The sequence below is a fragment of the Plutella xylostella genome, chromosome 21 (assembly GCF_932276165.1).
Source record: "Plutella xylostella chromosome 21, ilPluXylo3.1, whole genome shotgun sequence".
Taxonomy (NCBI): domain Eukaryota; kingdom Metazoa; phylum Arthropoda; class Insecta; order Lepidoptera; family Plutellidae; genus Plutella; species Plutella xylostella.
This window is the reverse complement of record NC_064001.1, coordinates 7343676-7487854: the sequence shown is the minus strand read 5'-3', so window position 1 is coordinate 7487854 and position 144179 is coordinate 7343676. Positions and strand designations below refer to the sequence as shown.

General features: G+C 37.3%; 5 protein-coding genes and 2 long non-coding RNA genes across 17 annotated transcripts; 2 read left to right on the top strand and 5 right to left on the bottom strand.

Annotated features, from left to right (window-relative positions):
- The first annotated feature begins 20559 nt into the window (after window positions 1–20559).
- On the top strand, window positions 20560–22916 carry LOC119694036. Its single transcript, XR_007267544.1, has 3 exons — window positions 20560–21439; window positions 21797–21936; window positions 22200–22916. It is a non-coding gene; the product is annotated as an uncharacterized LOC119694036 (long non-coding RNA).
- A 1081-nt stretch (window positions 22917–23997) lies between these two features.
- Window positions 23998–24674, top strand: LOC125490184. Its single transcript, XR_007267536.1, has 2 exons — window positions 23998–24158; window positions 24254–24674. It is a non-coding gene; the product is annotated as an uncharacterized LOC125490184 (long non-coding RNA).
- Window positions 24675–60617: 35943 nt separating this feature from the next.
- LOC105391957 lies at window positions 60618–71397 on the bottom strand. Of its 2 annotated transcripts, none has more exons than XM_038115982.2 (3): window positions 70357–71397; window positions 66466–66603; window positions 60618–65388 (listed from the first exon to the last, which is right to left on the bottom strand). In XM_038115982.2, exons 1-3 carry the CDS (start codon window positions 71222–71224, stop codon window positions 62069–62071), a joined length of 4326 nt encoding a protein of 1441 aa, XP_037971910.2. In that variant the 5' UTR covers window positions 71225–71397; the 3' UTR covers window positions 60618–62068. The 2 variants fall into 2 exon arrangements, with proteins under 2 accessions (XP_037971910.2, XP_037971911.2); XM_038115983.2 differs by lacking the exon at window positions 70357–71397 and adding an exon at window positions 68354–68602.
- A 5099-nt stretch (window positions 71398–76496) lies between these two features.
- Window positions 76497–95922, bottom strand: LOC105391956 (cytochrome P450 6B1). Its single transcript, XM_048628573.1, has 10 exons — window positions 95401–95922; window positions 94353–94551; window positions 93743–94078; window positions 93045–93163; window positions 92182–92286; window positions 89811–89923; window positions 89254–89356; window positions 85312–85451; window positions 82538–82646; window positions 76497–76899 (listed from the first exon to the last, which is right to left on the bottom strand). The coding sequence occupies exons 1-10, from the start codon at window positions 95702–95704 to the stop codon at window positions 76727–76729; spliced, it is 1701 nt and encodes a 566-aa protein (XP_048484530.1). The 5' UTR covers window positions 95705–95922; the 3' UTR covers window positions 76497–76726.
- A 1951-nt stretch (window positions 95923–97873) lies between these two features.
- Window positions 97874–111919, bottom strand: LOC105391955 (phenoloxidase-activating factor 3). Of its 3 annotated transcripts, none has more exons than XM_048628571.1 (8): window positions 111785–111919; window positions 110996–111020; window positions 110403–110553; window positions 109983–110137; window positions 107328–107414; window positions 100733–100818; window positions 100078–100150; window positions 97874–98064 (listed from the first exon to the last, which is right to left on the bottom strand). In XM_048628571.1, the coding sequence occupies exons 1-8, from the start codon at window positions 111830–111832 to the stop codon at window positions 97964–97966; spliced, it is 726 nt and encodes a 241-aa protein (XP_048484528.1). In that variant the 5' UTR covers window positions 111833–111919; the 3' UTR covers window positions 97874–97963. The 3 variants fall into 3 exon arrangements, with proteins under 3 accessions (XP_048484528.1, XP_048484527.1, XP_048484529.1); XM_048628570.1 differs by lacking the exon at window positions 109983–110137 and adding an exon at window positions 109279–109433; XM_048628572.1 differs by lacking the exon at window positions 109983–110137 and adding an exon at window positions 108600–108748 and having other exon boundaries at window positions 111785–111918.
- A 439-nt stretch (window positions 111920–112358) lies between these two features.
- Window positions 112359–119178, bottom strand: LOC105384623 (A-kinase anchor protein 17A). Of its 7 annotated transcripts, XM_048628432.1 has the most exons (11): window positions 119030–119178; window positions 117972–118783; window positions 117587–117836; window positions 117166–117304; window positions 116838–116999; window positions 116275–116367; window positions 115074–115200; window positions 114567–114749; window positions 114005–114046; window positions 113460–113534; window positions 112359–112552 (listed from the first exon to the last, which is right to left on the bottom strand). In XM_048628432.1, exons 2-11 carry the CDS (start codon window positions 118733–118735, stop codon window positions 112408–112410), a joined length of 1980 nt encoding a protein of 659 aa, XP_048484389.1. In that variant the 5' UTR covers window positions 118736–118783; window positions 119030–119178; the 3' UTR covers window positions 112359–112407. The 7 variants fall into 7 exon arrangements, with proteins under 7 accessions (XP_048484389.1, XP_048484387.1, XP_048484384.1 ...); XM_048628430.1 differs by having other exon boundaries at window positions 113446–113534; window positions 117972–119178; XM_048628427.1 differs by having other exon boundaries at window positions 117972–119178.
- A 9039-nt stretch (window positions 119179–128217) lies between these two features.
- On the bottom strand, window positions 128218–137290 carry LOC105398387. 2 transcript variants are annotated; one of them, XM_011570469.3, is made up of 7 exons: window positions 135526–137290; window positions 134941–135209; window positions 134252–134362; window positions 132588–132673; window positions 131759–131864; window positions 131098–131276; window positions 128218–130342 (listed from the first exon to the last, which is right to left on the bottom strand). In XM_011570469.3, exons 1-7 carry the CDS (start codon window positions 136487–136489, stop codon window positions 130108–130110), a joined length of 1950 nt encoding a protein of 649 aa, XP_011568771.1. In that variant the 5' UTR covers window positions 136490–137290; the 3' UTR covers window positions 128218–130107. The 2 variants fall into 2 exon arrangements, with proteins under 2 accessions (XP_011568771.1, XP_011568772.1); XM_011570470.3 differs by having other exon boundaries at window positions 134258–134362; window positions 135526–137278.
- Between the last annotated feature and the right edge of the window lie 6889 nt (window positions 137291–144179).

Genomic DNA, 144179 nt, shown 5'->3' with positions numbered 1-144179 from the left:
CTCGCGGGAACAGCTAGATCATAAATTAGATTATAAATTCGGCGCTGTGATTGATGGAACGCGCATAAAACGAGTTTATCCACAACGATTATCAGATCCTTGGGAGAGGCCTATGTATCTACAGCAGTGGACAATTACAGGATGATGTTGATGGTGATAAGGGTCTACTCCGACATAATTAACACAGTTGCGGCTAATGAAATGGCCTTGCTGAATGCTAAAGCTGGTGTTAGGCAGTACTGCAAGTTCCGTTTCAGTGTAGACTAATCAAGTTTAATCTCACCAGCTCATAATTAGTACATGAGGTTGACAGATTACGGCCGGGATGGCGTCAGGGAGCCCTGGACAGAGACATGTGAAATTTTGCATGTGAATGGCTACTGGGTGAAGGAATTAGCATTTCAGGGTGCACGAAAGCAGTGACGTACCACCTGTACCTTATAAGTTCGGTGTAACCCTGGGTTGGGTACTATAGTATGAGAGCAGTAGTCACCACTACCACGGTGTCAAACCCTAGTCTAGCTCTAGTCTAGTCATATACATATATATATACACGCACTCACGCCTTGTACTAATGTACTCCCTTGCGGGGTAGGCAGAGGTGCATTGCTGCACCCACTTTTCGCCAGAGTGTTATGTTAGTCCCAATGTAATAGGGGGCGGGCCTATTGCCATTTTACGGGCACATCCAAGACCCGAGAACAAATATCTGTGTTTAAACAAATATCTGCCCCAGCCGGGAATCGAACCCGGGACCATCGGCTCAGTAGTCAGGGTCACTAATCACTACGCCATTCGATAGTCTAGTCACTGACACGATAAGAAGATGAAGCCTAGCATTCAGATACAAGCTCGGATACTTTAGCTTTTATAATAAGTAAATTGATTTTTTACATAAATTTCGTCAAATGCAGCGATGTACATTTACCATTCTAGGAATGCGTACACATTTTGATTAAAACTTTTGAAAATGAAAAATGTGACATACACTAATGATCATTCATAGAACCATTTCTCAAAAATAATTTATTTCACGATGGGAACTTTTTATTTATGTGGATTTCAATGTTTATTTTCTGTGAATTTGATAAGTAATATTGTACATCGCGTCCGTTTGAACTTTTTTTTACAACATCTGTAGAGTAAAAATATTATTTATTATCTTGGAGTCTAGTTAAATCCTATCTAATATTATCCTCACTATATAATATTATAAATGCGAAAGTAAGTGTGTCTGTCTGTCTGTCTGTTACTCTTTCACGCCAAAACTAATGAACGGATTTGAATGAAATTTGGTATACATATGGTCTAGACCCTGAGAAAGAACATAGGCTACTTTTTATCCCGGAATTCCCACGGGAAAACTTTTTAAGGCGAAGCGAAGCTCACGGGAACAGCTAGTTGTATATAAATTGTATTTTTATAAGTATAGCTACTGAAACATGATGTTGTTAAATATTTCGAGTAAGTCGCGGCTCGTAAACGCTGAAACTTATATTAAACACCTTTACGGTTGTTTGCACTTAACTTTTACGAGCAAAAGTAATTTAGTGAAGTTTGCAGAAATAACACAACAATACAGCGTATCCTCTGACGAACACTTCTCGTTTTATGGCCACGTTTCTTCGTTTACGCCTGAAAGGATTCACATAAATCCGCATCTTCAAGCCACAAACACTTCCAACGCAGGTTTTTGTTGAAGCGAGGGCTCCCACAACCCAACTAATCTTCCCCTTACCGTAAAATTAAATATAATTTAAACTGGTATTATTAAAGAAGAAATATTTTTTGCTTGCGTAATTGCTTATTTCCTGTGGAAATTACATTGAAAAGACACATATTTATTTTGCTATGTGATTTTTTTTTCTAAATTGCCTCAATTCTTGCCGTCATGTACTAGTTATCAGTTTTAAATAAATCAATACATTTTCTACGGTAGGTAAATTAAGTACACTTACCTATTTAATCATTTCCATTAGACTTGGGCCATACAGCAAGCAGCCTTACAGGCTGCCACCTTAAGGGTCTGCAATAGGCAATCGAGGGTTGGCATTGTCATAGAATTATGTAGTAAATGATGCTCTACAGCCTTGAAAAAAATCACACAGGTAGTTGAAGAGTCTAGCTAGGTGCTGAATCATTCGAATTTAAGTAAATGATTATGGTTAACTGTAAATTAATTTCAGAATATCAAGAAAAACCAGTCAATCACACTCCCGTATTGTAACAACTGTGTCGTAATTATTAAGAATTTTCATATGATTTTTATCATATTATAAAGTTAAAGGCTTGGACTAGGCGCTAAATACCTTGTTTTTTAATAAACACACACTTATTTTGTGTAAATTAATCCCAAACTTGAGCAATTTTTTTCCCTCAAATCTTCATACAAATATCTATGGCGGCTTTCTGTGTTATAAAATCATAAACACAAGTGACGTTTGACTCAGTTGGCCGCTGGCCTCCAAAGAAGGGTCACGTCGGTTTAGGCAGCACTGACAGCTCGCGATCTTATCGTGTACAGATACAAAATCACTGCACATTGGTTGTCATTGTACTTTTTCAACTTTTATGACACCAACATAATTTGATTTGAAATTGAGGAAGCATAATTCTTCCAGTATATTCAATACATTAAATTAAATTACATAATGTGCAATATTCTCGTGATATTACAGTCTCGTAAAGGTCTGATGAGGAGCAGGAATATAGCGAATGGATCTAAGTGATGACAATACGCACGAACATTAGGTTAGGGATCAAAAATACAGTCTCTTGGTGCTGGTTGAGGTATGGTCTCGTGAGGATCTGATGAGGGCAGTAACACGGTGGTGGCTCAATTTTATTTCAAAGATGTTAATAGCTAAAAGCATCGAGTTTGGGCTATTAAGTATGTTTTTCAGAGAGAGAGAAAGAGATTTTGTTTTTCCTCTGGATGTGTTAGGTTTACTGGGTTTACTAAGTTCATTCTGTTAATGGCATCAAGTTGTTATGTGTTCATAAGTAATAATTATTTATTAACAAAATGCTGTTGATTCTCCACGAAAATGTAAAAATAAAAATAAAATAAATAAAAATAAATTCGTAACGTAAAATTGTTAATGACGGAATTTCTTCTATAGACAGTAGCCACAAAAAAAAACAAACGATAGATGGCGTGATTTGAAGATAAAGATACATTTTTTCGACACATAGACAGCAACAACAAAAAAAATACAGATTTAAAGAAAAGAAACACATACTTATACAAAACAACAAAGAAAAAAAAAGGATACACATCAAAATCAAAATATTTATTGCAATCAAGTGTACATTAGATCTTCAATATAGGGATGTGCTTAATACTTGATTACCCATATTGGGCACTGCAAAGTGACAGTGTTGTCTGTCCTTATATCTAAAGAAGATAGTTATACTTAGCATTTACAATCTAACTAAAAAAAAAGAACAATTCAATGTAAACACAATAATAAAACATATAATAAATTTAGATAATCAACTTATTAAGAGAGTACATCATATTTATCTGAACTTTTATATCTTATGTAATCTTGGATCGAGTAGAAGCAACGGTCTAAGAGAAAAGTTTTAAGTCTACTGTGGAATTTTGAGCTATTGGTTTCGGATGTGATTTCTATGGGAAGATTGTTATATATTTTGATAGCCATCAAAATAACTGGAAAAAATATAAGCCCCAATTTACTTGTGTGGGACAGGGAGTACCATAATATTTTTTTTGGGGTACTCCCCATCTATGCGAAATATAAGCATGATATCTTTACCCGTTTCTGAGAAAAAGGGCGGTGACAGACAGTCAGTCAGACAGACGGACAACAAAGAGATCCTATAACGGTTGCTTTTTTCTTTTGACGTTCGAAACCCTAAAATTAAGTAAAAATATTATGCTGCCAAAAAATGTACTTACAGGTATTGAAAAAGCGGTATATAAACAAATTATACCAGCAGAGGGTTCACCATTTAGCTGAATGTTACTTAGAAAACGGCCTTGAGTGGCGGTCAAGTTGGTCCCCGCCTGCGATACTTTCCATTAACATTGGGACTCGTTTTCATGTTTTTAGCGTACAGTCAGGTTTTTAGTTTTTTATAATTGTATTTTTTTATTTGTAACTTTTTAGGTGTTTTTATTTTATGAAATTTTACGTCGGTAGGTAGTTCATGATCATTTTTTATTTCAATAATTTTGGTGTTGTTATTTAAATACCTTCAATATGCATATTTTTGTAATGTGAAAATCAAGTCCTTTCATTTGATACCTTACACGGCAAAGTTGAATTATTATTTTTTCGATTATCACTTTATGTCCTCAAGAGGGCGCTATGTACATTTTAATGGAACGTCACATAGCCTATAGCCATCGCGCCATCAATACGCTTCTAACAATACCTCATACATCAAAATCTATCAAGCCGTTTAGGCTACAGGAGGGAACAAAGAAACAGACAAACATACATATATACATACATACAATCAAAAAACATTACCCTCCTCCTTCGGCAGTCGGGTAAAAAGGAGTAAGACAGGGGGTCATTCTGAACTTTTGCTCTACGAGTTTTGGAAATTAACAAAAAAAAAACCTTTTTCATAGAAACTTTGTTGGACATGTGACTTTTTACCATGGAAAACGAATATTTTTTTTCGCGAATTTGCAAATCTCGTAGAACAAAAGTTGTTCAGAATGACCCCTTGAGTCATCCCCTTTTGGCTTAGTATAGCCCTTTTGCGACACTATGTATTTACTTTGCTTTGTCGTCGGGGTTCAGTTGACTGGAGGATGCCCGAGACTTATTATCTACACTTTAATACTTTTAGTTACCTTTCTACAAGTAAATACCACATTTGTTTGAGAAAGCTAATCGGGTTCCGAGTATAGAGTAAAGTGGCACCCCTATTAATTTCTACTCTTTCCTGGTGCCTACCAGTGTAAGTAAGAATTATACTTACTTACCCTAAAATCACCCAAAATGTACTTGAACATAATTGTCAATAAAGTTGGCGAGTAAAAGTTTATCGACCCACTGTGCAAACTTACATGTGTGCGTGTCACTGCGTGTGCTGTGTGAAGAGCATTGAAAACCCAAAATTGGCGCGGCACGTCACCCTGTACGGGCCCTTAACGCTTAACCTAACCATGATTTTAAAATATAAATTTAATGTATTACAAAGAGCGAATGCATATTTATGTTGCATATTCAGTGCAAGACGTGTATGTTAAATACAAACGAAATTTTACAAAACAAAAATAGGTTGCTGATCAGATGTTGTGATTTAAACAATATTTTAAAAAGAACTTACTTAGTAAGTAAATAAATCGTACAAATATTCGAATTTTATGCTACAAGCAATACAACTATGTAATCATAGCTTATGTATGGACTAAACTGCCAGGCGATCATTTGGCACGAGACTCAAATTTACTTGAACAAACACAGACGTCGACTTTAATCGTGTGCTAGTCCCAACTGATCACCGTTGGCACAGAACACGGATCAGTTTAATTTTAAATAGAAATCAAATAATAATAATAATAATAATAATGCGGCAGGGCAGCTTGTGGCGAGCTGTTGGGCATTAGCGACCCCACCCACCCGATGCCGGGGAGAACCCCTGTTACTCATCTCTGGCTTGCCTTTATTGGTTGTCCAGAGTGAACACTGACGAGGAACAGGATCTCCTACCTCTTGCTTGCCTTCATTGGCTGGCTTGAGTGGTGTACCGCTAGAGCAGCAATGCTCGAGGAAGGATGTATTACCCAGTAAGGTGCTTGTAGGGATCTTGACCGATAACGCGATTGTCCTGAGAGCCGTGGAATACCTCTCCATCCTTAGCACCTCATGCCATGTTGCCTCTTGTTGCTACGTCACTGTAATGTGCTAGCGACTGCTATGGGGGGCCCATTTACTGTGTGTGCGAGTCACCCCCTGCCTTTTTATCCGTGTGTGAAACATATAGGTCAGGCAGGGGCCATAGTCCTTCCATAGTCCCAGTTACCCAGTCCATTTAGCACCCCATTCCATAACCCTGTATTAGTTTTCTCCATATCCTACAATAGTCCTGCACTAACCGGGGATTTTCCTTGGGTTTACTCCATAGTTTACACAGGGAAAATCGTCGGTTGGTGTCACATTTCATATAGATTAATGTTGTCAAATGGGCCTCTACGTGTTGGCTTCGGCCCCATGCACGCCTTCCAAATGCCCGGGACCCCATGGTCCCGTGATGGTAAAGACACAACATAGTAATAATAATAATAATATAATATGTGGGGACATCTCACACACGGCCATCCGACCCCAAGCTAGGTAGAACCTGTGTTATGGGTGTCGGACAGCTGATATATCTACACAAATACATAGATAGATAGATCCTAACTAATATTATAAATGCGAAAGTAACTGTGTCTGTCTGTCTGTCTGTCTGTTTGTCTGTCTGTCTGTTACTCTTTCACGCCAAAACTACTGAACGGATTTGAATGAAATTTGGTATACATATGGTCTAGACCCTGAGAAAGAACATAGGCTACTTTTTATCCCGTAATTCCCACGGGATAACTTTTTAAGGCGAAGCGAAGCTCGCGGGAACAGCTAGTACTAAATATAAATATCAACACCCAAGACCCGAGAACAAATATGACTTTATTGTTCATTATTCTTTACCAGACAAGATTTTTTTGATTTCAGTGATAGTTTTCATTGGAAAAGTGGTAAAGTATAGTAAACCGAAAGTTCTTGAATAAACTTTGTTCAGGATTCCTCCACGTTACTTCCTTTCGGCATACTATATCTAAAAAAAATTGCAACCTGCAAATGCATGTAAGCTAAATCCTATAAAATCAAGTAATTTTAACTAAGTTTGAGCGCTCATATGCCATACTATCATGAAGCACGGTCTTCGAAGTATAAAGTATTATTTTTTAACTATGTTCACGGTGATTAGTTAAGTCTCCCTAATCGCATTTCGATGCACGCCCACAGGGTCTGAAATGGTCGGACATACACGCTTTGTCTCCCGAAACAGTGTCCAAATATTGGATCATATACGTGTAATACGGACCACAGATCTATCACCACGAGAGCTTAGCCCACACGGGTGGGGCCGATTCTCGTAAACTTTAATTAAGGGAAATTATGAATAAATATATTAATTACAGTATGTAGATACTGCTGGTATCTTTACAGGCGTAGGTATACGAAAGATGGCTCTCCGAGTGATGTACTTATTAACGGTACCTACTTTATACCTCAGTCCGGCGCACCCTGCTAGGCAGTCAGCTATTGGCGCCGTTCTGCACGGTGACAAACCCTTGCTGTGCTCTAGTGAGTAGTGTATATGTATCGTACTTGTCACAAAAGAATAAGTCGAAGAAGAAGAATTAGGACCAATTAAATAGGCAGCCTTTCCATTAATCCATCCCCGACCGCACTCAGTTGCACATTATATTGTATCCAGTACAAATTATATCTAAAATGAGGAAATACTACTTTACTAGCATAGTATTTCTACACTACTAGGTAGTTCCCTGAAGGGCTAGCACGGGGCGCTATTAAGACGTGACAAAAGTTTTGAATCGCGCTCACTCACATCGCGCAGCCTCAAGAGTGACCGCGACGGAGAGCTTTTGTCACGTCTTAAATGCGCCCCGTGCTAGCCCTTCTGTAGGTACTAAAACGTAGTGATTATTTGCTCAGTTCCCTACACAATAGATGTGCGGTGCTACAGAATAGCCCCCTTAATAATAGCGTAGCGGCTAGATTTGGCATCTTGGTGTAGCCAAATTGAGTTAATGGTTGTGCTGAATCCCTAATACATCCGCTGAATTTGCCCCACGCTCGTGATAGTGTTTATCAGCAAATGACTGTACTGTTGATTGCTGAGACCACAGTTGATTCATTCACTCACCAGGAATCACGGCTGTTAGCTAAAAGCTGAAAATTGATGACACGTTGGATAGCAGTAAAATCAAAACTTGTATCGCTGAAGGCTTGTAGCACAGGTTACATAATATCTAAGTAAGTAGGCTCACCATATTGCACCGGTGTGGTATACGCTATAGTTCACGCTAGTATAGTGCACGCTATAGTTTGTAAGTATGAATGGATTGATGTTCGTTAATCATTCACGTAAAAACTAATTTTGATGAAGTTAGATAGGTGATGTATGAAGGAAAACCCTGGATTAACATTACGGTAGAACTTTTGAAAGCGACGTGAAGCTCGTGGCAACAGCTAGTACCTCATAAATCTCACAATCTGAACGTAGAAAATACAAATACACCGCAACATAACAACGGATGGATGACAGCAAAGCGATGGCTGCGGAATCAGACAACTAACAAGTTGCCACAGTACGATGCACACTAAATTTCGTCTTTAACTTAGTCCCAACACAGCACGTACTAAGCTCCGCATAACACAAATAACTTAACTAACAAGCTAACTTCAACTAACATGTCTAAGTTTATTCAAGTCAAATACACACGGGGACAAGTTACTGTGCAAATAAATATTAATTGAAAATGTTGCGGCCTGTTTTATGTGTCAGTAGATCAACACAAGTCAGTAAACATTATGTTTACTATTTGTATGTTATCAGTTAATTAAATTACTACCTCAGTCTGTAATCAATAATTACGATTCAAATACGAAATTCGTTACGAAAATAAATGGTAATATTACGCAACCTGAAAAAATATATTCTAGTAATATAGGTAGTATATGATGATGATGGATGCAAATTTAGAAAAATACTTAAGTTGTATAGAATTCAGCGCTGTGATTGACTGAAGAATTGGATAGATTTACACAATCGTGAAACTGGGCTAAATTTGACGAAAGCCGTCAACTTCACTGTAATTCACCAGTACTCGTACATTCAGTACTTACCTAGGTACTCGTAGTAAAATCTGCCGTAAATTTAATAAACCTGAAAACGATATGCAAAAGTAACACTTGGCTGGAGGTGTGCTCGGAATTTACAGCAATTTTAATACCAGAGAGGTGAATTTAATATAGAAGCAGTACGAATAGTGCACAAGCAGTGTTGTAAGCGGAGCTAGTACGCGGGCGAACGTTCTACCGTCGCATTTTTGCAAACAGTGATTTAATTAACACTGTCAGTATTTATGTCAGTTTTGCTTTGTTTTGTGAATGTCAGTTTTAAATTTTTTCGTGATTGCCTGCAACGGCTCACTCGAATGGACTCGTATCTGTGTTGTAAGAAGCGACCGATAGGTATATTAAGTGGTTATGGTTAGTTATTATACCTCTATGTATTGCATATTACATTATTATCCAATCTATTTAATAATATGACGACCGAATGGCGTAGTGGTTAGTGACCCTGACTACTGAGCCGATGGTCCCGGGTTCGATTCCCGGCTGGGGCAGATATTTGTTTAAACACAGATATTTGTTCTCGGGTCTTGGATGTGCCCGTAAAATGGCAATAGGCCCGCCCCTATTACATTGGGACTAACATAACACTCTGGCGAAAAGTGTTTTTACCTCTAGCCTCTACTTACAACACATTACACGCTTTAGTTAAAATAAATATATCTTCATTTGATTCAACTTCAGCTTTATAACTCTCATTTGATTTTAAAAACACGAGAAAAATACATTTTCCCCCTTAAGCTGCTGAATGCTTCTTCCACAATCCTTAGTTTAAACTTAGTCTTTATTTTTAAAGGGGCAAGATATGTAATTGAAGGGGCGTCAGTAATGGCTGGTTAGACCTCGAGAAGGTCTATTAAGTGGCGGCACTCATTACGGAGATAGAGGAAGCAGTCTGAGTGCTTCTGAGCGACTCGCAGCTGTAAGTATAGGATGGGGTTTTGTCAGTGAGCGACCAAAAGACTAGTGGTTAGCACGGTATTCTGCTAAGCACGGTTTAGGCATAGTTTAACTCGTAACAATGTCATTTAAAACTACATATTGTTTGAAAGTAAACGATTTACTAAATAAATATAATATTATACATATTTAAAGGACATGGGTTCAAGGCTCACAAGCGAGCCACCCACTTTTCGCAGCACATTTGACTCACGTGATATGTTGCGAACCATATCGCCGTTTAGGAATAAGTACAATGCACTTAGGATACACATCTAGTATCTAGACAAGTTCATTATCAGTAAAAGGCAACATATTATTAAGTAACGTTACTTATACAATTATAATTACGTTTCAAATTCTCTCTCCATACCGTAGCTAAACAAGCCACCCGTATAATTCTGGCGTTCATTCCAGAAACAAATGAAAATATGATATTACACGCCTGTTATTTCTGATATTAGGTTAATTGACTACACTCAAGTGCTCAATTAGGGAATACGCACTCATTTATTATGGTGTAATGTTTTTCTGCGGCCATTAAATACTTACTTACATACTAAGGTACGTATTTATGTACGTTATAAATCATGAGCTAAAGGTACTTCAACTGGTACTAACTATTAGGGAATGGTAGCCTTAAACTTCAAAACTGGACTGAAGATGCCCTGCGAATTTCGCACGGGTTGTTGTTTTTAAATAAGGAGATCACGGATTTCCACGATTGTACCTACATACAGGATGTCCAAGGTTAAAGAGCACATCCGAAAAAAAAAATACAACTCATCATTCCGAACAACTTTTGTTCTACGTATTGTGGAATTTAATGAAACAAGAAATTTACCTATTTTCGGTAAGAAATTATATGAATAATACTTACTCCTGAAAATGCAAACATCAAATTATAGATTACTTATAGATAAATTACGCCTTCAGTTACTTCTTACATTAATTACCAGCTTACAGAATATCTCATAAATATGATAAAAGATCTACGGAGTTTTTATTTCTTTGCCCTACCAAAAAAATCATAGAATAATAATAATAAGTTGTTTCGAGATATTGTGAGGAAACAATTCGTTTATGTTCAAGCCTCGTTTTATTTTCAACGTCCTCCCTGCTTAACAGGATAAAGCTGGTTAAGAAATGTTCAAATAAACCACTAATAAAAGTTTGTGCTGTACATTTAAGATGAACCATTTAGATCTGTCTGAAGGGAAGTCTTACCCCAGTTTCAATAACTCCATGTAATGGTAGTGGTAGACATGTTCAGAAATTCACGTACAAGACAAGATCTATGAGTGAAAATAAACATTGCGAATTTGCAATGACTTTTTATCATTTTCACATAATTACTTAAAGTTTAATACTTACATATTAAATTAAAATGCTGTTTGATAACAACTTTTGAATAGATATGTGTTTCAATAAAGGTAATAGGCAAATCGATTAAATACCGGCTTAAACAGCAATATACTATGGATCTATATGTATAGATTCAGTGGTACTCAACCTTTTTTATATAAGGGCCACAAACACGTTTAAGACATGGTGTCGCGGGCCGCAAGCAAATATTTAATTTTTTAACTACATATTATAAAGCGATGTAAACTATCGAATAATAATATAAAAAATACACATGCATATACTACTCTGTGTAAAAAGTATCGGGATTAGATCAATAAAACAAAAAAATATTATTATTCATCCAAATTTATTTTATCACCTTCAAAGTATGCTCCTTCGGAAACGATACACATACGCCAACGAATTATGCAATCATCACAACATTTTTTTAAACGCTGTTCCCATACTTTTTATACAGAATTTATATTGTCTATTATCTCTCATGGCACGCGGGCCACTGATAAAGGCCCGGCGGGCCGCAGTTTGAGTATAGCTGGTATAGATCCATTTCCGTTTTCATGATGTGATAAATGTATTTATACTTAACCAAATTTTCACAATCACTCTGAATCACCTTTAGGAATTGGGTCTTTCAAAGTTAATTTTAGGGGAAATCTTTTAACTTAATTGAATTGGTTACCATGCTCAAGCATACCCTTAGACAAGGCGCATACCCCATAATAATTACATTACGAAAATTTTTGTTAGGTAATTTGGTTGCTATGGGTGTCACAGACGTGATAGAAAGGTTTTAAACCATTACTGAATGCTACTTATGTAAAATACAGACGGAAGATTCTAGAATGCCACATCCAATTTAAATTTTACGTCGCACGAATTAAGAATGCTACAAAGTAACGCTAGTGGATAGTGAATACGGCATCGCCAAAGTTCAGCGAAAATATAAATCATGCAAAATTTTCCACCAGTTGTTCTAATTCCACTCTTAAAACCACGTATTAAGAGCTGTACAACGTCCAATACGCGTAGCGAGCCTGCACTGTACCTGTAGGGTTACTCTATACTGACGAAAAACGAACGAATGAGAGCTGCTGTGCAAACGGCACGTTTAATACAACGAGATAGAGTCGTGGCTCGCGTAGCAGTCGCGTAACCCCCAAATTCAAAGAGGTTTTTGACAGTTACAATAGGTTTAAAATTGACGTATTGATATACGAATTTCAACTTTTTGACTGACGTAAAGAGTTGAAACTCGTGTGGTTCAAAGTTAATTTTAACCTTGTTCTAAATTTACAATATAGTCTTTGAATTTGAGGGTAAGTTTTTCGTCATATAGAGAGCCCCCCTGGCTCCGGAAACTCGTACATTCATCACAAGTGACAATGTAAATTCAATTTACTCCCACAATGATACGACCGAATCTGGTAAATCGTACGAAAACATTGGTACGGTTGGCGAGAAAATCCGTTACACAAATGTACCTTTTCAAAACATCACTGCACATACATTTTTCTGTTTATAATCAACCAATCTCTATTAGATATACTTACCATTATCATTAGGGTCTAAAATGATTGTTAAACGTGATTGTTATTACGATGAAATTACGCATTATATGTTATGAGCTTTCCCACTAAAAGTACACAGGCACACATTTACTAGAATAAAGACAATTCTCGAAATTATAAATATCACAATCACTCTATGCATTGTGCATCTAACATAACTAATAATAATAATGCTCATTTAGTTTTCAATTGTGTTTCTTAGAATTAGATGAAACAATGTGTTACTGGGAACAATGTTCAAATTGATTAGTTCTGCTCGATTCCATTAGACTGCTACGAGCGTACTCGCGCCAGTGAAAACAATGTTTTCTTTTTTTATTAAGAAGAAATACTTTTCACATACTTCACATTTAATCGTTATATTAAGATAATTTTTTTCTAAATCTAGGCTCATACTGTATCGCAGGAGCGTCTTCTGCTTTAGACACGCATATTATTGTTATTAATTTCTACGTTGTTGTTATTAATTTATATTTATCTCATACGAAGCTTCGCTCTAAGCCTCTAAGCTCTTCATTTAAAATACTGCAATAAAGTTCATAATTTTATGTGCCTTCAGTTCAGATTGCATCCAGCCAGCGCAAAGAAAAAAGGTCGTCTACATCATGTCGAAGGAGCAACCATAGAGAACAGAGAGCATTCAAAGAAGAAAACGCCATTTCGAAGCAATAATTACCGCTGAAAGCAGTATTTGAGCGGACTCAGGAGGGTTTCTCTATAGTTACGAAAAACGAACAAACTAGAGCTGTCGTGCAATCGGCATGTTTGAAACTTCGTTTTTCGTCATATAGAATGACCCCCCAGTAATTGTGAGCAGCGGAACAAGCGATGGTCCTGATTGCTGACATGGGGCAAAGGAGGAGGCTCACTCAACTATTTAATGCTCAGAACTTAAATAGCGTGGAACAGATACACCATCAAATTTAAATACTTAAGCAGAATGGGATTTTAGGACTGAACGGGCCACGGGCCATAGTAGGTTATTTATGTTCCAAACTGGATCAGACCCCTTAGCATGAATTTTCATCGTGAACGTGACGTGAAATTACACGATGAATTTTGTAGGCAAATTTTAGTTGTGCTACTGACCGCCAGGGGCGCTGTTCATATTTTCATAGAAAATATACTCGATGAACTCTACTTCACGTTCACGATGAAAATTCATGCTAAGGGGTCAGATGGATAAATAAATAAATGTAATTAATTGTACTTATTTAATCGGATCAATGAGGCACTTTTGATATTCTTATAGCCTACACCTATGTATACCTACTTATTTATGAAGCCTGTACCTAAACAAATATGGCGTTTTTGTCTTATCATTATTGCCCATAGTGACTAAGTATAGCTACAAACAGATTAAAGAAACTCTTCAGAATACGGCGTTCTATTGATCAACAATTCAATATCGGTAATTTGTCACTACACTCAACCGGAAATACATATCCACTCATCAAACTCACCACGCTCACCACACTCACCACTAGATAATTTATAACATGTTCAATTACAGCATAATTAAGAGCAATACCACAATAAAACAACCCAAACCGTTACCATCACACCACCGGCACCGCCACTGTATGTTTTACCGCAACGGAAAAGTAAATTCGGGTCGAGAAATATTTTTTACAAAATCATAATTAGGTAATTTACTAATTTTATAAAATGCTTTCAACTATGAAAATTTTGAACATCGCATGACTTTTAGGGCAATATTATAACATTGTAAATTATTATAATTATTTAAATTATATCATTAAGTTTAGAAATATTGATCGCCACGATAGCAGGTTCCAATCCTCCTTCTGTCCATATTATGTATGTACATAGTATTGTACACACTGCAGTAACAATGGGTATTGTTATTCGTAGAGTACACACTACACAGTTACACTACAAATGGATGACAGGGTGACCATGGCATGAGGACAACAGAGCCTCTAGTAGGTACTGTACCTAAGGTACAGGTTTGATCACAACACAACTCATCACGTCCCCACTCCTGGGGCACGGGTCTCCTTTCACTGAAGGAAGAGTTTTAAGCCTAGTCCACCACGCTGGCCTAGTGCTGGTTGGTGGGCAATAATGTTTAATAGTTGGTCGAAAACTATGAAAGTTTACGTTTTCTCGCATACAAAGTGGCGGAAACTATCATTAAACTTTTGACTGATAATGCTGCATACATTATCAGATGACAGAAAAAAACAAAACCTTTCCGTTTTCGTAAATCGAAAAATCCGTACTAGAGGCTCTGAATGAAAATTCCCATTCTACTGGTGCTGGTGCTAACACAGTAATAATTGAAACAGTCACATAATCATTAGCGACAAATGATTAAAGGGACGACTGGGCTTAGCGGGTTCTAATTTATTTTGGGAAACTTGCTAACTTCAATTTAAACTCAACTGCTTGGTGTATAAGTGAGGGCCTTTAAATTTAAATTACATCAGTAACAAACTTTAAAATAAATTAACATTTAATTCGTATTGGTAGACTGTTGTGTAGTGTAAGTAAGTAGTGAGGGCGGAATTTTATTACAGATCTTCCCGTCTCATCATCATCATCATCATCATCATCATCATCATCATCATCATCATCATCATCATCATCATCAGCCAATAATCATCCACTGCTGGACATAGGACTCTCCCACTCGGCCTCGGCCTTGCTCATCCAACCACCCGCCTAAGGTCGTCATTCCAGCGGGCAGGAGTTTGCCTGTTCGTGGTCTCCTCTCGAGAACTCGTCAAACTTCCCGTCTGCAGTTACCGATTTTACCCGATCTACGGAGCACCGTTTAGTAAAATACTTTCAGGCATCATATACTTGAGCGATAGCGAATAGATCAAATTGTTCATTATAGTAACGCGTAGAATAGTTCCATGCGACAACAGACGGTCACACTTCACACGTAACTCCCCATTTTTCTCGTTTTTAATCCGCAAAATGCACACATCAATCCACTGTTAGCCTTTGCCTCCCTAAGTCTTACCCGTCGGGGATCCAGCGTGGAACTTATAAACTACACGTAGTATAAAGCAGCTGCAGCATAAAGTACTAAGCTAAACATCGCGGGCGGGGGGTGCGTCTGTGCACAGTGCATTGATATGCCGCTCAGCGCGCGACGGGTAACTTTATCTTAAGAGAAAATAACAAGAAGATTTCATGACGCAAGCGTGACACCCGCAAGTGTTATTTTCATAGAACTATTTATTGTAATGCGTGGAATACGCACGCGGGAAAATCGCGTGCAATCCTGCATGCCTGATGAAACTCGCACCGTATTAAAAACACCCTAAGTGTAAAATGGATAGCACTATTACCCTGCTTACACCTAGCAAGTAGAGTGGCAAGAAAGTATTCTCTACTCGGTATGTGTAACAAGCATTGAGTACTTTGAGTAGTACACCCGCGTCCGCGTTGTTCTATTCCTAATTATGGTATCAAGGGTATTACGAACAACGAATTTTCCGAGCGCTGCTCAACCAACCAGAAGGGCTGGTACGGGACGTTCTCCGTCACGCTCACTCTTGAGGCTGCGCGATGTGAATGAGCGCGATGCAAAACTTATCTCACGTCTTAAATGCGCGCCGTGCTACTAGCATCTGGACTCTATCGCGGTGTAAATATTATTATAACCGTACCGATTGGATGGCTGCATTCCTTCGTTTGTTTCGTGTCATGCGAGAGTAACCCCCCTAAGACTGCAACTTGCTACGTGGCTGCCTCGCGGAGATAACGACCAGACCGGCGAGCATCGGCCATTGTAACGTTTCGCCCTACCGCCTGCCTACCTATTTAATGGATTTACTAGAAGATATTTGAAAACACCCAACAAAACTAACCTGAGTGAAATAAGAGTGAAACAAATACTGCTTTAGATTGGCCATGAAACATCCAGTGGTTCCTACGTTGTGTTGTAACCCAATAAACGAAAGATAGCGAATTAAATAAAACTATGACCTAGAACTGATTACATACTTCCCACCAGCCTATAATTATTGACCTATATACTACAACTTTGATGTATAACTTTTATTTGTACGATAAATACATATTTACAGGTAAGTACATAAAGATAATAATATAGATAATAATGTTTTTTGGTGTTGGTTAATAAGGGAAGCCCCTCCATACGCTTTGTAGGCCTTGATCACTACACCCGATTGAATCAATATATAAGACTCTAAAATAGATAAATAATAGCAAATATTCAATCGGAGCCCTCGTGGAACACAACCATTGACTTGGACATTCCTCCGACCAACTTATTAATCACTTCCCTTGCTCCTAACCTTATATATTTACATGTTTTATATTTATTTCATGTAAATAAATCAACATGAATACATGTTGTCAAAGCTAAAGGGACAATCATATTTATAATCATAAATTAACTGAAACTAGAATAGTTCAATAATTTACAGTATAGTAACTTTATTAAATCATGAATTTCATAATAGATAAGTATTTGAAAATATAATAATATGACTCTAATTTTGTAGCCAAGTGGGAAGTGATTTAGGTATTATTTTAAAAGATTAAATATGAAATAGTGAATATTCTTTGATCTTATTGGAATATAGGATAATTGTTATGAAATAGTGAATATTATATAAACTTATTCAAATATATTATAAATAGTTGTAATAAATATATCCTAGCTAACTTTATTCCTACTATATCCGTGCTATCTTTATTTACATTAGAATTTATTGATTTAACAAGGAAACAAACACTTCTATGGGTAAGAATTTACATAACTTTCTGAAAATATGCAAATTGGACAGGAATCTGATCTACCTTCAAGCCATTTGTATTTATTGAGCAATATAGGACCAGAAATGATTTAGTTTAAGTATCTAGGACCCTTATTTGTGATATCTTGACACTTATTAGAGTAAATTTCTCCGTCAATCAATTCTTTCCCTGCGCTGTTACTTGTTTTTAAACTCAAAGTCAAATAATCTTCTCTGCCATATAGATATTACAATAAATCATCTTTGAAAAGTTTATTTAAGTATGTATCTACTTTATTCTTTGAATAATTATTATAGCATAGATTCTATAGAAGTATTTATTTATCTAATGAAAAATCAATAATTTGAACAAAGAACCATAGAACAAATTTGAAGGTAGGTGTATATTTTTATTTGATAAGAATTTATTATTTTTGAAGTGAGATCTATTGTCAGGTTTTAGTTATTTGATAATCATCATCATCATCATCACCAGCCCGCTTCTGCCTATTTGTATCTATCCAGAAGTCCCTATTCTAAACTAAAATAAGTTGAACCAAAGCTAAAATAAGGGAATGTGTAATGTGTAGGTTTTTCTCTAGCTAGCTAAATACTGAATGAGCGAGGTAGAAGACCTTTAGTGTACCTATCTAATCCCTATACCAGTGTGATGGAAATTGCAGCCGTGGGTTAGCGTCCTTCAAGAAATAAAGTGTAGGTATAACTTCTCAATCATATACGAGAGACAAAAAGTAAATACGAGTAGAAAGGTGACTTAGCTTCGCACACGGTGTTCCGCCTCGGCTCCACGCGCCTGGTCCTCAAGCTCCCACGGCACCGATCACTCCCTCCATCTGACCGTCTGCTCACCACGGCTGCTCACAAAAAAGTGAAAAGTGCCCACGCGCTGCTCGCTTACGTGGATATTATCCTCTACCCTCAACTCGCCGATATCAATATTAAGGCTCACCTACACTCAGAATAATTATCTTGATTATTCTGTGATCCGAAATCGGTACAACGAAGCTTGGCACGAAGTTAGCCGACACCCTGAATGATTTAATAGACAACTTTTCCAAAAATCCCACGGGAAAACCCTTCCAAAGCGCAACAAATCCCTCGGAATATCCAGTCGTAGTTTAAATTCATTATTTGCGAAATAGTTAATGTTTCGGCATCGATGGAACATTACATTCAACCCCTTATATTTTTGTAGTATCGCAAGTATATTATATAATTGAGATATGGAAAAAATATACACAATAATATACACCACCCTTTATTTTCGCAAATATCAAATTAATAGAATTTAAACGATGAAAAATTTGTAAAAGGAAATTCCGATCATCACCTCAATATGTCTGTGTGTGTGAGTGTAAAATGACTCAGATGATTAGCCAACAAGATCCCCAGAAATTATCAAAAATCAACGACCATCCCTATTATTATTTATTATTTACATAACTATTGATCGAATACTTAGTAGATTATTCATGCTCCAATAAACCGGGAACAAGGGGATACCCTGTCGATCAGAAGGATCCAATACTAAATGAGAAACCACAGAACCTTAAATTTATTTTTAAGAATTTTATGGCATCTTTAGCACGCCCTCTTAGAGCACGAACTCTCCCACGCCCTATGTTTTCGACGATGCATCATCAATAGAAATTAATAAAGTTCAAGTCTCATTCTAACAATCCCCAGGAACAATGTCCACCAATCTCCGAGCTTGATGTAGAGTGTAGAAATATCAAGTATCATTTTACCAAAACTAGAAAGAGAATTATTATTGTGAACCATTATTGCATTCATGTTTACAACTGATTCACAACATTTCAGTCCCTCTCCAATTCAGCAAAATGACATAATTGTGTTGAAAATATATATTTTTTTCTTTAAGTAAGTAAGTACATGTTGAGTATAGAATATTATGAAGATACTGTACATACAACAGTATAATTTGACTATGCTGTCCTAACCTAACACCAAAATCTTCATAAATATTCTCTTTTGTATAGTGTTGTGTGATTAAGGTGAAATCGGAATCTTTCCTTCAGCGCAGGAGAACAGCCATGATATTTTACTAAAGCCACTTTCACTTAACTATATGTTTGTAGGTATTTTTTTTTCAATACATAGGTTCTTAGACATTCGATTCACCACAACTCTCATCCTCTTTCTCTGATTCACGCCACTCTAATAAACATCAAGGCCTTCTTCCTCCCCACTGATTAAATCAATAAAATATAATGTATCTAATTATTAATTTTATTTTCCATCATTTACCTACCTAAATTGAAAAGAAAATACATCTAGTTTATTTACACTTCGATCAGAATGTGTTTTTGGTGTAAAGTGTATTTATTTTCCGTCATGATCAACTTTTATTATGTAGGTATATTTCTAAGCAAATTGTTTCAAAGTAATTGTGTGTTTTTTGTGTAAAGTGTAGTGTGTCGTGTGGAGTCTGTAAAAGGTACTTTGTAAAAACATCTATAGCCTGTATAGACGTCGATGTGTTAATGCGTGCATAGCTAACTTAAATAATAAATCGACTAAAGCAGTTGTACACGTTTGTGCCCGTGTAGACCTGCCTTTCTTCGCCAATTTACTACAAAAGCAAGACTAAGAGTGTATGGTGTGTAAATTACTTGAACCAATTTGCACACTACTAACTGACGGTCCGATACCCATATCGCAGGCTCTGCCTAATTTAGGGTCGGATGGTCGAGTGTGAGATGTCTCCACATATTATTAAGTTAGTAGTTTTTAAAAAAAAGTTAACTATTTATTTATAAAAATCTTTTTTCTCTTTTAAGATTTTACTCAGTATTATTATTTTTAAATTTTTATTAAAATACTTATTACATAAGTAGCAATAATTCTTGTATCTACATTAGTTGATCATTTGGAAAATATTTGTGAAATAAAGGTAACTTTTGGAATAAATTTCTTTTTTTTTTTTAGCTAAATAAGTACCTATATAATAGGTAACTACTCAATCAAGTTTTATGGAAACAATATACCAAAGTTTCCCTTATAAATGTGTGTGTGTGTGTCTGAACGAAGTATCAATAAACCCTTCATTTCCCAGTTGTATTTGTCATGATTATAAATCGCACTCAATATTAAATAATTAAAACTTCATTCTTCATCATCCTTTAATCAACTATGTAAGACCTGGCCAGGTACCTTTAACATTATTACCATTCAGACTTTAAAATGACCTTTAAAGTAAGTACTTTTCTTCCTTCCACATTCTTTGCTCTTTCAATTTTTCGAAACATTATAATCACGACATAATCCCCGGGAAATGGCTTTGTAAATACCCTACTTTTTGTTATCTCTATAAAAGAAAATTATATCAGATCAATTTTACCAAAATTGAAAGTTCCTACTCTCTTGTAACAGACAAATCCACCCCAATATTCCATCGATACCAAAACATCAAAATACCGCCATCTAGTTTTTTTTTACAACCTATTACACTAATACACTATTTATTTTATCAAATATGTCTAACTAAACTACTACTTCTACTTCAACCATTTTCTACCCTCAGTAACTACCTAAGTCGAAAATAATGTTACTAGGTAACTAAAAATATTTCTGAGATATTACAACTCTCCTTCACAACCCCTATTTGAAAAACACGGTCTCCATTATCCTTATTCTAGGCTGTTTGTGTAAATGTGCCTTACCTGTCTAACTGTCAAATTTATTAAAACTAAACTGTCAATGTCAACCTGACATAACCTTAACCTGTTTGGCTGTTTTTTTTTCCGCACTAATCAAAACAAAAGCATGCGTCGTTGTGTTCAACAACATCGATCCGATCGATCGCACGAAGAAATCTAAAGTTTACCCGATTAAACTTACGAAACTCTAAAATAATGAGTGAATCTTACAGGTAAGTGTCATTATTCTTTCAAATACCCTGTATGCATGCTACTAAACTAAGTCCTCATGCCCAAATTATCGTGATTCAAAATAAACAACCTCTGAATTGTTAGTTATTTATACATACAATAGCTCTGTTTTACGGATCTTGTGTTTATAATAGACCTATTGTTATAAAAATCTAACTCAATTAAATATCTCCCATACAGTTTTTAATTGATACTGACAAGACTAACCAACATATTTTAACTTATTGTCAACCCCTCACCTTTTAAATAAGTACCTATCCTAATCATTTGGTCTCCAACTCCTATATTTACATAATTTTATTTGAATTATACCTATATCATTATTTGTTTTATTTCAGGACCAAACATAACAATGCAAACCCAACTACACTCTTTGTTGAACTAAAACCCATGATAAACCACTGATCAAACCATCCACTGTGACAAAACATTCACAATCCCTCACTAATTATATACCAAAGTTACTATTCTACAATAAGTAAGTACCTATTTCTTTTCTACATATGTTGTAATCCAATTTTAATTATACTACCCTGTACTTAGATTTTGTTAGATTGCTATGAAAATCATACCCCTGTAGATCCAATATTGATTACCATTCATAAAGCCATTCCCTAAATGTATTATCCTATTAGTCTACTTAAGTTATATTGAACTAAATAGTCATTTCCTGAATTTTTATAATTATGTAAATCATCACAATACTTAGCTTTTCTAATTAAATTCTATTCTTCTTTTCAGGATATGACATACTTTGTGAATGCTGATGATGATGATGTTCTATATTTGACAACCAAACTCTGAGACTATATACTATGAAGTAAACATCCTGACTCAGGTGAAGAAGTGTATTGCAACCGCGCTCAAAATAGGAACAACTAAACTACCCGCATAATTCTTAACTTACAAAGAATATATTGACACTAAATGAGGTCCTAGCCTACTTTATATGGTCTAACACTTTATCAACAACAGTTTACTTGATCTACATTAATTGTTTTCTAAATTTATTGTTATGTCTGACCGCTACCCTTTCATCACAAAATATTTTTTTATTATTTTTTCTTTCAAATGAGATTAATGTTATATTTTCTTTTCTTTATTAACTGTAACTCATTGTATTTGTTTAGAGAAATGTCTGATAACATATTCTGCTACTAATTGGCTCTCTGGAATTTCATAATTAGACATTTGGGCTTTTCCGGTTACTCTAAGTTAGGATGATAGCATAGATAGTGTTACAGTTCTATCCCAACTCCTATGATCAATGTTGTATAATATATCTACTCTTTCAGACATTCAAGTATAATAATTTAAGAGCCTAGTTTTTAAGCACCTAGTCGATGACAAGCAAAGATCCGATCCAGAAGCACAATCAACCACATCAACAAACCAAAGAACCCGCACAACAAAACTCATACAACCAATACCAAACTGAACCAACCCAGCCAAAAGGATAATTAATAATTATAGACTAGTTGCTATAAGTACCGATTCCCCCGCAACCAGGCCAGTCCAGCCCGGAACCAACTATACAAGCTCCGCCACGCAAACTCCTCGATCCACCGATGCAGCCGACCGCACCTCCAGACCAAAATCCCCACCCCTCATCTACCTGGGCCAGAATTTCTTTATCTATTCTAATCATTTCAGGTTGTTCATAAGGACTAAAATGCGCCGCGTTTTCGTTACATTTGTTTTTTTTTTTTTTTTAATAAATCTACTGCTTTTACCTAAAATAAGACCATATCATTATTTTACCTACAACCCCTATTCACTAATAATTCCCTAATCAGCTACATAATCAGAGAGACCGTTCATAGTGATTCAGAGCAACACTAATATGACACCTACCTACAGATAAATCAGTCTATATACAACTGTGTTTTATGTTATTCTCTTTAAAGGTTAGTACCTACCTATTAAATTTTATAGATAATGTCCTGAATAAGAATCCATTTAAATATTATTCAACTCCTGATGATGATGATGATTATTTCTTCTCATTCTACAAGGAGCATAGCCTTATACATACGAGTATACAACCCCTGATCTTTTTTTAATTACTACAATCCCTACTTATTAAGTAAATTTTTATAAATGGATTATTTTCATTATTCAAATCCTCATTCTAACTTTGTCAACTACCTACCTATCTATCTTCACAAATGCTTTCCTATTACGTACCGTTCCAATACAAAACCTAGCCTCTTGCGCTTCCTATTTCATGATAAATAATTCTTTCGTTTATAAGTTCGATCACTCCACGGCAACAAATTGTGATCATATCAAAGATATAATCACTTTCCTACCCCTAGTATGTAACAAATCATTACGAACAAAACGCAAGAGACTTATTATAACGTAAACATATTGAAAGTATTAGTAAAGTGAAAAATTATAACTTTCAGTGATTTTGTGAATGTAAAATAATGCACACTGACAAATATTATACTAGAGTTTTAATTAGTCTGTGACGCAATAAAAGTTACTCTGTTAAAAAAAATAACCTCTTGTCTTTGTATTGCTTGTGGTGCAATACTGCATAAAGTTTTTCGAACTAAAAACAAACTTTTGAAACTTTCTTCTATCCATAACATTAAAAGAAATGCCTTTATGTGAAAACCGCCATATTGAGTAAATATTTACTTACTAATCGCAAAGGCAAACAAAAAACCTTAATGTTTTTTCGAGACAAACGTAAGTTACCTATATACTATGCAAAAGAGTGTTCAATATTGTGATTTATTTGTAAATAAGTACTATCTTAATCAAATTGGCTTGTAAAATTTCAGATAAAAGAACAGAAAACTAGCTGCCTGACACCTAACATGAAGAGATGAAGCAAAATCTAATATCCTGGTCTTTCGGTACCAAATTGTAACGTTTCGCCCTACCGCCTGCCTACCTATTTAATGGATTTACTAGAAGATATTTGAAAACACCCAACAAAACTAACCTGAGTGAAATAAGAGTGAAACAAATACTGCTTTAGATTGGCCATGAAACATCCAGTGGTTCCTACGTTGTGTTGTAACCCAATAAACGAAAGATAGCGAATTAAATAAAACTATGACCTAGAACTGATTACATACTTCCCACCAGCCTATAATTATTGACCTATATACTACAACTTTGATGTATAACTTTTATTTGTACGATAAATACATATTTACAGGTAAGTACATAAAGATAATAATATAGATAATAATGTTTTTTGGTGTTGGTTAATAAGGGAAGCCCCTCCATACGCTTTGTAGGCCTTGATCACTACACCCGATTGAATCAATATATAAGACTCTAAAATAGATAAATAATAGCAAATATTCAATCGGAGCCCTCGTGGAACACAACCATTGACTTGGACATTCCTCCGACCAACTTATTAATCACTTCCCTTGCTCCTAACCTTATATATTTACATGTTTTATATTTATTTCATGTAAATAAATCAACATGAATACATGTTGTCAAAGCTAAAGGGACAATCATATTTATAATCATAAATTAACTGAAACTAGAATAGTTCAATAATTTACAGTATAGTAACTTTATTAAATCATGAATTTCATAATAGATAAGTATTTGAAAATATAATAATATGACTCTAATTTTGTAGCCAAGTGGGAAGTGATTTAGGTATTATTTTAAAAGATTAAATATGAAATAGTGAATATTCTTTGATCTTATTGGAATATAGGATAATTGTTATGAAATAGTGAATATTATATAAACTTATTCAAATATATTATAAATAGTTGTAATAAATATATCCTAGCTAACTTTATTCCTACTATATCCGTGCTATCTTTATTTACATTAGAATTTATTGATTTAACAAGGAAACAAACACTTCTATGGGTAAGAATTTACATAACTTTCTGAAAATATGCAAATTGGACAGGAATCTGATCTACCTTCAAGCCATTTGTATTTATTGAGCAATATAGGACCAGAAATGATTTAGTTTAAGTATCTAGGACCCTTATTTGTGATATCTTGACACTTATTAGAGTAAATTTCTCCGTCAATCAATTCTTTCCCTGCGCTGTTACTTGTTTTTAAACTCAAAGTCAAATAATCTTCTCTGCCATATAGATATTACAATAAATCATCTTTGAAAAGTTTATTTAAGTATGTATCTACTTTATTCTTTGAATAATTATTATAGCATAGATTCTATAGAAGTATTTATTTACCTAATGAAAAATCAATAATTTGAACAAAGAACCATAGAACAAATTTGAAGGTAGGTGTATATTTTTATTTGATAAGAATTTATTATTTTTGAAGTGAGATCTATTGTCAGGTTTTAGTTATTTGATAATCATCATCATCATCATCACCAGCCCGCTTCTGCCTATTTGTATCTATCCAGAAGTCCCTATTCTAAACTAAAATAAGTTGAACCAAAGCTAAAATAAGGGAATGTGTAATGTGTAGGTTTTTCTCTAGCTAGCTAAATACTGAATGAGCGAGGTAGAAGACCTTTAGTGTACCTATCTAATCCCTATACCAGTGTGATGGAAATTGCAGCCGTGGGTTAGCGTCCTTCAAGAAATAAAGTGTAGGTATAACTTCTCAATCATATACGAGAGACAAAAAGTAAATACGAGTAGAAAGGTGACTTAGCTTCGCACACGGTGTTCCGCCTCGGCTCCACGCGCCTGGTCCTCAAGCTCCCACGGCACCGATCACTCCCTCCATCTGACCGTCTGCTCACCACGGCTGCTCACAAAAAAGTGAAAAGTGCCCACGCGCTGCTCGCTTACGTGGATATTATCCTCTACCCTCAACTCGCCGATATCAATATTAAGGCTCACCTACACTCAGAATAATTATCTTGATTATTCTGTGATCCGAAATCGGTACAACGAAGCTTGGCACGAAGTTAGCCGACACCCTGAATGATTTAATAGACAACTTTTCCAAAAATCCCACGGGAAAACCCTTCCAAAGCGCAACAAATCCCTCGGAATATCCAGTCGTAGTTTAAATTCATTATTTGCGAAATAGTTAATGTTTCGGCATCGATGGAACATTACATTCACTCCAGGAATACGTGTTTAAAGTATTAGGTTAAAGTAACTCTGTTTTTAATATTAGGTTAACTTCAAGATTGCAGTTATTCAGGCAATTATACTCTGCTCACGACTGTACGTTAAAGTTGTAATAAGAAGCGACTCACAACTGGCAAGGCATCCGTTTTTGCCTGTACGTTTCAAAGTCACAGGTTTTCATTCATCTTAGAAAAATATATTTTACACTCGAATACCATAAGTACCTAATTAGTTAAACGTATCTCCTTAGTAATGCGTTTATTAAATAAAACAGAGTAAAATGTGATCTACGACTAATAAACCTAAACTAAAATAGTACCTATAAATATTAAAATATTATAAAACTACCTTACTACCTACCTTAATAGATAAAAAATATTTTCTAGGTCACCTAGACTAGGATCATTTGTACTTTCAATCAAATAATTACAAAATGGGAAGAAAAGAGTAAGTATTATGCCGTGGAAAGAAAAACATGTCTGTTTATGTTATGTAGAGGTGCGTGTATGTTTATTTTTGTTTTGTATGTAATTTATGTATACAGAGTAATGGGTGGTTGTAAAGATAACACCTTGAGGCGGTTCATAAAACAACAAAGTTAACATTAACATAATAATATAGGTATGTAACTTATTTTCAGATAACATTAACATAAATACTACACTAAACTTACTCTTGGGTCCAAAAAGATTTTTGGATAAATGTTCATCCGACTGACAGGTGACATACACTACGCTTTAATGTACAGGGTGTGTCGATTTTATCATAGAACCATGACTCAGAGGTCGATTACAGCATTAATCATTAGTCATTAGTCGATACAGCCATTGGTCAAAGTCACGTCACAGCTACATAATAATATGATTTTTTATAGCTTTTAACTAGTGATTGCGATTTTTGACTAATGGTTGAGTTACGAAATTACGGATCAAAAAATTGGCCCCAAGTCATTCAGCGACCAACCGTTGAACATCATCATCTTCATCAACCAAATATTTCATCATTATCATCACTTACATACTCTCTTTCAGAAGTCTGGTTATTATATTTTACTTTACCCTTTACTTATCATGAAAATTCATTAATAATCAAGCATCAACTAAAAGTCACTGTCTCCTTTATTCATAGACACCATGTATATCGGACTGGCATATTTCTATGTGGTCAATAAATTACAGTCATGTTCCAGTTGAGTCCGTCAGTTTGATACCCATTATGGGGGCCAGAAAAAGCTTTTACCCTGATGAAATAGCCGTTTACTTAGATGACAGTTCTTTATGGGTGAAGTAGAGAATCAATTGCTTGGCTATCTAATAGAGGTGTGGGGGGAATCTTAATATTGAAAGTGGTTGGGCGCCATGTAATTAATTTAATATGTTGCATGTCATGTTCTTCTCAACTCTATGGAACAATTTCTGATGCGGTTAGTGCCCACTCGTACCTACTGGGCCAATCGATATGTTATAGTGAAAATTCGGTAATATATGGAATCTTTCCACGGTATAATATTAAATACTAGTGTATCTTAGTAGCAGGATTTTTGCAAACACTGAAATATACTTTAATTTCTGGCTTTGGATTTGGGTGAATGAAATTTTTGTAGGTCATCATATTCTTTTGTATTCTATTATTTTCTCTGTTAGGCGTGTAAGTACCTGCACCTGGCTCTCTCGAGTCGAACCTTTGTGCATCATAAAAGTAGCTAACTTTTCAAACATAACATAACATTTAGACGACCGAATGGCGCAGTGGTTAGTGACCCTGACTACTGAGCCGAAGGTCCCGGGTTCGATTCCCGGCTGGGGCAGATATTTGTTTAAAGACAAATATTTGTACTCGGGTCTTGGGTGTTGATATTTATATTTAATATGTATCTATCTATGTATTTGTGTAGATATATCAGCTGTCCGATACCCATAACACAGGCTCTGCCTAGCTTGGGGTCGGATGGCCGTGTGTGAAGATGTCCCCACATATTATTATTATTATATTATTATTATTATTATAATATGTTATACTGTCTAGCTAGGCGGAAAGCTAAAGATCGCATCCAGTGGCGTGCTTTGGGAGAGGCCTACGTCCAGCAGTGGACTGCTATAGGCTGATGATGATGATGAAGCATGATTCGCTGTAACGTCAATCTGTACTTGTACGACCGAATTAAATTATTTAACTATTAAACTCATAATAAATTGAAATTATCCATGAAAGCTGTATCCCGGGAAACCCGTATGTTACAAAAGCCATATCTTTGAGATCTGAGTTACACACAGTAACCCACGCTCCATCGCCAATCCCGTTAACATCCAATATACGTTGTATTATTACTGTTTACTAGTAACTAAGTGTACTAGTAAATTTACTAGTAAGTTTACTTGTGTAAACTAGCGGATACATCAAGCTGCAAGCAAACACAATGGTGTGAACACGAGGAGGTAATGGAGCATATTCGACAGACACGATTATTGAGGCAGTCTTCTGAAAACGCGATCGGTATCTGTGAACTCACGTGTGAAGGTGGCCTGTGATGACTGTAGACACGGAGATCGCTTTCCCGACGTTCACCTGTTTGATGTTCCAGTGTTTTATCTCGATGATATCTTCTACCTATTTGACAGCTTTATACAGGTGAGTCTTTCGTTAGTGCATATCCGGAAGTATTTTACAGACTACAGAGCTCTTCATTCTGAACAACTTTTGTTATGACCTTGGGATATTCTCGAAAAAAATATCTACTCCCCATACACAGTGTTACGTAAACAACCAATTTTTGTATGGGGAAGCTTTTTCGTTATATCCCAAGGTCATAAGAAAAGTTGTTCAGAATGAAGAGCTCTGTAACATACTTCCGGATATGCACCTACGAAAGAATCACTCTGTTTAAGTAACACTAACGAGCAATGAATAATTTTCAGTAACATATGGATAAGTATGGAACGTCAATGGCAGGTGTAACTTTTTCATCGCCCGTGAGTTTATAATTATTTACTCGAGATTTATCCCTAGTTTCACCATAGTCTGTTAGATCATTAAAAACACGACAGGTAACAGGTACAATATGATGCCAACAATTATACGGCATCTCCATATGAAATTATTGAGAGATGTTTCAAAAGTCAACAACTAATCCCTTGTTATGTTATCTAACAGAGTATGGTGAACCAGTTTCACTTACCTACTCTTAGTTCTAATTTCACCATTCTCGGTTAGAGCAAAACCAGGGAGTAGTGGTTAACTTTTGACACATCTGTCATGAATTTTATATGGAGATGACGTTTAATTTATAAATCAGTCCCTGTCGGTTAGATAACCGAGAATGGAGAAATTGGCACTTAGGCTTACTCTTTAGTATTCAAACAATACCATACCGATAAACATAATATTATTAATTCTTATTAAATTCTTTATTGCACATAAATCAGTTTGCGAACTTAATGCTAAAAACATTCTCTTCCAGTGTATAAGCCTTTAAAACCGAAACATGCAACATACTTATTTAGTACTTACTACATATTATTATTTGGAATATTAATTAGCGAGTCACCGGCCTGCAAAATTGTATTTAAACTTTTGTCAAGCTAATTTTCAGAGATTGTGTTTTAATATTGCACGAAGTTTTAACGAAAATGCAAAAATTCCTTACAGGCTTTTCGAGGCACGATTCAATTTGGACGCAAGTGTGGGGAACACTTAATTTAGCTTGGGTCAGAGACAATATTAAAAATCTTGGAAAAAACTCATAAACGCAATGATATTATGATGTCCTAATTAAATGATAACCATAACACAAGTATGAGTTATCCTTTTAATATTAAGATTAGAGTGCATAAGTGTTATTGCATTTTAAATTTGTAGAGAAAATTCTGAAATAAACTCACATAGCGGGTGTTCACCAGCCGGCCGCGGCCGCGCGCGACGCAAACACAATTTACTCGAGCATCCTCTATACTCTATCCCTGTTTTATTTAAAGCTGCTAGTTTTTTTCTTTATTTTTATAAATCCTGCTAGTATGCGTCGTGTATGAAGGGAGCCTTCCCGTGTGAGGTGTTAATTACTGTGGTTAATATTTAAAAGAGATAGGTGCGCCTGGCGCCCCTGGCCCTGTAGCACGGCACGCTATTAAGACGTGACAAAAGTTCTCCGTCGCGCTCACTCTTGATGCTGCGCGATGTGAGTGAGCGCGATGCTAAACTCTTATCACGTCTTAAATGCGCCCCGTGCTAGCCCTTCTGGGCCGTCAGCGACTGACAACTCACCAACATTACCAAACAGTAACAGTGGGGCCGTCGGCCGGCCCACTAGAGTGTTTGAGAAAAGGTGAATCATAGTTTTAGGTACAACATAGAAGGGCTATAGAAGGTTACGCAACAAAATACAGGTAGGTACTTTCTGCTGGCATTTAGCCTATGAACGGCAGAATGTGGGTCACTCGGACTCTGCGAATAGGTGAACATTTGGTGTAGTGGACTACACTACATTCGTGAGGCCAGAGTAAACCCCCTGAACGAAACCGCTCGACGAGCGAACTTCTAGGCAATTTTAACATCCCTTGAGGGTGATTCGTACGATGGCGTATTAATCTTTAGGGAGTATTAAGGCTGCTAGGAGAACTCAGTGTCTGTACAAGAGCTACAATAGCTTTCAAGATAAAGCTAAATGTTGATTTAGTTACCGAAGTATTAAAAGTTTGGCTCTTTCAGAAATAATTGTGAACATAATGAATCACCCAAGGAGCAATAATCTCCAAGGTTTTCGAATATTCTCTAGTAATTTATTAGATCCCAGCGCTATTACCTAAAATTATAAAACTTTTTAAAGTAAAAGTTATGATAGGTATTCCAGAAAAAAAAATCTTAGTGTAGGTATTTATATGTTGCAGGCATCTGGTAGAATCTTCTTTTCGATTTAATCGCTAGCTCGTTCATTGAATGGCGCTATTTAATTGTATGGACAACTCGTCAAATCGTTGAATGTAACGTTCGACGTCTTGACTGACTTCAACCAGATGCCTGCGACATATAAATACCTACACTAAGATTTTTTTTTCTGGAATACCTATCATAACTTTTACTTTAAAAAGTTTTATAATCTTCTCTGCCATATAGATATTACAATAAATCATCTTTGAAAAGTTTATTTAAGTATGTATCTACTTTATTCTTTGAATAATTATTATAGCATAGATTCTATAGAAGTATTTATTTACCTAATGAAAAATCAATAATTTGAACAAAGAACCATAGAACAAATTTGAAGGTAGGTGTATATTTTTATTTGATAAGAATTTATTATTTTTGAAGTGAGATCTATTGTCAGGTTTTAGTTATTTGATAATCATCATCATCATCATCACCAGCCCGCTTCTGCCTATTTGTATCTATCCAGAAGTCCCTATTCTAAACTAAAATAAGTTGAACCAAAGCTAAAATAAGGGAATGTGTAATGTGTAGGTTTTTCTCTAGCTAGCTAAATACTGAATGAGCGAGGTAGAAGACCTTTAGTGTACCTATCTAATCCCTATACCAGTGTGATGGAAATTGCAGCCGTGGGTTAGCGTCCTTCAAGAAATAAAGTGTAGGTATAACTTCTCAATCATATACGAGAGACAAAAAGTAAATACGAGTAGAAAGGTGACTTAGCTTCGCACACGGTGTTCCGCCTCGGCTCCACGCGCCTGGTCCTCAAGCTCCCACGGCACCGATCACTCCCTCCATCTGACCGTCTGCTCACCACGGCTGCTCACAAAAAAGTGAAAAGTGCCCACGCGCTGCTCGCTTACGTGGATATTATCCTCTACCCTCAACTCGCCGATATCAATATTAAGGCTCACCTACACTCAGAATAATTATCTTGATTATTCTGTGATCCGAAATCGGTACAACGAAGCTTGGCACGAAGTTAGCCGACACCCTGAATGATTTAATAGACAACTTTTCCAAAAATCCCACGGGAAAACCCTTCCAAAGCGCAACAAATCCCTCGGAATATCCAGTCGTAGTTTAAATTCATTATTTGCGAAATAGTTAATGTTTCGGCATCGATGGAACATTACATTCACTCCAGGAATACGTGTTTAAAGTATTAGGTTAAAGTAACTCTGTTTTTAATATTAGGTTAACTTCAAGATTGCAGTTATTCAGGCAATTATACTCTGCTCACGACTGTACGTTAAAGTTGTAATAAGAAGCGACTCACAACTGGCAAGGCATCCGTTTTTGCCTGTACGTTTCAAAGTCACAGGTTTTCATTCATCTTAGAAAAATATATTTTACACTCGAATACCATAAGTACCTAATTAGTTAAACGTATCTCCTTAGTAATGCGTTTATTAAATAAAACAGAGTAAAATGTGATCTACGACTAATAAACCTAAACTAAAATAGTACCTATAAATATTAAAATATTATAAAACTACCTTACTACCTACCTTAATAGATAAAAAATATTTTCTAGGTCACCTAGACTAGGATCATTTGTACTTTCAATCAAATAATTACAAAATGGGAAGAAAAGAGTAAGTATTATGCCGTGGAAAGAAAAACATGTCTGTTTATGTTATGTAGAGGTGCGTGTATGTTTATTTTTGTTTTGTATGTAATTTATGTATACAGAGTAATGGGTGGTTGTAAAGATAACACCTTGAGGCGGTTCATAAAACAACAAAGTTAACATTAACATAATAATATAGGTATGTAACTTATTTTCAGATAACATTAACATAAATACTACACTAAACTTACTCTTGGGTCCAAAAAGATTTTTGGATAAATGTTCATCCGACTGACAGGTGACATACACTACGCTTTAATGTACAGGGTGTGTCGATTTTATCATAGAACCATGACTCAGAGGTCGATTACAGCATTAATCATTAGTCATTAGTCGATACAGCCATTGGTCAAAGTCACGTCACAGCTACATAATAATATGATTTTTTATAGCTTTTAACTAGTGATTGCGATTTTTGACTAATGGTTGAGTTACGAAATTACGGATCAAAAAATTGGCCCCAAGTCATTCAGCGACCAACCGTTGAACATCATCATCTTCATCAACCAAATATTTCATCATTATCATCACTTACATACTCTCTTTCAGAAGTCTGGTTATTATATTTTACTTTACCCTTTACTTATCATGAAAATTCATTAATAATCAAGCATCAACTAAAAGTCACTGTCTCCTTTATTCATAGACACCATGTATATTCGACCGGCATATTTCTATGTGGTCAATAAATTACATGTTCCAGTTGAGTCCGTCAGTTTGATACCCATTATGGGGGCCAGAAAAAGCTTTTACCCTGATGAAATAGCCGTTTACTTAGATGACAGTTCTTTATGGGTGAAGTAGAGAATCAATTGCTTGGCTATCTAATAGAGGTGTGGGGGGAATCTTAATATTGAAAGTGGTTGGGCGCCATGTAATTAATTTAATATGTTGCATGTCATGTTCTTCTCAACTCTATGGAACAATTTCTGATGCGGTTGGTGCCCACTCGTACCTACTGGGCCAATCGATATGTTATAGTGAAAATTATATGGAATCTTTCCACGGTATAATATTAAGTACTAGTATATCTTAGTAGTAGGATTTTTGCAAACACTGAAATAAACTTTAATTTCTGGCTTTGGATTTGGGTGAATGAAATTTTTGTAGGTCATCATATTCTTTTCTATTCTATTATTTTCTCTGTGGGGGTGTTAGTACCTGCACCTGGCTCTCTCGAGTCGAACCTTTGTGCATCATAAAAGTAGCTAACTTTTCAAACATAACATAATATGTTATACTGTCTAACTAGGCGGACAGCTAAAGATCGCATCCAGTGGCGTGCTTTGGGAGAGGCCTACGTCCAGCAGTGGACTGCTATAGGCTGATGATGATGATGAAGCATGACTCGCTGTAACGTCAATCTGTACTTGTACGACCGAATTAAATTATTTCACTATTAAACTCATAATAAATTTAAATTATCCATGAAAGCTGTATCCCGGGAAACCCGTATGTTACAAAAGCCATATCTTTGAGATCTGAGTTACACACCGTAAGCCACGCTCCATCGCCTATCCCCTTAACATCCAATATACGTTGTATTATTACTGTTTACTAGTAACTAAGTGTACTAGTAAATTTACTAGTAAGTGTACTTGTGTAAACTAGCGGATACATCAAGCTGCAAGCAAGCACAATGGTGTGAACACGAGGAGGTAATGGAGCATATTCGACAGACACGATTATTGAGGCAGTCTTCTGAAAACGCGATCGGTATCTGTGAGCTCACGTGTGAAGGCATCCTGTGATGACTGGAGACACGGAGATCGCTTTCCCGACGTTCACCTGTTTGATGTTCCAGTGTTTTATCTCGATGATATCTTCTACCTATTTGACAGCTTTATATGAGGCGCGAGCATTAGATTCGATACTATTTTCGAATCTACACGAAGGGTCGCTTTTACCAAACGCTAAAAGTATTTAAATCAAATTTTAAATACATTTTGTACTAACTGACAGACGTATGACAGGCTACTAAATACGTTTAGGGTTTGGTGAAATTCCACCTAACATGGAAAAAACAAATGCCACTCTTGGAACTAACAAATTTATAGTGTGACAAACTTATCTGTTCCGGTGAGAGCGAACTAAATTGATCCATATCTCATTACTTACTAATGAATTGTATATTGTAAATGATTAGATGGGTTTATTATAGGGCATGCAATACCGCAATACCGGTATCCGTAATACCGGGATCCCGGACAAAATTCCCGCTTTTTTCAATACCGGTATTGAAAGTTAATACCGGTATTGAAGCAATACCGGAATCGGACTTTTTTAGGCTATAAATAAAGCGATTAAGATTTAATGAGCCTTGTGTTCCTATATACTGTGAAAGCGCACTTGTTCCCAACCGTTTAAGGCAGTTTTCGGCTGCTAGAAATCTACTGTTGACCATGCGTAAACCGACACCGGATGTAAAAATAAATAAATAAATATGTGGGGACATCTCACACACGGCCATCCGACCCCAAGCTAGGCAGAACCTGTGTTATGGGTGTCGGACAGCTGATATATCTACACAAATACATAGATAGATAGATACTAAATATAAATATCAACACCCAAGACCCGAGTACAAATATCTGTCTTTAAACAAATATCTGCCCCAGCCGGGAATCGAACCCGGGACCTTCGGCTCAGTAGTCAGTGTCACTAACCACTACGCCATTCGGTCGCCAAAAAAGAAATTTATTCTAAAATTTAAACTGTAAAACTTAATTCTCGTAAAAATCTAGAACAAAATACAGAATATGATTGCATTTTCTTGTTTTATTTTGACGTATACGACCTTTAAACACAGTATATGCCATTTATTACAAGGAAGTCTAATACCGGTATTAATACCGGGATCCCGGTATTGAGTTGTAATACCGGAACTCAATACCGGTATTGAAAATTGTTCCGGTATTGCATGCCCTAGTTTATTAACACCGCAAGAGCGAATTAACAATACGAGCAAAATTAAAATATTATAGAATTAAGAAATATTAGTCATTTATGTGAGCTGTCACCGGAACAGATAAGTTTGTGGCACTGTACCTTACATTTTGACAGTGACATTTGACGATACGCAACGTAAACGGAGGTTTCGAATCCTGTGCTCGGGCAACAGGTGAGTCTTTCGTTGGTGCATATCCGGAAGTATGTTACGGACTAAAGAGCTCTTCATTCTGAACAAGTTTTATAATGACCTTGGGATATTCTCGAAAAAACATACTCCCCATACACAGTGTTACGTAAACAACCAATTTTTGTATGGGGAAGCTTTTTCGTTATATATCCCAAGGTCATAACAAAAGTTGTTCAGAATGAAGAGCTCTGTAACATACTTCCGGATATGCACTTATGAAAGAATCACTCTGTTTAAGTAATACTTACGAGCAATGAAAAATTTTCAGTAACATATGGATAAGTATGGAACGTCAATGGCAGGTGTAACTTTTTCATCGCCCGTGAGTTTATAATTATTTACTCGAGATTTATCCCTAGTTTCACCATAGTCTGTTAGATCATTAAAAACACGACAGGTAACAGGTACAATATGATGCCAACAATTATACGGCATCTCCATATGAAATTATTGACAGATGTCTCAAAAGTCAACAACTAATCCCTTGTTATGATCTAACAGAGTATGGTGAACCAGTTTCACTTACCTACTCTTAGTGCTAATTTAACCATTCCTTGGCATAACCAGGGAGTAGTGGTTAACTTTTGACACATCTGTTATGAATTTTATATAGAGATGATGTTTAATTTATAAATCAGTCCCTGTCTGTTAGATAACCGAGAATGGAGAAATTGCCACTTAGGCTTACTCTTTTGTACTCAAACAATTTCATACCGATAAACATAAAATTATTAATTATTATTAAATTCTTTATTGCACATAAATCAGTTTGTACATAGGCGAACTTAATGCTAAAACATTCTCTTCCAGTGTATAAGCCTTTAAAACCGAAACATGCAACATAAGTACTACATATTATTATTTGGAATATTAATTAGTGAGTCACCGGCCTGCAAAATTGTAAATAAACTTTTGTCAAGCAAATTTTCAGAGATTGTGTTTTAATATTGCACGAAGTTTTAACGAAAATGCAAAAATTCCTTACAGGCTCTTCGAGGCACGACTCAATTTGGACGCAAGTGTGGGGAACACTTAATTTAGCTTGGGTCAGAGACAATATTAAAAATGTTGGAAAAAACTCATAAACGCAATGATATTATGATGTCCTAATTAAATGATAACCATAACACAAGTATGAGTTATCCTTTTAATATTAAGATTAGAGTGCATAAGTGTTATTGCATTTTAAATTTGTAGAGAAAATTCTGAAATAAACTCACATAGCGGGTGTTCACCAGCCGGCTCGGCCGCGCGCTACGCAAACACAATTTACTCGAGCATCCTCTATACTCTATCCCTGTTTTATTTAAAGCTGCTAGTTTTTTTCTTTTTTTTTTATTAATCCTGCTAGTATGCGTTGTGTATGAAGGGAGCCTTCCCGTGTGAGGTGTTCATTACTGTGGTTAATATTTAATAGAGATAGGTCCCCCTGGGCCGTCAGTAACTGACAACTCACCAACATTACCAAACTGTAACAGTGGGGCCGTCGGCCGGCCCACTGGAGTGTTTGAGAAAAGGTGAATCATAGTTTTAGGTACAACATAGAAGGACTATAGAACGGTTACGCAACAAAATACAGGTAGGTACTTTCTGCTGGCATTTAGCCTATGAACGGCAGAATGTGGGTCACTCGGACTCTGCGAATAGGTGAACATTTGGTGTAGTGGACTACACTACATTCGTGAGGCCAGAGTAAACCCCCTGAACTAAACCGCTCGACGAGCGAACTTCTAGGCAATTTTAACATCCCTTGAGGGTGATTCGTACGATGGCGTATTAATCTTTAGGGAGTATTAAGGCTGCTAGGAGAACTCAGTGTCTGTACAAGAGCTACAATAGTTTTCAAGATAAAGCTAAATGTTGATTTAGTTACCGAAGTATTAAAAGTTTGGCTCTTTCAGAAATAATTGTGAACATAATGAATCACCCAAGGAGCAATTATCTCCAAGGTATTCGACTATTCTCTAATAATTTATTAGATCCCAGCGCTATTACCTAATATTATAAAACTTTATAAAGTAAAAGTTATGATAGGTATTCCAGAAAAAAATAATCTTAGTGTAGGTATTTATATGTTGCAGGCATCTGGTAGAATCTTCTTTTCGATTGAATCGCTAGCTCGTTCATTGAATGGCGCTATTTAATTGTATGGACAACTCGTCAAGTCGTTGAATGTAACGTTCGACGTCTTGACAGACTTCAACCAATACAAGCGATCTCGCCTCCGTCTTACCACAAATACTAGAAACAAGTTAAACCTCAGAGTTAAACTGATGATTGACCTGTGAAAGTACCTATCGAAATAACAACGGTAAGTATGGGCAAAAACCTTAGGCAAAAACCGTGAAAACACCCATCAAACCTGATTAAAATTTTATCTGTAGGTGTTACAAAAGAAACTTATAAAAGCAGTAAAAACCCGGAAGCTGTAGCGACCCCAGAACTTCAGAGCTTGAATAAGAACAGACAAGTTAGAAACTTACAATACGGACAGGGAAGTAAAAACCACGTATACCTACTTACTATTGCACGAAACAATGTACAATTAATATAAAAACAACAAGCTAGTACAGACAGCAAAAGCGATATACCCATCCGCAGCACAAACACTTCGCTGGCGAGTGATAGGTAACGTTAAAATATATCCCATAAAAAAACAATACTTGTCAAAAAAAACCAAGTCTCGTAACTCATCAAGTTTTGAATTCACCGTAATTGTCTTTTATGAATTGTTCTACACCCTCTTATGAGATAATTTTTACTATAAACAACAGTTCTACAGTTTAATATCAATTTACTTTTTAACTTACGGTGTAAACAAAAAACACGTTACGAAATTAATGCCAAGTGCGGAATGATGATGCAATGTTTAGAAAGCAATAGACTTATTACTATTTCGCATGAAAGAAAGAGAGAGCAACAATTCAAAAGGGCTACCTGGTAACTAATCACGTATGTATAGTTTCAAGTGCTCGCATTGCCGCTTGGTGCTTGAAAATATACACGATTAGTACGCAGTGGTAACTGCTGCAGTATAGTTTCAAGCCATAATTTTGACCCAACTTACTTGAAAATATACGCGATTAGTGCGTAATGGCCTTGTATACTTTCAAGTAAATCATGGCACCATTTTAATTTGAACATATACGCGAGCAGTCCCACCCTCTGCGTTCTGGCCTTGTATAGTTTCAAAACACGCTGTTGTGCTTTGTCCGTAGGTAGGTAATCCATCCTTTGCGCATTTAATTTGCATGACGGGAATTTTGTTGCTCGATTTGGCAGGGGCACGACCGTGCGCCTATTGTTACTTGGTGGGGGCATTGCCGTGCCCCCAGATATGTGATTATTAAATTATTTAAGCAGTTATGTACCTATCTAGAAAACTGGAACAAAATTGAAAAATTTTATTCGAGTTGGTATCGTGCCCCCAAATATTTTAGTTTTCCCTTGATTCATACACCAAACACTACTTATATTCCAAATTTGAAGCTTCTAGGTCTGCTAGAAGTGCCTTAGAATTTTTATGATTGGTGAGTGAGTGAGTGAGTCAGTGACAAAATTAAGAAACTTTGACCAGTTATAATTCTTAAACTACTGGTTCAAATTGAATGAAATTTGAGATATACCGTGTCTTTACAATGCCTGCATGGTAAGTGAAAATTCAGTCTTCTAGTTTTATCCACAACGAAGTTACAGGGGGTCGAAAATGCCCTGAATTGCTTCGAGAAAAGGATGGTACGGCCGTGCCGCTTTTTTGCTCGACTTGGTAGGGGCACTGCCGTGCCCCAGATGTATACCGTATGTAGAACGTTGGCAGATCAGACTGAAAGCGCCCGCTTCTCATAACATCTGATGCGGGTTCGAATCCCGGCACTGACATACGTAAGTACCAATAAGTTCTTTGGAATTTAATTATAACGTATACCATCGTTGTTACGATGAAGGAAAACACCGTGAGGAAACCTACATGTCTAGATATGCTACATCTAAACCCACCAACCCTTAGTGGACCAGCAGCGTGGTGGGAAATGGTCCAAGCTTAGGGAGGCAGATCAGATCATGGTGATATGCACAAAGGTTCCATTGGAGCGAGCCAGGTGGTACTAGTTTAACTACTTTGATCTACTACTTTTATCCCCGCAGAGGAGAATAGAATTATTTTTTTTCAACCACAATAGAACTTGTGCATGTTTATGTAGCACGCTTTCAAGGAAATCCATACAAAACAAAATACAACAACTTGTAAATAAACTAGCTTACTAGCCCTGTGATCCGCACAGGTGTTGCAACTCGCAGACATCTATTGAATGTTACTTGCAATAAAATATGCGACTGCTCACACTACGCGCGAACTTTGCAAGTTTTCCCAAGTTTTCATTCTCCAATAGCATGAACGTAATAGTTAAGTAAGTAATATTCTTGAGGTATATTTTAAAAGATGGCTCTTAGCGATCATGTCACCTATTAGTGATGTTGTGAGTTTGGAATTATTATGAAAATGAAATTAAATGAAAAAAGTATTTATTTAACCAACTTAGCAATCTGACACCTTATATAAGTAATACGAGTAATAATGTATTATTGGTTACATCATGTAACTTACATGGGTTCCATAGTAGGTGTGAATCTGTGTTCTGGACGCCAGTTTCCTCTTAGCAGGTTTATATAAATCTAGGCGTCTTACACGTTTAACAAAATAAAGTTAAATGGTAAATATAATAAGAAATTATAATACAAAGATTATCGTCGGTTGGTACCTACTTAAATATGAAAAATAGCTCTTAAAGAATATTTATGACCAAATACCCAAAATAAGTAAATATACCAAGTACCTAAGGAAAGAATTAGGTAAGTATATAATATGATGACCTATATGAAAAAAAAAGTAAGGACTAAGGACAATTTTATTGCTAGTAGTCAAGTAGAAGCAGTAAATTACAACTAAACATAATCAGGCCTACCACAACTGCTATTGCGTAGACAAAGAATATCAGATCTTGTTACCAAGTCAAAAGGTTCTTATGTAAGATCATAATACATCTGCTACCACAGGCATTTGTCTTGATAAAATGCCCGACTGGTACCTAGATAATAGTGCTATGAATCTCTTTGTATTGAGAAAGAATTATTGCCCCTTGGTGTTTCATATGCTGTGGCGAGGTAAAGCTGAGGTAAGTTTAATAAACTATACTCTAATTTTAAATTCCGCGGAATTCTGACATTTCATTAGTGATAGCACCAAAAAAGCCTTTCACTGAAAAAAGGAAAAATTTGGATCCATTTCAGGGCAATTTTTTTATGTTTTCATACAAAAAGATAAATCTAAATATTTACTTGCTCAAGTCAAGTAGGTAATACAAAAATAATAAATATTTCAATACTAGCTGTTGCCACGAGCTTCGTTTCACCTTCATTAGTTTTCCCGTGGGAATTCCGCGATAAAAAGTAGCCTATGTGTTAATCCAGGGTGTCAGCTAACTCCATTCCAAATTTCATTAAAATCGGTACAGCCGTTTTGACGTGAAGAAGTAACAAAGATACACACATACATACATACACACATACTCACAAACTTTCGCATTTATAATATTAAGTAAAATTACGACTCACCATTGTATCGAATTAATTTTAATTACTTTATTTTATTCTTTAGCATGGCATCACTTGCTACTTAATTCAGGGATAACAAACCTTTTTAATCGATTTCAAATAAAAGATTCTCAATTCGGTAAGTACATAATAATATTCGGTATATAGGTATGTAAGATTATTGTAACTACACCATATTCACATATGACTATCCATTAAGCCTAATAAACAAAATGTGTTTTTTTTTATTGTATACGTATGTTTATATGTTTGTTGGTATGTGTGTTTGTCCACGAATATCTCGGAAACGATTGATCCGATTATTACTATTCTTTTTTAGGGTTCCGTACCTCAAAAGGAAAAAAAGGAACCCTTATTGTTGTCCGTCTCTCTGTCACCACCCTTTTTCTCAGAGAATACGGTTAAAGATATCAAGCTAATATTTCGTGATGTACATAATAATTAAATTAAAAGGAAAAATATCTCAGGTAAGTAGACTTGTACGGAACCCTCAGTGCGCGAGTCCAACTGGCACTTGGCCGGTTTCTTATTGTTGACCTTTCGCGTTGTGATCGTTTGTTGATTTTTATAAACGTTATGAAGCCACTAAATGGCCCTTCCCGGGAAGCAGCCCCATCTGACAGAGCACAAGAGTCAGACTTTCTCTCTCCCAGAAAGAAGCGTCCTCGTGGTTCTTTTGCGCCTAACGTAAAGACCATCATTCTAAATATTTAAAAATATAATATAGAAAATTGTTTGGATACAACTGATGTTCAGACTCGTATTGAAAAAAGTACCCAACCAAAAAAGGTTTGTGATCTCTGACATGTCAAAAATTTATAACTGTCAGAATTCCGTGGGATTAAAAATTAGAGTTTAGGTAGTAAATTTATGAATATTATCGTAATAATATGTTAAAATAAAGCTAAACACATTGACATTTTATTATACATAAATAAAGCCGCCCAGTGTACCTATCGCGAACTAGTTAACTAGTACTGATAACTATTTTGGGAGTCAAATGCATTCAATTTGACACTAGTTATTTCGTAAATGTGACTCAGAGGGTCTAGCACAGGTTTGTTACATTGTCGGAAACTATAAAAGTTTACGTTTTCTCGCATACAAAGTGGCGCCTCTAGCGGAAACTATCATGCACATTTTGACAGATAATCTATGGAAAACGTAAACTTTTATAGTTTTCAAAAATTGTAAAACCTGTAGCCATTGAGTATATGGAGGGTACACCCGAGTCCGCGTAGTTCTATGCGGATGATAGGTATTCTTGGTTATGTTTTTTCGCCCTTGGATTTATTAACGTCGCAATTTTTTGTCAGTACCTATGCAGAATGGGTGTTACCTTATGATTTATCATTACTTACTGTGATATATGAACCCATATTACCTTCAAACTAAATTTTGGGCCAGACCGCCAATAAACAAGTCATTGAATTGATACAAAATCCCCGTCATTCGGGACTATTGAGGGCGAAAATGTTATTTTATGAATAAAATATTTTCTTCATTGTACATTGTAGGTACATTCACCCGAGGACCCTTCGCTGGGCGAAATGGGCTTTTTCCCGCCATTTCTGCGCGTCGGCTACATCCGCCATTTGACTATTCTGTTAAAACTCTTTTGCTTGTAAAGCCATGAACGTTGCCTTTCGATCCCCTCGGTTTACGGAAAATACTTATACTGTCAGCCAAATAGGTAAATAGAGTAAATACTTATCCCATCAAAAACAATACTTGTCAAAAAAACCAAGTCTCGTAACTCAGTTGTTCTACGTTAAAAAGTTGTGAGATGCATGTAATACCAAGTCTTATCCACGCACGCATCTCAATCTTAAAAATATTTAATGTTTTATATAAATAATATTGACTTGGTCATCGCACTAAATAATTTAATTAACACGTGTTTCCATGCGATGGCCGAGTCAATATATTTATATAGAGACTTGGTTTTTTTTGTACAAGTATTGTTTTTGATGGGATCAACTTTACTCGACGTCAACAACAATAATACCTACGAAAATTTTATTTTACTTTCGACTTCCGTTTCAGTGAATGAGTGAAAATAAAGTTATAGTTGATCGTATCGTTCACAGTAATCCAGCATTCAATGATAATTCGCATCTATTTCTATACATATAAATACAATAACCCTGTGCATTACATCGCCTAAACGTTAATGGAGCATTCAATGATAATTCGCATCTATTAGGTACTATACGAGAACGAAACGAAATTAAGGCGGCTGTAGAAAGCTATTCTGAAGAGAAAGAGAAATCATTTTTTATGGTATAAAGGCACAGGGGTATAATCGTGACAGTTCTGACATTGCGAAAAAGAGACGCTTAGCTACATTAAGCGTAAGAAAGAAACGTTAAGCTGTAAATGTTTTTTGTCCTTTTTGCTGAGGCGCCTGTTTACGTCAGTTCTCTGTGCCAAACAATGAAACAAATGAAAAATCTGTGCCAAACAAAGGCTGACAGTTACAACAAAATTTTCTAAATGCTATTTATTTTTGATTTGCTTGTGATTTGTGGGTGTTTATTAGACTATTATCATCACTTAACGAGTGTGTGACATGGGTGGGTGGATTTTGTTCGGTTGTATAGAGCATATAGAACGAAAACACGATGGAATGATGGATGAGATATATTTTCACATGTAAGTAGATACTATCAAGTTTAACAAGCTTACATTCATCATAGTACTATCTATTGGCTCGATTTTAATATAAAACGATACTAATTTTAATACTGTAAGGTCTTTTAGTATCAGTTTTAAGTAAAAATTACGAGGTACCATATCATAACAAATCACATGGTGTTGCAAGTTATTGAAAATTTATTTTACCCACAAATATTATAGTATGCAAAGAAAATACTAGAAATTGTAACGGACTCGGGTTGGGTTTACAAATGGGGCGCACGAATTCGGTTTTTGTGAAGATTGTATTTTGTAGAAGTCATTCTCTTCTTTCAAATGAGGTGCCTCTCATTGTGAGGAAACGTTCGTTTCGTTTTTTTCTTCTATGTGTGATTTCTTCTGTATAATATAAAGTTTATTGTATTGATACGAAATGCGTGTTTCCTTTAAAAAAAACCCCCATCACATATTTGGCCCACGATTATAATGCTCATGCTCATCCATTTATCTCTGCTTCATAGGTTTCCGACAGAAAAAAATATATCAAGAAAATGGATAGACATTACCGGTCGCACAAATTGGGAACCAAAGAAACATACAAAAATAGGCGTGTCGACAGTATTACATTATCAAAGATTTAATGACTTTAGAGGAAAATACACATTCAAAGGATTTAAAAAACTGATTTAGTTTTATTTAAAAAATTGAGATTAATAAGATTTTCAATAAAATAAAAGAGTAAAATACTGCAATCGGCCATTTTGACTGAAACGCCAATCACAGCGCATGACGTCATACTTATGTACGCTTCACTGCAGCGTTGCTAGAATGTTACAAAAGTAACATTTTACGTTACTTTTGACCCTCTTATGTTACCTCCATGTTACACGACTCAATATGTTATATTTGTGTTACTTTTTAGATTTCCTAGGAAATAAAAAAAATATGAATGAAACGATTCCAAGAATGATAAAAAATTTTGTTTGTTACGTTGGCTTGTACTTGATTTTGTTTGACTGACGGTGTGAAAATCTTTCATCTTTGTCGTGCCGCATATTCACTGCGTGTATTTCGCAATCTTCCATCCCGGTTTCTTGGCCTCAAGTCTGCTAAGGAATGGCAGCGCAATGCTGTGTCGTCTGAATAGTTTTCCGACTTTAGGTATCCGTTTTCTCTTGGTTAGTGAGTCCCAGTAAAGCAATATTTACTATTGAGGTTCACTCTAAGTTCTGTCTGACTAGCAGGCTAGCAGCGAATCGATCAGTCGGTACTTTTTTCAAAGTAACTACCTAATACTATGTGTCGTTGTTTTTTTTTTGTAATTTGCGTTGTGATTTGTTAAGTAAATGTTGCATTCATTATTTTAATCCAATAAATGAGTAAGTTTTTATGGAATCAGTGATTTAATAACGAGTCGTGTTTGCAACTGAAATAACGTTATCTTTAACACTAGATATATGTAAATATGACTAAGTAGCAATCAAACTCGTTTTAAACTCGTAGAAGTTTATTTCGCCGAAGAAGTTTGTTTCGTAGAAGTTTGTTTCGCCGTGCAAGCTTTAACCATTTATCTCTTATTATTTTCTTGTATGGGACATGTACAAACACCTTGTTGGGTGTCGTTATTGATGTATTTTTGCACTGAGGCACTGCACACCACTTATAAACTTTAGAATTCATTTTTAACACAAAAAATACGCAGTGTTTGTTTACTTTGCTGTCTAGCTGCGCGTAAACAAATTTGACGTACGTAAGTGTGACGTCACACACGACGCCATGACACGGCGAGCTGTTTTCGCGCAGTATTTAAAAATGATTATGAAAATGGCTTTAAAATTCCAAAATCTTAAGTTTATTACCGAAATAAAGGTTTTGTTGTAAACAATAGATGGTTATCTGCATTACGGAAGAGGAATTCAAAATCTTTCGCCTTGCCTATTGTGTTCGGCACATTTTGAAGAGGATTGTTTCGATTGGACGAAGACAATGAATCATACAATCCACTCAGTTTGTGTATATTAAATAATTATATTGAAATCAAATAAGTATGAGTAAAGTTTTTTTTCTTATATCGTCGGTTGACAGGAAAAACTCACTAAGGCTGATTTTTCAATATTCAGATAAATGTTATCTGGGTAATACAAACATTGAGAAACATTGAGACCCAACAGCATCAAAATTATTTCCCAGCAAAACTTTTATCTGGCTATTGAAAAATTAGCCTTTAGTGTCTTTTTCCTATCAACCGACGATATACTCAAGTTTTGTTTTTGTTATTATGATAAGTTAAATTTCCCCATATTTAGGTTTAATTTTTTTGTCGGCAACATCTATGGTTTGAGTGAGAAAGAGAATAGTGCACACGGCGATTGCCAGTCTAGAGGTAGTAGGTCTATGTATAAAGGCGTTATATGCATGTGAAAAATGTATTTCACTTGATTACGTAGAGAAATAAAAATATTATTTTCTTTTGTTTTATGCCTTGGGCCGAGGACTTTTCAGCCGCCACTCGTGTCGTACATATAAATTTAATATATGTATAATAACCCTGTGCATTACATCGCTTAAACGTTAATGAATGACAGTGACATCCAATTTCGCCGCCTCGCACCCTGGCGATGGGGAATACAATCCCGGCCTTTATTTGGGATACCGGGATTTCCGGACTGGATGAAGACAATCCCGGGATCCCGGGATAGTCCCGGGATCAAAGTCACAAACAAAAACACGTCTAACGAATCAAAGTTTTTAGGTTTATTGGAGACACAGTTTTTATAATTTAACTTTGTCAGAACATATGTACTTAGTTGAACAAAAAATATACTTCTTAAAAAAAGATAAACAATTACTTAAAATTATACATTTTGTTAATAATCTTACACAAAATGTATCATAATTATCTTAAAATAAAGATAGGAACTTCTATGTTTGGTAAAATTTGTAATTGCAACCTCTTTATACCTATAGATCTAATTATAATTATAGTTTATTACACTGCCGGGCAATGAAATAGTTCCACTGATATAACACCAAATTATCCTAAACGGAAAATGCTAGCTTAATGACGCCTTCTGCAATATTGGAGAATATATAATTGCGCATCAGAATATTCCCATGTAAAAACTTAAATATTGTAATAAAAATTTAAATTAAATGATTTAAAAAAATGGGGCATTTGGCAAATAAAACAAAATCTCTAATTATGCGTTTATTAGGTGTAAACTTGGTATTTTGATAACCCAGTACTTGGTGTTTCCTCCATGTGCTCTCAATACAGCTACTACGCGATTGAGCATGCTGAATACCAAATTCTTCAGCCCATGCTGAGGGATGTTCTCCCATTCTTTGATGAGCGCGTCTTTCAAGCCACGAAGTGTAATTGGAAGTGGAACTCGGTCTCTCACACGTCAGCTAAGCTCGTCCCCAGCATGCTCAATGGGATTCAAATCGGGGCTCCTTGCTGGCCACAAAATTTTGTAGATTCCTACGTCATGAAGATACTCATTTACAACTTGAGTAGTGTGCGCCCGTGCATTATCGTGCATGAACATGGCATTCTCGCCCATATTGGCCAAAAACGGACCACCATGTTCATTGAGGACCTCATTGATGTATCTCACAGTAGTTAGGTTCCCGTTTTCGATTGGAACTAACGCTGTTCGACCCTCTGCAGAGATACCCGCCCACACGTGAAAGCTGCCTCCGCCGTGTGCCACTTTTTCTTCAAAATATACTTGTGAAAAATATTCTCCTAGTTGTCGGTATACTTTTTTCCTCCCATCATGATGGTACAGCATAAATTGTGGCTCATCTGAGAACATCACGCTGCCCCATTCGTCCTCACCCCATTCTGTATGATCACGGACGTATCGCAATCGGGCAACTTTATGATACCGTTCCAGTTTTGGGCCAATTGCTGGCCTGTAAAGCTTTAATTTCCTTTGGCAAGACGTCTCCTGACTGTCCACTCGTTTATTGGCTCCCTTCGAACTTGTAGAAGTTGTTGCTGAACGGCTACTCCCATCTGATGTCGATTTCTTAACATGATTTCCGCAATTAATCGATCTTTTCGGACTGTTGTGTACCTTGGCTTGCCTGTACCTGGTCTTCTCAGGTTTAATCCAGTCTCCCTAAACCTTTAGATCTCTCGTCGTACAGTAGTATGAGTCACACCCATTATTCTGGGTGCATTTCTTTGGCTTGTTCCCATTTCCACCATGGTGATGATTCTTGCACAATCCTCGCGTGATACAGGCATGGTTTATGGGTACGAGAGCCGTAAAACTTTACAATTTTATAATTCTTTCACAACGACAAAAAAAAAATAATGAATAAAAAGAAAAACTCAAAACGAAACAAATGTTTTCCTAAATTTTCAAACCCGAAATTTTTCCTTTTTATCTTTTTTTATCCATGGCTTCGAAAAGAACACTATTAAAAAGAGTTTACATTTAAAAAGGTTTGCATAATAAACTATATTTCATTAAACTTTTGAATTCATGAAGCTAGGTTCTATATCTTAAGAGATATTAAGGTGTTTGTCGGCATTTTGTGGGTGGAACTATTTCATTGCCCGGCAGTGTATATCTAGTACAATACAATTGTTTACGTTTAACTTTACGAAGAATGGTACAGGGGCCGTCCATTAATCACGTGAGGTCGTTTTCCTCATTTTTTGACCCCCCCCCCTCCCCCCTGGTGATATTTGGTGAGGTTTGGGACCAAATCCCCCTCGCCCCCCTTGGATCACGTGTATTTTTTTGGAGTCTATGTAAAGGCTTTTTTTGACTAGAAAAAATATAACGAAAATTGCGTTTTGAATTGAAACGCAACGGCGGGCGAGTCAATCAAGGTAATACTACGATCAATTTGTTCTCATCGAAAATCATAGAGGGCGTTGCAAGTCAAATACGGACGGTCTGTAAATTAACGAACTTTATAAATTAAAAATATCATTTTTTTATGAAACTGTGTCAATGTAGTAACTAGTAATAAATATAATTAATGTAATAAATTAATTAATTAAACCATTAACGATCACCCCTAATCCAGACGAGTGAAACGTGTAATGTAAAATTACCCGTGTAATAATATAACACGAATTCTACCTGTGGATGTCAGTTACACTCGTCTGAGTAGTGCCTGAGATGAAGGCGTGATTTTCGTATAAAATCATAAGTTCTATGACTTACGGACAGATGGCGCGCTACTATCGGTTTCTACATCGCGGTATGGTTGTGTTTTTGTCAAAGTATTAGAGGTTTCTACAGTATATTTATTTTAACAGAATGTTTATATGTAAACAATAAACGAAAAATATTTTTGAATGACGATGTCGCGGATCATGTTTAGTTCTGCGGATGTCGTTGTATTGTGCGCGATGGTCACCTATTATTCAGATCTTCTGACAAATAATTAAAAATAGCCAAATTGCATAAATTTAAATTCTGCGGTACTTAAGATAGCCGGGCCCAATACAGATTTCAGACGAGTGAAACGTGTAATTAAAGGTAAAATTACCCGTGTAATATAAATAACACTAATTGTAACTGTGGACATCACTACGAGAAATACGAGAATTTAACACTCGTGCTCGTTCGTTTGAGTTCATGTGCCGTCCACACTGATGAAGGAAAATTACACGTGATTTTAGTAATGTTACATTAATTAAATACACGTTACACTCGTCTGTATCCGGCTTTAGGGCCAGCCGCGCTCTCGCACTTAGTTCGGAATCACCTCTTGACCTAAAGCTCACTCTTTCTAATTTATGATGGCGAGGAAAAAAAATTGGTTTTCGTTACTCAAAGTAGATGGCGTTAAAAACTCATTTTTGTGCATGTGCGATAATAAATGTATATTATCTTGAAAATTCAAAATCCTAAATAAAGCCTCAGAGCCCTTAGCACGAATTTTCGTCGAGGACGTGAAGTAAATCTACACGATAAGTTTTGTATGGAAATATGAACCGCGCCCCTGGTGGTCAGTAGCAGAACTAAAATCGGCAGCAGGAATTTTTCGTCGTGTAGTTAACGTGTTTGGTAACGTGAATTATTTTGCGGTTTGTATAGGAAATGGTAGCATGAATTTGATTTTGACATATCGTATCGTGAGTTTACTCGAAGATTTTCTCACTGCAAATTATTCAGTGACAACTATTTAAAATGGAAGTAAGATTGAGCATTTATTTCTTTTGGTTTTCGTTTTTTTTATTCATTACCAATATGCTACGACCACGTAGATACCCTACTAAACTAAACTAGTATTTATTACACGCAGCAAGAAACGTAGATGAGGAGGGTAGCCCAGAGGCAAAATTTACAAAAATTCATGGGAAATGTAGGGTTGTGATGTGTGTGATTGAAAATCGATGGCGCTGTCTGGAGCAAGACCATTATACAACTGTTCAGTGTGCAAAATCTATTAAGTACAGCGTGCCGTATATTGCATTACGTGGCCCTCGATTTTGGCGTGTCTGACCGTGATGACGTGGTGATTGAAGCTCGTGATGACTACCTACTAGACTGGAAGTGCCGAGAATCCATCGTGACGGATGAGACCCATGGCATCCAGACCAGTAGCAGTAAGAAGTAGCAACACAGTACACAAACACCTATACTTACTCACGTTTTGCTTTGTAGTTCGCTTCCCGAGGGTACACCCGAGTCCGCGTTGTTCTATGTATGGCATTGCCGGATGCATTCTGACCGAATGGCGTAGTGGTTGGTGATCCTGACTACTGAGCCGAAGGTCCCGGGTTCGATTCCCGGCTGGGGCAGATATTTGTTTAAAGACAAATATTTGTACTCGTGTCTTGGGTGTTGATATTTATCTATCTATCTATGAATTTGTGTAGATATATCAGCTGTCCGACACCCATAACACAGGTTCTGCCTAGCTTGGGGTCGGATGGCCGTGTGTGAGATGTCCCCACATATTTATTTATTATTCTACATCGCGGTAGTAGTACTTTCAACACTTACAAAAAAAAATGAGATCCCCAGTTAGTATTCTTAATTACTGTATTAGAGTATGTGAGTCGTACTAATTGTTGATTTATAACTACAAAATAATTTGAATAGGACTTGGCTTCTATGAGATCTCATAACTTTTTACGATGGGAAGACTGCATCGAGAGACTTGGCATTTTTTACATTTAATGTTTTTGGTGGGATACGAATTTAATTTAACTATGTATTTATCGTATATATATCGTGGGTCCGATCGATACACCATTACACAACATTATTACAGGCTCTGCCTAGCTTGGGGTCGGAAGGCCGTGTGTGAGATGTCCCCACATATTATTTATTTCTTATTTAGATTTTAGGAGTGTGTTGTTAGAGTATTGTACTGTAGTATGGCGTTTCCACTACTCAACCCATATTGCCAGAGCGTATCCAAAAGCGTTTAGTGGGACACTTATCCTATTTTGCAGCAATTTTTAATAAAAATAACAATACCCTTATCGAAAGATTTTTTTAAATTTATATTTTAAAAATTTGTATTTCAAACAAATGAGTAGGTAAAGTCAACCTTATAAAATAATATTCACAATATGGAAAAGAAACTGTTGGTATGAAAAAGAGAAGATGTCTATCTACAGAGTGTTGCAAAATTGGTATACTAAGCCGAAACCTACATGTGCAGCATGGTATATCTAAGCCCGAAACTGAAATCAGAATTTGGAAATTCGCGAAAAAAAATATTATTTTCCATAGTCAAAAGTCACGTGACCAACAAAGTTTCTGTGGAAAATGATATATTTTTTTCGCGAATTTTGAAATTCTGATTTCAGTTTCGGGCTTATAGATATAACATGCTGCACATGTAGGTTTCGGCTTAGTATACCCTTTTTGCAACACCCTGTATATAGGTATTAGTTTGTTTATCTAAACATAATATATTAGATAAATGTTAGTGTTATAATTATTATGAACAATATTAGATATTTCATATTATATTAGGTAATAACCGTTGAGGATTGCAAATATGCGACACACGAGACCCGGTTTCCGAACCGACAGTGACCTCGCAGCCGCCACGCTAAGAACGGTTCAATAGTCAAAGGCTAAGAACCAAGCCAATGAGCATCGTACAGTACTGTACAGGATCGTTCCGCAGATCCGGCAAGCTTAGATTGACAATAAACGAAAAGATGGTGTGTCACATACAAAAATAAAGAAAATACTGTCCGCGTATTGTTTACTGGTAAGTAAACCGACTTCTAACCGACCTAATGACAACCATTGTACCAATGAAATGGAATCTTCAATTTGTGACTACCGAACTAATTCAATATAAGAGCTCAGTGGTAAAGTGGGGTGTTATTTGTCGAGACGTTTCTTTTGCACTGACACTCCATCAAGTTGGTATTAAAATATCGTTGCCTGCAAGTTTCTATACTCAGCATTATTAACAGGCACCGTGAGCGGAGATGCATCACTGATAGGGGAGTTTTGGCGTCTCACCGCCTTACATAAGCGCAGCACTTGGCACCAAGTCCAAGTGCAGTACCTACATGTGGAATATGTATGAATGTTCCCCATCCATATCCGTAGGAGACTTGGCACAAAGATGTATGTGCCGATTTGTATCACACGATCCATTTTTCATTTCCATATCTATATGTGTGGCTTCCTATATTTGCGCCGGATGAAAAATATGAAAATGTTTCAGGCTGATACGGTTCCTTTTCGGGTTTATAAATGGCAGGATATCTGATACAAAAAGGGTAATAAATTGTTAGGCCGCTTCCGAGTTGCGAGTTTGACTCGGAACAAGTAGCTGTCGAGAGGAATCGATTCGATTTGAATTTCGGACGCGCGATGAATATGAAAATTACGAAAATCAATACATAATGGGTAAATCCACGAGCTTCAGGGGAACACGTTTATCTATGGTTCAAATTATGGCTACAGTTATTCATAGAAACATAATATAGATGGTGGGAATTTTGTCTATACGAGTATCTCTAAATAAAACAGGAAATATTTAAACCTAAACAGGAGTATGTATACGGACTTATAGTTAGGTATTATTACAATACAAAAGTAGATAAAGCTATGATTTTTATACTTACAGGTATTATAATTTCATGTCATCATATTTTATCCAGTTTATATATTGTTTTGGTTCATATTCGTGTCATATTTTTAATTACCCAAGTAAGAGGACATCGTTTTGGTGCTAAATCATTCCGACGAGCTTTATTTAATTTCCTCGTCCCTCATTAATATGGTCGCCCGTTACACCGTTCTAAGTAAAATCGTTTTTGGTTTATTAACATATTTAATATTTATAAATTTATATGACGACCGAATGGCGTAATGGTTAGTGACCCTGACTACTGAGCCGATGGTCCCGGGCTCGATTCCCGGCTGGGGCAGATATTTGTTTAAACACAGATATTTGTTCTCGGGTCTTGGATGTGCCCGTAAAATGGCAATAGGCTCGCCCCCTATTACATTGGGACTAACATAACACTCTGGCGAAAAGTGGGCGCAGCAATGCACCTCTGCCTACCCTGCAAGGGAGTACATTAGTACAAGGCGTGAGTGCGTGTTTTTTTTTTTTTAATTTATACTATTTTAACGGGTTTTGGCTCTACCAACCACTGAGTATGTATCCCGATGCCGTATACACCCGATTCGAGTACGAACCGATACGGCTAGCGCCAGCCTGTTTGGTTGATTCTGGTAAGTAAGTAGAAGTTATGTAAGTTTCTTTTATGTGTGTGTACAAATAAAGAATATTCTATCTATCTAAGTAGATCATTTTAAACTACCTCTACATGGCGGTTGGTAATTATTGATTAGTGTTTGATTGTAAAATTGGATGCAGTATAGGTACTTGTAGAACTTTCTACCTTACCTTCCGCTTATCCTGTGTGTTGATAGGAAAAAAATTGGCGTGTGCATTTGTGTGTCTAGTGTCTGGAGTCTACCCATCTGTGTATGGCGTCCCGTTTTCAACAGTCAGTTTGTATCGACGTGTGTCTAATGAAAAAGTTCCACCTTGCCTATGGAACACCATAGATAGATAGATAGATAATTCTTTATTGCACACAAACACAGAAATTACAATAGAATATGCACAACATAGACGGTACAAATGGCGGCCTTACTACTAACAGTAGTTTCTTCCAGACTACCTCGGAGGAGAGAAATTATACAAAAGAAAAGGGGTAAGTGCAAAAACTTACAAACATAACTTATAAAAGGAAAAAAAACAATTATATAAAATGATACCTAATCTATTTACATACGTCACTGAAACTTTTTAATTGCTCGTGAGTGTATGTTATAGTCAGTATCATTATTTAGTTCGTACTTAATCGTCCACTGCTGGCTGGACATAGGCCTGGCCAAATCTTCAAAAACATAACAAATCCAAAAACTTACCTATCAACCTAGAATATAATAGAATACCTACTTAACTACCTTGCTATGGCTTCACATTTATTTTTACCGTAGTATCCGCCAGGTAAATAAAATACAATTTTATTTATAAATTCAAACAAAATTATGTAAAAATAAATCATTGTTGATTTTGTTTGTTTTCCTTTAGCCGGCCGGGAGCCCAAAAATTCACATTTGGAATCTTCATAAAGCTTCTTTATTATATCCGGTCAAGGGCGCATTAAAATACAAAATATTTTCTAACTGCTAGTTATATTTTTCGTATTTTTTTTCAAAACTTGAGTCTGCATTGTTCTATGCTTCTATGGTGTAGAAGGATTATACACCGAGAGAGAAGAATGGAAAATACAAACTACTAGGTGCTTAATACATTAGTAAATTTTTTATAACAAAAACCGACCGTACCGAGTATATTTGTACTGTCACATACGAGTACAATTTGTGTAAACCTTAAATTATTTCTTACATTTTAGTGGTTTTTTGAAGTCGTTTTTTTTAATTTTTTTACTTATTATTTTATTTTATAGTTTTTAGTTTATTTGCAATAATTTTCAATTAAAAGTAAGGTGCAAATGATACCAAAAAGTCCTACTAATCAATACGAATCATTCAAGCCTAAACACGAAGTAGTTGCTATATACCGTTGAGGAGTTCCCCTGACTGCCTTCCGTTTACATCATCAGATCAGCTCAAGGTCACCATCATATTTTTTTGTTATAAGAACTCTATTTACTTTCTTAATTTCATTAGAATCGGTTAATATGTGCCCAAAATGGAAATTCATACCCTGTTTTTACCCCTTTACCCACCCTTGGGGGTGAGATAAAATTCTGAAAAAAATGGGACCAGTTGGGAGCTCAACCCAATACAAAAAAAAGGTTTTTCAAAATCGGTTCATAAACGGCGGAGTAATAATCGGATTTGAGAACCTCCTTCTTTTTTTGAAGTCGGTTAATAACGGTCAGCCACTTCTTTGGAAATAAAGGCTAACAGATATACGATATACACAATTAACATTTTGTAACTACGTTGCCACAGACAGAGAGAGAAAACCATATCATCCTCACCTATCTACTGATCATCCTCCACACCATTTCTCCTTTTTCTCTCAGAAAGTTAGAACAAGATATTCCACAGAATGTGAACAGGAAGTTGGATGGTGAGTATGATATTCGCGGTGCGGCGGCCGCGGCATACTGATCACTGCATTTTGTCATTCGCCGGCTTGGAGGGCTGCTCTAGTTTATAAAATACAACTATTGGAATGTCTATTGTTGAATGCAACGAGGTACAGTCCAACTATAAAGTCCTGACATTAAAGAGTGCGACTTTTCAAAGACTTTTTATCATTATCAGTTATTTACTTACATTTACATACATTTTAAAAATAAAATACCATTCGGTTATGGATTTTGAACGGATTTGTCCTTTAATAAATATAATAAGCACATCGAATAAATATGGTCATAATACTACCGTTTTCAGGACTTTATAGTTTTACTGTAGAGTCGTGGACCCTTAAATTCATAGACCGTATTGTATACAACAAGGTTTCGACTCTTTACGAAAGTCAAAAAGTTGAAATATGTATATCACAATTCACAACGTCAATTTTAAACCTATTGTAAAGTGTCAAAAAGCTCTATGAATTTGGGGGTTAGCTTTTTGTAAGGTAGAGTGGCCTCCCGGTGCCCGCGCCTACGCCCGGTGCATCTCAATATGACCACCGAATCCGCCGAAGAATAACTTATCTTATCCGCTCGCCGCTCGTTAATCTATTTCAAGTTGGAATTTTATTATATACTACCTACTGTCTGATATGTTAGTGTATTCTAATGATATTTTTCATATTATTATGGTTATTAAGTATACTTACCTAAATAAAGTTTTACGAAACGAGCCTAGATATATGTAGTTAGTTAGATATGATACGAAACTAGCAGAAAAAGCTGGTAAGTGGTAGAGAGGTACACCTACTTAAGTGAAAAAGAAGACAACACTATTCTACATAAGTATAATATTTTTCCGTTTCAGTAAGTAAGACAATGACTTGCATATTTTATTATTCTGGGTCGTCCTGAAACAATGATTCTGTGTTTGTTTCGATTAAGGAGCCGACCAAGGGTCTACATAAAACCTTGACTTTAGTATTATCGTAAGAAACGTGCCTACTTACGTAATGTCACGCTCTTATTTACTTATCCTTTCCAAAAAGTCAAAGTAGATACAAATACAAAATGATAATCATGCTAATTCAGGCACCATTGTTATTAGAACCTACCCAATTAGGTAAGCAATTTAATCATTACAATAATATTACCCTACAAAACAGTTGCCTGTAAATAAATATCCTAATCTGAGAACATTAAAGTAGAGGTGCCTACACCTAATGCACTCAAAGAACTAAGTTTTTCATATTGAACGGACGATAAATTACAAAAGTTGGGTAGCATCCGACAGTGTAGCCATATGAACACGCAGCGACAGCGGCGGCGGTTGTAAAAGCCTATGAAATATGTTTATGGTGTTAGTTTCCGTAAGTCGGGAACTTAGCACCATTCCAAGTTATCAAAGTGTTGTCCGGTGCGATTATGCACTGAAGTTCACCGGAGCGTGAGGCAGCGTCGGGCTAGGAGAGAGGTACTATTATCACTATGGTAACGACTTTATTATACAGGATGTTGCAAAATTGGTATACTAAGCCGAAACCTACATGTTCAGCATGGTATATCTAAGCCCGAAACTGAAATCAGAATTTGGAAATTCGCGAAAAAAAATTGACATTTTCCATAGTAAAAAGTCACGTGACCAACAAAGTTTCTATGGTTTTTTTTTTTTTTTCGCGAATTTTCAAATTCTGATTTCAGTTTCAGGCTTCGATATACCATGCTGCACATGTAGGTTTCGGCTTAGTATACCCTTTTTGCAACACCCTGTAGAATCATGGTCATCACCAGCAACCAGCAGCTTTCTGGTCTAGTTAGAATGCTAGCCACAAAAAGTCTAGCCACTGCTACTGGCCTTACTAGGTCACATCCCTTCTATTCTGAGATCATGACGTAATAAGTTATAAGAATACCTATTGGAGTCCAAACTAGTGAACATGATGATTTCCGATGAGGCTAGAATCTGCAGGAAGAAGCTAGAGAAATGTGGACTCATCCTTAAAAGTCTTCAGACATCTATGATTTTAAGTAATTAAGATATTGACGTAGCTCATTTTCTCTTTCTCAAATAAGATCAGCAATTGTAGAACCTGAAATATCGGTCAATAATAATTACCCTTTTTGCAACACCCTGTAAAGGCATGGTAAGTATAGCAATGACGTAGATCGCCTGCTCCGTGGCCAAACAAATTCACGGTCTTTATTCAGTAAGTAACACGCCAACAACGGTGGAAGTCCAGAGCGGAAGTGAACTCAATAACTTGGGAGATCAAATAAGATGGATGCTGCAACATCTTCCAGCGAGAACCAATTTTGTATGTGAATACCGGTTGCTGCAGTATGATGAACATATTATTTTATATGTAGGTGTAAGTAGTTTAAGAAAATTAATCAATAATGGAATGGATGGTTCCGTGATGTGATCATATTGTGGATTGTGGAGTGAGGGGCGAATTCAGCCTTGTCATCCAGGCAGTGCAGCCAACCTCTAGGTTATGTTTCCAATGACTAACCAAATTAATGTAAAAACTGAACGTTACAAAAACCGCATGACAGTCGTTAAAACTCTGTCAGTACTTATACTAAAAAATACAATAACAAAACCCTGGACTGCCCCGTAACGGGACATTTCAGCATACCATGAATACGGAAAGCTAGTTTTTGAATCCTTTAGTACAACTTCATCAGCCATTCTTTGTGACGGTGACGCCGCTTCCTGCGCGATATTACAGCCGCGCTGCCGGCGTGCTCCACTTTGTACTAAAGTCTGTTTTTTAATCTCAGATACCTACTAAATTGACAGATTCTGAACGGTTCATCTACAGTCGATTGTCCCGCCAATAGAACGATAAGTACAAGTACCTACGTCACTTAATCGTGGGACAATCGAGTGTTGATTAACCGTTCAGAATCTGTCAATTTAGTGTCTGAGATAAAAAAACAGACTTTTATTAACCGACTTCGAAATACGGAGGAGGTTCTCAATTCATCTGTATGTAGGTATGTTTTATGTAAGTAATAATGTTTACACATAGGTATCTCTGCTGAAAAGGTGGTCCCATTTAAATTTTAAAAACTTTTTAAGGGTCCATTACCTACGCAGGATCTAGTAGAGTTATTATTATTTTGTGGCAGGATGCAAGGGGAGCGGACCGCGGCCCCACATTTTTCATTCGTCGCCGACCCGTCCGCTGAAAAGTATGAAACCGCGCTTTGTTTCTGAACTACCTACTCTAAAATAATTTCGTATGCGAGGTCAAAACTTTACATCCCTTTTTTCAAACACAGAATTTATTTCCATTCATACCGGAGGGTCTTTTTCACTGTATTGTGGGAAATGTTTGTCAACTTTAATTATTTTAATCAATTTCTGTCCGTTTTCGCTGCGAGTCATGATAAATAGGAAGAGGTCTTTCGAGACATAAAGATAAGTATTATATAGAAAAGTCCCATAACGTTTTAAAATTAAATAAATTCAGGTAAGTAACTAACTATAATATGAAAACGGAATAAAATAAGAATCCGTCTTACTCCTAGCCGTAGACAGACGTAGCTCTTCAAGGAGGCACGACCTAGCCTAGTCACAAGAGTCTAGCCAAGTCTGTCTGTACCTACTTACCTACTGACGAAAATGCTAACAGAATTCCTTTCTAAACTAAGGCATATTTCCCTTCATCTAAGATTCAGCGGCGCATCCCACAGGCATATTTGTCACACATTAGTTGAATCCCTAAGCCCCTACGACTCATATTCGGGCGAGCTAAGTGTAATCACGTGTAATCCATTAGATTTATTCCGGCTAACTAGAGCTTTTGTAGGTATATAAACGGCGGCGGCACACATAAGTAGATAATTAATAATAATATTAGTTACTATCTATAGCACCTTTTGTATATAAACGGCGGCGGCAAAGTAGATAATTAATATTATAGGTAATATCTACAGCATTATAAGTATGTTTTGTTGACATGCTCGAATCCCGAAACTTAAAATAAGCTTTATAAAAAAACCGAATGATAGCGGCTCAAGCTTAAACAAATGGCGCAGGAGGTGGACAATTTGTCTTCCCAAGTTCCGCCGAGAAGTTAGCGAAGATCGCGCAAGTTGCGGGTTAAAAATTATAGTTGGAAGTCTGCATTAATATTCGGCTCTCGCGCGCGCACGGGCGTGTGCATTATCCTTACAAATGTATCATAGTTTAAGTGAAATCGTGATATACTTAGACATAACATGTGACTGGCTGGCTGGATATTTTACTCTTTTTTTCAATATAGTTTATATTAGGGCAACGACTCAACGGTGACTACTGCTGCGGGGGTAGGATGAATAGTTTTTATTTTCATAATATTGACAGTTATCGAATCTAGTCTATCTAATATACTCTAGAGAAAATGACCTAACAATGTCCAGTGGGAGCTATTCTGAGGGCGAAATTCTAAATTGAGCACGGTCATGAGACCTATTCTGGCCAAGACTACTAGACTACACATAGAATGCATAAAAGGCACATCCCAGCTAAAAAAATATTCAAAATATAAAAATAATCGGTAGGGTTTGTTTATAGTAAAAAAAACCATTAACAGAAATACTAGTTTTAATATAAAAATAAAGTATGTAACATTTGGTAAATAGCTTACCGCACTGGGTATTTTAACAAATTAACTTACTAAATCCATACCATATTATGTGACATGGAAATTTCTTAGAACTAGTCAAAAAAAGATACAATGCATAACCATAACAATAACAAATTATTTTTGTCGTGTACACTTGTCATATTATTGGCAAAGTCAAAAAATATATAAACAGTTTTAATATCATCCATACCTACCTACTAGTTACGGCTAAGGATATGTCATGCTAGCGTCACTAATTGAAAGAAGATCATAACTTATATTCACATCCGTTTTTAAAAACTCTGAAGTAAGTATATCTTAAAAATATCAAAATTACTTTTCTTAAAATAAAATAAGCATGATAAACATTTTGTATTCTCACTTTTTGGTAAGTAATATAAATTAGGTAAGAAAATTTACTTATGTTCTTCCATAGTTACATGCATAGTACATTATGTGTAGATATAGATAAAGAAAACATAAAATTCAATAACATGCTGACTTCAAAAGAGTAAATGAGTGAGCAGTAAATGAAACTTAACAAAAATTCTAGAAAAAACACAACTGCTTGCATTTATTAACATTTAGGGCATATTTTTCAATAGCCAGATAAAAGTTATCTGAGAATCATTCTCATACTGTCGCATCTGAATGTTTGTATCAGAAAGTGACAGCAACAATTTTATTCGACAGGTGACATTTATACTCGTATGACCATTGAAAAATCTGCCCTTATGAATATTAATATTACTATAGAACAACGAGTTAGGTAATTTATGGTACATATTCAACTTGCTCGTTTAAAGCTGTTTTATAAAATTGTACTGTAATGTCAAATTCGATAAATTCTTAAAATACAGAAATGAGTCAAGTTTATAATACTTTCGGAGTAAGTACCTATACAATAAGCTGACAATCACTAAGTCCAAGACAGATGTATGGGAGATGAATTCACATACGAGCGAAACGCGACGTCAGCACCCGACGGGGCGCCTGGCTTCCCGAGGTGCTGGGTGCTTGCGGTTTTTAGTTATACGGTTGTTTTGTAACCTATCCTACTGGCGCATCTATCCCGCCTTTACCCTATACAATAAGCTGACAATCACTAAGTCCAAGACAGATGTATGATAGGAGGATACATAATTAATAGAGCTTGTCTAGTATATCAATAACAATATCTAAAACACAAAGTCCCACTCTATTTAATTGTTGTATGGTTGGATTGGATGATAATGTCAGTAAGTTTGTTTCATTCGAAACTAGATGCAGTTACATCGTCATTAACATTAAATTAAAAACCTTCACAGATTAATGTTTATCTGGCTAATACAAAAAGCTAACAGACATAAAATATTTTATATGTATAACAAATTTTATTCTATCTAACTATCATCGTGTCATGGTAAGCCATTCATAACTTAATAGTACTATCAGAATCATAGCCTAAATCTTGAGAATCTACGCTTTGGCGCTTATTATTATTATTCGTCGCGTATACTTTTTTAATTGGTGAGTTTTTCATCGTGGTCTCATCATCACCAGTTAAATCGATAAATTTATAATTTTTTGCCCTCTTTTTATACTCGTCTAAGGATATTTTTTTAACATCTTTCAAAGATTCACGCATTTTGGTTTTTTCTTTTACCGGTTCTGAGGTAACTTTTACAACACTGCTTTGTTTTGTACTTTTATTACCCTGTGGATTTGTTTGATTAATTTTGGGACTTACTTGCGATCTGAATGCATCATTATTTTGAAAATTGTTTGTCAAACTATGTAACAACGATAATATTTCCATAGATTTTTGTACCGATGGTATTGGCAATATAGGCGGTGAGTATTTTTTAGGTACGGCCGAAGTTGGTTTTATTTCATCGAAGCCACAGACTTTACGTAGGTTTTGGCCGGCAGTTGTACAATCTCCACTTGAATTTCTTTTTACTTCACAGGGCGAGTGTTTTGGAACACTTATTTCTTTATGCGATTTGTTTTTACCTATTACCACAATCTTGTTCATCTCTTTAGAAGGAAAATTAGGCTGAGGTAAAGTTCCTTTATTTACGTTATTTTTTTCAGGCTTTTGCGTTTTTTCATTACTGATGCTTTGCACATCTATTAGATTAATAATGTTTGCACGTCTTGGAACTGGTACTGTGTTGAGCTTGGGCTGTGGTGGCGGTGGCGGCGGCGGCGGCGGCAATAGTGGAGGCGGCGGCGGCGGCGGCAAAAAACGACTATCGTAAAACTGTGGCTGACAGTAGTTCATGTTTCCCTGATTCATGTAATCGTTATTGAATCGTTCGGCTGGGTTTACCACTGCATTCGCGCTGTAAGCCAACTGTGGCTGCTGCCATGTGGTATTGGCAAAATTTTCTTCAAAACGATGTGTCCATTCAGGATAATTATAGTTTCCATAATGTTGCAAAGGAAATTGTTCAGTACGCATTTGATAAGGTGGTATTGCATTTGAATTTGTATTCTCATAATAATGGACCTTATTAGCGAAATACTCTTTTTGATTGCTCTCAGGCATTACATAGTTCGGATTTAAAATATTAACATTACCAAATTGAGTTGGAGTCTCATAATTTGGAATATACGAGGGATGTGCGTTGTTGTGAGATCGTAACTGACCATCATTACGTTCCACTTTAGGTATTGATTGTTCAGAAATACCTGCAGTCGTTGTAGGCAAAGGTCCCATGTTTATAAGTTCCCGGTTTGACTCAGAATGTGATTGAAATGGTGCGACATTAAATGATACATACTGTTTAGGATCTGGATGAGGATTTACTTTATTGTAAACTCGTGTTACACTTTGAATAGGTTTGCCAACCACCGTTACACTTTCTTGAGCGGTAGAAGCATGAGACTCAGGATTCATGTTCTGACAGGGTTTAACGACAGATTTTACTTCATTTTTTGCCTCTCCTTTGGTTTTCATGTTCGGAGTTACAACTTCTTTAGTTTGTATAATGTTATGAGAAGTTTGATTATATAAATCTTTGGCAATTTTATAATTTATCTGCGAAACTGTTTTAATTTTTAGTTCACATAGCTTTGCCACATTGTTAGCATTACCATTTATACTATCAGTTTCTCCCATTTTGGGTAAATCTTTTTGTGAGAGGACTGTTAGGAGACCACAATTATTGCCTATTTTTGAAATAGCACCTTTCGCTGAGGAAGTATAATCTTGACATTGGGACTTTCGTTTGAGAGAAAAACTATTATGAGATGTATCAGGCACTTGACTAAAGGGAGCACAATGTTCAGACGCTTCTGCCGCACGTGCTTGAGAAAAGTCTTTGTTATTATTGAGAGCTATTCTATTACACTTCTCAGTATCGGCCGGAGAATCATTCATCTGTGGATTGGGGACTATTACGGCAGATCTATTATTATTTATACTACCAATATCTACATTTGACAAACCAGGCGGATATGATGTATGTGCCGGAACTATCTTAGCTGGCAACGTATTATCATTGTCATTTGAAACGGTACAGTTAAAATTTCTATTGATTTGTGGTGGCTTTTTATTTTTTTGTGTATTTTTATTACTCTCACCAACATTCTTATGTCTATCAATTTTACTTTTAGGTTTTTCTTTTATGGTTATCGGGTTAGACATATTTTTGAGAGCACCGCTGTTTTTAATTTTAACATTTTTAGTATTTTTTGTGTTAAAAACATCTCCATGAACATGAATGAGTCCCTTCATGTTTTTAATTTTTCTAGCAACTTTCTGTTTTACACTTTTATTTGGGTCGTCGATATAATTTTTGAGTTCATTTGTTTCCTTGTTAAGAACTTTAATAAATGATGGATAACTCGTACCTTCTTTAAACTGGCCTTTCCATTTTATTGATTGAGCTTTTTGAGTTCCGGAGTGACTCGTAATTTTTTTAATACTTAGACTTACATTTTCTTTCAGCTGGTTTGCAGGATTTACATTTAAGAATGACGGTGTTGACTGTTTATCATGTTTTTGCACATTTTCGCGTCCCAGAAAAGAATCTGATGTGATATTACCGTCTAAACTAGGCATATCCTTATTAGCAGTTGGGTTAGTAGGTCCAATATTACAATTTTGTTTTACGTAGTTGTTTTCGGTCCCGCAGCTACTTGCAGTACCAACACGTGTTACCGTGGGATTCACTTGTTGAATACTTAATTCACTTTTTCTAATTATTTTTAAACCGACTAGACCCTGATTCTTTTTAAAATCTACGTGAGTGAATCGTTTTGGTCCAGGTTTTCTTTTCTGGATTTTACTTCGTAGATTGAAATTTCCTGGTGTTTTATAATCATTATTGATTTCATTCAATGGCTGAGTTGTGCTTGTTATATGCTGGTACTCTTCAGGGTTCTTTGTACTGACTTCTATGGGAGAAATCTTGCATGGGTCAGTCAAATCGCAGTCAAATGATGACTTTGTGGACATCTCACCATGGACAAGATCTTGTAGGGCATTATTATTTTTATACGGCGCTATCTGTCTAGTGGAGCAAATGATCTTGCTTACTTGTTTTTTCATACATTGAGGATTTTTTACATAGTCGACCATTTGTACAGTAAGAGGTCGACATTCCGTTAACAGCCGCACATTACGAGCAATATCAAAAAATGTTACCGGCAGCAAGAAGTTTTTTTCAGCATACGACGTATGTTGAACTGTTTCTTCAGATGCTTTATTTTCAGCACGCTGATGAAGCAAGCCCGTATCATCTGTAAAAAAACATAAAAATATGTAAGTATACAATACGGTAATAATAAACTATACAGGGTGTGGGAATTATTTTATCTACAAAATTTGTGATCATCTCAGTGAGATCAGCTATCTATCTATGCACGGGAGTAGATACATGTACATACTCACGCTCACGACTCACGACTATAAACCGCGAAAAGGTAATCAAAGGTGACTCGCATGCGAGCCACCCACTTTTCGCCGTGTGATGCGACTCGCGACCTGTGAGTGCACAGCACATGCACACACAGGTCGCGAGTCGCATCGCCGCTTTTGAATGACATCTAGAATCTAGATTTTATAGTTTCCTCACGATGATTTCCGTTACGTCCGCGTCCAAGACGCCAGCCCACGCACTAGTCTATTTTTTTAACAAACGAGTACTTAGTATGTCTCTAGCACATTTTTGATATTAACAGAGTGAGATGGGTCATTGTTAGGGGCGGGACTAACGCTTATGCACGCAACGCAACGCTTATGAACGCAGCGCTTCGAAAGACATATCAACAAAATGTCACATTCATTCGGGATACGGCCACTGTTATACAATCATCAGATGATAACGCATTAATGACGAATCCTCCATTGTATAACAGTGGCCGTATCCCGAATAAGGCGGTTTTAAACAGCATGCGAATTTAATCCCGCGATTATAACGCGTGGAATATGCACGCGAGACGCGGGTGCGTGCGTGATGAAATCCGCAAGCTGTTAAAAACAGCCTAAATTTGTCATCTTGTTGATAAGTCATTCGATAGACGGTTTATTGGGATCTGAATAATGTTTTGATAAGCACCCCTGTCAGTAATGTTGGAAACTAATATAAAACGCATACCAATCCGTAGATCATAAATAATTTTATCCCTTGTCGATTTATTAGTTCCAAACGTTACCGACAGGGGCGCTTATCAGGATCTCAAACCAATTTCGGTGAACCATCTATCGAATTGCCTATCGACAAATGAATATAAAGAGATTTTACTGACAAGTCTTAAAATTATTCAGGATACTAGGAAAGGATCACATAGGATCTAACTAGTGAAAAATGAACTTACCTAAGGTTTTGGAAGGAGAATAAACCTCTGAGCCAGCAGGAAGCAGTTTGGACATGTCATCTGGTACCAGGGTAATAGGATCATCCATGTCATCGTCTTCCATGAGTGCATCTGGACACCAAACCATTTTGTCTTTTACTGTAACAATAAAAATTATAATTTAACGTTATGGATATAGGTGTAAGTAGATATAAACAGACATTTATTTTATACAGATTTGTAATTTGTAACTACAATGATTTATATTTTCAGTTTTTTATTTGTACTAAAGTAGGTAAGTAAGTAAGTTTTTGTTAAATATCAATCAATCAATCAATTTATTTTCAGATAATTAAATCCATACAATGTGTTAGTAACAATGTGTCCTTAGCCTATGTTAGTAAACAATATAGTCACAAAAAATATAATAATATATACTTAAAGTAAAATAATAACCAAAATGAAATAATATGAGTAGGTACTAAACAATGAAATAAAATGACAGGAATAAAATTAAATTAAATAATACAGTCAGATTTATAACTATACGTACTAACTTTATTAGGGTCACTTTTACCAAACGCTAAACATATTTAAATAAAATTTTAAATACATTTTGTATTAACTGACAAGACATTTGACAGGCAAAATACGCTTGGCATTTTGTGAAATCCCACCTTAATATCTTAAGTTAATTCATATAAAACAATTAACTCTTAATTTATTACTAACCAATTTTATAGGTACAACTTAACATAATTATTAATCAATATAATAATTATATGGTTGAAAAACATTCATAAACATTATTTTTTTATTATTATTTTGATTAATTCTACTTCTTAAAATATAGCATGAGTCCTTTGATGTTTCATTTGACAAATCCTTATGCCTGCTAAATAATGTCAAAGCTTTCATAGGACAATTTGCTATTTTTTACGGTGCAAACCTATAATCATCTCACAATTACACTATTTTACTTATCCCAGTTGCTGACACTGGCTTTGGCTCGGACACATACATTATTTAATGGACTATGAAATAATAATATGTCTTAACAATAAGAGATAAGTAACTATATTAATTAATCATTTATGTTAGTAAAACTACATAAATTACAACTTCTAAACATCATTATAAAGTATGTTATGTTAAATGTTCAAATCTGTACAATTAATGTAAGTATAATAAAAATATGACAAATAGTTTTCCTTAGAATTTACTTAACATTATGCATATTATTATAAACAATAAACTTTATTTTTGCCTCATCACTAACTAAGTAAACTCCTCAATAACTTTGGCTTTTAGATAGGTATATACATTAAACATTTAAGTATTACACACAAGATAAACTAGATAACCATTTTACAACAAGAAAGATTATATTCAGTTTTGTGTAAAGACCTACAAATTATGCTGTGTAGTGAAAGGGCAACATAATGCTGTGAAATAGTAATAATAATAAATAAAACTCAGCATAATAGGTACTTTTTATAGTTGAAATGCTGTAATAATCATAATAAGTAGGTAACTAGCTAGCTAACTAGGCTGCACAGGAAGCACACCAAGAGTGACATTGCTGCCAATTTACTGTACCTACCTTACTCAGATCATCAAATAGTTGGGGTCTGAGCCTCATCACTACAAATCTCGAAAATAAAATTGTGGTCAGTCAGACCAAGTTGGGCTTTAATTTAACCGTTTTTCGAAAAAAAATAAGATTCCTAGCTACTTTTCAGCAATAACAAGTGCTTAGTAGGTACTATTGAGTAAGTGTAGGTAGGTAACTTACTTTGTCTACCTTCGGTGATATGCATATTATGGTGCATAGGTAGGCAAATAACTAGATAGGTAGGAAAACTATGACAAGCCGTGGAAAAGAACAGAGATTTCAGTGGGTACTGACCTTTTTCACATAGTGTAATGTTGATGTTCATTAGAATACGTTAATTTCACTTTTCAATCAGGGCTGGTCTTTCCAATAGGTAACGAAAAGGAAGGACTATAATGTGAATGACCCACAATCCACAATACTGGTTCGATCGCTGCCTCAATTTGACAAGACAAGATCACATTTTTTGTTTAAAAACAAAAGAAAGCAAAGAATTTGTGTTCGAGATTGAAATTCAAAATAAAATTGAAGGTTTTTTTTCATAGACAATGACAGTTGACAGACTGTGTGACATAATGTATTATTATTTTTTTTGCACTTGAAAGGAGTTTGGAATTAATGTTCTTTGTGCCAAAAAGGCCCGTTCTGTTGTACTTTCATTAGATACCTATATTTATTTATAGCCAGTCGTAAACGGAAACTCCATATTATTATATTAGTCCGCATTTAATTTAATTTTTTATTTATATTTTAGTACCTATGGAATAAAGTTTAGCTGGTAATGATGCAGGAACGGAATACGACTCCGGTCGGCCGGCGAGAAACGTTTGAAGATGGTTTGAAGCTAAAGAACAATAATTCGTTGTCGTGCTTATTAATTTTCTAACTTTTCTAAGAAATTATACTTTTTTGCTGGGGGAACGGGAACACATACGTTCTAGATAACTAATATAGGTACCTACCTACTTAACGACTTAAACAATGTACTTGTAAGTACAACGCATGTGAATGATGAGCTGTTGCTGTCTGTAGCGGTAATTTATACTATCTTGTTATCTCAGACCTACTAAGTACAAACTTGTTATCAACTTATCAATAAGATATGCTTTTATTTGCCAAATACCATTTAACTAATGAGATGAGAGGAGGAGATAACAAAATTATTGTAATACTTACTTAGTTAACTATGTGAACGGTGCCATATGTACGATAAACAGTATAATAATAATATAATAGTAGGTAAACTCAGGAGCGATGAAAAAGTTCCACTTAAAAATGTTGTCTCCAAATGACCCCAATTTTTTTTTAAAAAATTATTTGAGGTTTTGCCAAACCGTTTTGGTCAATATATTATTATTTACTTACTTACGTTTTTAGTTGGTAATATTCTGGTGTGCTATGAAATGTACCGACATTAATATTGCAGACTATTTTCTTTTAGAGGAATTTGGTGCTATTGTTAATGGAACATTGAATTGAACAGTGAGTGTAGACTGTAGGTATTACCTATAACTAATACGGATTACGTACCTACTACCTAGTACCTACAAAGTGGTGTGTCATATAAAAAACAAAGCAATAAACTTCCGCATTTAAGTAGTAGAATTGAGGTGTTATTTGTGGAGACGTTTCGTTTGCACTGATTCTCCATCTTGTTCGTATATTGTCAATCTGAGTAGTAACTGCCTAATTAATATTTAGTAGCACGGGCGGGCGGGGGGCGCAAGATGCTCGCTCGCTCACATGCGTCGCGCGGCCTCGAGATCGACAGTTCTGTTTCGCGCGTTTTGAGCCCCGTGCTAGGTAAGCTGGTTATTTAGGTCTGACAACTAATCTGACAGGATATTCCACGGTGACAAATCCTTGTTCAGCTCAAGTGTTTGCCTAGGGACCCCACTCACTATCAAGCATCAAGCTGTCTTTCGTCAAATTAGCAGGATAGTGGTGTCAGTTTTCTAACTTTTTTATCGACAATATTTAAATGTTGGAGCTGGAGTAATAAAATAATATCCTGAAATATTAATTACCTACTTACCTAAACATTTTAAACTTATAAGTATAATAATTCTATTGTTCAAAATGGCTACAATCGGTATAAAATCGCCATTATTTTAAATTTGTGAATTAAAAAAAAACAAGCTATTCTGCAAACTTTATTGCGGACTTGATCGTGGGGGTAACTAAACATCCATAACACACTAAGCATACATCAAACTTACAACAACTATCGTTTCCGGTGGAGTTTATAAAGTTGTTTAAGTAAGATTAATCAGGTACTTATAGCTAAGTCAACTTACTCGGAAAAATTTTGCTGCCGCGTGCACCGTGCTGATCCATTGCGCAACGAAGCCAGGAGTGTTTTGTTACCATTATATTTTTGACGATTCGTCGCGTTTTTTTCGATCGCTTCTTTTCCATGTGGGTTTTTATCACTCTTTCGCTCTCTGTTTGCAATTCGTCGACCCTGCCCAGTACGTACATATCTTTCCATCTTTCCTTGTACCACATCTTAGATCTGTTCTGGTGTGGATCTACCAATATTTCCTTGTCCATAATCTTCAATTTAAACTCAGCGAGCTGATTGTACAAACTCCATATCCCTTTGGTCCTTACTTCATTTTCTATAACTGCTAACTTTTTCCTCAGGCGACGCAGTTTGTTTAGGATTCGATTTTTCTCGATTGTTGACGTGTTTTCATCTATTTCCCGAAGCAGGGAATCTACGACTAGTAAGTTGAGTTGTAGTGCTTGCATTCTCTGTGTTTCTGAAGGATGCTTGTGTTGGTGAGACATCTTTGTAGGCTCTCTCGTAGGCCCCACGGGCTCGGCACTCCCTCGGGGGTCGAATGGCATCTGCCGATTCAGTTTATTAAACGATCCATTTCCTTGGACTGTTAATTTTTCACATATCACCTCGTAAGGATTCAGACCAATCCTTTGCAGGAGCTTTTTATCATCATCGCTTATTAGGTGTTTGTACGATGAAGTTATCTTCTGTTTCTTGACATATTTCCTCTTCTGCCGAGGTTGCTCTGTCGCCATGTTGGCGGTGGTGGCACCCTCCAGTTCTTTTAGCTCAGCCATGATTCGCTTCTTTTCTCTATAAAGTATGTAAAGCTTATTAATTCCCGCAGGTACCGATTTAGTTCTGTTTTTTATTTCCATACCTAATTCAGATAATCGATTAACCACATTGTTTAACACTTTCACACTAAGCGTCCACACTACCTACGACACGTCGCGTCGTCACTTAATTACACTGTAAGTTCCTATAATATTATGTCGCCTGGAAAGGACAGTGAAGACTGTTTGGGAAAGAAGTGCGCAGTTTCATTTATAGCCTAGTCGCACTTTACTCAGCTCTTTCTGCTTAGGTAGGTTGGCTGCCGGATTAGCAGAATCAGCGCAGGGGTAAGTAGGTCACCTTATAGATATGATATTTTTTAATATAAATACTATCAACACTTTTGTGATTATCAACTGAACAGTGCACTGAACTGTGTGGCGCACAATATGGCTGCGGGAGCAATTTGAACTAACTAATTCAAAAATGTCCCAAACACGATATTTTTTACGTTTCCTTACCAATAAACTCGACTATTTTATGACAAACTTGACAGCTCGAGAGAAGTACTTATGATCCGTGAGCTCGACCCACTACTATACAAAGTTTTTACTAAAGGGTTCGTGCATGGTGTTACAATGGGTTCCAGCGACATAGTTGTGAGTCTTGTGACTAATCCTGTGGACGGCGCAGCGTTACAAAGGAGCTTTTTATACTTATCCGCCGTGACTTATCTGTATCGTTAAATGTGTAAGCACCCACTGTTAGTTCCAAATTTTTATAGGCTACACTATTTAGCTTTAGCTACTACTTATCTGTAATTATTTAATTATGAACGGCAGCGATCTTCAACTACATTCTTCGTAAACTAGAGTGACCCCCCAGTATTTATATCCAAGGGCACCAGTGTCTTTATTTATTAAATACCTGCTGTTCCCGCGAGCTTCGCTTCGCCTTAAAAAGTTTTCCCGCTGGAATTCCGGGATAAAAAGTAGCCTATGTTCTTTATCAGGGTCTAGACCATATGTATACCGAATTTCATTCAAATCCGTTCAGCAGTTTTGGCGTGAAAGAGTAACAGACTGACAGACACAGTTACTTTCGAATTTATAATATTAGTTAGGATATAAAGTTCGAGTTTAGGTATTTCACTGTCAGAGGTTTCAGGGTCAGGCTTGCCCCAGACTATTAATACTATCCTGTAAATCCTGTAATACTACTTCGATAGCGTTTTTTTCCACAAGCCCGTCTGCAAAGGTTGTAATCCTCAACGGATTTGAAAACAAGTGAGAATCTGGGTCGATGCCGGCGTCTTCGCGACTCTTTCATGGCAGCCTGAAGCCTGAACCGTCCTTTCAGCCACGTAGATCGCAATTACGATAGAGACGGAGGGTACTCTATACTGACGAAAAAGCAACGATTAGAGAGCTGAGGTACAATCGTCATATTTAATACAGCGGGATAGGGTCGTGGCTCGTGCAGCAGTGGTCAGAAACTTAGTTTTTCGTCTTCGAGAGTGACCCTCCTGGCCCTATCTAACTAGTGGAGTGCAGGACAAACAGGCTGCGCTTGTGCCCTGCTTGTACGTGGATATTGCAAGCTGGCTTCATTGCACTGTAAGCTGAACTTACCGAAACCAAAGCACGCATAATGTCTATAACCTTTGAGAATTATTAATATTTCATTTGCTTTTTTTCAGATTATAATAAGACATAAGTACATAAATAACATAAGAAATACTAAATAATATGTGAATAGGTTTAGGCTAGGTCTAAGCAAACACTTCCTATAAATCCTAAAAAAATCGTAGGTATACTTAAGTACTTTATCAGCGTGGACCACATAATGATGATATTCTAGACTTAATAATTTATAGTCACCCTAATGACTCTAAGAAAATATTCAGTAACTAAGTACCTAAGTACCTACTTACACTGTTATTAGTAATCTTACGGAATTCTGACAGTTATCAATTTTAGACAAATCAGAGATCACAAACCTTTTTGGGCTGGGCACTTTTTCAATACGAGTCTGGACATCTGAGACTATAATATATTTTTTTTAGTCCCTGTATCCATTTTATTAAGTGCGGCGCTCCAAATTAAAAGGGGATTTACCTACGGTGAGAAATAATTACCGTACCTACCTAAATATATTACAAACAGTGAAAAATACAATTAAAGATAATCTCAATTATCTTATATAATTATCGCTGTCGTAGAAAATATATCTAAAAACAACTAGTAATTATTTTTGAAACGGTAGCCGCGCCGATGTCAGGGCGATGTTGCGTTCGTATTTGAATACGGATAAAAAAAAGAGATGTCGCTCTATAAAATTGTATTGTGTGCACTGACTGGCTTGCGTGACGTCACAGCAAACTGTGAGTCTAAAATGTGCGGTGGTGGTACCAAATTAGCGATACAGGTGAAATTGTGTCAGCGACTCATCGCTGGGAGTAAGACAGCAGAACACGTTTACCCCATCGGTCATCGGTTCTTCGACAGATGTGACCAGCCCATTGCTACTTAAGCTTACTAACTCGGTGAGCTATGTCGGTGACTTTAGTTCTCTGTCAGATTACTTCGTTCCGGATGCGATCTTTCAAGCATAGCTCCAAGCATAGCTCTTTCCATAGCTCGCTGAGTGACCTTCAGTTTGTGAACCAGTCCCACAGTAAGTGTCCACGTTTTAGCCCCATAGGTCATAACCGGTAGGACACACTGATCAAAGACTTTCGTCTTGAGACTTTGTGGTATGGGCGACGAGAAGACTTGACGAAGTTTGCCAAATGATGCCCAGCCCAATTGTATTCTTCTATTGACCTCTGATTGGAAGTTGTTTCTACCCAGCTGCAGAGTCTGTCCAATCCAGTGGCGTGCTTTGGGAGGGAATACGTCCAAATCCATTGGATTTGTTTATTAAAATCTCTACCTAATCATCACTATTATCATCATCATCATCAGTATCTTCATCATCAGCATCGCTGACATTAATTATTAGAGATTCTGTAACTCTGTCGATAAAATCGTCGAGAGTGCACATCTTATCTTCCTCTTTTATTGTGTGGCTGATGCATGCTTGCCATTTCTCATTTTTAACTTCCGCCATTTTGTAGGTTGTGTTGCATTTTGCATTTTTATGAACCACTCCTCAAATACTTCCCCAGTCATTTCCCTGTGGTAATCTGCCAAGATTTATAAAATTTTGAATATTTGTTTATTAGCCCTAATACTCGTATATTGTCATATGTCAATATGGTGCAGTTCCAATAATCTTACATACATACCGAACATATTATATGTACTTACCGAATAGACAATCTTTTTTTGAAATTGATTAAAAAGGTTTATTATCCCTGAATTTAGTAGGAAGTGATGCCATGCTAAAGAATAAAATAAAGCAATTAAAATTAATTCGATACATGGGTCGTGAGTCGTGATCCTACTTCATATTATAAATGCGAAAGTTTGTAAGTGTATATGTGTATGTATGTATGTATGTATGTTTGTTATTTCTTCACGTCAAAACGGCTGAACCGATTTTAATGAAATTTGGAATGAAGTTAGCTGACACCCTGGATTAACACATATGTTACTTTTTATCGCGGAATTCCCACGGGAAAACTTATTAAGGCGAAGCGAAGCTCGCGGGAACAGCTATTATATTGAAATATTTGTTATTTTTGTATTAGTTTACTTGAGCAAGTAAATATTTAGATTTATCTTTTTGTATAAAAATATTAAGAAAAAATTATTGCCCAGAAATGGATCGCAATTTTTCATTTTTTCGGTAAAGAACTTTTTTAGTAGCATCACTTATAAAATGTCAGAATTCTTTCCAATTAAAAATCAGAGAGTACTTATTTATTTATTTAACTATTGTAACTTGAAATTATAATCTATAATATAATGTATTAGTGGGTAAGTACTTACCAAATCAACTCATTCGATGATTTTGTTGATAACAGCAGAATAGTACTTAGTAGCTACTAAGTACTAGGTGAATCTGTCGCTATTCTCCCGTAACTTTAGGGCACAAATTACAACACATACGCTCGCAAAAAGTGCACACAGGATATTTAAAATTGAAGAAGAATAAAAGTGGCTACAGACAATAACACAACTTACACAACGCAACGCACAAATCACAATGATATACTTAAACTTTTTGATTTAATTTAAATAACCTTATTAATTATTTTGTACCAACAATATTATTGTGTTTACGCAGCGATACAAAAATTGCATGAAAACCTATGTTTTTTATGAGGTCGTCGAGTGTAAGAGGCACGTTGTGGGTACACTGTACAGTCAGCAAAAAAATACTTGTAGATACATACCTATTCACCTTCCCGCAAATACTTACATTACGAGTATAAGCATTTGGAAACACATAAACAAATACTTACGATAAAATAACATCTCTCCTTATACATGTACATTATACCTATCCTACATAGTACATTGCGATGTAACAGAGACCGGGTGCTATTTTAGGTAGCGTAGGTAGGTCAATGTACCCAACATACATGATTCATACATAATGTATAAAAGGATGCAAAATGCATAATTATAATATTCAATAAGTACCTCATTTATTAAACAAACACGCATATTCCATCTCTACGTCAACGTTATTACAAATACATGGAATTAAACATTTTGTATACCTACGTAGACTACGTGCGTTTAAAACCTACCTACTCTTCTCTGAAACCAAGTCAACAGGGTGATTGATTATTTTTGAAAAATATGCAGAACAGATTGCCACTGTAGAATATATTTTGTAGTACCTACTTAATGATAAAAATATTTTACATAAGGAGTAGGGTGCATGTGTGTGTAATGGAGATTAGATAATAAAGAAAAAAATAGGAATAAACAATAAAGTACTTACTTGAGATAAAGATTTATAGTTTAATCTTATGCCATAGATATTATATAGGTAATAGGCATCGTAATCTTAGCTTAATAAGTCAAATGGTTGTTACTTATTTATTAATAAACCAACAACAACCTAAACCTTCAAAACACATAAAATAAGTACTTATTATAATTAAAGAAACATAATAATATAGTTTTAAAACCCTTAAATTAACCTAGTTAACGTACGATTACGTTGAATGACTTGTACATTTTTTCATAGTTAGGTACTTACGCATCTTATAACCCACCAATCTCTCCTTCTATTATATCACACCTTTAGTTCATAATTATTTTATATCATAGAATTGCTCTGCAATTTTGTAAGTAAGTAAGTACCTTTTCTTTACAGCAATACCAGTCAACAAAATAGATACTTAAGTTTCCACCGAAATACGGTAATTACAACTGAATGAGCTGAAGAATAAAAAAATTCAATCAGCACACAAGCAACATTAAACTAGTGATTTTAATCATCTATCATTCGTCAGTAGATATTTTAAAATCAATATATTAACAAGTGGTGAATAGAAAACTAATCTATTCTGCTGACGTTACAGACCAATCACATCACATCCCATCACTCCCCACTGCTGGGGCACGGGTCTCGTTCCAATGACGGAAGGATCTAGGCCTAGTCCACCACGCTGGCCTAGCGCGGGTTGGTGGACACACCTATCACAGTAAGCTAATAGTGACGGTAGAATCAGCGGGGTGCAGGGTGAGGGGCGAGCGCGGGTCGGCGGGGAAGGGGCGCGCGCGGGGCGGGGCGCGGGGCGCGGGGGACACCCGCACCAGCGGCAGTAGGCGCGTCAGGCACGTCTTCATCTGGATCATGGCGAACCGCTTGCCTGGGGACAATGTTATAGGTTATTTTTTTGTAACTATAGGGTGGTTTTACAGTTTATACCTATGCCAGGTTGCATAAAGGAACTTTAACGAAATGTCAACTCTATTCCTGTCTCTTTTTGTCCGTATATTATCAAAGCAAGGCAGCAATATACAGGGTTATCGACTAGTATTATTTATTACATGATAACATATAAACATAAGAAACTTAAAAAAAAATTAAGACAAACATAATTAGCACTTAAAAATTATTATATAATTTATTATACATATGGATATGATAAAAAAACATAAAAGCACTTTCGCTGGAATTAGAGCATGTTACCTAAAGATAATAAAAAAAACTTAAGTAAGTAAACCCTGTGAATGAGAGACCCAAGCAATGATAGACGTGGGCAACAATCATGAAAAAATTATTGCACTTTAGATTTTTTTTCATTTTGTAAATATCAGTATAAATCAGTAGGTGGGTGTGGGTGTGTGGGTAGTGTGGGTACCCTACTAGACCCTTGAGAACAGGGTGGATTTCAACAAGTCCTAAAAAATCTTCATTTCCGTGGACTTTTTTATCTTAAGGTTTTTTATACTAGAAAAACGCTTTTATTAAAGATTTTGTTAATGTTAGTGTTATTACTAAATGGGTGGCAGATAAGTTAAAAACTTAACGAGATACGGATGATTAAAAATTTCGTGCCACGGCGATGAAACATGCGTTCACGGCAATGAAACAAGCGTCCACGGCAATGAAACAAAGGCCCACGGCAATGAAACAAACTTCCACGGCAATGAAAGAACTGTATACAATAGAAATGAAAGAATCGATCCACTGCAATTTTTTTAAAAGACTGTGAGGGAAACGCAAACTTAGACAGGTATATTTGGTTAGATATTGGTACGAAAGAAAGAACGACAGTATGTATAAAAAAATAAGAATATAGTATGGAATTCTCTAAGTAGCATTGTGGGGTCCGTATTGCGACGTATAAAACAAAATGTTTCATTTCACACTAATAACGTTCACAACATATAATAAACCTTACCTATAACATCTATATTTTCATAAGGTATAATATCCAATTTGTATACTGTTCATTTTATGTAAAATTCATAAAATATACTATAATATGACATCATCTGTGCTGAATTACAAAACACTGGTAAAACACCTAGCACCAAAATATAAAGATAGGTGCGGTTAGGTGCACATGTTGGTCAGCTAAGCGTCTTCCTACATAGCGCCAATAATAATAACGCAGTCAAAACTCCTTGCACCAAAACCTAAACATAGAGCGTCTCCTCATGTAGCCCCGCTTCGCTTTTGATGAACATGTGCACTTAACCGCTCCTCCTCGCTTTTTTCGTCATCGCACCTATCTTTAGGTTGTGGTGCTAGAGGTTTTGATGGTGTTGTGTAATTTAACACAGATTATGTGATATGATAGAATATTTTATGAACTTTATGCTAAATCATAGTATATTTTAAAACAAAAAAAAAACACGCCCTCACGCCTTGTACTAATGTACTCCCTTGCGGGGTAGGCAGAGGTGCATTGCTGCACCCACTTTTCGCCAGAGTGTTATGTTAGTCCCATTGTAATAGGGGGCGGGCCTATTGCCATTTTACGGGCACATCCAAGACCCGAGAACAAATATCTGTGTTTAAACAAATATCTGCCCCAGCCGGGAATCGAACCCGGGACCATCGGCTCAGTAGTCAGGGTCACTAACCACTACGCCATTCGGTCGTCTATTATTATATTTTAGTATGTTTTAATTGGTATAATAATATGTTCTATTCTATTCTATTCTCTGTGGGGGTGTAAGTACCTGCACCTGGCTCTCTAGAGTGGAACCTTTGTGCATATCCCCAAGGTCTAAACTGCCTTCCTAAGCTTGGACCATTTCCCCACCACGCTGGTCCACTGCGGGTTGGTGGGTTCACATATCTAGATGTGCTAGATCTAGATATGCTGGTTTCCTCATGATGTTTTCCTTCACCGTAAGAGCGGTGGTATACATTGTACTTAAGTTAAAAGAACTCATTGGTACATGTCAGCGCCGGGATTCGAACCCGCATCTCTTGCGTGAGAAGCGGGCGCTTACCCGACTGAGCTACCACCGCTCTATAATAATATGAAATGTACATGTTATCATCATCAGCCTATAGTCATCCAATGCTGGACATAGGCCTCTCCCAAGGAGCGCCACAACACTCAGTCCTCGGTATTCCGAATCCAGCTACTACCGGCTACCTGCCTAAGCTTGCAAATTTTGACAGCTGTGTTGGTAACCTTAGTCCTCTGACGTATAACCTCTTTTCTGATACCATCCATTAGAGAAACCCCAAGCATAGCTCTCTCCATTGCACGCTGAGTGACTTTAAATCGGTGGACCAGTCCCACCATCAGTGTCCACGTCTCTGCACCATATGCCATAACTGTCAGGGCGCAATGGTTGAAGACTGTTGGATGCGCCTTTCAGCCTCCTTGTCGAAGTTGCTTCTGCCTAGCCGAATAGACTGCCTCAGGTAGTCATATTATTGCACAACTTTGATAGTTGTCTCACGAACGATTACCGGCTCCGGTTTTATGTGAACATTCTTCATGACTTTAGTCTTGCCCAAGTTCATACGGAGGCCTACACGTTGCAAGCAGCATTAAGGCCACTTAGCATCCAGCTGAGTTCCTGCAGAGATGTATGTTCTATTATACTCTATTCTACTATCTGTGGGAGGTGTAAGTACCTTGCACCTGGCTCTCTCGAATGGGACCTTTGTGCAATGTGCATATCCCCAAGGTCTAAGCTGCCTTTCTAAGCTTGGACCATTTCCCACCACGCTGGTCCACAGCGGGTTGGTGGGTTCACATATTATCTAGATGTGCTAAATCTATAGGTAGATATGCAGGATTCTTCACGATGTTTTCCTTCACCGTAAGAGCGATGGTATACATTGAATTTAAATTCAAAGGAACACATTGGTACATGTCAGCGCCGGAATTGGCACCCGCATCATTGGTGTGGGAAGCGGGCGCTTACCCGACTGGACTGAGCTACCACCGATCTTATTTATACGTAACGTTCATTATAATTATGTTGTGATTGTTATTATTAATGTAATATTATATATTTCGTTTTTATACATCGCGATACGCACCCGTTTTAACGCACTGCAAAAAGAGGTAATTTGACTCGTCCTGTAGGTAATGTCAGTGATCGGTATTACCTGTATTACAGGTAAAAGATGGTAATGATAATAATATGTTACTTTGCCTAATCATACATACCACGGCGATGAAAACATAAGTCACGGAAATGAATAACCTGGCCACGGAAATGAATAACCTAACCACGGCAATGAATACAAATTATATTACAATACATGGCAATGAAATTTTTTTCATTGCCGTGGCTTTTTTTTCATTGCCATAGCAAATATTGGCCACGGAAGCCACGGAAATGAAAGCATGGCGATGAAAACCAAGGCATTAAATATAAATAACTAAAAAAGTATTAACTATTCGAAGAAATAAACACTTTATAAGGTAAATATTTTCAAAAAGCTTTCTTTTGAATGTTTACTCTAGAAGACAAACTTAATTTTATAGAAGTTATATCTATCCACGGCAATGAAAGAAAAAATGTCCAGTCCCCAAAATTTTTACTGATTTTCACTATAGCGCAAAAACGCGGGCACCGATGTACCTTCTTCCACATCGAGCAGTTAGGCGACACTTGTAAGAAACGATTAGCGCACTGAGGGGGGCACCCAAGTTCATAGGTAAAACAATATCCTTGATCATGTTTAGGACACCGCGATGAACAGAAGTTCTGGGACACATGAATTTTCATTTACCGTTCGTTATATTCTTTATATATTTCAATAAATGTATTCCGTGACAATACTTTAACTATTAACGTATCAAATGAAAGTAAGTTTAACTGTCAATACTCAATATTTTTTCATCAATGAAGAATAATACAAAACGAGGTAACGTGGGGACAGACACGGCAATGAAAGATTTGGAGGTTTAATATATTTTTTAAAAATATCCATTATTTCTATTAATAAAATATTTAGTGCTACACATAGATAACTATTTCACTTAACCGGAAAAAAATATTAGAAAATTATAACTTGGTTTTTTAGTACCGATTTCATTGATGCCACGCAATTTTTGGCCGCGGGAAATTCACCCAGATGTTGTATGATGAGGTGGTGAGTGTTTCTGATGACATGATTTGCTACGTGTTAGTGTTACATTGTACAAATAGCTGGTACTAGTTATTATTCTGTGCAAATAGGTAGGTAAATGCAGTCGAAGTCGACATAAGAAAATGATAAGTACTTAGTGCTATAGATGGCACATGGTACGAAAACTTAGATCAAAATGCCTAACAAAATGTTGTCTTTTTTATTACTTTTTTTTACTTTGTGCTATGTCTTACACAGGACCACCGTACGTACTTACAATGTACTTATACAATTATTATACCTACCTTCTAATGAAATTTTGGCCATCATTATTAAAAACAAATGCTTTACATTGTGTGGTGTATAGGTTGCATTACTGAGAAATAGCAATAACAAAGACCTGTCATTAAACTAGTGCCAACACAGCGTTCTCAGAATGGTGCCCAAGTGTAATATGAAGCCTTCTTGACAAACTTGTGCGAATGTCATCATGGGACAAGTTTAATATTACATTCTCAAGGGTTGAAGCTCACGTTCCAAGAATGTAAACAAATCATTTTAAGATCATTTACAAAGTAACTTACCGAAACGTTTAGATTCGATACTTAAGTTATACATCTCGTCATGATTATCACCATCCGTACATAATCGTTCACTAAGTAGGTATGTAGGTAGGTAGGTACTCGGCAAATCCGCGGAAAAGACGAGGATTGAAATAATATTTTTACTTATAAGATACGTAAGTGCCTCTTAATATAATATAACACCATGTAAGTACACGCTTATGTAGTAAGTAGAGTACCTATGCATTAAACCACTGAATTAGAAATTGACAAGTCTCAACATATTAAAAATCCCATACAAAAGGTTCACATCACATCTGATGACGATGATGTAGGTACGGTCAGCTGCATAAGTGGCTATAACACTTCAGTACCTTTTCAAACTGACGAACCGTCGAATGTTTCAATGAATGGATAGGCTAGGGTTTCAGATTGACAAGGGGGCCGTCCATTAATCACGCGAGGCTCAAAGGGGGGGGGGGGGGGAGGAGGTACGGAAAACCTCACGAAACATCACGAGGGGGGAGGGGGGTTCTCGTTACACATCACGTGTATTAATTTTTTGACATAAAACGCTAGGTATTTCTGAACCGAAATTTTGAACGGCGCAAAATTTTATTGCAAATCACATTATAAATGTTGTTCAATTCAAAACGCAATTTTCGATCATTTTTTTCTAGTCAAAATAGCCTTTACATAGACTTCCAAAAAAATACACGTGATCCAGGGGGGGAGGGCCTGTGATCCCAAACCTCACCAAATATCACCGTGGGGGAGGGGGGGGTCAAAAAATGAGAAAAACGACCTCACGTGATTAATGGACGGCCCCAAGGTACAAAAGTGTATAGCAACTTATGCAGCTGACTGCACAAGTAGGTACATTACCTATGCAGTAGCGGGGCCCGTCTCCGAAGGGCATGTAGACGCCGGCGGGGGGCGCGGGACGGCCCTGGCCCCAGCGCTCCGGGATGAATGAGTCCGGGCTGTCGAAGTACTGGAATTATAAGGAATAGTTTCAGTATCATGCAATGTTAGAGCTACTTTATATAAGTGAAATGACCCCAAGTAATGCTTAATAAGTTGTACACTTCTGTTCTGATCCTTGTCAAAAACACGCACCTACGTGTTCAGCTTTTGTTAGTTTGATAAGGTACAAAAGTGTACTTTATGTAATAGCCACATTTCATACGCTTACCGTCGGTATCCACGATGAAGACGATTAATACAACACTAGTAACCAGCAATACCAGGAGGGTTACTCTATATTGACGAAATAGAACGTTGCTGTTACATCGACGTTTAATGGAGCTCGCGCAGCAGCGGCAACGCTCCGTAACTTAGTTTTTCGTCTTAGAGAGTGACCCTCCACGCACTCAAAGCACTGACCTGGCCCTCCCTCTGTATGGCGAGCGTGGGGAACAGTGCGACGGTGCCCGGCCGCACGAGCACGATGGACTGCCCCTAGCACAGGGCGCTAATAAGACGTGACAAAAGTTCTCCGTCGTCGCTCACTCTTGTCTTGAGGCTGCGTGATCTGAGTGAGCGCGATGAAAAACTTTTGTCACGTCTTAAATGGGCCTGTGCTAGCCCTTCTGGGGAACGGGGGGTGGGCAGTTCTTCTTTTTAACCTACATAACTGTGTCTCCTCCAGTTGTGAGGAAAAGATCATGAGTTTTACAAATATTTATTTATTTATTTATATTTCAACGTGCATTGTACTAAAAACACAACGGCTGTGAACGTTTACAAAAATATAAATTTATATTTTTGTATTTAAAATTACGTAACAGAGTGGTAAATCCGCGTGACAGAGGTGTATTTCATACGAATCTTGGCTGTCTCCTGCCACTTCATCCTGCGTGTATTTCATAATGTTAGAAAAAAAATATATGACGAGATAAAATATAAAATTTTATTTAAACTCCAGTAGATATTACTTATTTAGTAAAACAAATTATATATTTTTAAAATATTTCTGAAATATTTAAAAAAATTGTTGAAAAATTGTCTCTCACTACCCAATGTTTTAGTAGTTACACTCTGTCACGTAGGTTGCCATTTAAAATATTTGTTTGAGCCACTCGTCCTTATTGCCATCGATCAGAGTTTAAGGTCTCCTTTTCCCCCTTGGTAAGATTTCCCCTTAGAGATCCAGACACCGCGTATCGGCCACCCGCAAAGTGTGACAGGAGGTGCGTGTGTTTATTCGGCGACAGCTTCGTCACGTAGGTAATTGTTAAAATAAAATATATTTAAATTATTATTTTGTTATTTACTCATTGGTAATAACGATTACTTTGCAATCAACATGTGAATAATACATTTTATGTTACTGTTTAAATACTATTCGACTTTGCAATACATTTTACCCCTCTGTCACACGACAAATCTGTCACATTTTTACCCAACACTCCAACCTGAGGATATTCATCAACGAAAAATTGAAGAGAAACTACACGTTTTGGTTAAAGTACGAAGCGAAAGGAACGTCCAATACACTTGCGCTGCAGTAATAAAAAGTTTCGTTAGTGAAAAAGGTGATTTCGTGCTATTGTTCTCAAGAACAGACGATGAATGTGGTAGACTGTTTAATATGGTGGAGATTGATTTATCGGATGTTTGATGATTACATTAAAGTCCTTCCAGCTTCTAAGGTAATTAAAAAAGGAAAAAAATAGTTTTTCAAGTTCTAAGAGCCACTTCTGTACTTTCGAAATATGGCTGATTAAAACTTTAAGAAATTACGTAATTTTTCGTTATATTACTTAAATTTTAGTTTGTCGAAAATATTATTTGTGCAGATAAACATTAATTTATGTAGTTGGAACAAATTTGTCCTTTAAGTTCCTGAAATACGGATATTTCAGTCTCCAGAGGTTCTCAAGTGTGATTTTAATTAGTTATACTAATTATAAAGATATCTCCAGTTAATTCTTTGACTAAATTGAAACCATAATGATTTATATGTAAGTTACTAAATTATTCTTATTGAATAAAACTGTTTTATTCCAAAACCCTGCCTAATATTTAATAGAATAACAACTCTGTCACATCGTTTACCACTTTGTAACGATTGGTGTCTCCTGGTAGTCAACTTATTTTTGGTCGTTTATATGTTATGTTATAAATAGTACAACTTTGGAAAAATCATATTAAATTTAGTCATTGATGTTAACGTCTATGCTGTTAATTTTTTACTGTAATTAGCAGCGAAAAAATATTTATAACAAAAACAAGCTTCATTTTAGCTGAAATTGTGACAGAGTGGTAATAACTACTTAATAAATATTTTGTTATTACTAAAAATCCATTCCTTCATATGTTTTCTAAAATGATATTTTGTTTATTAGCGTATCAAAAAAGTTTCATTTCAAACGACGAAGACTATCTCGTTAAAAAAAAATAAAAGATAATGTGACGAAGGTGTAATTTTTTGGGCCTTATCCACGTATTATGTCCTTAAAATATTGAAAAAATAGGTAAACTACGCGGCCAACCACCTTTTTCGATAGAATAGACATGAAGCTATCATAAAAATGATAAGAGTTCACCAAAAAGCTATAGTTTTTTTTTTCGAATTTGGGATAATTTTTTACTCATTATGTAGGTTAAAAAGAAGAACTGCCCGGGTACAGCCGGAGCGTCTCTGTACTACTGACCTGTCCGTCCCTCTGTATAGCCAGCGTGGGGAACAGCGCGACGGTGCCCGGCCGCACGAGCACGCGCGTGGCGGGCACGACGTACGCGCGCGTGCACACGCGCTGGATGCTGGGGAACGGGGGGTACAGCCGGAGCGTCTCTGGGGGGGTAAGAGGGGTAAGAGGTGGAAATTGGAATTGAAACTTGCGTATAAATATAAGGAAATGTTACAAATTAATACCAACTTATACTCCTTCTAATTAGTTATCAATTAATGCGAAACAAACACAGCGAGCGTTACATTACTTACATGGTTTTGATTTTGACTAGGTATCTATAACATTAACATCTAACATTTTCTGTTCCATTAATTAAACCTAACTTAAATCCAATTAATACAGCTATTGCCAGCTATGGGTGAATTTCAAAGGTAAGTGGCCATACTGCGTTGGACGTTACTGACGTGAGCCTTTGCATGAATCCGATACTGAATAATTTACTATTTAGCTAAAACGTTGTTTCTGATATCCCCGCTATCATATAAAAGCATATCTGGTCTACCTGTTTCGAACTTCCTAGTATTTCCTACTATATAAAAGTCAGTTCCATAATTCACTTTTGCATTTATTACACTATGTCTAAACTTGTCAAATTCAAAATGTTGCACCGTGGGTAGGTACCTAATTACCAGTTATCTGTAAGTATTTATATTTAGCCATGTTACAAAGTAATGTCCTACACATTTTTATTGACTACGATACTACGACCTGCGACCTACTAACCGCACCGTATACCTCATATGTATAGTTTCGGCTTTTGGCGTGTCAGTCCACTAATGACCGTTTACAAACAAAAACAAGACATCGCCGTCAAACCGTGATGGATGGCGACGGCGGCGGCGGCGGCCTGACTTGGGGGGTCTCTCTATAACACGAAAAACGAAGTTTCAGAGCGCTGCTGAGCAAGCCACGACTCTATCTCGTTGTATAAAACGTGACGATTGCACGACAGCTCTCGTTTGTTCGGTTTTCGTCAGTATGGAGTAAGCCTCTTGGCCCTCATCATGTAACCTGCCATGGGGTAATCAGTGTGAACCCTTCCTTAACGTAAATATGTTACTTACATGACCTACCTACCCCTTTTTTAAGGCTTGGCTACCTTGGATTGCTTACACAATAATTTTATACTTAGGCATGTTCTGAATTTTATTTTATTTTAGGGATTAGGGCTGAGGTCCATTTATTTATCGTATGGTCCATTTAGCTAGGTAAATACCTGAATCACTGAATAATGTTTTTGAAGAGGAGTCAATCAATATCACTTGCTAGAGGTGATTAGTGTCGTGCTTTGAAAAATATAATTTGCATTGCGAAATTATAAGCAAACCGAATGAGTAGAATGGCTGACCTGAATAAACAAGCATCAAACATTTTGTCAAATTACACTCAGTCATCATTTCATCAACCTATACATAGATATCGCTAGGCTACACTGTAATTAGTATTCTTACGGAATTCTGACAGTTATCAATTTTAGACAAATCAGAGATCACAAACCTTTTTGGGCTGGGCACTTTTTCAATACGAGTCTGGACATCTGAGACTATAATATTTTTTTTTTAGTCCCTGTATCCATTTTATTAAGTGCGGCGCTCCAAATTAAAAGGGGATTTACCTACGGTGAGAAATAATTACCGTACCTAAATATATCACAAACAGTGAAAAATACAATTAAAGATAATCTCAATTATCTTATATAATTATCGCTGTCGTAGAAAATATATCTAAAAACAACTAGTAATTCTTTTTGAAACGGTAGCTGTAGTACGCCGATGTCAGGCCGATGTTGCGTTCGTATTTGAATAGAGGTGAAAAATTTGCAATAGTCGGAATTTCGTTCCTGTAGAAAAACGCGTGAACCTTTCGTCGAATTGTCGTAAAAGTAAAGTCATCAAAATGTATGAAAGATAGTTGCGGACCACTCTTTTTCGGTTTCTGAAACTCTTTTGTGTCTTTATATTCTTTGATAATTTTATAGACACTTGACAGACTCACGCCAATCATCTCGGAAGTCTTTTTAGCACATTCCTTTGCACTCCAATCAGTTGTTTCCGGCCAATTTTCTATATTATATTTGTAAATATTTAGAATGATGGTCTTTTCGTTTGGCGAAAAAGAACCACGAGGACGCTTTTTTCTGGGAGAGAGAAAGTCTGACTCTTGTGCTCTGTAAGTTGGGGCTGTTTCCCGGGAAGGGCCAGGTTGTGGCTCCATAACGTTTATAAAAGTCAACAAGGAAAAACCTAACAGAAACTTAACAAATATAACAAGATGTAGACAAGAAATAGAAGCAAATTACACTGAGACTGAGAACATATGAGCGCATTCGAGCATTCAAAGAAGTCGAATGAAAATCTTTCTTGAAAACTCACTAACCGATTTTGATGAAACCTACACTTGGTTCCTACGGTCGGAGGATCCTCCCTTTGCCATGGGGAAGCGCCTCCAGCATCTCCATACTGCCTTCCTAAGCTTGGACCATTTCCCACCACGCTGGTCCACGGCGGTGTTGGTGGGTTCACATATCTAGATGTTTTCCTTCTCCGTAAGAGCGATGGTATACATTGTACTTAAATTCAAAGAACTCATTGTTACCTACATGTCAGCGCCGAGATTCGAACCCGCATCTCTTGCTTGAGAAGCGGGCGCTTACCCGACTGAGCCAGTTGGACTCGCGCACTGAGTGTTTCGTACAAGTCTACTTAATTACCTGAGGTAGTTTTCCTTTTAATTTCATCATAATTATGTACATCTATACGAAATATCAGCTTGATATCTTTACCCGTGTCCGAGAAAAAAGGTGGTGACAACAAAGTGTGATCCTATAAGGGTTCTTTTTTTTCCTTTTGAGGTACGGAACCCTCAAAAAGAATAGTGACAATCGGATCAATCGTTTCGGAGATATGCGTGGACAAACATACATACCAACAAGCATATAAACATACATAGGTACATAAACATTTATAAAATTTTGGATATTTGTTTATTAGCCCTAATATATTGTCATATGTCAATATGGTGCATATCCAATAATCTTACATACATACCGAACATATATGTACTTACCGAATAGACAATCTTTTTTTGAAATTGATTAAAAAGGTTTATTATCCCTGAATTTAGTAGGAAGTGATGCCATGCTAAAGAATAAAATAAAGCAATTAAAATTATTTCGATACATTGGTCGTGAGTCGTGATCCTACTTCATATTATAAATGAGAAAGTTTGTAAGTGTATGTGTGTATGGATGTATGTATGTACGTGTGTATGTTTGTTATTTGTTCACGTCAAAACGGCTGAACCGATTTTAATGAAATTTGGAATGGAGTTAGCTGACACCCTGGATTAACTCATATGTTACTTTTTATCGCGGAATTCCCACGGGAAAACTTATTAAGGCGAAGCGAAGCTCGCGGGAACAGCTATTATATTGAAATATTTGTTATTTTTGTATTAGTTTACTTGAGCAAGTAAATATTTAGATTTATCTTTTTGTATAAAAATATTAAGAAAAAATTATGGCCCAGAAATGGATCGCAATTTTTCCTTTTTTCGGTAAAGAACTTTTTTAGTAGGATCACTTATAAAATGTCAGAATTCTTTTCAATTAAAAATTAGAGAGTAGGAATGTAAATTACGTACCTGAGTATGTAACTAACATGCCAACTGTTTCCGATTACTGTCCAAATAATTTGTTATTTTACGAGAAATTTGCAATCGAATGGTTAATACTTTTCATAACAGGATGGTATAGTAGTACATATAGCGATAAGTAGGTATGTGGGAAAATTAATCCCACAAATGGGGTAGAGGATTTAAATCGACCCAGGAAGTAGGATTATACTATAATACATACCTACATATTCTATAAATCTATAATAGCCATGTTAGTGGCTGACTTACCTTGTATGACCATTTCCATGTAAGTCAGTTCTTGAAGCATTTCATAGGAGACTTTTCCGTCGTGTTTGTCGAGCATCTTCAAAATTTCCTCCCGCATTTTGTCCTGAAAGATACAGTTTTTATAGCAGGTACTTATTCAACAATATGAATACAATATAATTGGTACCTAGTAAATACGCAGGAATTTTTGTACCTACTTTAAGTCTTAAATATTTGTCTTCAGACCTATGGTTGTTAATTCTGACAGTAATAAAATTAAGTAAAAAGTGGTAGGTAAATAAATAAGTATAATAATTTATTTGCATTTTTTTCCACGACTATAAGTATTTTTTATCACTCTGTATAAAGTACAGTAAAGTTGATGAGTACCTTAACGTCACATATGCGGTTTCGTGAACCCCAGCAATGGTTTTATAGTGTTGCAAAAAGGGTAGTAATAGTAAGCCTAAAGGGGGGCGACTCTTAAGAGCATCATTCTGTACTTACTACTTTTGTTCTACAAGTTTTGAAAATGCACCAATTATTATTTTTGCTACATCCTGTATATGTAAAGGTACCTGCACATGCGGATGCGCAGCCAGCTCGAGCAGCAGGAAGGCGAGCGTGGAGGAGGTGGTCTCGAACCCGCCCAGGAAGATTATGAACGCGTTCGCCGAGATCACCATGTCCGCTGCAACCATATACGCGATTTATATTAACAACAAATGAGTGAAGATAGATATTAGAGATAAAGAAACATTTATTTGACACACAGACAGCAATACAACAACAAAAAATGCAGAAAATAAAACAATAGGTACCTACAAAACAAACCATAAAACAAGAGGTTGCTGTCCAGAGTGTCAAAAAGGCATCAGCTCAGTGCTGTGGGCAATAAGGCCAGCGCTGGTTTTCAGCTTTCCATTTTAGATACTTATAATTATGTTTGTCGTTGTTGCTGACGGTAGAGGTCAGAGCCACGCACTTTAGGCGTTATACTTACACATTATTTTATAATCACATGATAGGTAGGAAGCCGTGTCGCCGTTTTTGAATGAGTACACAATGCACTTATTAGATCTGTTATGTACCCATACTCACCATACCTACCATTTTTCGCTTACGACATCAGAGTGTTTGTCCAAAATTCCTTATCTCACACGAGTACCCTTTGACCCCAATTATCTTATTTTTCAGTCCCTTATATTATCTAAATTTCCTAATCAAAAGCGATACGGCTATCAATATTCCAGAAAACGTCCTAATCTTATGGAATTCGTGACCTATGATAACCCTTATTTCAATCAACTCCTCTATTTTTCTATTACAATGTTGCTATCAATCAATTTAGTTATTTTTCTAATTGTCACAAACAAGTTTTATCTTTTAATTTATTACTTTGTTTTTCTAAGCTTAACAAGCTTCCGTTTCTTATCAAAGGTCCCTTTATCAAGTCCCGAATATATAAACTCCCGAAACTCTTCTGCAATCGGGATTCACATTTCGGCAACCACTCTGAGCACACCATTCTCTTGTCTCTTGTCTTGGGAAATCATCGCAATCACTAGTTACGTTTAGTAAATTTTTTATTCGTAATTATTGATTCTAATTGACAAAATATAAACTAAAGTTGTTTTCTGAAGGAACTCTCTTTTATCTTCGAGCCGCTCTCCGGGGATACAACAAGATCGTCATTTTACTCGTAAATTTAAAAAAAGAATCCTATAATGTTAACTAGGGTATCAGCTTCCCGCATAGGAGACCGGGGACAAAAGTAACAGCGGGTAGAAAGTAACAAAGACTCTGTGGACTTCCCCAATAGCCTTAACGTCCCAAGCGACAGCTGGTAGTCAGCATGCGATGCCCCCCACGCATGATATCATTTTCCGCACCCGTGCCGCGGTGCAAGGTTGTTTTAGTGAGCATTTCGTGATTTTACACACCCAAAGTAAGTTTTTTGGTGTTTATTCATTTAGTGTTTACGTAGAATTAAGATGCCAAGAACCATATGACTATTTGTTCATTGATTCATTATAAGATTGTCTGTAGCATGTCATAAATTGTTTTCGAATAACACGTGCTGTTTTAAAGTTATGTCACCTGATATTTCAAAAATGGGGATGGGTACAAAAGTAACAGCTCGCGGCAGGACAAAAGTAACGAATTACTTACGTAAGTTTGCCATGTCACATTATAAATTTTTATTTTTTGTTGTTTTGATTAGATACTTGTGTCATAATATTGTATATTATGGCACAAATAAAACAACTTCTTATCAGTTAGTTAGTTTAAATGATGGATCTCATTTACAGTTTATATTAAGAAGTTTTTTTTAGTTTTGTCAATAAGTCATAAGTTTTTTTTAGTTTCGATAGTTTTTTAAGAAGTTTTCTTAACTAAATAATTTGCTGGTTTTTTTTGTTCTTTCTTTTGAATCGTATTTATAACATTGGGCAGAATTTATGGGTTGTTACTTCCGACCCATGCCTTGTTAACTTTCATCCTGACCATGGTGTCGAAAGTAACGATTTCCCTTTTTTTTTAAGGCTTTAGAAATGCTAAAATTCGAGATGTATTAAGTAAATTAATAATGGATATTTGTAGACTATATACGAAAGTTTTATGTGACTATATTCATTTTATCGTAAATGTTATTAATTACGAGAAATCAGACAGAATCTACAAACTGTTACTTTTGTCCCCGGTCTCCCCGCATACTACATGTCATGAAAATCCGTTCAGTAGCTTTTAGAGTAACAAACATCCAAACAAACTCTCGCGTATACTATAGCATTAGTAGGATAGGATACTCACTGGTCTCAACATCGTCATCATCATCGCTGCTGCTGCGTTCGTTGACATCATCATGTCGATGAAGTCTCCTCGCTTCTCCTGCTCTCCTGGTACATGTAGCAATACTTACTAGTGTTAGATTGATAGGATACTCACTGATCTCAACATCGTCATCATCATCGCTGCCGCGTGCGTTGTCGGCGTCGTCGCTGCGCAGAGCCATCATCATGTCGATGAAGTCTCCTCGCTTCTCCTGCGCGCCTGGTACATGTAGCAATACTAGTGTTAGATTGATAGGATACTCACTGATCTCAACATCGTCATCATCATCGCCGCGTGCGTTGTCGGCGTCGTCGCTGCGTAGAGCCATCATCATGTCGATGAAGTCTCCTCGCTTCTCCTGCTCGCCTGGTAGTTATAACAAGAATATTGATAGATTTATTACTAAAACATATTATCGGATAGGATTGCAAAAAGGTTATTGCTGTAGTAAGTATACTACAGTGTAGTTTGATAAAGTATACTTAGATATAACGGCATTGAATAAAGGAACAATATTAAAATGGGGAACGGTGTCATACTATCTCGCTCTTAAAGATCTCCTGTTTCATTTGTTTCAGTTTATGAAAATAACAACTGAAGGACGCCCTGACGTCTGTTGCTGTATGCTATCTGGTGGCTATCATAGCCTAGCTCCCTGGTACTCAACCTTTTTTTTTTAAGGGCCCCATAATCTTTTAAGTGATGGTTTTGCTGGATAAAAGCAATAAATATATGTTTTTTTCTAAGTATTATAAACACATGTAAACTATCGAATAAAATATAAAAAACATGCATTTTCCCTATTATCTCTCATGGCACGCGGGCCACTGATAAAGGCCCGGGGCGGGCCGCATACGGCCCGCGGGCCGCAGGATGAGTATAGCTGGGCCGCCTAGCTAGTGCAGTATGAATCCGGGAGCCATGTTCATTTCGTATCTTTATTCGTGTAACTCATCTGTATTTTGTCATAAGCATACCAGTCTCCCGTGCCTTCAGCACGGATGTCACGATATTGTAGAAGAAGTCGTGGGTCCGGCGCGGGATGATGCGCATCCGGAAGAACAGGACGAACGCCGGCCAGAACTGACGCATCGTCCTGAAACACACATAATTTTATTAAGTATAGTTACTTCTATAATGCTGTGAAATTGAATATATATATATACAGAATAAAAAAAGAGTGTCGCACGATATTTTTAATCGCTATATCGACGGGAAATGCTTAAAAAAAAAAAAAAACCTCCTACTAGTTAAGTACTAGTTATTATTCTGGGCTCCTACCAACCTTACAAGGAATGAATAGGTATTATTAAAGCAGGTACTGGTTCGAAGGTGATCCTTTGATCAACACTTATAATCACTACGGCAAATTTATAGGTAGGAACCGTAAATCGTAAAACCTTGAGCCATCCATTGTTATGCTTCTACAAAAGTCGTAATTTTTTTAAACTAAAATACACCCAATAACCAATGATCCATTATTGTTATATTTTTTACTCAATAACTTTTACGACCTTGTTTTATGATCCAAAAATTTATGTGACTAGAATAGGGCGGATTATAGTTAAAATGCGTCTACCGGAAAATAATATACCTGTCTACTTATTTATAAGTAAGAGTTACTATTAATAAATTATGCTTATGCTAATTCAATGTTGTTTATAACTATACTTACTTTTCGAAGACATTATAGACCGACATCTCATAGAATGCTTGCAGAGCGACTGCAAAAGGATCTTTGTCATTTTCCATAACGTTACTTTTGAGTCCAAAAGCACACGGAACAATGGCATCTGCTGTATATCCTCCTACCAACTTTTCAGAATCCACTATTGCAGAATTTACATCTTCATCTAGTTTCGCATCATCTTTACCGACTTTGGTTGCTTCTGCAGACTTGTGGTTGTTATTGTTGATATCTTCGGTTTTGTTCAAAAGTGCTTTCACTTTTTCTGCGAATTCATTCGCAGTATTCTCGATTAGGGGCAGCATTCCACGTAGTTTGTTTGGTCTGAAAGAATCGCAGTTATATATATTTGTAACGTTTATGTTTATTTTCTTAACTTTTTCATTCAGGGGTGTATTGTATGTATACTGTATACTTGATAAGAGATACAAATTACACTGTTGAAGAAGGCCTCAATCCTTAATCGTAGGAAAGCAATGAAATTTTATCTAATTTTATCTACTTAACTCTAAATTAATGTTTTAAAAAAATGGGGTGCCGATATTTTCTAAGTCGAACTTTTTCATTGCTCGCGAGTGTATTAGCAATACAAACTCACGAGAATATAGGCGAGATCTTGGCCCGCAGCGTCCTCCACTCGCGCCCGCGCAGGAACAGCACCGATCCGGCGAGCGGGTCCACCTGCTTGTTGAAGTAGAACCCGCGGTCCACGAAGTGCTGGAAGTCTGTCACGCAGATCCGCTTGATGAGGGAGGGGTCACGGATGACGAGCGTGCGCTGGAAGAACTGGTGGGTGCCTGCGGATAAGGAGAAGGATAAAGGTCAGCCTTTTTTTCATAGGTAGGTGATAATGATAAACTATGAAGTCTAGGTTTTGTTACCGTGGTGAAAGGATTAGCCAGTTTCATCTGCTTAGTGGTAAAGACTTGGTGGAATGGTAGCAGAGTAATATTATGACTATCGTGACGACATAATATGATTGTAAAATTTGATGTCTACAAACTACATTTGATTTGATTTGATAGGTCAAAATCATAAATTGAAAAATATAGGCTTTTTACTGTGGTGAAAGGATTAGCCATATTATAGTCATTAGCACCAGTCGTGTCTAACGTAAATAAAATACAATTCTTTTTGACTCCTGTAGTGCACCCTCATTATAATATTTTATCATTCGCCAGTATAGACTCAGCTCCTAGATAAGGAAGGCTGAGATTATAGTGCTATGGTGAGCACCATAGCTAAATCCTATAAGAGACCTATGTCCAGCAGTGGGGCGAATATGAATCTGACATTGATGATGATGATGATAGTGCAAGGTAGGTAGTTAATATGTAAAATCTGACGATTATTGGCTGACGATAATTGGTAATCGACTATTATGGATACAAGCGGTAGTTAGGTAGGTAGGTTCCTTCCTTTAATGATGTTATATAATAATGACACTTTCTATAGAAAATTGCAATGATTTGTGAGCAAACCGTGTGTGGTGTGTGGCAAAGCGGATTCAATATCAACCTTTGATTCACGAGCGCGCTTACTTAGGGTTAGAGCCTATTACCTCAACTACCTACGTAACATAAATTAAGTAAGAAAGTTCTTTTTCATTTGATCATCGTGTGACTCAAAAACGCATTTCCACTTACCTAAAAACTTAACATCCTTATACGTATCATAGATCCTCTTGAAGCACATTCCTCCTTGCTCCTGGAACGTGACGACCGACAGGATGTGACCGACCAGCGGCCACGCCGGCGGGGAGAACACGCCGTGGTCGGACCAGTAGTCGTGGTCGTACGTGCACAACGCGTGGACCACGGCGGCGGCCGTCAGCCCCGCCCACAGCCACCACAGCCACACCGCACCGAAGGACCAACTCTGCAGTGCATACGCCAGCAGAAACACCCGTTGCGAAGACGACCGCGTGAAACCCAACATCTTGTTTGTCATAAACACACCAGAACTAACTTTTCCATCTCACGGAAACGGAATAACTCGCACTCCTATGTTTCCTTGTCATCTAACGATGTGGTCAAGCTAACCGGCGGATTGAACTTGCATCATTCGGTATCATTCCATTGACCTCCAAAACCAAAGTTGTTTGGTACCGATAAGTCCACTTTTTAACTGACACTATAAGCCACAATAAATTTCACGCTGGAGAACACTTAAACTGATCAGGGACAAAAAAAATAATATTTAAAAAATAGCGGCAGATGTAAATTTAAATCGCACGTAATGGCACGTCGCACTGCCCAAGCACAAAAGAAGCCGAGTGGCGGACAACAGAGGCTGTGCCCGCGCAATCCGCGATGCTGTAACAGAGAAAGTCTGCCCACAGTCAAACTTTGTGATGCATTCTTGCTCTATCATATCGAAGTGGGCCTTTCCTTTACCTTGCGTCACACCGTTGACCATGACTCCGCAGAAGTAGGTTACTAAAAGATTGATTGTGTGTAGTGAGCAGTGCGTGCGTTGGTGAGGGTCTCTGGTCGCGCTTCGATTCCCGGCCGGGACAGTATTTCGTAGACGTATTCGTCTCGGTACTTAGATGTTGTGTTTGTGGCAAAATATGTGTTAAAATATGGCATCGAGTTCATAGAGGTAGAATAACTAACGTGACTATTATGGAATTGTAAGTTTAATGCGGGTAGTTAAATTTTAGGCTTTAGGCTAACGACACACAGCATATTGTCAACCTGTGCTTATAGACAGGTAAGTACAACAGAAAATTTAAGCTTTTTCGTTCACGGTCTAATTTTCGCAACTTAGCCACACAATTTACATATCTGTTAGAAATACGCAAACAACGTGGCCGCGTTGGGTCATTATCTGCGGGTAGCGCGAATATTCTAGGTCAAGTGTCCGCCGCGGCGTGTTGCGTAAGTGATGTAACTGTACAAGCAGCGAGACTAACGATCTCTTCGTTCTGGATTACTCTAAAATTAGGTATATAGCTAAGTTGTAAATAGCAAAATTATACTGCTAAAATTATTTGTCAGTATGTTTTACGGAGAATGTTAGATGTATAAAAAACTAAATTATGTCGTATACTTACCTATTAAGTACTTACTTATCTGATTTTATTACTTCGATAACCAAATACCTTAGTTTAGGTTTAAGTACCTTATTTATCCCATTTCCGTGACAAATACCTATTATAACATCTCAGACTCGTACCTATCACGAATCTTCCTTTCTTAGTACCCAATGCCCTTCTGATCAATCATTCAACAAAAACTAAAGATTAGCTCCATCAGCTTAACATAATCATAATCTATCCACTAATATGTAATATACTGTACTTACACACACATAATATGTTCATACTAACTAAGTTCCTGTCATACTGATCTCAGTGGCCATCGTTTGTAATGTTAGTATATCAGACCACTATATCCATAATGCAGTTTAGATAGAAAGACGCCGTCTCTGCAATATTGAAGTTCATTAACAGCATCAGAATATTACCAACTAAAAACATAAGTAAGTACTTACCAAATATTTTGATCAAATTCTAATTTAAATGTTTTATAAATTTTATAAAATAGGGGTCAATTGGTGCCGACATTTTGTGAGTGGAACTTTTTCATTGCTCGTGAGTGTATACCGTTTTGGGCACAATGTGGCGGACCAATCGCGACGTCGAACGGGCCCCAAACTCATACGTACTACGTACGGACGCACGTGATGTACGCAGCACGCACTCGGCGCTTGCTGTGAAAAATTACGCAATTTGTTCCCCTCTATGTCTTATTTCTCTCATTTCGTAAACAATTTACACTTTTAGCGCCTATTTGACTGGCAACACTCGTTATTTCTAAGGCAACGTCTTGTTTGAGTAACTCGGCCTAGTCCAATTTACTTATACTTAGTTGAAAAATGCAGCTCGCTTTAATATGTACTTAAAAATACTTACAATGATAAAAGTATTGATCTGCAGTTTACAGTTTCTTTACGCGATTTCTGATTTTTATCTAGTTAAGTACTTTGGGGTAAGTATTTCATTGGCAAAATTTCAACTTGATTTACTTAAGTAATTTAAGTATCTTAATTTATCATTAGCTAATACATTTAACTCAGTAGATACAAACAGGAGAATCAACAAACAACAACCACTGCGGATAAAACTCGATCGTTTATTCAATCAACATCTCCTCTCCTCTTCAAGGTTTGACTTCAAACCCTTCTCTTCCTCTCTTCAGTAGTTCAGGGGTTGGCGACGAGCACCTCGCTCACAGGGTCGGGGTTGCCACCGGGGTTGATGACCTCGTTGATCCAGTCCAGGTAGAAGTTGGGGCGGATGTACACTGGAGGAAAGATTTAGATTAGACCTGTATAGATAACTGCCAATTTACTTAATCTAAGAAAGTTTTCTAAAAGTGTTTAGTCCAGTGAGGGTGGGTACAGTATACGGTTACCCAATGTGAATTAATAGGAACACAAATACAAGGGATAATTCTCTTGTATTTGTGTTCCTATTAATTCACATTGGGTAACCGTAGCAAACATCTTATCAGAAACACTTGGAAGTTTAATTCAAATAAGACTAAAAAGCGTTTTTTTTTTTCTACAAAGTTGATTAATTAATTAGTAATGTAAGGTCCACTTGCGCAGACCTGGGTTAGCGAATTAACTCGGAGATATTTGACATAAGGAAGGTTAGATTATTAATTTGTCTTGCATCGCTGAAATATGAGCGCTAACCTTGGGATAAACTCTTAAATATTTAACCCCCCAATATTGGAGGGTTAAGACGCTAACCCGGCTTAGGTACGTCAAAAGAAAAGGTTTTTATCAATATTCTTGTATTCGTTGGAAATATTTGATTATGATGATTAACTCATCATTCTTATATTTTTCCCCTATCTAGCAAAGTAGCAAATGGTCCCACTTGTGAAATTAAGAGCACGATGGTGTGGTTACATACATATATGCTCACGACTATGACTGTAATGTAGTTACTCAGAGGTGACTCACCCACTTTTCGCTTTACATTTTTGTACTCACGTGATAGGTCGCGAGCCGTATCGCCGCTTTTGAAAGTGTGCAATGCACTTTAGGGTACACATTTAGATCACGATGTTTTTTTCACCGTAAGAGCTATGGTATACATTTTTGGAGATATTGTGTAGAGTAGGTAGAAAATAATACTCAGAGTGGACAGAATAATAATAAGATAAGATAAGATAAAGATAAAATACTCTTTATTGCACACAAAAAGAAACAGTATTACAAACATGAACAGAAAATAAATAGCACAATCGGCGGCCTTATTACTAAAAGTAATCTCTTCCAGACAACCAAAATGAAAGGACATAGAAATAATGAAAAATAATAATAATAATTTATTTACAGAAAATAAGCCTACTTATACGTGCGGTGCTAACTTAAATACTCGTGGCGTTGGGAATGCACGGGGACTAGTTCCTTTTCTGCGCTGTCGGAGGCTCTCCTCTCCGAGCTGCCGCGGTGACGGTGGTGGTCGCTGCTGCTGCTTGCTTGAGCTTGCTGAACAGTTATTTTCGGAACTCCCTCTTTGTTTCCAGAAACAGCTCTTTACAGGGCTATCTTTGCTGTTATCTAAAGCACAACTTGCAACCGCGATGTGTTCAATAAAATCAATACTTGTTGTTGTTATTGGTTGAGTATTGCTTGCTGGTACGGTTAGATTGAAGAGAGCTGCTTATGATAAGGTTCTTGAACGTTTTGTGGTAAGTAGAATGTGTGGTAGTAAGTTGCCACACATTGTACTTAAATTCCAAAGAACTCATTGGTATGTCTGCGCTAGGATCCAAACACGCGCATCTTTTGTGTGAGAAGCGAGCGCTTACCCGACTGAGCTACCGCCGTTTCTTTTCAATTTTTTATAATTTTCGTAATGTATATCTACAAGGAAATCACAAATATGACACTTTGTAAACAAAATACAAATTACTGACAGATTGCGAAAATGGAAATAGAGAGGGATAGTTTTATCCAAAGACGTGAGGTGAAAACGAGATAGAAGACAATGTTTTTTTACGGCAATAGAAACTTGGTCCCTTTCAGCCTGGAACGGGACATAGATTCACAGAGTGCAAAAAGAAACGTCAGGTTAGCTAACTCAGGGTTATTTTCCATTAGCGCAATCAAAAGTCCGGGTTAAAATTTTACAAAGTTAGCCCTGAGTTAGTTACCTCTGAGTTTATATTTTTAACCCTGTGATCCACGCAAGTGGGCCTAATAGAAATAGAATGTCCATGTCCACTCGAGAGAGCCAGATGCAGTACTAACACACGCACAGAGAATAGAATAGGATAGAATAGAATAGAGTGTCTTACCGCCCTGGGTGGGGTCGATGAGCACTCCCGCCAGCTCACCGTCCACGCTGAACAGGGGCTGGCCCAGGTCAAACTGCAACAACAAACCATAACATAAGGATTCGTAGGTACTTGGCGTGTTATAGTAAACGTTAGAGGAAAAGATGATACATAGGGAAAATCAGAAGACAGATAGATTCACACTGACGACAGTAAATTTATAACGATTTGTAGTTACTTGTGGTGTACTCGTACTGTAGTAAACATTGCAGGAAAAGACTATACATAGGCAAAAGCAGAAGACAGACTGTCCAGTTTCTGACAGCTGCAAGTAAGTTTAATTTTGTCACGACAACGATAGTAAATTTATAACGATTTGTAGGTACTTGTGGTGTACTGTAGTAAACATTGCAGGAAAAGACTATACATAGGCAAAAGCAGAAGACAGACTGTCCAGTTTCTGACAGCTGCAAGTAAGTTTAATTTATAGTAATGAGTAGAACTTGAGTATAACCATAAGTACCACCGGCCGCTACACGGGGTCGTTATCGACGTCGATAAACTCGTTTAATGCCCGTTCCACCAATCACAGCGCCGTATTTATGGCGAATCGCGAAGTGAGCTTTATCTACGTCAATAACGAACCCGTGTAGCGGCAGCTGGACCTTACACATACCTTGGTGAGCACGACGGGTGCGTTGATGGTCTCTCCTACGGCCACCATGTCCTCGATCTCCACGCACTTCAGGGTCTCTCCGGCAACTGGAAATTACACGTTTATATCTTATTATTCTAGTTAAGGGGATCCCTAAAGCTAAAATGCTAAAGTCGGCTTGATATACTTGATTAGATTGGAAAAACGGTGGCTTCTATCACATTGATAAAAATATATTTTGTAGCAGAGGGTATACTGAACATGTTAGTTGCTTATAAATTGGTGCAGGATTATAATAAGTATGTTAAAAAAAATTGCAAACACACCATGTCTTTTGCCATTTTTTTACTTATTATGAAAAAACCCTCGAAATCAGAGGGCCCATTTTCATGGAATCTTATATGTATGTGTAGGTAATTAAATTCTTAACAAAGTTACCTTAAAGAGTTGGATTTAATGGACCAGAAGTCAACTTTTTTTGCAAAAAACTAATAAATTCCGGTTTAAAAATGATGACACCGTGACAGATTTCAGATTTCTTCAGTCGTCGCCCTGGTGGCGGCCTGTTAGGAGCGATACCCACGCCATTTTATTTTTTATCAAATATTTCACAAAAACTGATTAAATCAACAAATTATGACTACAAGATGCATTTGCTATGGAAAGTTAATTTTCTAATCATTTTAGATGCAGAAAAGCCGAAAATTCTTAGAAAACATTTCGCCTTTTCGATTTGTTTACATTTTTTACTATAGAGTTACAGATGCATAGATAAAGGTAAACATTGCACATAATGACACTTATTAGATTCTCCGAATAAGAACTATACGGTCAATGCAGTATGCCAAAGCGCGAGCCTGTTTATATTCTGAGGGGTAATTTATTTTATTTTAACGGTTGTGTATGGTAGGTAAGCTACACAATATACAGGGTGTTGAAAAGTAAGTTCATAATTTGTTTTATTTGAAACCAAAAACCGTAGTTAATTAAAAATATATATATTTTAAGATGTGGCAGTCTGTACACTACAGGTTGTTAAAAATAAGTAAGTATTTTTAAAAATTGAAGATCTAAAATTTACATAATTTTTTAAATCTATTTAACAAGCTTTGCAAAAAAGCGGTTAAGTGCGACTGTATCTCGCCATGAAAAAAATGAAATGTTTACTGTAGCTATGAATTTTATGCGTTACAAGTGGAATAAAATACCGCATAATTTTATGTACAACTATGTAAGAGCCTAGTTTTAAAAAAAAAACTCATAAGAAAATATTAAATACACAGGTTTTTTAACCCCTGAAGGAAATAGAGGGGTGTTATAAGTTTAAAGTAAGGGCTGAATTTTTTTTTTAAATTAGGGTGATAGGTAATGTATATTTTTAATGATTTTTTCAAATAGATAAATGTTATACCATTTTTAAATTGCCATAAAATTACTTATAGTTATAGTTATAGAAAAGGGCAGGGCTACCAGTGCCCATTCGCCACTGCAACCTAAAAGATCTATAAATTATGACTCCCCATGCCGAGTCTCACTCTACAGGCCCAGGTCTTTTATAAACCTGATATTACCTATACAGGATGTTGCAAAAAGGGTATACTGTGCCGAAAGGGTTTGACTCAGGGGTTATTCTGAACAACTTTTGTTCTCCAAGTTTTGGAAATTCTCGAAAAATAAATTCGGTCTCTATAGTAAAAAGTCACGTGATCGAATAAGTTTCTATGTAAAAGGTTTTGTTACGTGAATTTTCAAAATTGTAGAAGAAAAGTGGATCAGAATGGCACCTAAATCCACTTTTGGCTAAGCTTTATACCCTTTTTTCAATACCTTGTATAAAATATCGTCAGCGTCACCTTAGATCGTAATCATCGTAACTCCTCGTGACCAAATTTTAGAGAAGACAAAAATACTGTTTTATTTGTAGTTCTAGTTGGCATACTACCCACCTAAAGTTTTTTTTAACTAGCCTAAAAATGATTTGTTTACACAGTCTATCTTCCTGTTCAACCGCAGCCTGAGTGCCAGTGACTCAATGACTGAAAGGAGGCCATTAGTGCTCCTAAATAAATAAAGCAGGCCTGTAGATTATCTTTCAGTGTACCGACACATCTGATTGCTGTAAGAGCCTGATAAGCTCTTCGAACGAGTCATACCTCTGTGGTGGTACGGTTTCGACCTTTCGGACAGTCAGTTTGGCATCCGAAATGCGGATTCGAATAGTGGGTACAATACTTTGTGTTCGTTCACTGTCGGAGCAGGATAAGAACCACGGGCGAGTTGTTGCGCTGGCTGTTTGCTTAAAAATAGTAACCGCGTTCAACTCTATCCCCTAGAGGGCGAACCTTTAGGGCGGCTCTTGTATACCATCACTTGTCTTCTTATCTGCAGAAAATTGACAGAGGTCATACGTGTCTAACAAGTACATTAAGGATGCGAAAAGAGAGGGTTTGTTTTCACTGAAGAAGATCAGTTGCGGAGTTCCACAGCGGTAGGTCTTGGACCCCTCTGCTGTGGAACTTGGCATACAACGCGGTCCTGCAAATCAAGCTCGCAAACGGCGTTAGCACAGTGCATTTTTCTAATGTCACACAGGTCGTGAGGTAGGCTGAGAGCCTCCTTCGGGGATGACATCCCAATGATTCATTACGAAAAAATTGCTGCAGCTGTGCTCGCCATGCAGTGCATGGGCTACTTCCGAATCTGGGGGGCTGTTGCAAAGGAGTCCGTTGCCTCTATACGGTACGGGTTCCGTGCGATCTATGATCCTTCCGGGAGCACCTGTCTTGTCAAGTCGAAGAGAATGGCTCGTATTCGACGCAACCTGCAGTACTGGTGGGATTGGTTGGAGGACAGGACAGCAGAAAGCTGCAGCAGCCGTCATGCTGTGATTCGACGCATAGATGCAAAAAAAAGTTGAAAGTAACTTCATGTTAATAAAATATTAGATCTTAATTTAACAACATAACATTGCAAAAAAAAATTAACATTGTTGAGTATGTTATTGTAATTTACTAAAGTAGTAATAAAAACAAAGGCTTATTGCATAGTTTTCGTTCACGTTCGCCTACATCGCACGTTGTATATGAGAATAAAGGGTATAATTACTAAGTTTTCTTGTTTAAAAATCACGGTTTGGGGTTTAGAGGAAAACAAATGGTATAATGCGGAATACAGTTTTTTTTTTCGAATAAAGAGGAAAACATGTGAATTCAAAAAACGTATCTATTGACACCAAAGAGTACTTTTCGCCGAGAAAAGTGGAGTTACAATGTTTGCGATCTAAAGTGATGATAGAACTAGAACTTATTTTTTCAGTTCACCTGCTGTTGTGTGAAATCGTTATTAGGTAAATGACTCCTTGACATGAAAATAACTTTTTTTTTATAATCGTTATAACAAAACCGTTTTTTTTAATACAGCAATATTTGTAGGTGGGCAGTTCTTCTTTTTAACCTACATAATGGATAAAAAATTATCCCGAATTTGAAAAAAATAACTTTAGCTTTTTGGTGAACTCTTATAATTTTTATGATAGCTACATTTCTATTCTATCGAAAAAGGTGGTTGGCCGCGAAGTTTAAGTATTTTTTCAAGATTTTCAGAACATAATACGTGGATAAGGCAAAGAAAATTACACCTTCGTCACAGAATCTTTTATTTTATTTTAACGAAATAGTCTTCGTCGATTAAAATGAAACTTTTTTGATACGTTAATAAACAAAATACCATTTTAGAAAACATATGAAAGAATGGATTATTAGTTATAACAAAATATTTATTAAGTAGTTATTACCACTCTGTCACAATTTCAGCTAAAATGAAGCTTGTTTTTGCTATAAATATTTTTTCGCTACTAATTACAGTAAAAAATTAACAGCATAGACGTTAACATCAATGACTAAATTTAATATGATATTTCCAAAGTTGCACTATTTATAACATTACATATAAACGACCAAAAATAAGTTGACTACCAGGAGACACCAATCGTTACAGAGTGGTAAACGATGTGACATAGTTGTTATTCTATTAAATATGCGGCAGCGTTTTGGACTAAAACATGTTTTATTTAAAAATAATAATTTAGTAACTTACATATAAATCATTATGGTTTCAAGTTAGTCAAAAAATTTACTGGAGATATCTTTATTATTAGTATAACTAATGAAATCACACTTGAGAACCTCTGGAGAGTGAAATATCCGTATTTCAGGAACTTAAAGGACAAATTTGTTCCAACTACATAAAATAATGTTTATCTGCACAATTAATATTTTCGGCAACCTAAAATTTAAGTAACATAATGAAAATTACCTAATTTGTTAAAGTTTTAATCAGCCATATTTCGAAAATACAGCAGTGGCTCTTAGAACTTGAAAAAAATACTCTTTCCTTTTTTAATTACCTTAGAAGCTGGAAGGACTTTAGTGTTATCATCAAACATCCGATAAATCATTCTCCACCATATTAAACAGTCTACCACATTCATCGTCTGTTCTTGAGAACAATAGCACGAAATTAGCTTTTTCACTAACGAAACTTTTTATTAATGAAGCGCAAGTGTATTGGACGTTCCCTTCGCTTCGTACTTTAAGCAAAACGTGTAGTTTCTCTTCAATTTTTCTTTGATGAATATTCTCAGGTTAGAGTGTTTGGTAAGAATGTGACAGATTTGTCGTGTGACAGAGGGGTAAAATGTGTTGCAAAGTCGATTAGCATTTAAACAGTAACATAAAGTGTAATATTCACGTGTTGATTTCAAAGTAATTGTTATTACCAATGAGTAAATAACAAAATAATAATTTCATTGTATTTTATTTTAACAATTACCTACGTGACGAAGCTTTCGCCGAATAAACACACGCACCTCCTGTCACACTTTGCGGGTGGCCGATACGCGGTGTCTGGATCTCAAAGGGGAAATCTTACCAAGGGGAAAACGAGACCTTAAACTCAGATCGATGGCAATAAGGACGAGTGGCTCAAACAAATATTTTAAATGGCAACCTACGTGACAGAATGTTACTACTAAAACATTTGGTAGTAAGAGACAAATTTTCAACAATTTTTTTAAATATTTCAGAAATCATTTAAAAATATATATTTTGTTTTACTAAATAGGTAATATCTTCTGGAGTTTAAATAATTTTTTATATTTTATGTTGTCATATATATTTTTTGTAACATTATCGAATATGCGCAGGATGAAGTGGCGGGAGACAGCCAAGATTCGTATGAAATACTCCTCTGTCACGCGGATTTACCACTCTGTAACGTAATTTTAAATACAAAAATATAAATTTATATTTTTGTAAACGTGCACAGCCGTTGTGTTTTTTGTACAATGCACGCTGAAATATAAATAAATAAATAAATATTTGTAAAACTCATGATTTTTTCTTCACAACTGATGGAGACTAAGTTATGTAGGTTAAAAAGAAGAACTGCCCACGTGTACTTACAGTGAGCAAAAGAGTGCAGCAAGGTGTAAATTTTTTGGTTTTTAAGAAACAAAAATATTATTTCTATCATATCCCAAATACACATAAGTACTTAAAAAAAAATACACACTCTCGCCTTGTACTAATGTACTCCCTTGCGGGGGTACTTTACTTACATGTTATTATTTTTCTGATGACCTCCCCATATCCCTTTGCCAGCTACGTAACCTTTTGTGACACCCTGTATATGCAGAGTTCTGCAAACTACTGTTCTGCTTTTGAAACACCAAAAAAAAACAGGTCGTCTAACGAAAAGGTCACGTGACCAAAAAAAAATTATATGAAGAAGCGTTTTTTTCATGAATATAAAAAATTACGTAGGATAAAAGTTTTTCAGAGTGACGCCTGAGTAACGCCCTTTCGGCTAACTATACTTTTTTTATTACACGGGGGCAGAGTTTAATACAACACCCTGAACTATTAAACTCTGATAATATTTTCGCGATTTTTTTACATTCTGATTTCATTTCCTGGCTTAGAAATAACATCAATAACATGCTGCACACGTAGGTTTCGGCATAGTATTAAACCCTTTTTGCAACAACCTGTATAAATATCGGCACGGGTACGACTTTATATATAATTAATTATTAAATATTAAAAATACTTTCAAATAAAAATAAATATTTTCGTATCACAAAACAATATTACTTACTTAGTATATTTTTAACAAAGTGGCATGTCTTCACTTTTATGTTTTCGAGTACTATGTTAAAATTTCATGTCATTGTCCGTAGAACGCCCCGCATACCTCAACCCCCCCTCACTAGATTTGACAGATTCTGATTTTCTTCCAGCTTTAGTGACAGCCTTAAAGCGGATCGCGGTATGTATGCAGTTTCCGTGTGCAGCTTGTCGTGTGTGCATGTATGTTTGTAGCTTGTAATAGTGAACACGTCAGCACACGGTTATCAAGCGGTTATAAGCTTCGGTGGCTTTGGTAAGCCAATGGAAGAATCCACGACAGCACCTAAGTGAATGTACCTAACTATTATTTATTTAATTATTTATTGCGCAAATATATTTATAAGTGTAAGTAATTATGGTAGGTATAAAGTAGATTAGTATTTACTTAGTTATTTTTTCTAGTTTATGGAATAAAAATTAACACGTACCTTCAGGGTCAGATTCGGAAGCTCCGAAACCGCAGGCGCGGCCGTCAGAGCCGAGGTTCTCCTCCATCGAGGCGATCTGGATGTTGTCTGGAAGATAGTCAATACAATTAAATACAACACTTTATAAATGTTACACCACAATATAACATCATTCACTCCACACAAAATGTTTTACCCCACTGTCGGGAAACTTACAATGTGATGTAGGGAGGATGTAGGTTACTTTGTATCGGTAAATAGGTTACATCAAGTTACTGTTTGCGTTAATTAAATCGATTGGTCTGAACTGAATTCAATTTAGCGCTCGTAATCTTTTTGTCGGGTAGCAATGCACTGGACGCATGCTAATGCAACGCAAAAGTTTCTGCACAACTTCCATCGACCCAGGCCCCCGACACAGTCTAATGTTTCGGGCTATTTTATGCACTTAGTCTGTACTAGACCTAGGTTCGATTAAAACTCCACTAATATAAACAAATTACTTATAATCTAATTACCTTCGAAAGTTAAATTGATTGGGATACTTTTACGTGCCTTTTCCTACTTAAGCAATAATTAGAATAAACCCAAAAGTCATTACAATAATTCCGAATTACATCGCAAATGAATTAATTAGTAACAAAAAGTTGCCCCATCTACGTTTCATCTTTGCAAACAAACTTTTCCCCTAAACGCAGAACCCTTTAATTGCAATTAATTAACTCGGGAGGGTTAAATCATCGGTCTAATAGGTAACAAGGCAGGCCGCGGACGCCAACTCCGAACAACTCTTTAATTAATGGAGCAATCGGTTTCTGGAGGAGCATTTAAATTGTCGACGGCCGCGGGCCCTTGAGGCAACACGGAACGTGCCTTTTGGTGGAACACTCAAAACTTGGAATGAAATTCGAAGGTATGCTTTTTTATTTCCCTCTGATTACTTTACGGCCGTTTTCTGCCGTGTGTGCCGTGGGTTATATTGAGGTACTAATTGGTTACAGCGTTGTTGTTATCTTTCCTTTAGGGCACTGAATGGAAAATGCTTTTGAGGATCATTTCGAGCTTGCAAACATGTTTTGTGGATTGGACACATTATTGTCATAAACTTCTGTAAGGTTTCATCTACTAGTTTCGAGATATTATGACTTCATCTCTGCTTCTACCTCTCTTAATTATTCTTAATAATTCATTATTTTTACACAAGACACATGGGACCTGGCGATATGATTACTACATTACAGACGAATCCTTCAGACACACCCTTAACACAGAACCACTTAACAAACCACTCACCAGAGGTGTCCACAGCGCGCGCAGAGCGGATGAGGGCGAGGTCCACCTTCTCATCAGGATGGAGGGTGATGGTGCCGCTGCCAGCCTCGAGCACCTGCTCGGGGCGGGTTGTCTCCACCAGGCCGAAGCCCATCCATATGAACTGGCCCCTGGAGCGAGCGCGAGTCAGTGGCGGTAAACAAGAGGTGGTGGTGGGAAACGTCTTGACAGCGCAACTCAAAACTGCTATCGGCGATAGCGAAAGGATATCAAATATCTTACACAAGTTTGGTCATGATACTATGTACTTATGTACTACGCAGAAAAACTTAGGTAAGTATGTAAGTATTTAATGTTAGAAAAGGGGTTATTGGTTGCCGAAAAGAATGCAACGGAGGTTTACAAAACTGTTAAAGTTACGTATTTCTTGCTGTACATAATATATCAAATTCATCAACATCTCCATTATTATTATACCATGAACATCACTAGCAATAACTACCATGAACAAGAGATTGCTTTCTCAATTTTCCTACGGAAACCCTATTTCCTACCTACCTACTGACTCGTGACTTGCTCCAGTGCTGAGCTTACATTCATATGGCTGCGCTTGGGCCTGATCCGAAACAACTTGGCTACGACACCAGACCAGGGCCTAGACATACACTATTCACAGCCACGAACACGTAACAAATCTCACCAGTGAGTTCCACCACGCGGTAGATCCTGACCAAGGCCAGGTCCACGCTCGGGTCAGGGTGTCTGTAAATGGCGCCACTGCCCACCTCCAGCACCAGGTCAGGCCGGGCCACTTCCACCAGGCCGAAGCGCATCCAAATGAACGTGGGCTCTACACTGCCAAGGTACGAGTCACGGTGACAGTGTGAAGCCAATATGGGACTAAATTCTAAAGCTGGGTGACGGTTTGAAACCAATAGATTTCCCTAATCGTTTGTATTGTGATTGTGATGTCAATCTCTTGTTCATGATTCTATTTGTGAGGCGTAGGCAAGGTTCATATGGCCGCGCGGTATACCGCGCGGTACAAGATCAATACTAACGGTAATTATCGCCTACATTAGCGCGCGGCCATCTGAACCTAGCCTTATAGATAGAAGTTGAATAGATTGTTGTACGTTATAGGAACCTATATCAGCCACCAACTAACTACTGTATCATACAAAAACTACCATGAACAAGAGATTGATTTCATAATTTTCCTACGAAATGGCTATATCCTACCTACCTACTGACTCGTGACTTGCTCCAGAGTCGAGCGTACGTTCATGGCTGCGCTTGGGGCTGATACGAAACAACATGGCTACAACAGACAGTGGCCGCCCAGACGATGGCCTGTAGTGGGCCAGCATGGCCCATTAGTACTGGATCCTTTACAAATCTCACCAGTAAGTTCTGGGACGCGGGGGTTCTTGACCAGGGCCAGGTCCACGCCCGCGCCGGGGTGCCGGTAGATGGCGCCACTTCCCACCTCCAGCACCAGGTCAGGACGGGTCACGTCAACCAGCCCGAAGCGCATCCAAATGAACGTGGGCTCTACACTGCCGAGTCAGTTTTATTCACAGTTTGGAGGCATATGGGATGGTAAAGGTGTTCTAAAGCTGGGTAACCAGAGATAACGGTTTGAAACTAAAAGGTGTCCCTATTCGTTTGTATCTTGATAGTGATTTCAATCTCTTGTTCATGATAGCTTTTGTGATCACAGCTACTAACTATAAGCTTTTATTATTCAGAACTCCAGGTAGAAATAACCACTGTTTCCCTCAACTAGCACCTAACAAAACACCATCAGTAGACAATACTCACTTCTCCAGGCAAGTCTTGGTGGTGAGTATGTAGGTGTCGGACACGAGCACGGCGCCGCACGACGCGAGCCTGGTGTCTCCGTTGCGGGCCACCCTCAGGTGAACTACCGAGGGGTTCTCGCCCAAAGCCGCCGGGGTCCCGTCGGCGATGTCTATGGGAGAGAGTTTATAGGGTGACTTCTAGGTTGCCAGTCGCCTCCGACAGAAGATGTTTTTTAAGAAGAAGTACCCTTGTTCTACCTTTGGGGATACTTCGTGAAAGAACTGATATACGGACAGCTTGAAGCAGCCAGTATCGACCTGTTCAAGGTCAAGTTGCATAGGAAACTACGTAGGTACGTAGGAACACAATAACTGCTCGATTAATCAATAAGTATATACAACTGCTTCAGTAGGTTGACAGCAAGTTTTAAATCTGTCTCGAGCTGTTGACTATTACATATGGATTTATGGCTACTCTTCGGTGTTGAGCTGGTCATTGACCATCACCAAGGCGCAAGGACTGGCTCTGATAGAGATTTTTCTCTACTTAGAAAGTCGATAAAGAAGGCAGGTAAAAGTATTAATGATAAATAAAGATTGTTAAATACTTACTGGTTGCACGACTGGTGCTGCGTCCCTGAAAATGGTCATCATTTCAAGATTAAAGAATCATTAAATTTATTTTGTATGTTCAGTAGTATAAGCATAGAATAACAAGTACAGTAGGTACTCCTTATTCTATGGTGTAAGCATAGTACCTAATGGATAGTTACCTAAATATATTTTTGTCAACATCTTCTGATAATCTCGCTTTTCGAACAAAATCTCCGATAAGTTAAGTAATTACCAAATTAAATATGACGTATGGCTACAACTTATCGACTTAATTACTGTTAATCAGCTATTAATAATCTTAATTTAGTAACATTATTGATAAGGGTAATCTAATTTAATATCTGCGTCTGATTTCCCATGTAATTTTTGGGAATAACAGTCAAAAGTTGACCCTTAATACCTAATGAAATATTATGTAAAATACATAGAAAAATTATGGTGGTGTTCGAACATTCAACTCTTGATTGAAAGGATGTGTAACCTGTAGTAGGTACCTAACATAGAAGAGTTGACTTTTTTGTAATAAACCACCTATTGTGTTTCGGGTCATGTTAGTTACATAGATTATTCACTATCCATGAATGTACACCTGAGTCTATCAATGATACTTGATTGCCCCAGCTTCTCTGAAGCTTGGCTGCAGAATCTCCTGACAGACTATAATTGCTCATAATTATATTGCTTCGCTTAGCTAAGACAAACTATAGTTTCGCAATCTTGTACATACGAACATTAGCTAGGTGTGGTAGATGAAAATTGATTAAATAATAAGTTTTATTCACTCACCTGGACGGAGGCAAAAGCGCACAAAAGAGCAATAGCAAGGACCTTCATTGTAGATATCTGGACTCACACTAGTGACCTGTAGACTAATTAATATACTTCGGTGTTATCTTTCATTAACGAACCACGTCAACCGGTATCGGCGATTTATCTATCTCATATCTTCACATCTGAATTCTAATACAACCGTAACGAAATATAAGAGAGATTATAGGTTTTTCCGTCCTTTTTTGCAAAAAAATACATTCTCATCCATTACAGAATTAGTGAGTTTCATGCCTAATTTCCTTAATGGCTTTGATATAAACAAGTGAGCGGATATTGGATATTTCGGTATCAATATCTACACGAGTCATTTGCAAAAACGTCTTTCATAGCAGAACGTACAGTTTTTAGCGGTTGACTTGATTTGGAATTCAGATATATTCTACCGGCCTTGTCGGTCAAAGTACATGCTCAATTTATTTGAATGTGAATAGGTAACTTTTAATACAGCTACAAGTAGAACTACTTACTAACATTGAATCATAATCTAAAAATCTTCCCTGCATTCCTTGCCAAATAAAACTGCAGTAAGTAAATGTTATACAAACGTACACTATATTTCGCTTATAAATATAAATATCTCAATCATCTTTCTTCTGAGCGCTGGGACTCTTGGACCAGGCCTTGCCGTTATCTCCTTCCTTGGGCAGGGACCAGCTCTTGGAGCGGGACCGCTGCCGCCGCATCGTCTTGGGAGACACGAACTTACTGCTGTCCACGCTGGCTCTGTAACAAGAACAAACATAACGTTAAAAACGTTGATAGAGGTTTGGTAGCATTCCAAAATCCAATAATAAATAAATAATAATAAATAAATATGTGGGGACATCTCACACACGGCCATCCGACCCCAAGCTAGGCAGAACCTGTGTTATGGGTGTCGGACAGCTGATATATCTACACAAATACATAGATAGATAGATACTAAATATAAATATCAACACCCAAGACCCGAGTACAAATATCTGTCTTTAAACAAATATCTGCCCCAGCCGGGAATCGAACCCGGGACCTTCAGCATAGCAGTCAGGGCCACTAACCACTACGCCATTCGGTCGTCAAATATAATATATAATATAATATACAATAATAATTAATATAGAAAAGGAATAATGCATAAAAACTGTTACGTGTTGATAAAGAAGGTTGGGTTGCCTCACGCTGCCTAACTTATAATTTTTCATATAACTATTTCGAGGGTCCAAATCCCGATTTCTTCACTACACATACCTCTGTGGTCTCTCGCGACCTCATTCACCACACCGGTCATTGGTTCTTTGGCGGTTGAAAAGTTTATCGATTCCCTATTTATATCTACAGGGAGTTGCATAAGTGGTATAATAAGGCGAAAGTTGTAGAAGAATAATTGTTTAGAACGTTTAGCGTCTAGATCCACTGCTCCATGGATCCCTGATGTGAGACTGCCGTCCGACTGAAGGTATAGTGCCTGTAGTTTATGACCTCGTCGAGAGCTACAGGTCTCATACTTATATCATTTAGCTTAGAAAACGGATGACTTCCTGAGCCATCACTTCACTATACAGCTTACTATACCACTTTTGCAACACTGCGTCTGTACATATATCTAGGTATAGATAATATGAAGCGTCACATCTCACATGTGTGCACGGACCTGTCGGCGGGCGGCGCGGGGCTGGGCGTCCTCTGTTTCTCTCGCGGCGTGGAGCGCCGGCGGGAGCGGGAGCGGCGGTTGCAAAGTTTATCGATTTCCTATTTATATCTACAGGGAGTTGCAGTGGTTTAATAGGGCGAAAATTGTAGAACAATAATTGTTTAGAATGACTAGCGGCTAGATCCACTGCTCCATGGATCCCTGTTGTGAGACTACCGTCTGACTGAAGGTACAATGCCTGTAGTTTATGACCTCGTCGAGAGCTAAAGGTCATTTATATCATTTAGCTTAGAAAACGGATGACTTCCTGAGCCATCACTTCACTATACAACTTACTATATCAATTTTGCAACACTGTGTCTGTATATAGCGTCTTTATATAAGCGTCTTCATATATTATACTAGATATACAGACACAGTGTTGCAAAATTGATATAGTAAGTTGTATATAGTACATCTCACATGTCTGCACGGACCTGTCGGCGGGCGGCGCGGGGCTGGGCGTCCTCTGTTTCTCGCGCGGCGTGGAGCGCCGGCGGGAGCGGGAGCGGGAACGCTTGCGAGATCGCGAGCGAGAGTGACGGCTTCTGTGAGAGGTGGAATTGGGTGGAAGTTTAGAATATTATATGTACAGTGCTCCAAAATTGATAATGCGCATAGAAATCTTTGACAGATCGGTTGTTTTCGATTATGTGACACATATATACTCCTATTTCTTTCGAACAAGGTGCAAAATGCAAGTGTTTTTTTAAGGCTCTTACGATTTCATGATTCGGGTATGAAGATCTGCATGTGCATTATAAATTTTGGACAAGTGTATATTTATTGGTCTCCATCATAATGAATAGTAACACTGTTTATTATTTTTATTATAAATTATGTAAGTACTTTGGTCGGGATACAGTGGTTGGTAGCTTGAAATGCAGCGTAGGCGTTTTGTTTTCATCAAGTTTACGAGATACTGACTGGTTTTGCCTGGATAAATGAAGAAAGTTAATTTAGTGCCAAGTCACAGTGAGCGTCACAAACCTAACTACGTTACATACACACATATTATTTATAACTAATTGCATTAATTATAAAATATGCACCAAACCACCCACTCACCTAGACCTTCGACTGCGCGACCTTGACCTCCGGCTGCGCGAGCGGCGCGACCGTGACCTCGACCTCGAGTACGAGCGCCTGCGCGAGCGCCGCCGCGACCGCGAGCGAGAACGCGAGCGCGAACGCGACCGCGCGCGGTCGTCGTGCTCGTTGCGACTGTTGTCCTCTTGGTTGTATCTAGAACTGAGGTGGGCTTGGTTTAAATTGTGGGGCTGCTGGATTTGACTGAAGCTGTAAATTAATAAGGCTACTAGAAATATATAAACATGTTGCAACCAGAAGTCCTAGCACGGAGCGCAAAACGCGCACATCAAGACGTGAAAAAAGTTGTCGTTGTACCGTACTCGCTTTCGAAGCCGCACGATGTGAGTGAGGGCGATGCAAAACTTTTATCACGACTTAAATGCGCCCCGTACTATCCCTCCTTCTTGATATAGCTGTAGCGTAATCACGTCGGGGTCACCACTTTGTCAATCAGTAGTAGTAAGTATATCAGTATTTCAGTACCTATAGTGATGGTCATACGGCCGACCGCGGCCGCGCCCGCGCCCCCGGCCGCGGTAGGGGCGCCGGGGGGCATACTCCGGCGGCGGCGGGTAGTACGCTCCTTGCACCGCCGGGTAGTACATGGATGCTGGAAGGAGATAGTTACAGGAGTGTGCTTAGTGTTTTTGTAGATATTGCGATACTGGGTGAGTAAGTGTGAGTGAGTCGCGTCGAAGTCCCAAAGGAACTGTCATAAGTATATAATGTATTCGTTCTTTTGGGACGAAATACGCAAGATGTGCTAGATAATAGAAGAACTTAACCATTTTATTTGTATTTATAAGTATTAACATAGAATAACGAGACTAGCACTTGTACTTGTTATTCTATGGTATTAATGAGATTAGTTTGAATGTTTAAATTATGCAATTTATGCATAGAGATGTACATCTTAAAATAATGATAACCCGTGAACAAATAATAATACATAATTATACAAGTAGAGAACTTACCACTATTGGTACAATAATCTGAAAAGGTTGGCTTGCCATCTTTTATTAGTAGAAATTGTGAATTCTTAATTTACTTATTTTCATATTTGTTATCTTGAACTCATAATTATATACATAATTACATTTCTCAAGGGTAAACTATTAAATTAAAGGTTCTACGGATCGCTATCGATCAAGAAAAGTATTGGCAAAGTTTTGACTTTGACTTTAAATGACGAAATTTTTGGGACTGGCGTGAAAGCGAGAGATCTCAAAGTAATGACCACAATTGTAACGTTTTATTTTCTGTTACATAAAATTTACTCTATGTGGGTACTTTGATAGCTATACTTGTCCCTACAAACACCCATCGCCATCCATCAATTCATTTTCAAAACAACATTAGCTATCACAGTACCCACTTTTCCGTCAAAATATTTTATATTTTTCAAGAGTCTCCCGATAGTTATGCAGACCAAGAGCTAGGCTAAGTTAGTTTAGCTTAGCTTGCGTAGCAGACACTTTTATACGGTCTCATAGTATGCGGTCCGCACACAAGTATGAAAAAGCTTCTCCTATGCAAGCTATGTATGCTTAGCTAACTTAATGGCGAGAGAGTGGCACGACTTATCGTGTTTATGTGTGTTAGCTCTTAGTCTGCACTATGTTAAGTTGCGGTCCTAAATGCAAGACCTCCGCTTCCAGCCCTAGTGTAGTAATGACACTCATACTTTGCGGGTAGGGGTAGCCGGGCACGCCGGGCGGGACGGCGGGCGGGAACGGGTAGCCGAAGCCGTACGGGTGCGGCATCCCGTACATGCCCACTGGAATAGAAACAGAGATCGTTATAGTGACAAGAAGCGTTTAGTTTTTACATAGGTACATAACATAAACCAGTCGATGTCAATAGTCCTAATAGGACATTTATTCAAATAGAGCAACATTATGAACGTAGTAGATGAAGCGAAAGAAATATGTCAGGATCGTGGTACATGGAGTGGAGATCCATAGTCTCTGCTAACCTCTTTGGGAGATAGGCGTATGAATATGTATATGTACTTATATACATAAGTATATATTCATAATCACGCCTCTTGTCTCAATAGCGGAAAATAAGCTGAAATATGAAACCTGGAGTTAACACATGGGCAACTTCTATCTACTTGTGAAAACTTGAAATTTTCTTTTTGTTGTCTTTATTTGTGCATGTTTTTTGTAAGTAAGCTCAAACAAAAAACTCTTTACCCTCGAATTTCCGCCAGAAAACTATTAGTAAGTATAAAAAATAACTTACGCGCTTTCTTATACTCGATCTCTCGCTCCGGCGTGGTGAGTTTCTCAGTCTTGATGCGCTTGTGTCTATCACCCCGCGCGTCGTCTGAAGACAGGGAGCTCACGGAGGATGCTCGAGGCTTCGGCTTCTTGGTTTCCAGAGCCGTGCGGATCACTATCCGACCTGGAATGAGGGGAGAGTGATTTGGTTTGTTAATTTTATTGATACTTTTCGGAGCTGTATGACTTCACTTCACTGGTAATGACAAAAGTTGCTTATAACCTACTTTATTCCTCAAAAGGTTTTTCAGGTCCGAGAAACGCAACACCCTGTATACAGTACTACTCACCATCGAGTGCCTGTCGGTAGCGCTCCCGCTGGCTGTCCAGCAGGGTCTCCTGCTGTCTCCGCATGCGGTCCACCACGCGCGCGCGCGCCGCCGCCTCGCCCGCGCGCTGGGTGCCTGACCCGCGCGGCTCTTGACGGAGCTGAGGGAATGTTTATGGTTAGTGCAAATGGTAAAAGAATGTGAGGATACGTCACATAGCATGTAGTGGTTGATAGGAAGGCAAGTATGAGGCTCATGTCTAACAATAGGAATAATTTTTTTTATGATTACTTTGCTTGCCCATGTAAATGGACAAACCAATCACATAATATTTTTTATTACAAATTTACTGTTCCTTTGTAATCAACTGGTCAAAGATTAATAGATTAATAATTGAAGCAAATTGGATTAACCAAATATTTTTTCATACACAAATTCATACCTCAATTCTCTTAAACAGCTCCTCCATCAGCCTAATGGCCTGCAGCTTCTTCTGCACTTTCAACAGCTTCTGTTCTTCTTCAAGGGCCACGCTGCTGACATCCACATTGTCCTTCTGTATGAGCTTGGCGAGCTGCTTCCTCTTCCGCCGCTCCTCGCGCTCCTTCATGCGTTCCAGCTTGTCGCGCTCAACCTTCTCGTGCTTTTGTCTTAAAGAATGAAAAATGATACGTGAGACAGTATCTTTTTGTCTGCAATGGAAAATTGGGAACTTTCAGGTGGTGGGGTTGAAGGTTGCAGTGATACAGGGAAAGGGATGGTGAAAATGTAATGCTCTTTTAAACAGTCCCCAGAAGAAGCAAAAATTTATAAAATTAGTTTCTTACCTTTCTTTAGCTTCTTTTTTAGCAATTTTATCCTTCTCCTGCTTTTCCTCGTCATCTTTAGCTCTCTGTCTTGTGATGAGTCTTTCCCTTACAATCCCTCTTCTTTTGACAGCAGCATCAGTCATGTGCTTTGTCTTGTCAAAGTCTACTTTGATGGTGCACCATTCTGCTATGTCATCCTTCTTTCTCAGTAGCTTGTGGCCTCTCAATGCATCCATGCAGCGAACAAAGCTGACATACTCACTGAACTGCACATAGCCTTCAAAGTACAAGGCTGCGTCTTGCGGAGGCGTAGTGATCCCCCGCATGGAAGACTTCATCTGCATACGGAATGGATCAGCGGCGGGCACATCTACCTGCCGCACAGACCCATATTTCTCAAACACTTTCTTGAAGATGCTTTCCTGAGGGGCATCATCATCCCGAGCTCTGTCATGTATGAACCATCTGATTGGTAAGTTGCTTATATGCACAGTATCAGGCCTTTCTCCAGGCTTCATTTCATCCATGTCTGTTGCATCGCGGAAAAACGAATCCCACGAATATCTAATTGGGAAATCTGACTTGGCTTCTGAGGCCCGCACTCGGAGAGACTCTGGATAGTCATTGAGTTGGACGACCCTGTCCTCTAATCTTGACAATACAGTCTCTAGCTTGTTTCGCTTCTCGAGTTCCGCGTCGAACCGTATCACTTCAGAACTATGTTTTGACACTTTTAATGAAGAAAAACTTTCAGGTTGGATAATTTTTCTTAATTTCTCCATTAACTCCCAGTTGGAGATCGCCTTGCCGTGGACCTTCTGTGTGGGGAGCTGGACAGAAATGTTTAGCTTTGCAAAGGGTTTCAAGTACAAACGCTGAGGCAGATACAGCGCTACAGCGTCTGAAGTGTCCCTACAAACCTGAATCATCTTCAAACAATAATCTTACTAATACAACAAACAAAAATACAACTACCTACAGAAATGAATGGAAAATGGAATGAATATAATTAATAAAACCTATAATGTTTCTATTTTACTCAGAAAGGAAGAAAAAACAAAGTATGAAATTATGACCAAAATATCGTCCAACGGCAGTCCCCATAATTATTTCCTATCTCTTTTGAGAGTACTGTCCGATTATGAATAATGTCAATAATGTTTTTCCACAGTTTTTGGTTCACTATTAAGTTGCAATTACGGAGAAAACTCAATAATTGTTGACTAAAATTCTTTGATTATATACAACCCTAGATTCCCTATAGAAGAAGCAATTGCTGCCATACATAAACTGGGGCACTACTGCCCCGCTACAAATTTCGCTTTAGCAGTGTCTATTGTGTCATCGCCGGTGCTACACATATTTGACAGTTAACATTAATTTCAGTTTTGTCCTTTTAAAATGCGTGTATGTGCTTTAAAAGTGTGCAGAAACTACAAAGGTCGACTAAAAACGCCATACAAGATCACCTACGATCTGTAAATAATGTAAATATAAATTATTTAATAAAGTAAATATTGATATCATTTTCGTCGGTGTTGCCAGTTTTTTCTTGAAAAAAAATACCAAAAAGTGATGATAATTTATATGAACCGCTTGAATGTCCTATCGACACCCGGTCGACATGAAAAGTGTACCATAAATTGTTTCGTGATTGGATTCTTAAAATTGGAATTAGGTACTTACCTTGAATTCATTTTATATAAATTTTCTCTAATGGTGCAAAATAAATAGTATTCTATTCTATTCGGCGACTGGTGTAGTGTAGTGGTTAGTGACCCTAACTGCTATGCCCAAGGTCCCGGGTTCGATTCCCGGCTGGGGCAGATATTTATATAATGGCAGAATATATTTGTGCTCGGGTCTTGGGTGTTGATATTTATATTTAGTATGTATCTATCTATGTATTTGTGTAAGATATATCAGCTGTTCGACACCCATAACACAGGTTCTGCCTAGCTTGGGGTCGGATGGCCGTGTGTGAGATGTCCCCACATATTTAATTATTTATTATTTATTCTATTCTATATCGCCTTCAATAATGAATGCAATTTGCAAATCCTACGCATTTATTAAAATATTTTTTTTCTGCGTTTCTATAGTTGTTGGTTTTGCAATTTACGAAAACGAAAAAAGTTTCGGTATTCTTTTAAGTACCTAGATCATCTGTCAAAAAAATATTCGTGATAGTTTCCGATGAGGCGAAATTGTATTCGAGAAAACGTAAACATTTACACAACTAAATCTAACATAATTTATTATAGGTACAAAAGGTAATTTTATCACTAACAGCTTAAATTCTAATAATAAATAATAATAATAATAAATATGTGGGGACATCTCACACACGGCCATCCGACCCCAAGCTAGGCAGAACCTGTGTTATGGGTGTCGGACAGCTGATATATCTACACAAATATATAGATAGATAGATACTAAATATAAATATCAACACCCAAGACCCGAGTACAAATATCTGTCTTTAAACAAATATCTGCCCCAGCCGGGAATCGAACCCGGGACCGGAACAATATACATGTTCATATTATCAGGATACCGAATGATCCTATTATACGAAGCAAATGGATAGAAATAATTAGAAAAAGCTGCGGAGAGGACTACTGGAAACGTATTTTAACTAATTGAAATTTCCTTAAAAAATATCACCACATTAGATAGATAGATAAATCATTTATTTGTTCCACATAAACATAACACATAAGTACAACAAATAAGTACCACATTATTATAGTGTTTCCATTTTCTACCAACTTAGTAACAATTTACTTACGTTGCCACATTTTTTCATGCACTCGATGACATGACAGGAGGGAATGACAGTACAGTCACGCAAAAAAGTAATAAAATATTGGCCTGTTTACAATGTAGGCGATGTATGAGATGAGTCCGTCTAGGGTTGTAAATGGTCGAAGCTAAAATTAAATGCTATGTCGCCGTCGCTATCGACGCCATTTTTAAGATTATTTTGACAGTGAGTGACAGTTGACAACTTGACCTTGACATTTGATGAATGTTGCCATTGTAAATATTGTCATGTACAGAGTAGGCGCTGCCATAGTCTGTCGCGACTATGACATCAGAATAATAATAATAATAACTGCCTCGCTTCGCTATGGTGCATATAACCTAGGGTTTTTTGCGCTCCTTGACTCAAATTTCTGATGCACAGACCGCAAAGCTGAAGTGGGCCTGGGCAGGCCACGTCTGTTGCATGAACCCGGACCGGTGGGCCAGAGTTGTCACCGAGTGGGCCCAGTAACGGACTTCGGCGCCGAGGAAGACCTAGGCGAAGATGGCGGAACGACTTGGACAAGTTCCTGCCTGAGTGGTCCGAAGTTGCGAGGGATCGCGATCGTTGGACAAAACATAAGGAGGCCTTCGCCCAGCAGTCAGTGGAACACAAACTAAGCTATATAAAAAAACTAGAGGTTGCGTTGTGGCGCGGGCTGCAAGCAGCCGCGCGGGGCTATGATGCGTTTGTTTCGGTTTCAGCAGGGTATTGACTTGAACATATCGTAACCAATCTTTCTTGCGTTTTGTTACGCCTTAAAAACTGTTTTTTCAATATGAATGTCTTTATTAAAGGGGTACTGATGATTTTATTTCAGGTGGGATTAGTTTTCAGTATGAATTTCGGTTTCAGCAGGGTATTGACTTAAACAAACCGTAGCAAGTCTTTGTTGTGTTTTGTTTTGGATTAAAAACTGATTTCAGTATGAATTTCGTTATAAAAGGGGTACTGAGGATTTTGTTTGACGTGGGAAACAGTTTTCAGTATGAATTTCGGTTTCAGCAGGGTATTGACTTGAATATACAGTAGCAAATCTTTCTTGCGTTTTGTTATGACTTAAATAAACTGTTTTCACTATGATTTTCATTATAACAGGGGTACTGGTGATTTTGTTTTAGGTGGGAGACAGTTTTCAGTATGAATTTCAGTTTCAGCAGGGTATTGACTTGAATATACCGTAGCAAATCTTTCTTGCGTTTTGTTATGCCTTAAAAACTGTGTTCACTATGATTTTTTTAATTATGGGGTCACTGACGATTTTGTTTGACGTGGGAAACAGTTTGCAGTATGAATTTCGGTTTCAGCAGGGTATTGACTTGAATATACGGTAGCAAATCTTTCTTGCGTTTTGTTACGCCTTAAAACTGTGTTCACTATGATTTTTTTTTAATTAAAGGGGTACTAACGATTTTGTTTGACGTGTGAAACAGTTTTTTATCAGTATGAATTTCAGTTTCAGCAGGGTATTGACTTGAATATACCGTAGCAAATCTTTCTTGCGTTATGTTATGCCTTAAAAACGGTTTTCACTATGGTTTTCATTATAACAGGGGTACTGATGATTTTTGTTTTATTTGGGATACGGTTTTCAGTATGAATTTTGGTGAGATACAGTTATTCACTTGACTATAACGTATCGAATATTTTATGGGGTTTAGTTTTCCCTTGAAATTGAATTTCAGTATAAAATTTGTAACAGATAGGTATTGACTTTGCCATAATACACTCACGGGCAGTGAAAAGGTTCAACTGAGAAAAGCTAAACGGAAAATCTAGCTTAATGCCGTCTTCTGCAACAACCAACTAAAAACGGTAATATTTTGTTCCAATTTTAAATTAAAAAATCTTTGTAAAAATTGGGGTCGTATGGTGTCGGCATTTTGGGAGTGGAACTTTTTCATTGCCCGGGAGTATACAACGGATATTTCTTGAATTTGGCTTTACATACGTAAGAAAAACTCCACAGGAATGTTAATATTTGCCTTGAAAACTATTTAAATTATGAATAACGGATTGTCTCACACAAATACGGTAGAGAAACTGATCTATATGGTTATTTTTTGGTTTCGTAAACTTTACCTAGTATCGAGATGACATAGTTTTGTGTACAAATATTGGATTATTTAATACCTCATAAATCTGAGTCACCTCCTATTCTATTCTATTCTATTGTGTGTTAGTACCTACACCTGGCTCTTTCGAGTGGAACCTTTGTGCATATCCCCAAGGTCTTAACTGCCTTCCTAAGCTTGGACCATTTCCCACCACGCTGGTCCACTGCGGGTTGGTGGGTTCAGATATGCAGGTTTCCTCACGATGTCTAACCTTCACCGTAAGAGCGATGGTATACATTGTACTTAAGTTAAAAGAACTTATTGGTACATGTCAGCGCCGGGATTCGAACCCGTATCTCTTGCGTGAGAAGCGGGCTCTTACCCGAACGAGCTACCACCGCTCACCTACATTCGCGCGTTTTTCTAGCGTCTCGATTATTAGTTTACCTACTTTGTTCTGAAGAGAATAAAAAGTTTCTCTTCAGAACAGCAACGAAATACACAGGCTTTTTTATTCATTAATTTATTACTCGGGTTTGCTGTTTAAGACTATTTTTATTTTATTTTAATTCTCACTCGAACACACACGCTTTGAACATTTCCTATGATTGTTGTTTACAGAAGTATGGTTTACTTCAATTTAATCCATAATTGGAACTATAGACGCGCCCAAACCTTTGTCTATCTTTTTTATTCATTCAAGGTATTTCTTTGCCACAATCGGCTCTCAGGTTATATCTAGTTGTGTTGACGAGGGTTTGAGTGGTGTTGTTTCGCTTCGCTCGGCGCTCAAGGGTTTGCGGTATGGTGGTTTGATTTGTTTTGCCTCGCTTCGCTCGGCTCCTCTTTTACGGTAAGGTTATACTTCAGTTGTATCGCCTCGCTGCGCTCGGCTATTCGGTGGTAGTGGTATAATGTTTTGAAATGTTTTGCCTCGCTGCGCTCGGCTCTCCAAGGTTTGTGGTATGATGATTTGGATTGTTTAGCCTCGCTGCGCTCGGCTCTCCAGTTAAACAGGCAGTTGGTGATTAAAGTAATTTAGCCTCGCTGCGCTCGGCTCCTCTCCTGGTCTCGGAATGGTAGTCTCGGTTGTTTTGCCTCGCTTCGCTCGGCTCTGCAGTTACATAAGCACATGCTGTTTATTGTACTTTAGCCTCGCTTCGCTCGGCTCTTCGGGTTTTCGGATGTTGGTTTCAGTAGTTTTGCCTCGCTCCGCTCGGCTCTCTAGGTTTTGGATTGATGGTTTAGGTTGTTTTGCCTCGCTTCGCTCGGCTTTCCACTTCTTAAACGGGACTTTTCCCGTAGTTTTTCTTTATTGATATTGATAATAATTATGATACTAATGCCTCGCTTCGCTCGGATTTCTTTCTTTTATGGCAGGGTTACTTGTCGGATGCCTCGCTGCGCTCGGCTGGTTTTATTATGGTATAGCTTGTAGAAGAACTATGGCCTCGCTGCGCTCGGCACTTACACTATGGTAAAGTTGATTTACATTTTGTATATTTTTAGGGAAAACATTTTTTCCTCTAAAAGTGGGGAGTTTTTATTTTAAAAAATAATTCTTTGTATTTATCTTCACAAATGCGCCATATACCACAAATCTGTCTGAAAACTTCAAAGGGGTGAAATTGCTAATGTTGGTAATTTTTTCTACGTTTTTAGGGAAATTTTGATTTTTTCCCTACAAGTGGGGAGTTTTTATTTTAAATAATAATTGTTTGTATTTATCTACACAAATGCTCCATATACCATAGATCTGTCCGACCACTTCAACGGGGTGAAATTGCTAATGTTGGTAAATTTTTCTACGTTTTTAGGGAAATTTTGATTTTTTCCCTACAAGTGGGGAGTTTTTATTTTAAATAATTATTGTTTGTATTTATCTACACAAATACGCCATATACCATAAATCTGTCCGACCACTTCAACGGGGTGAAATTGCTAATGTTGGTAATTTTTTCTACGCTTTTAGGGAAATTTTGATTTTTTCCCTACAAGTGGGGACTTTTTACTTTAAAAAATAATTCTTTGTATTTATCTACACAAATGCGCCATATACCACAAATCTGGCTGACCACTTCAACGGGGTGAAATTGCTAATGTTGGTAACTTTTTATACGTTTTTAGGGAAATTTTTATTTTTTTCCCCATAAGTGGGGAGTTTTTATTTTAAATTAAAATTGTATGCATTTAACTACACAAACGCGCCATACATTCGAATCCCCTCAGACCATCACAAAACGATAAAATTGCATATTTATGTAAAATTTCCGATGTTTTTAGGGAAATTTTGTTTTTTTCCCTAAAAATGGGGAGTTTTTATTTCATAAGCAAACTAAATGCATCTACCTACACAAACGCGCTCTACAAGTCAAAACTGTCAGACCACTCAATACAGGTGAAATAGCCTTAAAACATGTAAAATTTCTCTTTTACAAAATGGCTGCCACTTCATCCGCCATTTTGATTTTTGCAGTTTTCCCAATTTTCCCATGAATTTCACCATATATCCAACCATGTACAAAGAAAAACATCACCCCACCTCCCCCCCTTCTGGGAGATCAATTCACCTCAACTTGAATCGACGTCGAACTTTTTCAAAAATATAATCTCCTGTATTTCTCAGGGTTGCCAGCCGAAAGTGATGAAAATAGTCAAATGTCATTAGTATGAGCCTTTCTGACTAAACTGCATCATTTTTTTAAATCCAAAACGGTTATTTCTATTTTTTATGTTTTTGGGGAAAATCTCAAAATTTTCCCTAAAAATGGGGAAATTTTATTTAACTGGTATAGTCTACCCAACAAACTACACAAATGCGCTATCCAAGACAAATCTCCCCAACCACTCTAAACATGTAAAAAAAACAACCAAAAATCGTGAAAAAAAGTCACTTTTACAAAATGGCCGCCAAAGCAGTCCGCCATTTTGTTTTTTCAACTTTTCGGAATTTTCCCATAAATTGCACCATACATCAGACCGTGTTCAAAAAAAATCATCACCCCACCTGCCTCCCTTCTGGGAGATCAATTCACCTCAAGTTGGGTCGACGTAAAAAAATCGGAAAAAATATAATCTCGCCTATCGCCCAGGGTTGCCAGTCGAAAGTAATAAAAATGGTCAAATGTCATTAGTACGGGTCTTTCCGACAAAACTGCATCAAATTTTAAAATAAAAAGTTGTTATTTCTACTTTTCATGTTTTTGGGGAAAATCTCGAAATTTACCCTAAAAATGGGGAAAATTCTTTCACATGGCAACTCTACTCGTCAAACTGCACAACCGCTCTATACAAGTCAAACTTGTCAAATGCCCCCAACACAATAAAAAAATGCTTTGAAAATCCCCGAAAAAACACGTTTTTATAAAAAAATCTCCCCTCCCCCCGCAATTAAAAAAAAATCATTTTTTGGAATTTTCCCATAAATTTCATCATGTGCCCCACCGTTTACAAAAAACACCATCCCCCCACCTCCCCCCCTTCCGGGAGATCAATTCACCTCAAGTCGGGTCTGACACGCCCTAAACTTTGCTTCACTGCAACTCGGCCGCCATTTTGTTTTTTTATTTTTTTATATTTTTTTTATAATCTGTCAGACACTCTTAATACACCCTCGAAATATAAAAAAATGTATGGTCACCAAAAAAGAGGAGCAAAAAAAATTTTTTTTTTTTACAACTTTTTTTAAAATTTCGGATTTTTTCTCTACTCACTTGAGCACCCTGTACATTTCCCTAAAACATTTTCATATCAAAAAATGGCTCCTTCTGGGAGAACAATCATGTCAATGAATCAGTCAGTGGTAATCCAGCTATATATATTATAAAGATGGTGCATAGCATAGACTTAGAATAGAATAGAATAGAATATTGCTTTATTGAACACCACATAAATCAGACATACAAAAAAAAAACATACTTATAGACTAGAACTAATGTACAATAGGCGGCCTTATCGCTGAGGGCGATCTCTTACAGGCAACCTTATATATAGCGGAAACAAAGTGACAATTTAGAGGGCAGTGTACCAACAATAACAAAATAATAATATAACTAACTATGTACCTACTTATAATAGCCTAATATAAACCTATAATACTATAATACATACCTTAAACAATACATACTTAGTATATTGGTTCATCCTTGCGCGGCTTGCGCCGCGATCTCACCTTGCTACTGTTTTTATATTCTATCACTAGCTGTTCCCGCGAGCTTCGCTTCGCCTTAAAAAGTTTTCCGTGGGAATTCCGGGATAACAAGTAGCCTATGTTCTTTCCAGTATATACTAATATAAAAAAAAGATGGTGCATAGCATAGACTTAGAATAGAATAGAATAGAATATTGCTTTATTGAACACCACATAAATCAGACATACAAAAAAAAAACATACTTATAGACTAGAACTAATGTACAATAGGCGGCCTTATCGCTGAGGGCGATCTCTTACAGGCAACCTTATATATAGCGGAAACAAAGTGACAATTTAGAGGGCAGTGTACCAACAATAACAAAATAATAATATAACTAACTATGTACCTACTTATAATAGCCTAATATAAACCTATAATACTATAATACATACCTTAAACAATACATACTTAGTATATTGGTTCATCCTTGCGCGGCTTGCGCCGCGATCTCACCTTGCTACTGTTTTTATATTCTATCACTAGCTGTTCCCGCGAGCTTCGCTTCGCCTTAAAAAGTTTTCCGTGGGAATTCCGGGATAACAAGTAGCCTATGTTCTTTCCAGTATATACTAAGTCTATGGTGCATAGCATACACCTCTGAATACCATACCCGAGTCCGCGTTGTTCTATGCTAGAATGACAAGTTCGATATCATTGAAAATGCCACCTCCTATAATAAAGGTCGTTTTTATAATATTCTAGTCTATGGGTCATTTTCCACATAGACTAAAAAATGGTTTTCCACCTGGAAGGCGAGATGAGGCTACGAAGATAGAAAACTCTTCACTCTCCTCCTGTACTTAAATGGGAGTAGGAAGCAGAAGGATTGATGAGTTCAGAATTAATAAATCCTTTCTCTATCTCTTACAACTCTGTAAAAGTAGTTTCCGTTAGTAAGTAGTGCCGTTTTCCGATTCCGCTATTGAACTGCACATAGGTACCTGTAGATCCATAGAAATGTCCGCGTTGTTCTATGATAGAAGTAAATCAACTTTAAAGGGTAGATCCTAGATCATGCTTTCCTGATTAAGCTATATTGCTTTCTCTATAATACCTCCATGTCTTTTTAAAACGTGCGTGTTCATTGTAAGAAGCGTGCATCATTCCCGCTGCTGCCTGCTGATTATTAATCCTGAAATTCGAAGATAATAACTAAGAGAAGCAGTGTTATTAAATTAGTTGGATATGAATAAATAAAATACAGATTTAAGTAGAATCCTTTTATTTTCTTTATACAGAATTTAATCAAACCCAACAGACGTTGTCGAGCGTAAAAATGTAATGCACGTTTGATATATTACTATCAAATAGATCTTACATAGGTCATAAATAATTTAGCATCAATTTACACTGAATAAACACTATTTAAATACAAAATCTGTTTCTATATAGGATTCACTCTCATACAAGTTAAATTACAATAGGTTTTCAAGGTCTAATTTTCTCAATATCAGGTAATGAGAAAATACAAATAAATTTAGAAAATCATGTTATGTACAACACATGAAGTATAAATAAAAATTTACTGGGTTTATGATCCACTATGGTGGCCCTTACACTAAAGTGATATGAATAACCCAACCATAGTCAGCTTACGTCGTTTTTTATGCAAATCATACTCCAGAATGTCAAAATATCTCGCGTTTTGTTATGAATGTGTTGTTTGGTGTTTTTCATGCCTATTACAGGTTACAGGTCCAGTTAGCCATTGATACATAATGCTGCAATGAACAGTATACCATTTATAAAAATAATAGGAACCAAGAAAATTGCCAGTTAAGTTACAGTGGGTTGAAAGTCTATAATATAATTATTATTCTAATTAGGCTAAAAAAAGGTGCATTCGATTTAGAGCGATAATACAATGATTTATGTTTAATTGTTTAACAAGTTCAGCTGTTGAATTGACTCATAAAAATGAAAAATTAAGCTACATTCCGTGAGTTGAGATTCAAACTAAATTGTGTGAATTATGTACTGTTTAAAATTGGCAATTTAACATGAAATTTATAACTCATATTAAAATCTTGAGGTTAAGTTTATGAGGGAAATTTTGACATTGTCATACTTACATTTTATGAAAGAATTATCTTTAGTGTGACCTTAAATAATCGTGAACTACTCCGTATTGTTCTTTCCTGTGATTTATTTATAAATAAAATAAATAATCAAATGTGATGATAAGCAAATTCGTAAAGCGTAGCCAGTATGCTATTTATACAATACTTTTAACCTACAATAATTCTAAGTATTAAGTTAATACATTTATTAACAAAATGCAAAGTATTATTAGTATGTCTCATCAATCGCATCACAAGGGTCGAATTCCAAAAAACATTCAATTCATGAATACGATCCCTGCCCATGATAAGAAGTTAATTGTATTGATAAAGTAACAATATAGGCACTGCATAAATGCAGAAATTATAAACTAATAATAACCCTATCGTATACTCGAAAGAAACGTAAAAACATCGAAATATATTACTTTTCAATAGAAAATATTCCGCAAATATGAAATGTAGTTTTACGACATTTCCGACATTACGAAATTAAAAACTAAAATGCTCAGTCTTCCTATTAAAATTAGTTTATAGGTAGGTACTAATTTTAGATCATCTGATTCTTTAAATATACAGCTTTGTACAATAACGTGAGGCTTTGCTTGTTTTAGACATATATTTACTTAAAACACATCAGTAAACCCAAGCAAAGCCTAAAATTATAGCTAAAGTAAAATTTGTCTTATTTCTACAAAAATGCAGAAAGTTTACAACTGACGCATCACATCAGTTTCATACTATAATTATAATACAATTCAGCCTAATAAAATTACTGTGCCTTATTGCCGTATCTACTATCCGAAGAAATATTTACACCCATTCTATGAAGATTCGCTAAGTGGCAGTCTACTCCGACTATATTTAAATTTACCATAAAAGTTTAATAAATATTTTTATTTGCTCGTAATAAGGCTCAATAATACCAGCAGCCGTACTCCTTGGCTGTCTATGTACATTCTAACCGGCCAGTACCACACCTGTCAACCTTTTTTCTATTTACAGCTCTCACCAGTGTTGCCAGTTCATCTGTGTTCAGTTGGCCCTGGCGCGTTTAGGGCCGGAGTGCGAGGCGTGCGCGGCCGGGGGGTGGTGCGCGGGGCGCGGGGAGGCGAGCGGCGCGGGGTCGTCGTTGCTCTGCCGCTGTAGCATGTACTTGAACTGGGGCATGTGAAGCATGACGTCACGGATCTGCACTAAGGCCATGCCGTTCTCGCCCGCCGCCGCCGACTTGCACTTGCCGCAGCCGCGGAGCACTTGCAGTTGCGCGCTGGAAAGGGGAAATATCGACTTTAAAATACTATAAAATATGTTTCGTTGGGTTGGTGTTAATTTTTATAATATTATAAATGCGAAAGTAACTGTGTCTGTCTGTCTGTTACTCTTTCACGCTAAAACTACAGAACAGATTTGGATGAAATTTGGTGTAAGTATGGTCTAGTGTCTAGACCATACGTATACCAAATTTTCAGAGTCTAGACTCTAGACCCTGAGAAAGTACGGAGGCTACTTTTTATCTCGGAATTCCCACGGGAAAACTTTTTAAGGCGAAGCGAAGCTCGCGGGAACAGCTAGTCAGCATATAATCTCCTAGTAGGTAGATGGCGCCACTGTACAGTAACATCCCCAACGCATGTCTAGCAAGGACCGGCAGATGGACAAGGACACTCGAGAGAAGAAGTGATTGCCGAGACCCGACAACAGACTTGCAGGCGTCACCAATCAATAAAGAACTCAGTACAAATTACACTCACGGACTAAGTACGTACAGCTTGGACCAGCAGCGAAAGACTATAAACTTGTAGACTATAGGTATCAGGCTGTTTTTAATATCGTGCGGATTCATCACGCACGCGGGATTGCCCAGCACGCGTGATGCCCTCAAGTGTTATTTTCATACTATTTATTGCAATGCGTAGAATAGGCACGCCGGACGCGGGAAAATGGCGTGCGATCCCGCATGCTTGATGAAATCCGCACCATATTAAAAACACCCTTAGTGAATAATAGGTTCTATACACTCACGAGTTAGGCCTAAACAGCGTCAGCCCCAGCGCGTCCAGCATAGACCGGCAGATGGACAGCGACACTCGCGGGAAGAAGTGGCTGGCCAGGTCGGGCAGCGTCATCAGCAGCTCCGTGTACTGGTACGGCTTGGCGTTGATGCACGGCACCATCGTGTTCTCTACTAGCGCTTTTTGTACCTGTGAAGAGACATTTGAGGGGTTAAATTTATGTATTATTTATTTTTGGTATGGCTTTTTTCACAGGCTTTTTGCATTGAAAATAAAATATATCTTCTTCATGGCACATATAGACGCATCTCATTTCAATATGGTTACAGCTACGGTCAACTTATGGCGATTGAATGGCTCAATATGATGTGTAACTTGACTGTTATAAGAGAGTCACGGGTTCCGGTATCCTTTTATTCTTTGGAAACACTCAAGAGTCGACAGCAATTTTATCCATAATATTTGAATGAAGATGATGATGCTACATCTTATAATATATCATTGGGTCCAACATGAAACAGCCGATAAGTGGGAGCAGCTATAGACCTCAGTGTGGAAGTTCCTTAGCTACGGTATACTGTGTGAGTTTTTTTATTATGTAGTGTGGGGTTTACCAGGGAGTACCTTAACTACATTATACGATATGAATTTTTATTTTATAGTGTTGTTACCTTATAAGGCGTATGGTTGCCACTGACGTTGACGTCGGCTATAGGCTGCAGCCGCTTGTGTGTTTCTGAGGTCGAGTGGCCATTCATAGAGCGGCTCACTTGAGGACTGCAAATAAACAATACACATTATATTAAAATCTGTTATTTAGCTTAGACAATAGGTTGAAGGATAAAATATGAAATCTAAAAAAGTAGTTATTTATAAGTGTTTTTTGCTACATCTGATCAAACAGTGCTAAAACAATGACGATTCTATTGTATCTGAGGCATGCAGATTCGATAAGATTAGAGATTAGCCGCTATAGTGTATTGCTCTTATAATCATCCACTTACTGAGTTTTCTATTGAAATTTACACAAACAACTAAAAGATAGGTTTAATTTGGAGCTATTTAACCAAATTCTAAACACTACTTGGGGTGAACAGCAGGCGTTGTACCCTAACGGTGATTACTGATCTCTTGGTGGTTTATCACTCACTTTATTCGATGGTAAATAGAGCTGCAAAGCCCTCACGGAATGAAATATACCAAGGTTTGCTGCTCCACATTACATAGGATCTAGCTAGACAAACCAAACACTCCTCTACAAACTGAGGTATGATTTTGACCAATACGGACACTCTATCTCGCCTATTTCTTTTGGTCGATATTCATAATGAAGTGTCACTATTGGTCGTCATAATGCCTCAATTTGACCTTTTGTCTAATGCTTCTTGGAATGAGGGTGTCGTAGAGTTATCGTCATCATCATCAACCAACATTCGTGCACTGCTGGACACAGGCCTTCCAAGGTGCGGTAAAGGGTAATGAATAAGTCAAATAGCTCACTTCATATTGTTGGAGTTGGAGGAGCTGCGCACCAGCGGCGGCGGCGGCTGCTGCCCCATCGACATTGTGATCGCACTGTTTGGCAACTGAAATAAACCGGCACGTTACGTTCTATGTCTTTCACATCATCAACAGTGGGGCCAGGGAATTCGGGACAGACTTCAGAGACTTTCGGTATTTATTTACACGACAATGTAGGTATATTATGGTGATCTATGTTTATTGAGCATCCAGTTATTTGCATTATTAGTTAAAGTGTAACATAATGACTGTATTTAATTGAATGTAGAGTCTTTTAGGCAATCCCCAAGGTCCAGGACTCGTGGGAAATCACAGCCACATGTGTTTATCTATGCTGGTATTACTCTATCCGTGAGTGTTTGTGTTAGATAACCCGAGCTTTCACAGTGACGAGGCACAAGGCAAGGTCGACAAGCTTTTATTTAATTTCCCAACACAAACATGCGGTCTCAGGATATGGCACAGTTAACCCTATTTTTGGTCATTACATTTATGATATTTAAAGTAGAGAGAGGGTGAAAGATATGGTTTAAATTATTAAGTATTTTCGTGAAAGCAATTTAAGTACATAATGCTACTGAAATCACGAGATAATCCCCACATAGATTCTAAGCTCAATGTTAAATATTATGCGATAGCGAAACTTCTAAGTGGGTCGTGACATTGGGACAGCCTTGAGTTGAGACCAAACGCATTTCATTTTATATGAACAGATTGAACAGGCCATCAAACTTTTTATATTTTTTAAAATAAATATAACGGTATCATATAAAAATAAAGAGCTTTTTTATGATTACTGTAATGGCACTAATTTCTGTGAGTTACCGTGCTCAGGCTCCAATGGAATACCGTTATTCACTCAGTCTTGTATTTTATCCAATTCAAAAACTAAGATAAAAGCGGACTGCTGAGTTATTCAAGTCTATGAATCTAATTTTCAGTCGTTGTTGGGTTTCAGTGGATTATTTTATAGCATCCTCCTCGAATATATTATTTTAAGAATCATATTAAAAATGTACGTAACTGTAAATAAATTTATTTCTTTTATAAGTAACTTCGTCTTAATCCGATTGATATAAAGCCCCAGCTTATAAATGACTCTACACGTTACCTATTTCAGATAAATCCTTCTAAAAAAATATGTTTTATATGCAACACGGTACATAAACATACTTTATATTGCAGGCGACAACAGAAACATCTAATCCACATACATTTATTCATACAAGCTGAGTGTGAGGTTTCTGTTGCCCTCAGTCTTTCAGTCAGCTTCATAAGCAGCCATACACTCTTGCATTTTATTGAACTAACACATCCATAATCTTTGGATGAATAAACAGCGCGGTGGACCAGCTAGTTCAACCCTATTCCACAGCACAAAAGTTCGCTCGTCTCGGTATCGATACGATCTAACTAAGATATTGTGACTAGTGTCGCCTCTTGGTTTCTCGACGTTTTTCTATATGTTTTGTTACATTAGGTACATTGATCATGTCGACTATTTCCTTCACTAGATGCCTCAAAATACGTCAAGAAACCGCGAGGCGACATAAATCGCAATTAACTTTTTTGCTTCGAATAGGGTTGCAGATAAGTGTACAGCAACTTATCAAGCTAACCGTACAATACAATTAAAATGTCACCTGTACATTTCTCTGATGCTGGTTGTTCCGGTGCTGCGGCATGGAGGCGGCCATGCTGTTGTAGCGCGCCGCCGCCTGCGCCTGTGCTTGCGCCTGGGCAGCCACTTGCGCCTGCAACCAACAGCCAATGTCAGCACGGGGGTGGAAAGATCGACCAATCGCGGAGCGGGGGAACGATTGTCAATTGGCTCGTATTGGGTTATCAGAGCTTCTATCACTAGCTCCAGACTTATTTGGATGAGGTCAGAACTTGGTGAAACATGGAGGCAGTCTTGGCATTCTTGTGGTCGACATGAGCTGATGATGATGAATAAAAATGGCTTGCATTTGAGATTGAGCTCATACTAATATTCGCATGCTTATATTATCCTTATTCCCTAGATGTATTTATCCAGTTTTGCACATACCAAATTGTACTATGTCCAAGGTATGACCATATGTTTTGTGAATGCACTTATTTGATTTTATACAAATTTATCATGATCATACTGACTAATATGGAGTACTGACTGTACTGTGAGGTAATAACCATTTAGTTACCATAACATTCTTATTTATCCATCATTGAAACCCAATAACAATGCCTCATTATATGACACACGCCAATGCAACAAACTCCATCATCAATCCACCTTAACCCCGGCCAAACCCAAAAGCTTAAGCCTCCTAAGCTGCAGCACCAAACACACCTGGGCGAGCCGAAGCACATGCTGGGTCTGGACCTGCGTGAGGGCTCCGGGCATGTTCCAGCTGTTGGCCAGCGCCTGCACGGCGGCCGAGATGCCCTGGTGAGGCATCTGCATGGAGGCGGACCCTGGCGAGTGCCGCTGCGTGTTGTTGGCTCGCCGGCCGCGGTTGCTGGGCATGCTGTTGGAGGTTCCATTGTTGACCACCCCTGGTGGGGGCGCAGGCGGCGCGCGCGTCCATTGCCCGCCGCCGCCCGATGATGACATTGTGCCTGTGGAGTAGTTGATGTTGTGGATGATGTTTGGATATTTATGTTAATTAGGCTTTTCGAGTTGAAATGTTTTATACATATTAATTTAAGTAGATGCAATAAGCAACAAAATTCAAATTAGACCTACTTCATAAATGACTAATTAAAGGACCAGATTTATTTTTATTTTTAATAAATTTGCCAAGGCCAAAATATACAAATAATTATATCAAGAACTAAGTGGTTGAATATCCAGCATATCTGATGAAGAATGAATATTAATGATGGACTCTACAACAGAGCTTTAATATCAGCATCAATTTAATAAAAGTCTCACCTTTGGCGGCAATGAGCAGCTGTGCATCCACCACTTTGTTGGGCCAGTACTCCTCGAACTCTGTCCCTGGGGGGAAGTAGCCCTTGATGTCCGCTAAACTAATCACTGAACAAGTCTCACTGGCAAACAACTCATTCCTTATTCCCTGCACTTTACAACAGAACTTCAGGTATGACAGGTCCCAGCCTTTCAATTGATCTGCCTTAAGTTTAAGATTGTCCGTTTCCCCTTCAAAGTAGAACAGTGGCACGTACTTCATGCTGTCTCGCACCGTGTACGGGACCACTGACTCCTTGTTGATCCTGATGAACCCGCACTTGTCTTTGCTATTTGTGGTGCCCCGGAGGAGCTTATTGTAACATACATCTAAGAAGTTATAGAACTCATAAGCATCTGATAACCTAACAACTAAGTCTTTCTGCGTGAATGGTTCCCGACCAAATTGTCCATCACAGTGTCTGTTGTTTATCTCATTCAGGAGTCTCGCTTCAATCTCTGTGATGTAGTAGCTTCTGATACAGGTGCAGGAATAGATATCGGGATGTAGATAGTTCAGGTACTTGTTGAGTAGTTTGATCTCTACCATTCTGACAGCAACATACTTTTCTGCAGATCGGTAAATGTAAGGTATGTGGCATTTGCCAAGCATGTCCCAGCCGAAGTGTCCCTTCCAGCTGGCTTCATCAGGAGCTGGAGTCTTCTTCTCTCCGTCGGCGGTGGCGCGGGCGTCGGCCGCGGCGGGCGCGGCGCCGGCGCCAGGCTTCCTGGTCAAGAAGTTGAGGATGCCCATCTGACCGCCCGGGCCCGGCGGCGCGCTGCCCACCATGGCGCCCGGGGGCCGCGCCGCCGCCGCTGTGGCCGCCAGTGCCTTGGCCTTGTTTGCCTCCACCATCTTGGCGGCCAACTCTCGGATTTCGGCCTCATCGGGCCTCTCGGTCTTCACCTTGACCAGCGTGTCTGTCATGTTTACAAATGAGCGGGAACAGCCACTTACAATATTTTAAAGGGTTCTGGGCTCCGCCCGGCGTTCTGGGTTAGCCACTAGTAGGCTACATCATCCACACACCACACAACCTCATTGTAGACCACCAATAGCAATTTAACCGGTTAACAGTTCACGTTAACGCACAATGTTTATCATTAAGTTTTTGACACTTCACACAGTTTTTTATTGTGGTAAATCTTTACTATGGTTCATAAAATTAAGAACAAATTATCACTTCACGAGGGTCACCAACACCACAAACCTTGAAATTAACTTTTCGCAAGTAATGTTTTCATCTATCTACTACAAAAGTTTACACGCATAGAATAACATATGAAGTGGGTAACTTTAAAACGTTTATCAATAATTTACTTTCTATTTCCAAGATAACTGAATTTTAAAAAGCACGCTGTGCTAATCAACAAGGAACATGAAACCCGAATTTTGTGTTCAGTTCAGGGAAATGCCCAATACCGTTGTATAGTCTCGTGAGGAGTACGCTTAAATTCATGAATATTTTTCCCTTTTGGTGACTCAGCATCAAACAAAATGGCCGCTGAATAGGCTTTGCTGACCAATCGGATCTCTCCATCAGACCCACATACCTAGAAAACATGCCGTCGATGACGTAGGCGTACTCCTCACGAGACTATTTCTCAAGGACTTTTAAATTTGGACCAACGCTTGACGAGCTATTTTTAGCATTAAACTCACCGTAGAGCCTGTAAAATCAAATAAACTATACACAAAATAACACTTTTTTTATTCGTTTAATAAACTTACTTAACTCTTTGACATAAGCGATAATTTTCAGGTTACCTAATCAAAACTTTACGAATTTACTCAAGTAGAACGGACAGTAGTCTCGTGTCGCAAAGCATCTGTAGTCTCGTTACGGACTAAAAGAATTACTTTACTCATGAGTAGGAAATTGGACCCTATGTTCAGGTTGATAGAGTCAAGGTGTTATCAAAGGCAACCATTTTCTACTTTATTACCACGCTGTAGCGAGACTAGCTGCGACGCGCGCATTCCACCAAGCATATTCGTCCGCAAGAGTGAGCAAGACAGCAGTAGGTAAAAAGTAGATCTCAAATATTTAGGTATTTTACTATGTAGAGAATACGTAGGTAGGTAACGTACGTATAGGTATGGTATAGCTATAAATAACGCGATTACGAACATACAGCAATCCATAACCTACTTAGTTTAGGACCTAGGCCTACCTATGTAGGAGAAAAGGTCTAGTCTAGTCAGCGAATTAGACGATAACGATACTTAACTGATAGGTAAATGTGATACTGTAATACTGATAAGCTGATATGAAATCTGCTGAGGCTATAGTAGGCTTTAGGCTGTAGGCAAAGACAGGTAATGCACAGCTTTAGGTAGACAACCATAACTAAGTTTCACGGGTTTCACTTATCTACAGAATGTTCAAAAAAGGGTACTTAACTAAGTAAAATACCTAAGTCAAAAAAGGGGCCTCAGACAGGAGGTCAATCTAAATAACTTGTGTTAAAAAATGGCTGCTTTTAAATTAGTACTTTTAATTAAATATGGTTTATTAATAATGTTTCTAATTAGAAACTTTCATGGTCACGTATTACTTACTTTTTTTTACGTTTTTATTTTTCTTAAAAACTAACATTCTTGGAAAAATGCGGGGCGCACATCTCAAGCTAAGCTGGGTTAGTTTAGCTTAGCAGTACTTAGCACAGCTTTTATATGCTCGCAAACCGCAGGCTACGTGAGCTATCATCATCAGCCTAGATAGAAGTCCGCTGCTGGACGTAGGCCTCTCCAAAAGCACGCCACTGAATGCGATCTACTCAGCTTTACGCATCCAAGCCGGGTCCTGACATGAATCCCTTGCCCGACCCTATTACCGTATCCGATCACCGTACCGTATCTGCGTATTGTATCAAGTTGAAGACGTCTCCGATTTACTCTATATTCGTATCTTCACAATAGTCATCGGACAAAAACCGACACGACTTGGTACGGGCCGTATCATAACGGCGTATCGAGATTGCGTATCATGATACGCGTACTTATCTTTAACCGTCCACATATGCCATCATGATACGATTGATACGCGTCGACGATACGGATACGGTGATCTGATCGGGGAAATGATACATGTCTGGACCCGGCTCAAGATCCCATCGCGCCACCCCGTCTAGCCGGAGGACTCCGTTTGCCTAGACTCGGTCTACACTCGAACACGTTTACCTCATCACCTCATCAGTTATCTGTTCTTCGACATTCGGCTTGTTTTAGGCTGTTCAGCATTACTTATTTTGTTGAAGTTCCCGCAGAGATTCGGCTATAATTACGACGATGTCGTCAGCTTATCGACGCTACGGTGTGAAATATATGCGCCGTTGATGTTTATGCCTTGTCCTTTCCAGTATAGTTGATGATCAGTTTCGGGGAAATTACGTTCTCCTGTCTCCTAGCACTCACTTCTGCCGAATCCGCAAAGGTAAGATAAGATGTATAGTAGTGAGTGTGTATAAGTACTTTATCTGGTTCTCCCCTAATCATAATCCTCCATCACTCTAGCTTGAAAGACATACCTAACGAGAGCTGCTGATATGCATCAAGCATGCATTAAGATAGAGTCGTCGGTCGTTAGGGCTTAGGGCATGCAATACCGGTAATATTTTCAATACCGGTATTGAGTTCCGGTATTAGAACTCAATACCGGGATCCCGGTATTAATACCGGTATTAGACTTCCTTGTTATAAATGGCATATATTTTGTTTAAAGGTCGTATAGGGCAAAATACAACAAGAAAAAGCTATCAAATTCTGTATTATGTAATATTTTTAACGAGAATTGAGTATTAGAGTTAAAATTTTAGAACGCATGGGCAACAAGTAGGTTTCCAAAGGCCAAAAACCGCATGTAACGGTTGAAAACAAGTGCACTTTCATAGTATATAGGAGCACAAGGCTAACTATATCTTAATCGCTTGATTTATAGCCTAAAAAATGTCCGATTCCGGTATTACTTCAATACCGGTATTAACTTTCAATACCGGTATTGAAAAAGCGTGGATTTTGTCCGGGATCCCGGTATTACGCAATACCGGTATTGCGGTATTGCATGCCCTAGGCTACAGCGGGCCTAAACTTCGTTTTTTCAAGTGAATCCTCAGAGACTTTGAGCTCTATTCTGTTTGGAGGTGTCTGTCAGTACAATGCACTTGGCTCTCTCGAATGGAACATATTATGTTGGTCACATTATTACCTACCAAGATCTACACTCCCTTCTTAATCATGGACCATATTCCACCACTCAGGTCCGCTGCAGGTTGCTACATCTAGATGTGCTAAATCTAGTTAGGTATGCAGGTTTCCTCGCGATGTTTTCAAACACAGAGGATGGCCTTCACGGGATAATTCAAGCCGATTTGACCCCAGCAACCGCCGCTCCAGCATGACGGACGACAGTTCTTCCTATCACTGTTAAATAGATACTTGTGAGAAGATAGGTAGTTAGAAGAATTATCATCATCATTAATCACCAGCCCGATAGTCCCGTAAAGTTGTGATGTGCACGTGATGTGACTTAGTTCCTGCCTTTGCTTCGCTCACGTTTAGCCACATTTACCAAAGCCTCAGAATAATAACGTCCGCAGCCATAGATGGGGGTCATTCCAGTTCACGAATCACGTAAGTGTCTGCTCAACTGCGCTTATGGTGTAGTGATTACTAGTGACTCCAATACTGCTGCGACGTGGGACCTGGGCTCCATGGGCGTACCCAGGTAGGGGCAGGGGGGGGCAGCTGCCCCCCCCTAGCCCTTTCCAACCTGTTTTTTTTCTATAATATGTAATTTTTTTTTGCATAATATCGCCTTATGGCACATAAGCCATATAAAAGTCATACTTAGCGCATTCGTGCTATCTGGGTTCCAACACCACTATAACACACATTTGTGCATTACGATATTTTATTTAGGATACCTACTTAATTGACTGAAATAAGAAAATATGAAATAAGTACTTAATCACTTTCTTAAATCAAAAATATAATTCAGAAAACTTAGCTTTTTGACTTATTTTTTTATTCTAATGAGATAGTTTTGACTTCCATCCAATAAATTATAACTTTAGGGGGTGAAATATAAAATGAAAACATTATTAGCTCAAATCTACAGTTTCAGTGTCTATTATTAGGTATTCTATTCTATTCGCGGTGGGGGTGTAAGTACCTGCACCTGGCTCTCTCGAGTGGAACCATTGTGCATATCCCCAAGGTCTAAACTGCCTTCCTAAGCTTGGACCATTTCCCACCACGCTGGTCCACTGCGGGTTGGTGGGTTCACATACCTAGATGTGCTAAATCTAGATATCCAGGTTTCTTTACGATGTTTTCCTTAACCGTAAAAGCAATGGTATACTTACGTTGCACTTAAATTCAAAGAACTCATTGGTAATGTCAGCGCCGGGATTGGAACCCGCATCTCTGGCATGAAAGGCGGGCGCTTACCCGACTGAGCTAGCACCGCTCCTCACTGAGCTACCACCACCCCTCCGGTATATAGTATATACCTATTGAAAATAATGACAATGATGATAATCATAAAGGGGCAGGGCAGCTTCTGGCCAGCTGTTGGGAATCTGCCAGAGATGAGTCTCTGGCTTGCCTTTATTTTGGTGTCCAGAACACTGAAGAGGAACAGGATCTCCCACCTTTTGCTTGGCTAGCTTGAGTGGTGTTTCACTAGAGCTTAAATGCTCGTAGAAGGATGGGTTACCCAGTAAGGTATATAGGTCAGACAGGAGCCATAGTCCCAGTTACCCAGTCCTTTTAGCACCCCATACCATAACCCTTTATTACTTTTCTCCATATCTTAGAATAGATATCTAACTGGGGATTTTCTTTGGGTTTACTTATATTGTGTAAGCAGGGAATATGGTTGGTTGGTGTCACATTTAATATAGAATTATTTTGTCAAACGAGTCCCTATAGAATAATTCGGCCCCACGGCCCCATGAACACCTTCTACGTATCTGGGACCCTGGAAGTACAATTATTATGATAAAATACTACCTAATGCAATTTTGTGCACTTGTACATTTTGAACCTGAACTGCACATTTGTGCGTAGTTGTTTTGTCGAACAAATTTTATCATAGAAACACTGTGTTTTGCAAACATTACTATGCTTAAAACAAAGATAAGAATGTAATATCACAATGTAGCATAAAATATGTTAACCCTTTACTTCATACGAAGCCATAAATGACTCTTGGAATTTAATATTTTATTCTACCCCAACCAAAAAAAATATTTAAAAAATGATATCGCTATACTTTATTCACTTCTTTGTTTATATAAACATATTTTTTTGGTCCATGGTATGGGTCATCTGCGAATATAATCGCAACTTATCCCAGGTGCAATGATTGCTTTCTGTGAATGTGATTTTTCTGAAACTTTGAAATTCTGCATAAAATATAAAAAGTACGTTGTTGGTAGTAAAAAAAATGTTTTCCTTTTGTGCATACCTTATATTTTCTGGAACTTGACAATTAATTGTTTAATATAGAATAGATATTAACAATCTTCGTCATTCTGTGTAGAACATCGTCATCGACAATTAATTAATTATTATTAGTTTTATATATCTTATTTTCTCAATTATCTGAGAAAGCCATTTCTGGCTTCCTATGCGTTGAGGCTATAATATTTATGCCAGAAATGGCTTCCTATGCACTCGTACATACGAACTAGATTTTTAACCTATCTTTTCAGAACAAATACTTCGCTTATTTATACCTAAAAAAATACAATACCTGATGTTGACTCCTTACGTAATTTCACTAATGACTTATTTTACAAATTTTAAAATTTACTAATTAACTAAATTTACTTGTATTATTTAAATATATATATATGTTCAGATTTAATAATAATTTGTCACTGATAAATTGCTGATCCGAAAAAAGAGCTGTAATAAAGCAATTCAGGAATTGTGATAGTATTTATTTGCCTCCTGCAGTATTCCAGCTACCATATCCCAGGATAGATGGCAAGGGAGACTCCTCAATGTTATCAAATGCTAGCAGAACAGACAATCTTACAGGTAGACACGAATCTCCTGGACCATCCCAAAAAAACGTTAAACTGTACCTGTAGAGATGAGGACCTGCTTTAGCTGTGTTTGAATTTGGTAGAAACAAACAGAATTAACCATTTTTCAATCCAATTATGAAAAGTTTATAGTTTTGGTATGTCTAATCAGAAAATTAATTATATGAAATATTTTCACAAAAACTGATATCTGTCTATGTAGTGCATGGGAAGCCATAAATGGCATAGATATACCAAGTACCAGTGCATACGAAGCCATTTCTGGCTCCTAATTTTTTTTTCTAAAATAAAGTAGCTAATTTTTTTTTTACTTAAAAATGTTGTTATTATCCCTTATTAAACGATATTCAAGTAAAAAATATTTTTTATCTTAATCCCTTCATAATTCATGCAGTAGAGGGTTAAGCAAATTACCTAAAACTGCAAAATAACATTAATTTCTTAACTCGGCCGGTGTCAGGATTTTCGTCGCCTGTCACCGGCAAACTGACTTCAAATATCAACCACAATTTTTTTAGGCATTAACAACAATATGCACAAACGATGCGTTTAGATTCAAAGCAGCGAAATAAGTTTAACGCTTAAAAAAAGTACAAAATCGAGCGCACATTCGTATCACTCAGGTTCGAAAGAGCTAGAAGATAAAATAAACGTAAATTTTCCTGCCCAGTGGGAATTAAAAATGTGTTAGGTACCTACTGTGCGCAAAATGAAAAGGTATGAGCTGCCCCTCCCTAGCTGAAATCCTGGGTACGCCCTTGCTGGGCTCAGTTCCCAGCAGCCTGGGCATACAAAATAGGTAGGTACAGAAGAAGGTGAATAATTATAAATTAACTAGTAGGGTAAAAGTACTAGTAACTGGCAGTTTAAGCGACTAGCAACACAAAAAAAATTATTAAAAATAAAGTATTGGCCTGATTTAAGCACTGGTAGGCTTGAATTACTGGCAATAAGATGACGAACAATTATAGGCATAAATGGTAAAGATATATGATTAATATTCGATTTTAATGAAGTTTATATCCACTACCCCCAAAAAACCTAGTAACTGGCAGTAAAAATTAGTAACTGTCACATAATGTTTCAGTAACTGGCACCTTTTAAAAAAATCATGCAATTAGGTCAATAAGTACTCTAAAATCAATAATATATTTGATATTAGGTAATGTACAATTACCTGTCTAGGTTCTGTACCGGTAAGACTCAAAATCACCGTTGTAATGGTCGACTTCTACGACAAAATGTCAGTACAAGTATGCGACGAATCGTGGGTCCATATGAATGCAACAAATCGAGAAACCCTTGGATTTGGAAACGGAAATGGAGAAAGCAAATGCTTGTGGACCTTGATGTATTCATTCAGCAGCTTGGGAGAAGTGACTTGGCTAAGTTGAAGACTGCTGACGGTAGTATAGTTGCCTCTAAGCTGAAATTTCTTGCGGAAATTGAAGGTTTTTACGGCTTTCAGCTTCACATGCTCTAGGTAAAGAGAGAATTAGTACAGCTCTTCTGAAAGCTATTACTATCCTCGAACAGCTTCAGAAGCTCTTTAACCAATT

What these genes read in the sequence shown, in the direction of transcription:
- LOC105391957 (XM_038115982.2), bottom strand. Translation starts at nt 71,224, where the DNA reads ATGGAAATAAAAAACAGAACTAAATCGGTACCTGCGGGAATTAATAAG. An exon ending in CGGCAGCAAAATTTTTCCGA is followed by an intron (nt 66,604 to 70,356) that starts GTAAGTTGACTT and finishes TTATTGTTACAG; the next exon opens with TAAAAGACAAAATGGTTTGG. An exon ending in TTCTCCTTCCAAAACCTTAG is followed by an intron (nt 65,389 to 66,465) that starts GTAAGTTCATTT and finishes GTTTTTTTACAG; the next exon opens with ATGATACGGGCTTGCTTCAT.
- LOC105391956 (XM_048628573.1), bottom strand. Translation starts at nt 95,704, where the DNA reads ATGACAAACAAGATGTTGGGTTTCACGCGGTCGTCTTCGCAACGGGTG. An exon ending in AAGATCTCGCCTATATTCTC is followed by an intron (nt 94,079 to 94,352) that starts GTGAGTTTGTAT and finishes CGATTCTTTCAG; the next exon opens with ACCAAACAAACTACGTGGAA. An exon ending in GTCTATAATGTCTTCGAAAA is followed by an intron (nt 93,164 to 93,742) that starts GTAAGTATAGTT and finishes TGTGTGTTTCAG; the next exon opens with GACGATGCGTCAGTTCTGGC.
- LOC105391955 (XM_048628571.1), bottom strand. Translation starts at nt 111,832, where the DNA reads ATGAAGGTCCTTGCTATTGCTCTTTTGTGCGCTTTTGCCTCCGTCCAG. An exon ending in CAGCACCAGTCGTGCAACCA is followed by an intron (nt 110,554 to 110,995) that starts GTAAGTATTTAA and finishes TCTCTCCCATAG; the next exon opens with ACATCGCCGACGGGACCCCG. An exon ending in CCGCGTCCCAGAACTTACTG is followed by an intron (nt 107,415 to 109,982) that starts GTGAGATTTGTA and finishes ACTATCTTCCAG; the next exon opens with ACAACATCCAGATCGCCTCG.
- LOC105384623 (XM_048628427.1), bottom strand. Translation starts at nt 118,882, where the DNA reads ATGATTCAGGTTTGTAGGGACACTTCAGACGCTGTAGCGCTGTATCTG. An exon ending in CGGCTACCCCTACCCGCAAA is followed by an intron (nt 115,201 to 116,274) that starts GTATGAGTGTCA and finishes ATCTCCTTCCAG; the next exon opens with CATCCATGTACTACCCGGCG. An exon ending in CCGTATGACCATCACTATAG is followed by an intron (nt 114,750 to 115,073) that starts GTACTGAAATAC and finishes AGCCCACCTCAG; the next exon opens with TTCTAGATACAACCAAGAGG.
- LOC105398387 (XM_011570469.3), bottom strand. Translation starts at nt 136,489, where the DNA reads ATGACAGACACGCTGGTCAAGGTGAAGACCGAGAGGCCCGATGAGGCC. An exon ending in GCTGCTCATTGCCGCCAAAG is followed by an intron (nt 135,210 to 135,525) that starts GTGAGACTTTTA and finishes ACTACTCCACAG; the next exon opens with GCACAATGTCATCATCGGGC. An exon ending in TCCAACTCCAACAATATGAA is followed by an intron (nt 131,865 to 132,587) that starts GTGAGCTATTTG and finishes GTTTATTTGCAG; the next exon opens with TCCTCAAGTGAGCCGCTCTA.